General features: G+C 39.6%; 1 protein-coding gene across 1 annotated transcript; it reads left to right on the plus strand.

The window, feature by feature from the left end:
* The first annotated feature begins 37,875 nt into the window (after window positions 1-37,875).
* LOC106554474 (bifunctional heparan sulfate N-deacetylase/N-sulfotransferase 3) lies at window positions 37,876-118,673 on the plus strand. The gene is made up of 14 exons (XM_087724696.1): window positions 37,876-38,000; window positions 42,798-43,918; window positions 67,579-67,666; window positions 71,382-71,536; window positions 74,922-75,107; window positions 80,980-81,108; window positions 100,894-101,076; window positions 103,828-103,924; window positions 105,634-105,757; window positions 108,291-108,465; window positions 109,291-109,461; window positions 110,834-110,943; window positions 114,234-114,336; window positions 115,952-118,673. Exons 2-14 carry the CDS (start codon window positions 42,947-42,949, stop codon window positions 116,069-116,071), a joined length of 2,613 nt encoding a protein of 870 aa, XP_087580822.1. The 5' UTR covers window positions 37,876-38,000; window positions 42,798-42,946; the 3' UTR covers window positions 116,072-118,673.
* The last annotated feature ends 25,506 nt before the right edge of the window (window positions 118,674-144,179 follow it).

The raw sequence follows: 144,179 nt of genomic DNA on the forward strand, positions 1-144,179 counted from the left end.
CATGTGCAGTGGGCGGGATGCATGCGAAGATGTGTGTGCATGTGCGGGGGCAGGTGGAGGGCTGAGGGGTGCTGCGCGCCTGAGCCTTGGACCAGTGGGGAGGAGACAAGGGAGTGTGAGCCTGAGGTCAGCAGTCAGTTGTTCCTGGATGCCCAGCACCGAAGAGCTAATAGGTGTAAGGAACAGTTGCGCAGTTACAGGAGGTAATTGCACTCAGCTGGTGGTCATTAGGCTCCTCTCCAGACTATAAAAAGACTGCTTGTGCACACGCCCCTCTTGCAGAAGTCAACACAGGAATTAATGTTGGAGAACATTTTTGTGAGCTTGCCAGGCTGGATTGCTGCCAGGGCTTATCTGTGCTGGATTGCTGCCCAGCTTGTCTGTGCTGGTTTGCTGCCAAGGACCTGTCTGTCTGTTAATAAATTGCGTAAAGTATCTTGGGCTCGGAGTGTGTGTTGGTGTGGAACGAGGGGGGTCAGAACAGCCATCACTGGTCTATAGACTGGAATGAGTAGATTGCATCATATTAAAGCAAACCATTTTATCAATCAGCCAGTTTTTGGCTGCTGTGAGAAAGGCTTGAAGACAATAAACATCCCAAAATCCATATTGTTAATACCTTTATTAGCCCTATGTCATTCGTCTGTGCAGCCTTTGAACTAGCTTAATAAAGATGCTGCCTATTACACACGAAAATAATGGGAAACAACACATACCTCAGCAAAGGCCTGGGATTTTATTCAAAGTGACTGATGGGAAGAGAGATTAATTTTTCACATTGAGGCGGCCAGGAGTGAGTTTTCTAATTATTACTTTCAGTTCTCCCATTGTGATTTTTTATGTGAATAGAGAAATAATTAACAATAATAGTGGCCTCAAGCACAGCACTGCTTATAAATGTACTCATTTTATACTCCCGGTTTTCAGATAAGCAATCATTTCTTTTTTTGTATCCTGACAAAGCTTTCGTCCCGCCTCCTTTTCTACCTATAGGACACTGGGTTTTTTAACCGTGATAATCTAGAAGTCATCTCTGCATTAATTTAATGGCCTTGCAGATGTTATCACACAGAGGTCCACGATGGGGCTGGCAGATGTTTAAAGAAAATCAAATCAAATGAGCACATGGAGAATACAGCATCTGTTCTCTTCTCTGAATCTGATCTACCAAGAAAGTGGAAAAAAGCCAGTTCTTTCCTTTGATAATAGCTACACCAGCAAAAACAACACTTTTGGTGCAATCGCTTAAAGCAGAGGAACACAGTTTCTGTTGTCTTAAAGACTGCTATGTCTTATTTTCTTAACAATAAGTCTCAAACAACGTTGCACCTCAAAACTACTCAGATATTCCAAAGTTTGGGACATAATGTATCACAATATTAATACCTGGAACATTAAAAAGTTCCCCATAAATCTACTTAAGTACATTAAAATATTATTCCCTAATTTCCAATGTCAATTTACTCATTTCAGCGCATTCCATTATTTTGTAAACAACTTGCTCCTGTGTTGGTATTTTCTCATTTTTCCAATTTTTACCAAATACAATTCTAGCTGCCATTAATACATTGACAATCAAGTATTTCAATTCTGTATTGTATGTTTCTGGTATAATTCCCAATAAAAAGATTTCTGCTTTAAAGTCTATATGTTTTTGTATCATTTTTTCCAACCAGGTGTGAATTTTAGTCCAAAATCTTTTTGCTTCTATACAAGTCCACCACATATGATAATATGAACCCGGTATCTGATGAAATTTCCAACACTTTTCCTATTTATTCTTGAACATTCTTGCTATTCTCGTCGGGCATAAGTGCCACCTGTAAAGCATCTTATGCAAATTTTCTTTATATGCTGTTGACATTGTCATTTTATAATTTTGAGACCACAATCTGGCAGCCATCATTTTGGATATATTCTTCAGAGTGCTTCAGAAAGCTTGAAATAAAATATTTTGGTAACTCACTTTTAATTTTTTAAAATCTGATAAAATATTCACATTTTTAATGTGAAATAGATTAATGTTCCACAAGATATTTTGCAGCTCCATTTTTCCCTTTCATTTGGGGGACATCAATAACTAAGGGTATGGTTCAAATTGGGCATTGCTTTTACATACATACATACATACATACATACATACATACATACATACATACATACATACACACACACACACACACACACACACAGACACAGACACAGACACAGACACAGACACAGACACAGACACAGACACAGACAAACATATATATACACACATACATATACATACACATACATATATTTTCTCTCCCTCTCTCTATTCCTCCCTCCCTCTCCCTCTCTCTCCCTCTCTCTCTCCCTCCCTCTCTCTTTCTCCCTCTCTCCCTCCCTCTCCCTCCCTCTCTCTCTCCCTCCCTTCCTCCCTCTCTCCCTCTCCTTCTCTCTCCCTCCCTCTCTCTCCTTCTCTCTCCCTACCTCTCCCTCTCTCTCTCCCTCCCTTCCTCTCTTTCACTCCCTCCCTCTCTCTCTCTCCCTTCCTCCCTCCTTCTCTCTCCCTCTCCCTCCCTCTCCCTCCCTCTCTCTCCCTCCCTCTCCCTCCCTCTCTCTCCCTCTCCCTCTCTCTCTTTCACTCCCTCTCTCTCCCTCCCTCTCTCCCTCCCTCCCTCCATCTCTCTCTCTCTCCTTCTCTCTCCCTCTCTCCCATGTATTATGTAGCTGAGGCATAACAACACTGTATAATCTGAGGTGTATTGCCAAAGTATTTTCTATATGTCTACATGAGATAGAAAAAGTATGACCAGATATATTCCGATTTATGCATCATTATTCATATAGCTCAGCCTGTTTTTCCTTCAACACTCCTTTTTTTAATCTCCAGGACACAGGGACAGTGGTTAGAATGTTTTCGGCAATTTTATACAAGTGCAACTTTATGCACATTATTAAATCAGGATTTATCCTTGCTGATCCTTAGTATCAATTTAATCCTATGGGCAGAGAATTTTTAAAAAAAAATGTCATTTGCAAGATTGTCCACCTCTATAAATATAATAAATACATAGGAAAATGTTCCTTTCATTCAGACCACATAACGCCTAGTAGCTGAACGTTGCTTATATTTTATAAATGGAAAGGAAAAGCTACATTTATATTCTGCTGGGTTCATTCCTTACAAGACACACTATCTCTACTTCTAAGCCCCACAATTTAAGGATGTGAACAAATTAGGCAGTTGGGAAAAAGCAACATTGAGGATAATCAAAGGACTAGAAACAGAAATCTGAAGGGAGGCTGAGGGAATTGGATATGTTTTGTTTTGAGAAAAGATGAGTGATAGCAATATGATAGGTAAAGGTAAAGGTTCTCCTCACACATATGTGCTAGTTGTTCCCGACTCTAGGGGGCAGTGCTCATCTCCGTTTCAAAGCCAAAGAGCCAGCACTGTCTGAAGACGCCTCCATGGTCATGTGGCAGGCATTACTAAACGCTGAAGGCACACGGAATGCTATTACCTTCCCACCAAAGGCAGTTCCTATTTTTTTCTACTTTACATGCTTTCGAACTGCTAGGTTGCCCGAAGCTGGGACAAATAACGGGAACTCACTCCATTACGCAGCACTAGGGATTCGAACCGCCAAACTGCCTACCTTTCTGGTCAACAAGCTCAGCGTCTTAGTCACTGAGCCATCGCGTCCCCTGGCAATATGATAGCACTGTTCAAATATTGGAGTACCATCTGCTGTGTACCTTATTTTGGAGATGAACATTTAACATAAGCTACCTGTTAAGATCCTTCTCTTTTAAAAGAAATAAACTATAAATGGTGCCAGATAAATAATACCATAAATAAATAGTTGCAATATACTTTCTTTTTAAAATCCAGTTTTTAAACTTCTGGCCAGCCATTTATTCCAAACAAAGTGTCTTATTCACACACAGTTTCTCCTAACTTCGCCTACTGTCACACCAGATTCCATGCTTCATCTTTTTTGTAAAGTTGGAAGAAAGACATTCCCCCTCCTTCCATGCGAATACACCCTTCTTATTATATTCACAATACAAAATAAAAGAATAATAAGAATGGGAAGGGACTGTGCAGTTCTAGTCCAATCCCCTGCTCAGGCAGAAAATACTACACTATTTCAGACAAATGGTTCTCCAATCTCTTCTTAAAAACTTCCAGTGTTGGAAAATCCACAATTTCCAGAGGCAAGTTGCTCCACTGATTAATTGTTCTGTCAGGAAACTTCTTCATTTTAGGTTGGTTCTCTCCTTAATTATTTTCTACCCATTGCTTCTTGTCCAGTGGTGGGATTCAAATAATTTAACAACCAGTTCTCTGCCCTAATGATCAGCTGGGTGGGTGTGGCTCAGTGGTCATGTGATTGGGTGGGCGTGGCCAACTCAACATCACTCAGGTCAATGGGCGCTTCGCCTTAGCTGTAATAAGGGTTAACCAGAGAGGCAGTGTCTGTAAGCAGGGCAATAAAGATTAGGCTAGAAACAACACCAGAATGTTTCCTTCCTGTCTTCCTCACAGGATTAGCCCAGCAAAGTGGAAGAAAACAAAATGAGATTTCTTCCAACAAACGGTTCTCTGAATTGCTTAGAAAGTTAACAACCGGTTCTCCCGAATAGGTGAGAACTGGCTGAATCTCACCACTGTTCTTGTCCTACCTTCAGGTGCTTTGGAGAATAGCTTTACTCCCCTTCTCTGTAGCAATCCCTGATATATTGTAACATTGCTATCATGTCACTCCTAGTCCTTTTTTTCATCAAACTAGATATACCCAATTCCAGCAACCGTTTTTATATGTTTTGGCCTCCAGTCCCCTAATCATCTTTGTTGCTCTTCTCTGCACTCATTCTAGAGTCTTAACATCTTTTATACATCATGGTGACCAGGGGTGAAATCAACTTACCTTCACTACTGGTTTGCAACAGGACATCATGGCACCCGGTCGGGTGGGTGGAGCCTCCCACCACCACCGCTAACGGTTCACCCAAACCAGATAGAACTGGCTGAATTGCACCATTGACCCAAACTGGATGCAGATTTCCTTTAAGTAGCCATTTCAATAGTTTTGGCTATAATCCTGATGGCACTCAGCAGCTCCACTCACTTATCAGAAAAAGCAGGAGGCAAAATAGAAACCAAGAATGGCATTAATTTTCCTAACAAGTGAGCATTATAGATTTGACACTCTTACTGACTAAACCTGTAGTTCTGTTATGAATCAAATATGACTCTTCTCTAGTTATTTGGTTCTTCAAATATTCACCTTAAAGTCATATACTTGGTTAAGTTTTCCAGGCAGGTGAGGCTCAAGTAAAATGATTAAAAGTATAATAAGTAAAGTACAATAATTAAAAAAAATATCCATCACCATAAGCTGGTTCCAACTCATTGGATGTATTTATACTATCACATAATTTCCCTTCATCCAACTAATCTTATGGCTTGCTTATATAATGAATTTTAAGTTGTCCAGTTTATATTATCTCATATTTTCCAGCAGAGATAAGTGTCACATTTTGTTTCCATATTTCAAAAAATAAATTTAAAGTAAAGCCTCTAAAACCAATGCAGTTACTAGTTTGTTCAATCTACAAGCGGCCACCAGCCTCTCCCCCCCATTTCTTCACTTGCTCAATCCACTTCCCTCCTCTTCACCCATTCTTCTTATCCCACATTTATTTTAACACATGTCCCATCAGGGGGAAAAAACAGTTTCACATAGGTAATGTAAAAAACATTCTGCTTAACACCAACTCAAATTAGCTAGTTCATTCCATGCAGAGAAAATATGCTCACACAATAGAGCTCATCAACTTTGGAACATAAGGGAGAACACAACTAATTTTCACCCTCTCAATCAACGTTGCAAAAGTGAATGAAGCATAGGCACATTGCCCTGTAAAAGCACATTCATTATATAGCAAAAACAGCATCTAGTATCACAATCCTTTTCTGACTGGGTGTTTCTCATACACACATCTTACTTTGAAAAATGTTTAAAATTGGCTTTCTATATGAACTTTGTTCTGACTTAGGCTTCCTCAAAAAGCATGAAGCAGATTCCTGGTTAAGACAAAACCCCTTTTATTAAAGGAATGTGCATTCGTCTCATTCACATTTAGCAAAGGCCTGGTAAACAGTCTTTCAAAGGCGAATTTATGACCACAGACCTTATCTAGCTTGGAGAGCTCCCATGTAAATATTTTCCAAACGCAGTGCTGGGCAAGGAAAGACTTGGCACATCTCTGAGATTCACGGACAGATCTTCACACTCCTGAAACAAATGAATGAACAAGCAAACAAATTGTTTCCTGAAAAAGTCCACTTCTCTTTCGCTCCTCTTTTATTTCTTATGGGAGGGGCCATTCACCATCCACCTGTGGCTTTACTCCCAAGTCAACCCTGATTTCTGAGCTGTTCTTTTCTTCTGGAAGCCCTGCATGCACACACTGGGAACAAGCTCCAGCTGTTCTTCTGCCTCACTGCTGTCTAGCTACAAAGATAGTTGAGAACTGCCAGATGGCCTTGGCCCCATCTCTGTCTCCGATGCAGAGCCCTCGTCCAAGCCTTCACCAGCCCCCAGGACTGGCCCATGTTCCTCCCCAACCTCTTCACTTTCTGACTCTGCTGCCAGCTCTGCTGGCTGCTGGCGGGCCACAACAAACTTGGTTTTGTATTAATGTGTAGAGACTCAGTATTGGAAGGAGGAGGCAATGATAGGAATGTGAAATGTTCATATTCCACATGTGAGTCTATTGCAGCCTGAACATAGTGTAGTAACTTTAAGACTAAAACCTTTCTTAGGATATTAGCAAGCCACTGTCAGGCCTGCAGTTATATCCCTTTTAGGATCTTTGGCCTGCCACACTCTCTATTATTTCATTATGCTGTTTCATTAGTGTAGTAATTGGGAGGGGGGAATAAAAAGGAGTAGAATTGTGGAATTTAGATTTTTTAGATTTAAAGTTTATTTATATGCCGCCCTTTTCCCTGGGGGGACTCAGGGCGGCTTACAACTTAAAAGGGGGGGGGAGACAAACTTTTAACATATAAGACAAATGCATAATTAAAACACAACATTCATACTATTCGGGCGGGTTGTAGTCTTAACCCCAGGCCTGACGGGATAGCCAGGTTCTGAGGGCTGTGCGGAAGGTCTGGAGGGTGGTGAGGGTACGAATTTCCATGGGGAGATCGTTCCACAGGGTCGGAGCTGCCACCGAGAAGGCTCTCCTCCGCGTGGTTGCCAGTCGACATTGACCAGCAGATGGGACTCAGAGGAGGCCTAATCGATGAGATCTAATAGGTCGTGTGGAGGTAATTGGCAGTAGGCGGTCTCTCAAGTATCCAGATCCACTACCATGGAGGGCTTTATGGGTGGCAAGTAGCACCTTGAAGCGTACCCGGAGATCGACAGGTAGCCAGTGCAGCTTGCGGAGGATAGGTGTTATGTGGGTGAAACAAGGTGCACCCACAATCGCTCGCGCGGCCGCATTCTGCACTAGCTGAAGTCGCCGAATGTGTTGTTATCATTCTTTTCTAGAAGCCCAAGATCATCTTTTGTCTCCGCACCTCTGCACCTGACCAGAAGCAGCTGGGTGGAGTTGCCAGCGTGGGCAAAGAAGATTGGACCATGTGATGGATTTATGGTTGTGAGGATAAGATCATGAACTTTCAACTGGGTGGAATCCCAGGAAGTTTCAGATTTGGGATTCCACAGATGTACCAAGATATCTGACTTATTAAATTGGAACTTTAAGGATAGTTTTTCCTTGGACTCTGATTTAATTCTGCATGATACTTGGAATGTGGATAGCCACTTTACCAGATGAGTAAACTTTTAGTTACAAGCACATACTTAAACTGTGACTGAGGATAGAATAAATGGTAAAAAAAATCAGAGATAATGGACATGTAGAAAGTACAAATCATGGTAACAATGCAGCCAAAACAGAAGTTGGGAGATAGCATAACCATTTTCTCATTATGAAACTGGTGGTGGTGCAGTAATAAACTCTTGTTCCTACTCAAGGCACGGAAAATAAAATTGAAACTTCTTGATCACTCGTAATTTAGCTTTTTATATTTTAAATCTGTCCTTTATGTTCTTTTGATAAGCTCAATAGCGAACATTGTCAGAGGCTGAAGTGGTCCCATATTACTCTTTCATCATCACAGCTGTCATTTTTTTATGTTAAATTAACATCTACTGTTTCTTTTGTGGAAAGACTATTTGCTCTATCAAGAGTACAGGAAGAAATTATTGATAAATGATATAACATCTCGCCTACTGGAAGATGAGTGGGTATGTGTATCTCTGTTAGTGGTTCACTGATTTTTCCCATTCTACTAAGCAACAAAGCCATCACAAAAGCTCCTAATTTGTATGACTTCTTAATCTTTACTCCCATAATCCCTCACCTTGTCTTCTGTCTCTATTCAGTATTTCAAGAAGTAAAATAAGACAACGAGAAGGCAGTGGGCAACTTTGTCTTGCTTCCCTTTGGATCATATGATTTTTATTAAAATAATGCATTATATTAAAACATAAAACACATCTCACAAATAAACTTTGTAGTCTTTAGCAGAGATGGTATTCAGCAGGTTCTGACCATTTCTGGAGAACCGGTAGCGGAAATTTTGAGTAATTCAAAAGTGCCACCTCTGACTGGCCCCACCCCCATCTATTGTCTGCCTCCCGAGTCCCAGCTGATCAGGAGGGAATGGGGATTTTGCAGTAACCTTCCCCTGGAGTGGTGAGGAAATGGAGATTTTACAGTATCCTTCCCCTGGAGTTGGGTGGGAATCAGGAGTGGATTCCTGCCAGTTCTAACCTCTTCTATAGAAGAGGTTTCACAAATCTACAGTGCCGTTTAGAACCAGTTCCAGCTCCCTCCCCCCCACCCCCCGTCCATCCGCACATCATCAAGATGAAGAGCAAGAGGAGGAATTCTGGGAGTTGAAGTCCACAAGTCTTAAAGCTGTCAAGTTTGAACACCCCTGGGGTGTTTTTTTTTCTAAAGGGTTAGGGGTGCAAGGGCCTTGTAACCTGACAGCTTTAATACTTGCGTGCTTCAAATGCCAGAGTTCCTGAGCCAACATTTTGGTTGCTAAGCAAGAGCATTGTTTAGTGAGTTTCACCACATTTTACAAGTTGGCCACGCCCACCCAGTCACACAACTGGCAAGCCACTCCCACCCAGACAAATGGCCATCAAGCCACTCTCACAAAGCAGGCCACACCTACAGAAGAGGTTCTAAAAAAAATTGAAACCCACCACTGGTGGGAATGGAGATTTTACAGTATCCTTCCCCTGCCACACCCACCAAGCCACACCCACCAAGTCATGCCACACCCACCAAGCCAGGTTCACAGAACCGGTAGTAAAAAAAATTGAATCCCACCACTGGTCTTTAGCTATTAATCTTTACCGTTAATACCTCTGTGGGGAAGGTTGTTACATGGCAGTTGCTGTACTAAGTTATCCTAGGTCTCTTAAATCAGAATGGATTTGTGTCTTGACCTAAGACTAAACAGAATTTTGCACAGTTGTTTTAAATCCCCAAAAGTGGGTTTGATATGATGATTCTGACTGCCTAGCCACACTGAGGCCTCAGATTAACAAACAATTAGCCAGCTCTATATCAGTTAAATGAATCATGAGAAATAGGTATATAGGCATTTTCTAGGAGAAATCCATGCCTATCTGTTCTGAACCCCTCCTCCATCCAGTAGCAAATGCCGAGACAAGCTTAACTGGAATTTCACAGCACTTTAATTAACAGGAAACATAAACTTCAGTAGCTGAAAGCCCAAGCATAAACCAACAGATAAGAACCTTGGCAGAAACTCAGACTTTGACATAGACAGATAACAGCTTTTCCAGCGTTATGAATGAAGTTGAATCCTGCAAATCAGACTCTTCCCCGAGTCCCTCCTTAAATACAATCTTGAGAGGAGCCTAATTACAACCAGCTGAGTCCAATTATCTTTTGTAACTGCGTAGCTGTTTTCTCCGTCGATCTGCCTGGTATTTGCCTGGCATCCAAGATCACCTCCCTTGTCTCCTCATCACTAATCCAAGGCCTGATGTCATGAGCACACTCCCTTCAGCTCTCACCGCTGCTCCATGCCTCAGGTGCCTCCTGGTGGCCAACCAGCCTCTCTGCGCCCTGCTCGGAGTCGGAACCCTGTCCAGGGTCCTCCACCTCTTCCAGGGCCGACTCATAAGGTCCCTCGCTGTCGGAGTCTGTTTGCAGCTCCAACGGCTCCTGCTGGGCCACAACACCTATCCTATTTACATTATATTCTCATTTAACTATGGTTGACTGAACAAACACAGCACAATAAGCCAAAAAGCAAACTGCATTATGATTTGGCATATTGAACGATCCAAGGCAATGATTCTTAATTCTTATCTTGATTACTTAATAGAGTTACAAAAACAATAGCTCTAATTAGCGTATCTTAACAGAACCTAAATTGGTTCAAGAAAATACAGAGAATGAATGCCTCTAAATCGGCTAGAAATTATAAATCAAATTTGTATGTGAACAAGTCTGTCCTTCAGTTTTGAAATGTTATTAAAAAAAAAACCACAAATGAGCTGAATCATTCTTTATTGAATTCAACAGAATTGGTAATAGTCCATTTCAGAAGTATACCAGATGGATTTTAATACATGCATACATCAACATCATTATCATGAAGTTACTTTTTCTAAAGCAACCAGAATTTTGTGTCTGCCTTCCTCATAGAAGTCAGCTACGAATTTGGATCTCACTAACATAAGATAATGACAGACAGTTTGGTGTAATGAATAAAATTATGTTCAAATCCTTATTTTAAAATAAATTTAACTATTTCCTGCAAACACACCAGAGGTGGGTTCCTACCAGTTCACACCTATTCGGTAGAACTGGTTCGTCAAATCTACCGAACCGGTTAGAAGAGGTTCCACCAGTGGACCCGGAAAGCAGGCCACACCTACAGAAGAGGCTCCAAAAATTTTTGAAACCCACCACTGGTCCTTGGATATGATTATTCGACACTATCATGCTCATATTTATAAAACTCAGTGCCTCTGTGAAAGGTAAGGATGACTACTGCGTTTGTGGTGCAATCAGAACATTGCGTGTGTTGAAGTTGTTTTAACGCAAACCAAAGATGCCTTTTAAAAAACAAGTTTACATCATATTCTTATGCATGCCAGTGCTGTGTGTGAGGTAATTTAAGGTGGTTCTGACAAGTGTCGTCGGCATCTTCATATCCGGTCACATGGGCAGCAAGCCACTCCCATCTGGTCACATGAGTGGCAAACCACTCCCACAAAGGAGGCCACACCCACAGAATAGGTTCGAACAATTTTTGAAACTCACCACTGAAATACACTAATGTACTGTTGGAAGAAATGTCCTTCTGGGTTCAGTTCCAAGCGGGGAAAAAGACACTGGATTCATGGAAGTTTCTTGGAAAGATGGTTTTAATGGTGGACAGGAACCCATGCCTCGAAGATGTTGGGTGAAGGAAAGAGAAAAAAGAGAAAAAAGGGGGAAGAGATGCTGAGAATGCCTGGGTTTTATGCCCTCTCTGGGATTTTGAATTTGAGCTTGTATTCTGATTGGTTGTCAGGCTCCCATGGGGCCATGCAGGGGCAGCTGTGTAGGCTGTCCTGAGTTCCAGGCTTGGTTGAGCCTTGTTGGGTGATGTAATCTTCCCAGGTGCCATGTGGTGAGATGGATAGAGCGCTAATCCTATCATGTCCTTAGGGCCAGGTCTTAATCCTATCACCCTGGAGCTGAAGTGGAGGGAGTGGGGCAGAGAGCTGCAGGAAAGCTGCTCTGTTTTTAAAATATGTTTCTCCTTTTCTCATCCAGGGAAAGATAATAGTCTGTCTTTTTAATATTTCATTGTTCTAGGAGAAGGGAGGGTGCTAACTTTCTAATCCCACAGATTAGGCCTCCTCCGAATTCCATCCGCCGGCCAATGCCGACTGGCGACTACCCGGAGGAGAGCCTTCTCTGTGGCTGCTCCGACCCTCTGGAATGAACTCCCCGTGGAGATTCGAACCCTCACCACCCTCCAGGCCTTCCGCAAAGCCCTCAAAACCTGGCTATTCCGACAGGCCTGGGGCTAAAGAGCTTCTGCCCCCCCTTCTCGAATGGTATGGTTGTTGTGTGTTTTTAAATTGTGTATTGTTTGTTTGTCTTTTATCCCCTGTTTGTACCTCCTTTCCCTTGACTAAGTTGTGAGCCGCCCTGAGTCCCCTTCGGGGAAAAGGGCGGCATATAAATGAAATAAATCCTAATCCTAATCCTAAGGACTAACACCCAGTACCACTCCCATTCCCCTGAATTTTAATCGAAGTAGTTAGTATGATATTTCTTTTCCAAAAGAGAGGGTCCATTATGACAGAAGATCTTAACGGTGCCCCCAAAACAGAAACTGGATCGATCTAAAACATGTGGAAATCTCCATACTGAATGATACAGGTAGGGGTAGTGCAAAGAATCAAAATATATCATTTTTTTCTTATGTTCTCACAAGTGAACTGAGCAAGAGAACTATCAGCGGGGCAAAACTCATTGTAAATACAAGAGTATCCCAGCCCAGCAAATCTTTTAAACTCCTTATCATATTGAGTTGGAATAATTAAGATACACCTCACATTAGTTTTCCTGGGGATTGTTCTGCTTGATACTGTTCATCATCATTGTTCAAAATCAAAAGGGAACTTCCATGTTTCCTCCTCTGAATCTGGGACAAAAGACAATTGTTTTTTTTTAAAACTAATATTGTTTGCTTTAGGCAGGGGTGGGCTGCTGGGGGTTTGCACAAGTTCGGGCGATCCTCTAGGTAGGATTCTGTCAGTTCGGCGAACGCCCAAATGCCACCCCTGGCTGGCCATTATTATCCCGCCCCTCCCACCCCACCCATCGCAGGAGCCTCCACACAGCCCGTACATCATGCCAGGGCCTGCACAGAGACTCTGGGGTGTGTGGCCCTATCGGAGGTTCCAGAAGTCTGGAAATGGCTGTTTCCAGCCTCCAGAGGACTTCCGGAACCTGAGGGAAGCAGTTTTTCCCCTCGCAGAGGTTTGAGGAAACCTGGGGAGCCTGGGGAGGGTGAAAAATGCCCCCCCCATGGTGCGGGAGGCCGACTAGCCACACCCACCATGGCCATGTCCACCCAGCAACAGGGCAGCGAACCCATTGCTGCAATTTTTGAAGCAATTTTAGGGCTTTGTAGTTATCCTGAATAATAGGAATGAATCAGTTTGAATTCTTGAATTGAATTGTAGAAATGAATTGTTTGTTCATTTGCTTTTTTTTTCTTAATGATTTAATTTGACCAGCAATAGCTGTGCAAATCCAGCGGGTAGGAAACCTCCCATTGTCCTTTGCGCCGTTCTAGATAAAGAAGCATGATGCCTTAATCTAATATGATCCTGCTGTGGATAGTTCAGGGAGAAAAGCTAATTTCCAATTCTAAATTAACTGTTCCTATAAATATTATGCAGCTTTCATTTTGTCACAGCAAGAGACAGCCCAATGAAAACCGGAGCCATAAATGTCTCTCTGGGTCAGTGTAAAGAATCCTGTGACAAACTCATTTCTCATAGCCGATTTGGATGTTTGCATATATTCTATTCTAATTAGTTATTTGAATACATGAATAATAAGTCAAATAATGGGTGTAACCTCCGAGAAATGAAAGCTCTCATGACATTAATTGTGACAAGCAATGAATACCCAAAATGAATACCAATGGAAAATTCATTTAGTCTTAACAGTGCACTACTTTTCAGTGCATAAATATATGTGTGTGTGCAATGCATCTTGGGATATAAACATATTTTTTTAAAAAAAAGCACTTCCCAGGAAGGATGCTGAGGGAATATTCTTAACTGCTATTCTGGTTCCGAAGTTTTGTAATCCCAACCTGTTCTGACCCCCCTTCTCCGTCAGGAATGAAAGCCAAAACAGACATACAAAAGAATGTTTTAATCAGTCCAGGCTCTCGTTGGCTGCAAGCCAAAAATAAACAAAGAGATAATCACTCTGGCAAAAAGTCCTACACCCCGACGCAGCACTGCAAACAGGTTTCTCTCAGCAACTCACTTCTCCAAGTTGGTTTTGGTTAATTCATGAACGTGAATGAGAACGTTGACTCCTGCAACCAGGGCGTGGCACAAACAGTCCTTTTTATAATCAGGAGAGGATCTTAATCAGCATCAGCTAAGCACAATCATCTCCTACAATTACACAGTTGTTCTTTATGTCGAGTAGCCCTTCGACTGCGTGTATCCTGCACAGATTCCTTTGTATACATAAAAGCTTTAAAGTTAAATGAGAGGAGAACACTTGGTGTCTTCAGATTCTGGTCATGCCCTATTGAGTGGCAAGGTCATAAAGAAATTCCAAAGAAGATGACCACAACTCTGGCTTCTAGGGCTGACTCCAAATGTCTGGACTAACAATTCAGCAACATGGCCCTTGAATTGGAAAGGAAAGAGATGCCCTGAAAAACTCCCTTCATTCTTTAACCCAATGATGGCTAACCTTTTGGTCGGCACATGTGGAAACTTCACACACTCACCCATAATTCAATGAGTGTGCAACCCCCCACACACACACCCTGCCCCATGCATGCATGACCCACCATGTTCCCCTGCCTCCACGCATGCTTTCTCCCCCCCGTACTCCTTCCGTGCATGCACGCATGACCCCCCCATGCTCCACCTCCACGTGCATGCCCATTTGACCCCATGAATGTGTGCACGACCCCCACATGTGTGCCCCATCCCTGTGCATGCACACACATCTCCTGTATCCACCCGCCAATGTGCATACATGACAGAGACCCAAAAACCAGTTGGCTGGTAGAAGGCGCATGTGCATGTGCGGTTGAGCTGTGCTGGGGCGACGGCTTGTAAGCCCGGAGAGAAGGCTCTGTGTGCCACCTGTGGTACGCATGCACAGGTTCACCATCACAGCTTTAACCTAATCATATATTTCTCAAAATTATGCACTACTGTAAAGAGTTACAGCCAATCACGGTTGAAAGCTCCTCTTTGCCCATAGCCTTAGCCTATAATCCAAGTGGGCCTCTCACCACATGCTCGGAGTAGAGGGACACTCCATCACTTGTTCAACTTTGATGGCTGTAATAAATTCAAGCAAACAATAGTCCTGCTTTATTTTTCTCTCTTTTTCTCCTTCGTGTATAGAAATAGAGCTTTTTTGTTTCAAAATAAATCCTGTCATACAAAGAAAATTGGGTCAGTTTGCTTTGGAAATACATTTTCTCTATTTAAAGCATAATTGGAATTTTTATAGATAGTTTTTTATTTTAATTGGCTGCTTTCTACCTTGGTTTTTATTTATTTCTATGTTTCTTTTCTTTCTGTTACTATTTATTAATTTATTCTATTGAAATTCTTTTCTTTGTACTTTTAAAAAAAACAACCCTGTAATCAACCCAGGGAATTATCATCATTGGAAGGATTAAAATGATAATAGATAGATAGATAAATTGTTCTGTCCCACTTTTTACAGCACAGTAATAAACGAAATAGACAAATGTAGTATTCCGGATCAGAGGTTGCCTTTCTTTAAAACTAAAATTCACTGTTTCCTTTCTCTACTGAAGATGCAGCATGATTGCCTTAGTTTATGAGAACCACAAAAAAATTAAGTATCATCAGTTTACTTTCTTATATTTAAGAGCCGTAACCCTTTTTCTCCCCCCACCCCCACCCCAATCTGATAGAAGTTTTCGATAAGCTGCTTGGTCATAAACTAGAAAGTCTAATTGAGTTTTCTTTCGTGAATGGGGGCAGGCAAGCTTAAACTTTCTCAATTACCTTAGTTCCAGTGTAACCTAAAATTGACATGCCAAGAAAGCTAAAGCAAGCAAACCAGGCAGAACATTCTTAGGGGAATATCTACAGTGCATCAGAGAATTGGATTGGGTATCAGATTGCAAGTCATTTCATACTTATTCAAGGATAACTGCCTCATGCTTCTCCAAAAAAGCACATCGAATTGTACAATTTAAAAAATGCCAAGTTTGGCTAGCAGCATGGCTCAACACAAATAGCAACAAATCCAGATACACCTGGAAAAATGGTCCGGTTAGTCATGCAAGGCATCGGTTCAAATGAAAAGCTCAGTAAGGAGAATAAAACAAAAATGCTGAGAAAGTGAACTAGATATTTTCAGAGTAACAAACGTGTGTAGTACTTAGGTCATGCAATTGTTCTCCTATATTCTAACTTTCCAGGTTTCTGAAAATGTGTAATTTTTACCTGCACATGTTTCATTCACCAGCACCAATGCTTGTCAGCCTGGGGTTTGTTTCCAGTTTAAATACAATGAATATTCATTTCCTTGGAAGATGTTGTATAGGCAGCCTGCTTCGTGTCCTGTTGTTCTGGATTACTAAAGCACATTTGTGCTCGTTTGAACAATCTGATTGCCCAGTTTCTCTTATGGGAGGAAAGGATGGTAAATTAGAAACACAAGGCTACAGAAAAACAACACACGGTAACCAAGTGCTCCATTGTGAAAGTAACAACTCAACCTCCCACAAACAGGGCGCCTATTCAACATCTTCCAACAATGTGGATACCCATGCAACTTGGTCAAAACAAATGTTTGACACTCAGCCCACAATCGACAAAAGCTGTAAAAAAACATAACACTAGTATACAGCAGTGATGGGATTCATCTGGTTCACATCTATTCAGGAGAACCAGTTCATAATGTTCTAAGCAGTTTGGAGAACCGGTTGTTGGAAAAAATCTTATTTTATTTTTTTCCCCTTTACAGGGTTAATCCTGTAAGGAAGGAAAAATTCTGGTGTTGTTTCTAGCCTAATCTTTATTGACCTGCTTACAGAAACTGCCTCTCCAGTTAACCCTTATTACATTGTAACAGCTAAGGCGAAGCGCCCATCGACGTGAGTTGGCCACAGCCACATTGTCACATGACCACCAAGCTATTCCTACCCAGCTGGTCATTATGGCAGAGAACTGGTTGTTAAATTATTTGAAACCCACCACTGGTATACAGCATCATTGTAACACACAATCCAAGTAAAGCCTTCCAAAATCCAAAAACCCTAGTAGAAAAAAAAATACTTTCAACATACAGAATAAAGACTGTAATAGTCACAATATAGACAATCAAGAAGTAAACTAGATTGTAGTTTACTGTATATTCATGATCACCAATTTGCAGTGAGATGAAAACGCCTTAATCATGCAATACAAGATAGACTCAACCGCAGTTTCAACTGGGAAAGTGTGGGCTTTCTAGATCAAGCCAAATCCAAAAACGTTAATTTGTTATTCAGATAAATCACCCATCAATGGACACTTAGAAATACCCCTATTGGAAAGAAGAAAGAAGTAAGGAGAGGAGGATGGAAGGGAGAGGAAGAGAGGAGAGAGGGTAGGTAGGGGAAGAGGAAGAGTAGGAGTAGGAGAAAGGTAAGGGAAGAAGGAAGGGGAAGAGGAGGAGGAAGGAAGGAAGTAGAGAAGGGAGGGAGGGGAAAAAAGGAAAATAAGGTGGTGTTACAACAGGCGGGAGGGATGGTAAACAAAGCAACCCAAACTGTATATTATAACCTATTAAATGAAATAATAAATGTATGAGAATTATAAATGTAAAGAAGAATAACAATTATGTGAATGTATACTTAAAATGGTATGTAAGAGAATAAAAAAATAAAAATTTTCTGAAAAGAAAAGAAATACCCCTATTTACTCAACATTTAAAAGAGACAACAATGAGCTAAGAAGCAAACAAAAAGACCACAATATATCCCCCCCAGTACAAAACACTTAGATAAACTGGGATTAACACCAGTCAAAAAATCAAGCAGAAAACAATATCTTATTGAAAGAACTATCAAGGACAAAATCACGCCCACACTAACATGGGCAGGGGAAGCTACAGTGTATAAATAGAGCAAACCATACACTGAATAACACTGATGATGTTACCTAGTTGGGTAATGAAATGTCTTCAAGCACACAACCAAGCTTAGAGAGTACCAAGGGTGCTACAGTTCAATACTGTGCTACATATATTCTCTTCTACTGGAATGAATGAATGAATGAATGAATGAATGAATGAATGAATGAATGAATGAATGAATGAATGAATGAATGAATATATATATATATATACACACACACACACATACACACACTGCTCTAAATATATCTGTACAACTACCTAATTTGCAGAAAATGCAGCCCACGAGTCAGCCGGTTCGAAATATGTCTGGTACATTTTGCAATTATGTTAGTTTAAAACGTTGGCTCAGTGAGGCCTGCAAGCTCACTCCTAGGCCTTATTACCTGCAACTTTCCAATAGATATATTTCTCTTTTCACAACAGGTTTTCACCACACCAGAATCATAGGATCAGAATTTCAGTCAATGATATCCCTTTATATGTTCCATCCAGTGTGGCTGAGAGGAAAGCATCATACAAGTGAAAAGACGTTCTGATGAATTCACTATCTCTAACTGGCTAAGATAACTGGCAGGGGTGACTGTATATCTAATAAAATCTGGTGCCAGAAACAATGGAGATTTCCCTAAGTCTGCTTGCCTCTCTGTGTCCTCTACCCTTTGTCTAAGGGTTTGTTCTTCAAGATCAATAGTCCAACTTGAAGATGGAGAAAAGCCTGATTTAGTAAGACTGTGTTCAACAGCCTTGATCCATGATGAGAAAAATTTATCTTGGAGAATGAGCAGAATTCACAGTCAATTAATAAAAGGGTTTTTTTGTCTGGACAAAAACTCTTAGGAAGCCTATGTCAGAACAGGATTGATCAAAGTAGAAGCAAGAATTTATATAGCTTCTTTAAATCTTTGGCTGAAAATTAATTTTCTTTTCCCTAAGTCCTTGCACCAATAATTCACATCCAGCAAAGTCTTTCAAGGAAGGATTTACACTCTCAGAACTTATCTGGCTTGGAGAGCCGACAGGCCGATATCTGCAGAACTTGGCAAGGAGTCTCGGAGAGTCACGAACCAATTAAGCGAACTAATGGTCTCCTGCAAACTCCACTCCCCTTTTGCTCCTCTTTTCTTTCTTCTGGAAGGGGTCACTCGTTGTCCACCTGCGGCCTGACTCCCAAGTCGACCCCTGTTCTTTAGCTGTTCCCTTCATCTGGCAACTCTGTGCATGCGCACACTGGGAACAGGCTCCAACTGTTCATCTGCCTCACTGATGTCTGACTCTGAAGGCATCTGATAACTGGTATACGGCTCTGGCCCCATCTCTGCCTCCGACACAAAGCCCTCATCAGAGCCTTCCCCAGACTCCAGGACTGGCCCTGTTCCTCCCCAACCTCCTAACTGTCCGAATCTGCTGCCAGCTCCACTGGCCACTGGTGGGCCACAACAGGCATAGGAGTGTGTTTGAAACACAACGAGACTTCTGGACAATTGCTCTAATTCATTTGGGTTGAACTCTTTCTAAAGGTGTAAAACAAGAAACTGGAGGTCCAAGCAGGGTCCCTTAAAGAAGATATGCTGACAACTTACTCTGGAAAAGCTTAATTGTACCAGGAACTTAATACTCTTCCTAGAGAATAGTATTAGCTGATCTTTGACCAGATGTAGCTGCATATTCACAATGTCCTTTCCTTGAGCCAGTGGCATATAGGACCACACCCATATACTTAAAGGTGGCCACTTGCTCTACGTTATGGCCATTGAGATACCATGAGTGGAGCTTTGGCCTTTTAACAAGGCCACAACTTTGGTTTTCTGGTAATTTATGGCCAGTTTGTCATTATTACAATACTGGACAAGGGCTCACAAGGCTCTTTAAGACCTATAATGGGGAGACGGCAGAGGTGGGTTACTCCTGGTTTGAGATCACTGCCAAAGGAGAAGACCCTCTGATTCAGCAATTGGCTGTTGTCCAGAGACAGAGACATTCAGGAGGTGCTACAGCAATGAAAGGTATAGCAGTCTAATAAGGCAGAGATTCCTTGAAGAGATTCCTACGGATGAGAATATGATCAGGAACATATTAGAATGTGCAGAAATGAATAGGTTAAAACTTGCAATTAAAGAGAAGGAGCAAACTGAATATTGTCGTATATGGGAATTATTCTACCGATGGTTAGAGAACAAATATGAAAGTTAAATATGTAAGTAGATTAGTAAAATAGAGAAAATATGATAATAGAAGTAAATAATTTAAGAAGAGGGTTGTTATAGTATCAGATGTGTTAACCATTGAGCCACAGAGCTCGACTCCTTATCAGCCGGCCAGGGAAGAAGGTATATATTTATATACCTATAATTGGGGCTTACCAGGGGTTGTGACTCTAAATATATACCTTCTTCCCTGGCTGGCTGATAAGGAGTCGAGCTCTGTGGCTCAATGGTTAACACATCTGCCTTAGAGGCAATACAGCACAGGCTCGATTCCCAGTAAGGGTATGGCTAGCTGATGAGGGCTAAATAGCTTGAAATAGATCTATACTAGTCTCCCTTTATTTATTTATCAGCACAAATAAAACACACACACACACACACACATATGTGTGTGTGTGTGTGTGTGTGTGTGTTGTATTTGTAACAAAGGCAACAGTAAAAATATTTGGTTTCTGTCTGGATGGTCTCTTATGACGAGCCGATGGACAGAGAATGGAAGCAGTGAACTTCCTCCCATATTTGGGCATACCAGGGGTTGTGACTTCAAATAAATAAATAAATGTGTGTGTGTGTGTGTGTGTGTGTGTGTGTATTAAGTTATGAGCAGATAAATAATGAGTATGGTTGTAAATTTTAAATGTTATTGCACAAGATATCTGTACACAGGCGGCACACTGTTTAATGGAAGATGGACTGTTTGTATTAAAATAATATTAAGAATTAAAAAGAAAGTCTATCAAGGCAATTAGCAATTTTAAAAGACTCTAAAAAGGCTAAATATTTGAAACATATGAAATAATTCAGGCATGATTATCATTGGACCTGGAAAAATTCTGTGGGGCCTCCATATTTTTTTAAAATTTTTTCCAGACAACCATTATTGTCTATTGATTTATGTTTCAGACTCCAGCTGCAAAAGAAGAAAGCAAAAAGCAAATAGACAGATGAAGCATGCCTGTGAATGAATGAGGAAGGATGCTGAAAATAAACCTAACATGAGAGGACAGGTTAAAAAAAAAAGAATTTCACGTACTGTATATCTAAAGATGACAGAGCGAAAAGTGGTGAACATAATTTAGCTGACAGGTGGGGAAAACATATCTTATGCAAATGGCACTTGATAGTTAACAGTAGGAAGCATTGTGATAATGGCCTTTAATAGCATGGTATCTTATATTCGCAAGGCTGGATGAGTGGTATCTCTGTAGAATTTCCAGTAAGGAAAGAAAAAAGTAAGATACCAAGTTGTTCTGACCCCCTCCTCCGTCCAGTAACGAATGCCGAGACAAGCTTAATGAGAATGTCCTTTAATAACAAGTTCAGACTCTCGGTGGCTGAAAGCCAAGTAAACAAACAGATAAGGACATTGGCAGCAAGGCCAACAAACTTTGGCAGCAATTCAGACAAACTCTGGCAGCAATCCAGCCTGCCAAGTTTGTTTCTCTTTAGTCAAAGCGTTGACTTCTGCAAGAAGGGCGTGGCACAAGCAGTCTCTTTTATAGTCTGGAGAGGAGCCTAATGACCATCAGCTGAGCGTAATTACCTCCTGTAATTACGTAGTTGTTCTTGACGCCAAGTAGCCCTTCGACGGCGTGCATCCAAGAACAACTCACACTTGGTTTCTGGATCACTCTCCCTTGTCTCCTCCCCACTGATCCAAGCCTCAGGAGCCACCTGGTGGCCAACCAGTATCTCTGCACCCTGCTCAGAATCGGAACCCTGTCCAGGGTCCTCCACATCCTCCAGGGCCAACTCATTGGGCCCCTCGCTGTTGGAGTCTGGTGGCAGCTCCAACGGCTCCTGCTGGGCCACAACACAAGTTTAGGCATGCCTGTTCCAGAAGATGTAATGGAGGACTTGCCAACAGATCACAGATATTGTTTCATAAGAAATATAACAGCATTATGAATATCAAAAGTAGGAAGCGCTGATGTTCAAGAACTGCACTGAACATCTGAAGTGGGACAAAATAAGATGATATATACCCATAGGTACAATTAGGGTTTTTCAGTTGTATCCTGTTTTTGAGTTTAGGTGGATTCTTCATAAATGTGTACACTATAATTAATTTAGTTTACGAATATATTTTTCTTAAGGTATTCGGGTAATCATTCAGATGCCTGAAATGGCATAAGTTAGTTTAAGTTAGCGCAGATTCTAGGGAATTTAAGACAATTTAACCCGAGGCTTTAAATATTATTTTTAGTTTAAGGATTCAGGGCATAGAAATCATTGATGGAATGGATATGAATCTCAAAACAGCTTGACTAATCATTTCTGTAATGGATGAGAGTGCTGGAAATGGGAGTGAAAAAAAATCTTACAAGAGATGTTGCAGGAAAGAATGGAAAGCTGCATTCCTGCCATCTACAGCAAATGTGGGTCTGTGCTAAATATCGTTCAGATAAAGCGATAGTCTGGGGTATATAAAACTTCTTGATCTTGAAACATGGCAAAAACTCAAACACTTCCACAATACTTCAAACCAGTCAAAATAATACCAGGAAGCTCCTTCAGCATAAAACCAGGAATTTTAAGATCAAAACAGTAATCTGTACACTTTTAGATTTTCCAAACTCAGAGTGTAGTTTTTTCCCCCCTACATATGAAATGCTCTTAGGATGATACCAGGGATAGACTTCAAAGATTTCAGCAATGGGTTCTCTGCTAGGTGAATGTGGCTATGGTGGGTGTGGCCTATTTTGGCCTCCTGCACCACGGTTGCAGGGGGGGGGGAAGCATTTTCACCTTCCCAGTCTCCGGAGTCTTTCCTCGAGCCTCTGGGAGGGTGAAAATTGCCTCTCCTGGACTCCGGATGCCCTCCAGAGACCTGTTTCCAGCCTTCCGAAACTTCTGGGAGGTCCACCACCCCCCCGAGCCTCCACACAAGCCCTGCACTTACCTCACATTCAAAATGGACCATGTGGAGACTCCCGGGAGGGGAGGAGTGGGAGGGGCAGGGAAGGGTGGGTGGGGCCAGTTAGGGGTGGGATTTGCGGATTCTCCGAAGCGGCCATAATGTTAGCTACAGGTTTTCCCAAACCCAGGCGAACATAGCAGCCCATCCCTTGATGATACCATTAGCCGTGAAAGATAATCTGAGATCAACTGGTAATTTCTGAGCCAGATATTCTAGCCCTCGATATAATAGATTCCCTGGAGGTTGCAGATCAATTTAGATAGAAAATAATCTGACTGCCATCAGATTAAAAACGGTTTTGCATGCTCAAACTGTTTCTACTTAGCTCAAATGACAGATGTGGTGTTTTCCCAGTTTCTATTTTAGTGACATTCTCAATTTGTTATTTATATTTCAGTGAACTGTGGGGGGAGTACAAAATGAAGTTCAGTATTTAATCTAGATACTGTATTTAATATCCCAGTCAGGAGGGAGTCGAGTAATATTAATATAAATGAATAAGATTCCACTACAAGGGCAGGCAGTTCAAGTACTTGTTCTTTATATAAACTGAAAAAAAAATGATGCAGGCTCTTTTGGAAGGAAAAAAAGGCAGAGTGACACTGAGAAGATGGACATTTAGATTTAGATTTTAGATTTAGATTTAAAGTTTATTTATATGCCGCCCTTTTCCCTGGGGGGACTCAGGGCGGCTTACAACTTAAAAAGGGGGGGGAGACAAACTTTTAACATATAAGACAAATACATAATTAAAACACAACATTCATACTATTCGGGCGGGTTGTAGTCTTAACCCCAGGCCTGACGGGATAGCCAAGTTCTGAGGGCTGTGCGGAAGGTCTGGAGGGTGGTGAGGGTACGAATTTCCACGGGGAGATCGTTCCACAGGGTCGGGATTAATCCTAATCCCAACCCTTTGTATTTTGCCTTTCTGTCTTCTTGTTGTTTAATTGCAAACTAATTAATAGAACTCTGTAGAACTTGAGGAGTGAGAAGAAAAAAGGTATTGCTTATTAAAACATTTGCTGTTCAACAAATAACAGCACTGGCTCTTTGGCTTTGAAACGGAGATGATAAAAATAACCACCAATATATGAAATAATTGCATATATCTGGTGACATAAAAGTTTATGACATTCAAGTTCAATCTGTGTTTGCAAATAATAAACTGTATAATAGTTTAATAGGGACACGGTGGCTCAGTGGCTAAGACACCGAGCTTGTCGATCAGAAAGGTCAGCATTTTGAATCGCTTATTGCTGCGTAATGGAGTGAGCTCCCATTACTTGTCCCAGCTTCTGCCAACCTAGCAGTTTGAAAGCATGTAAAAACGCAAGTATAAAAATAGGAACCAGTTTGGTGAGAAGGTAACAGTGTTCTGTGCGCCTTCGGCATTTAGCCATGCCAGCCACATGATCATGGAGACGTCTTCGGACAGCGCTGGCTCTTCGGCTTTGAAACGGAGATGAGCACACACACCGCCCCCAGAGTTGGGAATGACTAGCACATATGTGTGAAGGGCACTTTTACCTTTGTAATAGTTCAGATAAATGCTGTATCACATATATCACCATGAGAAAGGTGGACAAAGTTTTCCTTTAGAAGCCATATCTGTTTTCCTTTCTGCCTTTCTTCTGACAGCATCAGTTGGTAATACATTTCGTTTATTACATTTATATTGATAGAGTTGGTGCTTGTATTTCCAGCAGAAAATAATGCATTAAATCTCCCAGAGACTTAATATATGTTCTATCTATCTATCATCTATCTATCTATCTATCTATCTATCTATCTATCTATCTATCTATCTATCTATCATCTATCTATCTATCTATCTATCTATCTATCTATCTATCTATCATCTATCTATCTATCATCTATCTATCTATCTATCTATCTATCTATCTATCTATCTATCATCTATCTATCTATCTATCTATCATCTATCTATCTATCTATCTATCATCTATCTATCTATCTATCTATCATCTATCTATCTATCTATCTATCTATCTATCTATCATCTATCTATCTATCTATCTATCTATCATCTATCTATCTATCATCTATCATCTATCATCTATCATCTATCTATCTATCTATCTATCTATCATCTATCTATCTATCTATCATCTATCTATCTATCTATCTATCTATCTATCATCTATCTATCTATCTATCTATCATCTATCTAGCTATCTAGCTATCTAGCTATCTAGCTATCTAGCTATCTAGCTATCTATCTTTCATCTATCTATCTATCTATCTATCCATCCATCCATCCATCCAGTGGTGGGTTTCAAAAAAATTTAGAACCTCTTCTGTAGGTGTTGCCTGTTTTGTGGGAGTGGCTTGCCAGCCATGTGACTGGGTGGGAGTGGCCAACTTGTAAAATGTGGTGAAACTCACTTAACAATGCTCTTGCTTAGCAACCAAAATGTTGGCTCAGAAACTCTGGCATTTGAAGCACGCAAGTCTTAAAGCTGTCAAGTTACAAGACCCTTGCACTCCTAACCTTTTAGAAAAAAAACTCCCAGGGGTGTTCAAACTTGACAGCTTTAAGACTTTAAGGTTTAGATAGGACTCTTAGAGGCGGGCGGGGTGATTGGTGAGCCAGTCAATCAGTGAGCGGCAGGTGGGGCAAGCATGGTGCGGACAGGTGGGGGGAGGGAGCTGGAACTGGTTTTAAAAGGCACTGAAGATTTGTGGAATCTCTTTTATAGAAGAGGTTAGAACTGGCAGGAACCCACCCCTGTATCTATCTATCTATCATCTATCATCTATCATCTATCATCTATCATCTATCATCTATCATCTATCATCTATCATCTATCATCTATCATCTATCATCTATCATCTATCATCTATCCATCTATCCATCTATCCATCTATCCATCTATCATCTATCCATCTATCCATCTATCCATCTATCCATCTATCCATCTATCCATCTATCCATCTATCCATCTATCCATCTATCCCACTGCCCATGATGCTCCAGCTGCTCGTTGGACAGTCACGCAGGAGCCATACGCTCTGTGTACAAATGGCCCGGTTGGGTCAAATACAGGTAAGGACAGTGGGCAGGTGGGTGGGCCCTCCGGAGCCCTGTACCAGAACGGTACCTGGTGCTCTCAGCAGGCACCTGTATGCCCGTACCGGGACGTACCGGCTGTAACCCACCACTGACTGAATTTCATTTTGTTAGATAGGGCCCATCTGGATATTGAGTTTATCTTCTGAGGTGTTGACTGCTGTATTTCTGCCAGCTTGATGTCATCTGCCAATTTGATGAGTTCCCCTCATCTAAATAGTTCCCCTCATCTCTCTCATCTAAATAGTTTATAAAGACATTGAAGAGTATTGGGACTAAAACAGAATCTTGGGATACCTCACTGCTTACTTCCCTCCATGTAGATGTAGTTCCATTAAGGACTGCACATTGAGTGCAGTTTGTCAGCCAGTTACAAATCCATTAGGTGGTGATGCCGTCTATCCCTCATTTTGCTAGCTTACCAAGAAGTAGGCTGTGGTCTACTTTATCAAATGCTTTACTGAAATCCAAGTATGCTATGTATGTCCACAGCATTTTGCTGATCCATTAATTTAGTCACTTTGTCACAGAATGAAATAAGATTTGTTTGGCATAATCTGTTTTTGACAAACCCATGTTGGCTTCTGGTTATCACTTTGCTTACTTCCAGGTGTTCACAGATCTTGATTATCGTTTTCAGAATCTTCCCAGGTATTGAAGTCAGGTTAATTGGTCTGTAGTTTCCTGGATCTGTTTCCCCTTCCCCCCTTTTTAATATAGGAATAACTTCAGCTCTTTCCCAGGCCCCAATGCTTCTGAGATCACATCTACAAGCTCCTTCAGAACTATGGGAGATAGTTCATCAGATCATGGTGATTTGAATTTGTCTAGCAAGGACAGGTATCAGTTGGACTCCTTTTGAAAAATGGCAACATGTGAAAACAATCTCTACATAATCCCCAAAACAGCTAATTGCATAAGTGGAAAGAGGAAATGTTGAGAGGCATTTTCAAAATTATTGCTTGTTAAGCTGCTACTTTCTCATCATTTTCAAATCAAAATATATATGTCACTTTTTTCTTTCTATCCATTACAAATATTTTTACACTCCTTTATACTTGTGAAGAAAGCTATAGAACTTCTAATTAAATACTGCCTCCTTAAGCATAACAAAGGTGCTTTAGTCAATTGACTAGGAGCCAGCATTTTCATTTCTCCTTAATCCTTTCTCTCTCTAACATAGCACATCCTTCTAATTTCAACACTGCCAAGGACCTTTCAATCACACTGACATATATTCAAAACATCTCACTAAAATTAATACATTCTCAGTTTCAACCACCCAAACCTGATAATGTATTAACTCGAGAAAACTTCTTGAAATCAAGAGCCTGGGTATAATGGCAAGAAAGACAAAAGGGGAGAGAATTTTTTGCTCTTTCCATAAATAACTTTTTTTCTTAATCAGAAGGATGTATGAAATTTTAGCTGCGACATTATGCACACTTACCAGTGAGGAAAACTGAATGAATCCAGTGGGGTTTTCTTATAGCTAAACAGACAACAGACTAAATATGTTTTCTATTGTCCCACAACTTACATTTAAAATAAGAAAAGACATTTTCATGAATGAAGGAGAATATATGTGTCCCAGGATAAAGTTGCAGGATTCAATCTTGGGTTGGCCACTGGGACCAGAGGTTTAATCTTCATGCTGGAGCCTATCCTCAGGGAACTTCTCTCTAGCAGTGTGTGTGCTTTGAACTATTCTCGATGTGGTATTTACATGAAGCCAGGTTGTTTATGGCTTTTTAGTTGTTGGCTGGGGTATTATTGGCTAGCTATTAAGTTGTTGGTTGTTGTGCTGCCAAGTCCTAGCCTCCTGTTTACTAGATAAGCTGGTGGTAAGTCGTTATTCCTGTTGACTGATCAGGGGCCTGTTTCCAGGGTTTCAATCACTTCCCTGGTTGTTTTTGTACCTGCTCATCCAACAATCTTAGTAGCTGCAAAATTGAACAGATGTTCTTGTTCACTGCAATGTATGGCTATTAATAAGTTCAGGCAGTGGTGGGTTTCAAAAATTGTTCGAACCTACTCTGTGGGTGTGGCCTCCTTTGTGGGAGTGGCTTGCCACCCATGTGACCGGATGGAAGTGGCTTGCCACCCATGTGACCGGATATGAAGATGCCGACGACACTTGTCAGAACCACCTTAAATTACCTCACACACAGCACTGGCATGCATAAGAATATGATGTAAACTTGTTTTTGAAAAGGCATCTTTGGTTTGCGTTAAAACAACTTCAACACACGCAATGTTCTTATTGCACCACAAACGCAGTAGTCATCCTTACCTTTCACTGAGTTTTATAAATATGAGCATGATAGTGTAGAATAATCATATCCAAGGACCAGTGGTGGGTTTCAAAAATTTTTGGAACCTCTTCTGTAGGTGTGGCCTGCTTTCTGGGTCCACTGGTGGAACCTCTTCTAACCGGTTTGGTAGATTTGACAAACCGGTTCTACCGAATAGGTGCGAACTGGTAGGAACCCACCTCTGAGTTCAGGTCTCCTCATCTGACCACTTGCTGGTGTTCTTGCAATCTCGTGGTTACCTTCATCCCTTTCTGTCTGACATAGTCACAGGGCCAATCCATGCAGGGGATCCAGTAGATTACATTGGAAGTATTTCCCACCTCCAAGTGATGTTTATAATGCCTAATTTGTCCTCATCTGATAGCTTCTGGGTGGTGTGCGATGACCACTTGCAGATCTTGGAAGCTGTAGTATGGGCTTGGCAGCACAAGGAAACAACAGCCAACAACTTAATAGTTAGCCATCAACAGCCAAACAACTAAAAAGGCACACACAAACAGGCACTATATAAATACCATGCAGAATAGCCCAAAGCACATGCTCTGCTCAGTGGTGGGATTCAAATAATTTAACAACCGGTTCTCTGCCCTAATGACCATCTGGGTAGGTGGAGCTCAGTGGTCATGTGACTGGGTGGACATGGCCAACTCAGTGTCACTCAGGTCAATGGGCCCTTCGCCTTAGCTGTTACAATGTAATAAGGGTTAACCGGAGAGGCAGTTTCTGTAAGCAGGGCAATAAAGATTAGGCTAGAAACAACACTAGAATGTTTCCTTCCTGCCTTCCTTACAGGATTAACCCTGTAAAGTGGAAAAAAACAAAAGGAGATTTCTTCCAACAATCGGTTCTCTGAACAACTTAGAAAGTTACCAACCGGTTCTCCTGAATAGGTGCGATCTGGCTGAATCCCACCACTGGCTCTGCTGGAGAAAAAGTTCCCTGAGGTTAGTCTCCAGAATGAGTATAAAAGTTTGGAAAACTAAACCTCTGGTCCAGATTGGATCCCGCAAAAGACATTTTGACACAGAATACCAGGCAAAACTTTCTGATGGTACTTTTTCAAAACAGAGGGTTTTTTTTTCTAAGAAAGTCCTAATTCTTTGAATTAGATATTTGTGATTAAGAGGCTGGTTAAAGGCCAGAGGCAGATTTCCTTCCTGGATGGGATTCGAATTAAATTACCTTTGCTTCCAATTTTTTTTTTCCCTTGTAAATGATTGCATAGAATCATCACACCCAAAATGTGTTGGTAGAAATTGAAAATGGCTTACCTCCTCCAATATCCCCAACGGGGATTGAGAAATGACTGGTCTAAAACTACTGTGTGATTCTTTGTAGCCAAATCAGGATTTGAATCTGTGTCTCCTTGATCCCAATCCAACAATCCCTTTGAATCTAAGGGCAATTCTACAGGCAGTCTAAGATACTTGTTGTCTGTGGTGTTCTAATCAACCAAACTTCACAAATGCTGGTCTGAAATGCAGTGAGTTGGCAGTGGATCTGGGCTGGGGCTCAGTCCATACTACGATCACCTCAAAATCATATGGTCATTCTCTGCTCTTTGTCCTTTATATCCGTGTAGGAAAGGCAAACTCCACTGACTGGTTCATTTATGGACTGACCTTAAATATGTACCTCTCTTCTCATTCAGGGACTAGTCCTCACTGGTCCCTTTGTCTTTCCATTGTTGTCTCTGGTGTTTGTAGATATGGGTGTTCTCCCCTCCCCCATTTTTCCATATTATTTCCTTTGACAGGAACCTTTTTTCTTATAACATCCTACCTCTGAGGCGACAGTAACCAGAGCAATAAGGAAAAGGTTTTTTTTCTTTCATTCTTATGTTTTTCTCTACAGCCTTGTGGAAGGTTATATGTAGCAAGGAAGAACTGATTCTTTAACTTCATAAAAACAAAGTACCTGTAGTCATGTTCCTACATTTTTTAAAAAATACAATTGTTTTTTAAAAAAATGGAATAGGATGGGATGGGTTAAAAATACAATTGTTTAAAAGAAGGGAAGGGAATCTTTGTAGTATTGAAAGTCAGACTGGGGAATCGAGTGGAATCTGCTTCACTCAACTTGGACAGAAATTAAAAGAGTGCCTATGGGAAGATATAAGAATTGAATGCAATATGACGATGAGAATAGTTCAGGGGTGAAAGGCTACCAGTTCGGACTGGTTCACCCGAACTGGTAATAAAAAAATGCTACCGGTTTGTCCGAACTGGTATTTCTGACAATCAGCTGTGATGCGTGATTTATATTAGCTAGAATGTTGGATTTCCTGCTTTCTAGATAATCTGAATTGTGTGGCACAATGGATTCCCTCCCCCCCACTGTACGACTTACCTTTGCATACTCAGAAGGCTTCAAAAAAGGAAGGCTTGTTCCATTTTTTAGCACTGCACGGGTTCGCCCAGGGACGCAGGGGCGTGCAGCACACAAGCGCATGCAAAGAGCGCGCTTGGTAGCAGAGTCACCGAACCAGTAGCAGACGTCAGAGGATTTCACCACTGGGATAGTTCATTGGCTTAATGGCCATCTCTTGAATCGGCTACAGGTTTATAGGACAACCAGCCATTGCTACCGAGGAATCAAGATAACCCAGATAAAGTGGCTGCACAGAGTAAATGCAATGAGCTGAGAATAGGAGAAATGTCATCCATTCCTGTGTTTATAAAGTGGCCAGAAGCCCATTCTGTCAATGGCCCAAGCATCAATGTGAATTTGCCTTATGCTCATTTCTGAATTCAGTTCCTCCGATAGTGACCATAAAAAAAACATATCTGTTGCAATATTAGCATACAGCATCTGTCGAATTTCTTTTTCAGGAAGTTCCATCTGGTCTTCCATCTAAACCTCACGCATGAAAACAGTATTGTTTGCCCACACCTTTCAGAGTTATTTATTTTACACACATTTTTATATAGGGATTTTTTTTCTACCTGTGTTATGTTTACTTCCTGTAAAATTTGAAAGCTGAAAGCTTTAGTTGAACAGCTTAATATCTGTATAATGAGCACTATCCAACATGGATCTGAATGCTTTTTAATTCACTGGGATTAGCTCATTGTGCAGGTTTTAGCCTTCAATTCACTATTTCATATGGCAAATATAAGATGAACAGTGCTTCATTTCTTTTCAGGATGAAACTTGGGATCCATTCCTATTACACATCTTCCAATTTTTTACAAGGGCTATTCATGCCCCATTATAAAGCATTTGTTGCCTACTTAGAAAATATCTATCTTTCTGATTGAAACATACTTAGCAAAACACAAAATACAACCGTAGAACTGATAAAACGAAATCTAAGCGCCCAATCAGGTAACAGGCAGATTATTAATTGAGAGATACTTTTTAATGGAAAAAGAATGAGTCCTACTCCTTAACTTAACTCATTGCTTCTCTACTTCTCTCCTACATTCGCTCTTCTGTCTATTTAAATGCGAAAAAGAGGATAGTGATGGGTTTCAAAAATTGTTCAAACCTACTCTGTGGATGTGGCCTCCTTTGGGGGAGTGGCTTGCCACCCATGTGACCGGATGGGAGTGGCTTGCTGCCCATGTGACCGGATATGAAATTATGAATTAGTACATTCATTAGAAGCATGCAAGTCTTAAAGCTGTCAAGTTACAAGATCCTTGCACCCCTAACCCTTTAAGAAAAAAACCCCCAGGGGTGTTCAAACTTGACAGCGTTAAGACTTGTGGACTTCAACTCCCAGAATTCCTCCTCCAGTCATGTTGGCTCAGGAACTCTGGCATTGAAGCATGCAAGTCTTAAAGCTGTCAAGTTACAAGATCCTTGCACCCCTAACCCTTTAGCAGTGGTGGGTTTCAAAAAAATTTGGAACCTCTTCTGTAGGTGTGGCCTGCTTTCCGGGCCCACTGGTGGAACCTCTTCTAACCGGTCTGGTAGATTTGATGAACTGGTTCTACCGAATAGGTGCGAACTGGTAGGAACCCACCTCTCGTAGAGGGAGTTATAAAACTGGGGGGAGGGTGGGGAAAAGAGCCTTAACATCCATGGTGATAAAAAAGCTGCAGTTTTGCCATTACAAATAACCCAGAAACATAAAATTAAAATAACTAATAGTGAAGTAAAAAAGGAAATAAAGGAGTGTTAAATGATTTAATGTGATCATATCAACTTTTGCATCGAATTAACTTTTGATCAATTTCCTTAGGAATAAAATCTGGAATAAATGTATAGTTGCTATCATTCAGATGCTGTATCACTCTGTCTAAAAGTTAGATGTAATTATCACAGTCTGCTGACTGATTTAATGCCAATCTAGAAGGAGTAATACAAAATTAAACATTAGCTTTTCAGGCTAACATTCAGAATTATGTTAATTATATTAATTATATTAATTCTGAACAGCAATTTTAATTATATTAATTATATTAATTCTGAACAGCAATTTTAATTCTATAGTAATTTCTCTCAATTCTCATTCATTAACTTTAAACCTCCTAGAGTAGCCAATAAAATGATTTCAATATCATCTATACAAATAACATAGTTCCAGTATCATTGATTTCAAGTGATGATGGAAAGGTTTAAAGTTTGTTGCTGTACAGAGTAATTGTTTTAATAATCAGTTATCAAAAAAGAAAAAAAATATGGTCTTTGTTGTCTCTCCCCCTCCCCTATTTGTGAACATAATCAGTCAGAGCCAATGCCATTTCAATACTAGAGTCACTTGTGCATAGACAAAACTTCCTCCTAGTTTGATCACCCATTCCTATTATACTACAGCTTCAGGAACAAACATATACAGCAACAATCCTTAGCTCTGCTTTCTACATCTAGTTGAACAACTTGATTTTGAAAATGACCAATTGTTTGAGAACAGAGCTATTGCAAATTCTTCAGTTGTCTCTGCTATTTTAGCAATGCCCGCAGAAGACACTCTGCATGGATTGACACCTAAAGGCAAGATCTTTAGTTTCCAGTAGCCATTACCTAAAGCCCAAGTGACATGGGGGAAAAAAAACCCCACAAGAAATATTTGTGAAAATGAAAGCTGGAAAATGAAAGAAAAACAAGCAAAGGAATGCAGCCAATCTATTTTCCATCAAAAGATTCGCAGAAAAAGAAAAAAAGGAGGAGGAAGATGAATACATTCAGAAATAGCTTGCAGAAATCTTTCAACGATGTGAAGTATAATAATAAAATGAGGAAGGGAAAATAAATATTCTACAGTTTGACTTGTTCTGATCCCATTCCCATTTCTTCTTTAAGTGATTTATTCTATTTATTTATATATAATAAATATATTTATACAACAAATATAGGCCATCTCACTATAGGCCATTCATGCACCTAATTTAATTTGTAGGTTATGTTGATAAGTAAAGACAACTCAGTGGCTAAGACGCTGAGCTTGTCGATCAGAAAGGTCGGCAGTTCAGTGGTTCAAATCCCTAGCGCCGCATAACGGAGTTAGCTCCCATTATTGGTCCCAGTTTCTGCCAATCTAGCAGTTCGAAAGCCGTAAAAAATGCAAGTAGAAAAATAGTAGAAAAACCTTTGGTGGGAAGGTAAGAATGTTCCGTGCACCTTAAGCATTTAGTCATACCAGCCACATGACCATAGAGACGTTTTCAGACAGCACTGGCTCTTCGGCTTTGAAACGGAGATGAGCACTGCCCCCTAGAGTCGGGAACGACTAGTACATATGTGCGTGGAGAACCTTTACCTTTTATACTGTTTCATAGTATACTTGATGGCAATAGAGTCAATTTGTAAAGTATGTATTATATATCCAAACCCACTCTTGTATTTTAAATATGAAGTTAATCTTTCAGTGTTTGTTGTGATAAAAGTGTATGTAAAAGTATAAAATATATCCATATATATGTGCTGTTTTATATATGGATATATTGTTGTTATGCATGTGTAGCTTTTCTTGTGGCTCTGCTATACTAGCATTTCTACCTAATAATTTCACAAAGGTCTGACATTCCAGCAAAGCCAATGATGAAATAATCTAGGCTTTCTACTGAAAAAGACAGATAACAATGAAGATTTCCCTTGGACAATTTCAGAATCAAAATAATTTTATACGATGGAAGAGAGCTTCCCCCCCCCCCAACCCACATCCTCCACGATCAGCATTTTAAAAAAAGGGATTTCTGCCATTTATATCTGCTATGATGCTCTGACATGAACTAAGAGGTCAGACAAGGGGTTCCACCACAAAACCGCGATGACCTTATCCGCGCCGACATAAGTGCGGAGGCAAATCCGCAGCGTCCGAAGCGCTAAGAAAAAAACGACCCTACCGCCGCGACAACAGCGCGGTGACAGAAGGGCATTCTACATGCTTCGTTCTTTGCCTCCAAAGGTAGCCCTCCTCCTCCAACTGACAGCGGCAGCGGGCACGGGGCAAAGCGGGCTGCCCAGCAGCAGCAGCCCGCGGGAAGGGTCCAGCTCAGCCGCGGGGGGCAGCAGGAAGCGGAGGAGGACACGGCAGCGGCGGCGGCTGAGGCTCTCCCGGGCCGGCGAAGCGGGCTTGCCCGGTGGCAGCGGCCGCCCATCCAAGGAGATGTTGTTGAGGAAGAAGAGGGCGGCCTGCCTCTGCCGGGCAAGCCCACTTCGCCGGCCCCGGGAGAGCCTCAGCTGGTGCCGCTGCTGCGTCCTCCTCCGCTGCCAGCATCGGCGGCCCCGCTCGGGCCCCCCACGGGCTTCCTGCTGCCCCCCGCGGCTGAGCTGGACCCTTCCCGCGGGCTGCTGCTGCTGGGCAGCCCGCTTTGCCCCGTGCCTGCAGCCGCTGTCAGCTGGAGGAGGAGGGCTACCTTTGGAGGCAAAGAACGAAGTATGTAGAACGCCCTTCTGTCGCCGCGCTGTTGTCCCCGCGGTGATGACGCGCGATGATGACGTCGCGACTTTAGTGACGCGATTTAATCTCCGCTATTTTGCGTAGCGCGGTTTTGTCGTGCCACGAGACAAGGATACATTATAAAAATAAAATAGGCATTTACCTGGTGTCACTGCAACATCCAGGGTTTACAGAGGAAGTCTTCGGACACATCGATTTCTGTATCTTTCAAATCAATATCCTGCCGGACTACCAATAATGCTTCTACATACATTGTAGCTGCCCACATTAGGTAAATAAGCACATAACTGAAAGTACATTGTTCAAAAAATGTCAGGCTATGACTGAATTAAGCTGCATGCCTCCTCAGCCATAAAGCTATAGTTTAAATAACTACCATAGGTGATGTTCATTACTTTTTTTCAACCTGATCTCCCTCACGGGAATATTGTAAAGGAGAAAATAATAAATGGGGGGAGGGATTAAAAGAATGGGAAGCATTTCTTGAAACCTCATTTTCTCATTGAATTCTGGATATCACGGATCTTTTAATATGATTGATACAGCCTGGAGATGCTCCCTGCCTGTTTAATAGGCATGTATACATAACAAACTCCCTAAGGAAGATAAAGAAGCCAAATCACTTTTAGCCTTGTCATAATTCTTTCATTTAATTAAGCTTAATAAAGTTGTAGGAAGTTATCACCCAGCCCTCTCCCAGAAAAAATGAAATATCCTAGGAAATACTGAAAAGGCAGAATATTTCTCTGGATGTGAAAAGGAAGAAACATGTTTTAAAAGACAGAATAGCTGCCTGCAGCTATTCCCCTTTGTCGATGAGCTATTAAAGCCTGAGCTAGTCCACTTTACATAATAAAGAGTTCTCCCCTTCAGCTCCAGAGTGATGGGATTAAGGCATGATAATATTGGCCCTTTACCCAACTCGCCACATGGCATCTGAGAACTCAACCAAACCTGGATTCAAAACGTAGCCTATGAAAGTTGTCCCTGCATGGCCCCATGGGAGTCTGACAACCAATCAGAATAGAACCTCAAGATCAAAGGCCAGAGAGGTCATAAAACCAGGGACTCAGCTTCCCTTCCTCCCTTCCCTTCTCTTCTCCACCAACACTGAAGCATGTGATCACCTTTTCTGTTCAGGAGCTTAAGCCACGTGGTCCTGTCCACCATTAAAACCATCTTTCCAAGCAGCCTCCATGTCTCCAGTGTCTTTTTCCCCACTTGGAGCCGAACCCAGAAGGACACTTCTTCTAACAAAGCAAAAAAAAACAAAAAAAAACAACCCAACCCAGAATTAGTGCCTGAAGAGATTGCTTTTATTAATACTGTGAAAACTTTTTTTTTTTTTGCAAACTCTGTCCCTTCTCAATTCCAGCGAAGAGAAGGACCAGGGGAGACATGATAGCAGTGTTCCAATATTTGAGGGGCTGCGGCAGAGTGGAAGGGGGTTCAGCTATTTTCCAAAGCACCTGAAGGCCAGACAAGGAATAATGGATGGAAACTGACCAAGGAGAGATTCAATAAGGAGGGTCTTTCTGACAGTGAGAAAAATCAACCAATGGAACAGAAGTTGCCTTCGGAAGTTGTGGGGGGCTTCATAGCTTGAGACTTTCAAGAAGAGATTGGACTGCCATGGTGTAGGGTCTCCTGCTTGAGGGGGGGAGGGGGTTGGAGTAGATGACCCATAAGATCCCTTCCAACTCTCTTAATCTCCTCTGTTTATTTAAGGGTCCTTCTAATCGGTTCACTGTGTGCGTTTTCCTTGCCTATTTCAAGGCGACGCGGGTCCTTCGGCAGTGATCCCGGGAAGTTGGCTCGTTCGCTCAGTCAAGTGTCCTTAATTATAATTAAGGACGAGCATTTAAAAAGGAGTAAATACCGTTAATTCGGAGTATTACTTAACGTTATCGGGCGGGGGGGGGGAACGGACAGAGATGTACACGCAGTGCAATTGAAGTCTTAAGACTAAAAACTCCAAAGCACCTCCAAAGATTTATATTTATATTCCGTATATTCCGTATACTGCATTAGAAATCGTGAAGGTTACCCTCCTTCGCCTCGTTTTTGCAAAGAGTCCCATTACGAGACCGGCCAAGCTGCACCTCCCACCCCATCCTGACTCAACGGCAGCCAAAAGATATGAGCCGCAGCCAGAGGACCTGAGCCGCAGCCCGTGAGTCCCAAATCCTAATTTGCGACTTCCCCTTAAAGCCTTATTGGTTCAATAAGGAAAGACCTCCACCAATGGGAAAGGGACCCCGGCAGTCTGCCCGCTTCTTGAGTGGAAGGTGTGGAGCAGCAGCTGCCAGTCGAGCCTTGGTGGTAGGGGTGGCGGCAGGGTGGCTTTCCCCCCGAAGGGAAGGTGCCGCCCGTCCTCCCTCCCTTCCCTCTCCTGCGCTCTTCCCGCCCGCCCCCTTGGAAGGAGGGAAGGAAGGCAGAGCGAAGGGAGCAGCTGCCGCTTCGTCCTGGAGTCCTTTCTAGCGGTGCTGACTGGCGAGGGTGCCTCTTTCTCTGCCCCCTTCTGGGCACCGGGAGCCCCGAGCCGGCGGGAGACCCCCGAGATAAAGAGGAGCCGCAGAAGAGGAGGAGGAGGAGGCGCCTCCATGGCTTCGGTGCGCCCCGGCAGGTAAGGGAGGTCCCGGAATGAGTAGCGGTGGGCGGCGGTTTTTGGTGCTTTTTTTCCCCACCGAGGAAAGAAATTCATCTGCAAACTTCGGCTCCTCTTTTCTTCCCGGAATAAAAGTTCTTTTTTAAAAAAAAAAATCTTCCCCCCCCCCTATTCTTCCCGGAATAAAAGATAGATAGATTATAGATAGATAGATAGATAGATAGATAGATAGATAGATAGATAGATAGATAGATAGATAGATAGATAGATAGATAGATAGATAGATAGATGATAGATAGATAGATAGATAGATAGATAGATAGATAGATAGATAGATAGATAGATAGATAGATATCTCCCCCTACTTCTTTATTCTTCCCAGAATAAAAGTTCGCCAAGGTTAGCTTGCCTGTGGTTCAAGGTTGTGAGCCGGGATCTTGGATGCAAAAATAGCTGATGGGGGACAGGGAGGTATAGGGGTTATTATTAAGCATTGCAATAATCTGCTTTAAGCTTTTTCTGAATTGAGGAATGGTCTTCTAAAGAGGAAAATCTCCCAAACAAACAAATGCTGTTGTTTAGGAGCTTGTAATTTTCATTAAAAAACAAAACAAAATGTGGTTAGCTCTGTTAACATCTGTCTTCCTTAGTGTGGTACCCGGCCAGCTTTGCTCTGGGATGGGTTTATTATTATTATTTTTGTGAATCCTTGATGCCCTCTAGTGTTTGGTGAGATTCAGAATAGTTTCATTGGCCTGACAATCAAATAGAACTTTAATTATCCTGGACATTATGAACATCTTTTTTTAAAAAAAAAATAATCTGAATTTCTAAACATCTTTATGTCTTCTTGTTTGCACAGACTTTTTTTTAGGGAAACAGCAAACTTATTTGCAATTTAAATGGGATTTTTTTTTTGAAGGAAGAGATGAAGAACAGATAATTAAATCCTTTAGAAAACAAGTTGACATCCGAGCACTTTCGAATATATATTGAAAAAATGTAATATAATGAACTTAATATGCAAAGATGAGGTGCAACCGTGTTTATATCCAACTGTCTTAGGTAAAAGACCTAATATGTATACAAATCCTAACTAGAAATGTAGACGAAACAATGGCAGACAATAAATTGTTTAGGTTGCACCCATACAATTCTTTGGATTAAGTATCAATGGACTGAAAGGGGAATACCTCTGATTAAATGTAAGGAAGTGTATTATTAAATGTTTTAGTAACTTCATTTGAAAAAGAACGTAATGCACAGGGTACCTTTCATGATAGTGGTAAAATCTGGATGTTAGTCTGAATTTTGTTTATATGTATATTTTAAACTTGCCTTTATTATGTTTATAAATAACTCAGGGCAGCAAACATATCTAATTCTTTTTACTATTCTTATTTTCCCTACACCATCACTATGAGATGGGTTGCGCTGAGAGAGAACGCCTGGCCAAAGTCATTCAATTTGGGTTCATGTCTAAGGCAGGACTAGAGTTTATAGTCATTGGAATAAATTCATTAGAAAAATCAGTTGATGAGAAACAGTAATTATAAAACAGATAAAAAGTATAAATACAGCCTACAAGCTTCCAATCTGGTTTTATTTTACTTTTTTAAAAAAAAAAATACTACCTTATTAGAAGGAAAAATACACATGAACCTCACACAACCTTCTGGATGTTAAGGCAAGGGAGGGAACTATTTCTAGCAATTCAATCCACAGTTGAATAAACTATTTCAGTCTAGCTTGAAACAGTTTTCAACTTCACAGTTGCAATCCTGTTAAGCATGTTTCAGTTAGCTCAGTGGGATGTATGGGATTGCATTCTGGGTTCTTTGGATCTAAAAGAAATTCAGGCCACGTTTTGCTGGAGCAGCATTCAGATGTGTCGGACTGAAATATTTAGCTTAATGCTGCCAAACGTGTCACTTTTTAAAAAACATCACTACAATTTTGGAATATTTAACAGAATAAAAATATCAGAGTTGGAAAGGACTTTAGAGGTCTTCTAGTCCAACCAGCTCAGGTAGGAAACCCTATTCCATTTCAGACAAATGGTTGTCCAATCTCTTCTTTAAAACTTCCAGTGATGGAGCAGCCACAACTTCTGGACACTACACTTATGTCTGGGAAGATGCAAAATTTAGAGTTGAGTACCATTTGTCTTAATTATTTATATCGTAGCCAATTCTAGATTGGTATGTAAGTGAACCAAAAACCAACAAAACGGCAAATAGTCAGAACATTTGGTTTGTTTGGACTTAGTTAAAACAATTTCATAAGGTGGTATTTGGAGAAATGTGTTGCCCTCTATGGAAAACTGCTGTAAATATGTCGCTGGTGAGGTAGATATCCCTTTAAAGGAATGCTGCAAAAACATTTCTTAGGAATGGACTATAAAACATTTTGTGATTAGTATAAGGTCTATAAGAATAGGTCCGTGTTTTGTGATTCATACCTGATGGATTCATATATGCTGGAAATTTATCAAGTATTAATATGGCCCTGCTAGATTCCTATATTTTGATTTTTTTTTTTAATGTAAGTAAACACACACACATTCTGGCCACTCTGTGATTATAAGTGTTTCAAGCAAGTAAAATCCAAATACAGTTAAGTTAAAAAACGTTAGAATGTGCCCTTCTTTAATCTTATACTACACAATATATTAACCATTTACTTTTTAATTGTATCAAATCAGAAAAGAGGACAGAATCAGGCTGATGTTAAGATCAATCAAGCCTGATTATTTTCTGCACAAGGATCATATAGGAGTTTTATTTTTCCATTAAAATCAGTAGGACTTGAAGGCATTGTTTTGCTTATCATGTCTTAATGTTTATTTTGTATAGTTCCCTAGCAACAAATGTTGCTTGTCCTATTAGTTTATATTGAATGTATTATTTCAAATAATTCATATATTAAGCCATACTGTATCAATTATCTTCCCCATAACTACATTTAATTGGTAACAATAATTGCTGTTTATTTTAAGATATTAAGTTATTTTTAATGTCTTTTTAAGTTGATGCATTTTATTGCCAGACATGGTGTTAGTTTTGTTTAAAAAATGCTATTCATACTCAGTGTTGGTTAGATGACTTTAATATCTACAATGTACTATTATAGAAAATATTGTGCAATTTGTCATGTTTAGTTGAAACATGTATAATTTTAGTCCAGGGAAAGGACCACCTTATTTATTTATTCAATTTATATGGCTGTCCACTCACCACTCTATTCTGGGAAGCTAATAATACTAAAAACAACTGAAAAATACTTCACTAATAAAAATCCAACAAACAGCAGTGATGCATCTAATAGCTATATGCCGAACACAATAACTCACAAAACACATATTGACACTTATTGGTGATTCACGCAGCATTCTGCTCCAGTGTCTAAGTATAGATCCAGCATGGTTCTCTGGAGGAAAGTTGTTCCACAGCGTTGCCATACCAAATGAAAAGTCACATTCCTTGATCCTACATGCTGGTATTGTTTAATGGGTGAAATCTGGAGTATCCCTTCGCCCCCCATCTGATTGGACACGGGGAGGGGGGTTCTCTAAAAATCTTGTATGTTTTCCCAGAGTGTTGACAATCTCTGAATTTTAAAATACTTTATCTGTCACTGTTAATGGTAAATGTGATAGGAGAGTGAATAGAGTAGAATAACAGAGTTGGAAGGGACCTTGGAGGTCTTCTATTCCAACCCCCTGCTTATAGGGAGCACACCCTATACCATTTCAGACAAATGGTTGTCTACTTTCTTCTTTAAAACTTCCAGTGTTGCAGAATTCACAACTGGAGGCAAGTTGTTCCACTGATTAATTGTTCTGTCAGGAAATTTCTCCTCAGTTTTAAGTTGCTAATCTGCTTGATTAGTTTCCACCCATTGCTTCTTGTCCTGCCCTTATGTGCTCTGGAAAATAGCTTGACTCCCTCTTCTTTGTGGCAACCCCTGAGATATTGGAACACTGCTCTTATCTCACAATTAGTCCTTCTTTTCATTAAACTAGACATATCCAATTCCAGCAACCATTTATATATGTTTTAGCCTGCACTCCCCTAATCATATCGCCTAATAATAATGAGAGGAAATATCTTTCTGGCTGTCCATATCCATTGTCATTTTGCCAGCTATCAAAGGTGAATATTTTTAGAAAGCCTATAAATCCTTCATGATTAGAAAAAACATCTGAATGTTTGTCTTCTTTTGTTTCCAAGAAGACTTTTTCTTATTTAGAAAAAGTCACCAATCTTGTTTGTTGGATCCCTGTCTCAGAAGCCATAGGATTCCACTAGGATTTTACCTGATGTTGAAGATTTTCTTTATTACATTTCTAAGTGTATTTTTATATTTTGTTTAATGTTTTAATAATTACTTTAAATATATTATATATATATATAATTATGATTTGTTTTTTTCTGAATTTTATTATGTTGGGCAATGATAAATTTCAGGATGATTAAATGATTAAATTAAGTATTATGCTAAAAGATAACTTACATACCAAACAGTAAAGAATGGTATTTGGTTTGGGGGAAAAAAAGTTCTGTTAATTACTTGCATCTAATGAAGATGAAGTTGTTTGATAAATTACGATATAGAGTGCAGATGATGGGAATTGATCCATATAGGATGAACCAGGCTGTTTTATAGGAAATTTTGGACAAGAAGACCATTTTAATTCAGCTCTCACTTAAATTTAATTCCATTGTTAGATAGTAACAATGTATTAAGATTATTGTGATCAATTGGTTAAAAGTGAAAAAAAAAGTCCCTTAACTCTTTGTTTTTCCTTTCCAGAATATATTGACTCTGGATTGTACTGAAGACAGAGATACACAGGCTGAAATGGTGACATAAACTACTAGAATTGAATTGGAATAAATTCCGAAACTCTTTATAATCTCAATGCAGTCAGAACTGGAAAGCATCTTGGCCTGACTTACAACATGACTTTTATTGTGAAACTTCATAGACATTTTCAACGAACAGTAATATTACTAGCTACATTTTGTATGGTCAGCATTGTTATTTCAGCATATTATTTATACAATGGCTACAAGCAGGAAAATGAAGCTTCTGAACTTTCTTCAGAGGTTGAATGTGGGGACCTTCCAATGCTGCTATCTCCATGGAAGATGATTAAGCCCAGTGAACCACTAAGGACTGACCCTGTTGTGCTTGTATTTGTGGAAAGTCAGTATTCTCTACTTGGTCAAGATATAGTCATGATATTAGAATCCAGCAGGTTTCAATATCACATAGAGATTGCTTCTGGTAAAGGTGACCTTCCTGTACTGATAAATAAAAATAAAGGCAAGTATCTTCTAATAATATATGAAAATATTTCTAAATATGTGAATATGGATTCCTGGAATCGGGGCCTTCTAGATAAATACTGTGGGGAATTCAGTGTAGGAATGATTGGGTTTCAAAAAAGCAATGATAATACTTTGCAGACTTTTAAGTTAAAAGGTGTTCCTTTCCAGTTTCATGGCAATGTAGGTATAAAAGACTGTTGCATCAATCCTCATTCTCCTTTGCTCCATCTAACAAAACCATCCAAGCTTGATAAAGGGCCTTTGCCTGGAAGTGACTGGACAGTTTTCCATATAAATCATTCAGCTTACCAACCTGTTGTCTTTGCAAAAGTAAGAGTACCTGAAAACCTCCCTCTGGCTGCTATTAAAAATGTGCTACATGCCACAGTTATTCATGACTTGGGTCTTCATGATGGAATTCAGCGTGTTCTTTTTGGTAACAATTTGAACTTCTGGCTGCACAAACTCATCTTTATTGATGCTCTCTCATTTTTGACTGGAAAGAGACTTCCATTGTCCCTGGATAGATACATACTTGTAGATATTGATGACATCTTTGTTGGAAAAGAGGAAACAAGAATGAAAGCCAGTGATGTTCAGGTATGGTATGCCAGAAAGTCTCCTATGATATGGTGGTGTTGTCCAAATATTTATTTTTTTAATGCAAAACTTCTATAAAGTTTTATTTAAATAGAAAGTCAACTCCGCTGTGTTCAATATATTCATTTGAAATAAAATTAGTATTTTAATTAAGCCATTGTTTGTTTTTAACATCGTTTGAATCCTTTAATTTAGTAGAGCTAAAGCCATAGCATTTTGGCTGGCCTTTGTGGGAACTTAGCAATAGCAATAGCAATAGCAGTTAGACTTATATACCGCTTCATAAGGCTTTCAGCCCACTCTAAGCGGTTTACAGAGTCAGCAAATTGCCCCCACAGTCTGGGTCCTCATTTCACCCACCTCGGAAGGATGGAAGGCTGAGTCAACCTTGAGCCGGTGAGATTAGAACCGCTGAACTGCAGATAACAGTCAGCTGAAGTGGCCTGCAGTACTGCACCCTAACCACTGCGCCACCTCGGCTCTAATAATTTAACAACTGGTTCTCTGCCCTAATGACTATCTGGGTAGGTGGGGCTCGGTGGTCATGTGACTGGGTGGGCTTGGCCAACTCAAGGTCACTCAGGTCGATGGGCGCTTCACCTTAGTTGTTACAATGTAATAAGGGTTAACCGGAGAGGCAGTTTCTGTAAGCAGGTCAATAAAGATTAGGCTAGAAACAACACTAGAATGTTTCCTTCCTGCCTTCCTTACAGGATTAGCCCTGTAAAGTGGGGAAAAAAACAAAAGGAGATTTCTTCCAACAATTGGTTCTCTGAACTACTTAGAAAGTTACCAACCGGTTCTCCCGAATAGGTGCGAATTGGCTGAATCTCACCACTGTGGTACTAGAACTCTTAATCTCCTAGTTTCTAGCCTGGTGCCTTAACCACTAGACCAAACTGGCTCTAGAAAAGTATGTGCAAAATATTTTTTTCATGGAAAGTTGTAATTTAGACAAGATAAGGCATGGCATAGTGTAAGTAAGGAGGACATATTTATTTTTTCATTACAGCAGATATTTTAAGTTATTGGCTATAAGCATCTTGCATTATCTGTTCTCAGTTCTGGTTCTTGCTTGCACTAAATTCAAATGTGGTCCTCAGAAAAGTTGCTTTATAGTTTTTTTGTTTTGATTATGTTCAACTTGCTTTCCCTATATGGAAAGCTTCCATATTCTGACATTTTATTAATATTCTTCAAAGGGCAAACTGATCTAAATGAACCTATTGCTATAGACAACTTAGTCTTGACTGGTAGAGTTATGGTTCAGATTACCTGGACTACCTCAGATTAAGTTTGTAAGGCATTTTGAAAATCAACAAATCTCTTAACTTTCTAGGAACTATTCTGGATGGCTCAGAAACTACAGTGCATGGATTTTCTCTGTAATCATCCTCCTCAATAAGCTAACAATTGGTTTAGCACAGCTTTTCAGCTTCCTTCTCTCCTTCCAATTCATGCAGACAGATGAAATATTAATATGCCGTATGTTGTGTTTCAGTTAAAATCTGGATTTATATGAGTAGGTGTAACCTTTAAAGAAAGTTATTTTTCTGCACTTTAGTTCTCTTGTTTCATTAAGAAAAAATTCAATCATGAAACAGATGGCTAAGGAATAACCTATAAATCTTCAATTTAATCTAAAATCAGTTTGGAATTTATCACTTTAATTACTGGGTTTGGCGCATCAGAGATTGAGACTAGAAGACTAGGGATATGAAATTAAAACATAATTCTTGATATTCCTTAGCTTAATCATTGAATTTTTAAAATTTGCAATTAGTAGCCAAAGGCCTGATTATGAAACAGTATATCAGTCAATTACAAACAATATAATTCGTGGTAAATTTGAAATAGAATTTTGATGCTTAATATTTTTTTTAGTAATTTATCTGCCCCCCCCCCACATGCAAAAAAAATGTGACTGAATAGTATTCTTTTAATATCAATAACGGGATTTGAAACTCTCATAGGTAGTGCTTTTCACAATGCATATTTTCATACAAATTACAGTACTTTTGTCTTTTTAAAAGTTCTTCCGTTTACAGATCCTTAGGAAGAACAAATAACTAAGCCTGCAAATCCTGTAGCCCTTCCAAACTATATTTTCTCATGTAGAATTCAATACAAGGAGCAGAGGTGAAGCATCCTTCCCCTTTTTAACTCATGCTATATTATTAGAAAACATTTAGTTGCCCTTGGCTGTAATATGCCTTCCATATAATGCTCTACCTGCAGCATTATCAAATTTCTAGTTGAAATGAAAATCTTAGCATATACATAAAAATTTCCCCATGAATGCAGAGCATTTCTCGTGAGGACTGGTTTTTCTATTATATCACCAAAGGGACTTGTGGGAATAAAGTGGCTTATCGCCATACATTAAATTCTATGCAGAGCAGGGGTGGGTTTCTCGCCCCGTTCCAACCGGTTCAGTTGGAATGGGGCCAGCGGCGTCCTCGTGCACGCGCGGGGTGCACACATGCATACTAGTGTCTGTGCGATGCTCCAGCTGCTCCTGGAGGATCGTGCAGGCGCTGTATGCGTCCTGCGCATGCGTGGAAGCGCAGAACTCGTCAAAACCGGGTAAGGACCACGGGCGGGCGAGTGCGCCCTTCGCCGTTCCCGGAAGTTACTTACTTCCGGGTTCACCGACCAACCGGTTCGCAGGGACCGCCGCGAACCGGTTGAAACCCACCCTGATGCAGAGACATGGTGACTTAACAAGACTCCGATAGCAATAATTTTCATTCTTCAATATTCACTTTAAACTAAAAGTCCTTCATTGGGGGAAAAAAATCCATTTTGCTACATGGCCTGAGTCTGATATGAAAAACATTTAAGGATCAGTGACTTTTTGAACTAGAGCAGAAAGTATTGCATTTAAACAATTTATATTAAAAGGAAGATGAATAGAAAAATAGCTTCCAATTTTGAACATGACATGAGAAATAACAGCCTTTGCTTTTAATGAAAAAAATAATTCAATTGTCTAAATGCAAGCCCAAATACTGCCAGTGAAAGTTGTTGACTGTTAAATTACTGTTTTATTTATAAAAAAATAAATACAGAAATTTATAAAGGTATAACAATCAATTCTCATGCTGTCACTCGTTGATTGAAAAGAATGACAATTGTTAATTAAAGCAAACTTTGATTACCCTTAAATTAAAATGGAATAGTGGTTTTATATCCGAACAAACAAGATGTTTCCCAGTTTATACAAAACAGGAAAATGAAGTTGTTATAAGATAACAAATTTTATTTTTTCTTTCGTGATGTAACTTCTTCCAACCAAGTATCCATGTGTGACGTTAAAGTGCCCATCTGTATAGCATTGAGCTGTATTGGAATCAGTTAGTATACCATCATTTTCACCAGGTCAATACCTATAGATTTGACTCTCAAATGATATAAAACTATAGTTAATTCCTTGGTTTATTATTTAAACTGTAATGGCTTGGTTTCACACAATATGTGTAAGCCACTATGATGTGGTTCATATCTCAATTACTAAGCCAAAAGCAGATAAGTCATATTATGATTTTATAAACTAAATCATACTGTTTGTGACTTCATTTGCATTGTAAACTTAGTCATAAAATAACCAATTCATTTAAAACTAGTATTGGAACCTAGAAAGGTATTAAAGCAGATGTAAAGTGAGATTTGGACATTAAGTGTGAAACCTACTGGGTCAGGCTGGACAGCCTCTTAGAGCCCTTTTACTTCTATATTAAAGCCATATAGGCAGAATTGCAGCTTGCAAAAGAACAGGAAGCCAGTGCCTAACCACAAGATGTCAAAAGTCCAAGGTTCAATTAAAGTTCGTTAATGACACGTACTCCATAAACAAAAGGAGAAGTAAGACCCCATCTCCTTATAAGGTTTTCTTAGTGCCATGTGCTTTTCTGGGTCAGATTAACCAAATCAATTGTAAAGTGCAGAAATGACAAGATTTGGGATAAACTGTAACATTAAATGGATTATTTGTGTGAGCTTGATTTTCCTGGTAAAAGCAGACGTAAAGTGAAATTTGGACATTAAGTGTGAAACCTACTGGGTCAGGCTGGACACCTCTTAGAGCCCCTTTACTTCTATATTAAAAGCCACATAGACAGAGTTGGAACTTGCAAAATAAACCGGAAGCCAGTGCCTAACCACAAGATGTCTCTATGTCAAAAGTCTATGTCAAAAGTCCAAGGTTCAATTAAAGTTTGTTAATGACACGTACTCCATAAACAAAAGGAGAAGTAAGACCCCATCTCCTTATAAGGCTTTCTCCTCAAGGTAACCACTAAGAAATGTGTTAAGTATTTCCGTGTTGCAATGCTTTTGAGAATGTATAAGAATGTGTGCTTCGATAATTAAGGTTTTTCAGAACTTGCAATGCTAAGCCATGGGCTAGCTTTCTGAACCTGGCTGCCAAATAAACTTTTCCTGTATCCTGAGAAGTCGAACGCCTGTCATTTTCTGCAACAGTATAAAAGTTGGGGAGAGAATCTGACAAAGTGCACTTTCAAGAATTTTCAAAAAATGAATATGAAATTCTGACTTTAAGGTCATTTTTGAACACTACTGTAGAAACAAGTTCAGCAAATCTTATTTTACACCATGGAATGTTGAAAAAGTAGAGCAGGGAAAATATTTTAAAAGACAATGTGTTCTTTTAGAGATGTTAGCAATGTGAGATGCAATGAGTCTTTATTACTATGAATGAGGAAGAAGTTGTTCTCAGTAGCACAATGACACTAAGTGAGGCAATGTTGTGCAAATCATCTGGAATTTAAAGACATATTTGTACACTATATGAATACCATCTTACTAGATATTGCATTTCGTTCTACCTGTATATCAGAAGTCAGACATGAAAATAGTCTGTAACAGAGAAGGCTTTGCATGTTGAGTCTCTTTTCATTTCTCACTATAGGCCAGTTCATGAAAGATCAATGATAGTTAATTATGATCTTTTAGTGGCAGAATCATCATCCATTCAAATGTGAAGTTGCTAAGGAATACCATTGGGAAGTTGTTATTTCAATCATGTCCTGCTTAGAAGTCTCATATAGACATCTAATTGGCCGCTGTAGAAACAACAGAATGATGATTTGATCCAGCATGAATCTTCTTACATTTTTAGCAAATCAATATTTTGATACATATTGTATGGCCATGTGCTGAGAACAGTGAGTGGTTTTACTGTAATTACAGGTACTGTATGTGTTAGAGGAAAAATCCTCTCCCCTCCCAAAAAAATTTTTTGCGCAAATTCCATTAATGAAATGTTGAAGTAAAAGTCGATGGTGAGGAGCTGTCACCTCTTCTTGCAGAAAATGACAGGCTTTAGGCTTCTCAGGATACAGGAAAAGTTTATTTGGCAGCCAGGTTCAGAAAGCTAGCCATTTTTGCCCTTCCGGAGGCTCAAAGAAAGCCTCTAGAGTCCGGGGAGGACAAAAATGCCCCCCCATGCTGTGGTGCAGGAGGCCGACTAGGCCACACCCACCCAGCAACTGAACAGAGAACCCCTTGCTAAAACGTTTGAAGCCCACTCCTGAGCTGAGGTGATGCAATGGTTAAATGCAGCACTGCAGGCTACTTCAGCTGACTGCAGTTCTGCAGTTCGGCTGTTCAAATCTCACCGGCTCATGGTTGACTCAGCCTTCCATCCTTCCGAGGTGGGTAAAATGAGGACCCAGATTGTTGTTGTGGGCAATATGCTGACTCTGTAAACCGCTTAGAGAGGGCTGAAAGCCCTATGAAGCGGTATATAAGTCTAACTGCTATTGCTATTGCTATTAACTCCCTATCACATTGAGGAGAAAACACACTGTAGAACTGGAGAGATAATCTATGTCTCTTTAAATTAATCTAATCCTTATTCCTATTAACACAATATGCAACCCACCTAGTGGGAAGCTGCATATCCCTTGTTCTTTTTCATGATGTACTTTAAGAATTACTCATAATTCTTTTTTGAGCCTTGACAGGCATAATCAGATTTGTTAATGAGTTCACATTTTACAGCCTCACACTTTAATTGGACTCTGAAATTTGTCTACCTAGAGCAACTCTAAGGTCAAGAATGTAGTATCTTAAGAAAATTGAAATGATATCCCATTGGGATTTTTTAATTATCCTCTGTTTTTAATGTTTAAGGTGCCCATTGTCTTACTTAGCAAGTTTCAGTTTGGCAAGATCAACTGTTGAAGGTCATGTGAAGGTCAGGCTGGCATATAACTTGTGTAAATGGACATGTAAATCCCAAAACTGGATTGTTGGAATAAATAAGAAACATGTGTTGTTTGACAGGCAAAGTACTTTCAGCTTTTAGAACTGATCGGTTCAGAAGCCCCTAAACCAGGGGTGAAATCCAGCAGGTTATGACAGGTTCTGGAGAACAAGTAGCGGAAATTTTGAGTAGTTCGGAGAACCGGCAAATGCCATCTCTGGCTGTCCCCAGAGTGGGGTGGAAATGGAGATTTTGCAGTATCCTTTCCCTGCCATGCCCACCAAGCCACGCCTACCAAGCCACACCGTGCCCACCAAGCCACGCCCACAGAGACGGTAGTAAAAAATATTGAATTTCACCACTGCTCTAAACCAGGCATTAACCTGTGACGTGCAGACCACACGAGTTTCTGGACAGCTAATAATGCAGCCCCACAAGATCATAAACTTTTAACATGTGATTTATATACATTCACTAGATTATATATTTTAAGGGTGGCCCAAGACCATTCTTCTTTACTCAATGCAGCCAAGGCAATCCATAAACTTGGAGACTCTGACCCTAAATACTTACCTCAGGGAGAAGCAACACTATGAGCCGAGGTGGCGTAGTGGGTAGAGTGCAATATTGCAGGCTACTTCAGCTGACTGCTATCTGCAGTTCGGCGGTTCAAATCTCACCGGCTCAAGGTTGACTCAGCCTTCCATCCTTCCGAGGTGGGTAAAATGAGGACCCAGGCTGTTGGGGGCAATATGCTGACTCTGTAAACCGCTTAGAGAGGGCTGAAAGCTCTATGAAGCAGTATATAAGTCTAACTACCTGAGAGACCGCCTCCTGCCAGTCACCTCCCAAAGACCTATTAGATCCCACAGACTAGGCCTCCTCTGGATTCCATCTGCTGGCCAATGTCAGCTGGCAAACCCCCGGGGGAGGGCCTTCTCTGTGGCTGCTCCGTCCCTATGGAACGATCTCCCTGTTGAGATCCGGACCCTTACTACCCTTCTGGCTTTCTGCAAAGCAACTAAGACCTGGCTGTTCCGGCAGGCCTGGGGCTGTTGAATTATCCAGCCCCATCCTATGTTATGACTGTTGCTGAAATTTTTTAACTGTTGTTTTTATTTTGTACCCCCCTTCCCTTTTTATTGTTAGCCGCCCTGAGTCTCCCGGGAGTAGGGCGGCATACAAGCTCAATAAAACTCAAACTCAAATTAACTGCTATTGCTATTGCTATTGAAAACCAGAGTTATAATTGACTGGTAGATAGATAGGTAGGTAGGTAGGCAGGCAGGCAGGCAGGCAGGCAGGCAGGCAGGCAGGCAGGCATAGAGATATAGAGATACAGAGCAATACGCTGACTCTAAACCGCTTAGAGGGCTGTAAAGCACTATAAAGCGGTATATTATTATTATATACTTTATTCATTAAACATGAAACTCCGTCAACTGGACATTCAAAAATGCATCACAAATACCATTGACTGGTGCTAATGGTTAATACGGGTTGCTGCCAGCATCCTAGGTATCAACCAAGTACCTTCTTAAAATATATGATGTTACGAGTAGCACAGTTTTTTGCAGTTCCGCTGGTGTTATTGCAGGAAGCTGCAATTTATTGATGTCTTTTGTAAAATTATTATCTCTTTTATTCATTAAACATGAAACTCAGTCAACTGACTATTTAAAAATGTGTCACAAATACCATTGATTGGTACTGATGGTTGATACGGGGTTGCATTGTTGTTGTTATTGTTGTTGTTGTTATTTAGTGGAATATTGAGGTTACATGGAGGCGTATGTAGACAACATGAACACGTGTTTACTCAAAATGTTAGCCTTGTATGTGTAGAAAAAGAACTACTTACTACAAATTGAATTAGCTCAATGACATGCCTTTTATTTCACACTCCCCCAACAGTGGGACTCTTTAAAGACCCTAAAAATTTATATGGCCAGCTTATTTTCCCCAAATTTAAGAAATAAAAATAAAAACCAAGTACATCGGGAAGCAAAAGTGCACCAAATGAGCTATACATGGTTTCAATAGCATTCCTACGGTATTTATTTTCCTTGATTTAACTGCAAGCAACGCCTTCCTTATTGTTCGAATTTCACCGTAGAATTATATAGGGATGATATGTACTGTGATGACAGAATATATAGCAATTTTCTTTTACCCCTTGGAATTAAAAATAAAAGCTATCCACGTAAGAGAAATGTTTTTGCAAAAACAACTCTTTTAGAATTTAGAAATTTAGAATAAGGTACAGAATTGTAGACAGGCATCAGTGGACCTACCAGAAAAATACTGTTCGAAGTACCTTAGTTAAGGGCATGGTAAAAAATAAATAAGCACTGTGTAACAGTTGCCAACTGTGGAGCCTCAGGGCTTTAGCACTGCACAGCTAGAGCAATCTGTGATCTTTGAATGCACTAATGGACCAGATGTGTCAGTCAGTATGAATCAGATTGCATACCGAAGTCTCTGATTCAGCAGTGCTTTAAGTTCAAGAGAACTAGGAATAAAAAGGTGTGTCTTTTTCTTCCTGCTGGGATCCTATATTTCATTTTCCAGACAATTATTGTATCCTAATCAATAACCACGACCCCAGAGGGACACAGTGGCTCATTGGCTAAGACGCTGAGCTTGTCGATCAGAAAGGTGGGCAGTTCGATTCCCTAGCACCGTGTAGCGGAGTGAGCTCTTGTTACTTGTCCCAGCGGAACATGGGAGGAACATGGGCCAGTCCTGGAGTCTGGGGAAGGCCCTGATGAGGGCTCTGTGTCGGAAGCAGACGGGAGGCCAGAGCCGTATGCCGGTTATCAGCTGCCTTCAGAGTCAGACATCAGTGAGGCAGATGAACAGCTGGAGCCTGTTCCCAGTGTGCGCACGCACAGAGTTTGCCAGACAAAGAGAACAGCTAAAGAACAGGGGTCGTACTTGGGAGTAAGGTCACAGGTGGATGATGAATGGCCGCTCCCAGAGGAAATAAAAGAGGAGCAAAAGGGGAGTGGAGTTTGCAGGAGACAACTAGTCCGTTTCATTGGTTCGTGACTGTCCAAGACTCCTTGCTGAGTTTTGCAGATATCGGCCTGGCAGCTCTCCAAGCCAAATAAGGTCTGTGACTGTAAATCCTCCCTTGAAAGACTTTGTCGTCAAATTGACAAGCATGTGAATTTTGATCGTGTGACCATGTGGATGCTGCAACAGTCATAAGTGTGAAAATGGTTATGTGATTTTTTTAGTACTGTTGTAACTTTGAACGGTCACTAAATGAACTGTTGTAAGTTGAGGACCACCTATATGTATTGACTGGGTTCACATATTACAGTAAACTATTGCTTGTGTAATCATAATGTATGGAATATATTGTAATTGTTATATGGTTATATCTGCACAGTACACAATGCAAGAAACCATGTAATTCAAATGCTGGGTTTATAAAACACCCAGCTAAGCTAAAATCTAACAAACCATTGCAATATGTATAGTGTTGTATGCAACCATCACTACTGTAGCCTTAAACCACAAAATAGCAGTTCTTATGGCAGCACCGGTTTCTGACAATCGAGGGAACTTCGTTCTTTTTCATTCAAGAAATACAGCTTGGAAAGTGGAAATGTCCTTTAGTTCATTTTAAATTCAGACAGACGCAGGAAAGGGTTCTTCAACGTAAACTTTTATTCAACTAGAACAGCTAACAAGAACGGGAGGAGAACAGAACAATGCCCACCTGACAGCTATTTATACTGACAGCTGTCAGGCGGGGAACCAATCGGGTGGTGGCATTTCTCCCGCCAGCCGGCAGCCGTGCCAGAGCCAATCGGATCTTCTTCACGCTCCGGCTGCATCTGTCGGCTGCGTCCGGGCGGATGCAACAGTTCATGTAGTATGTATCAGTGGGCACCCTCTCTTCTCCTATCCAGGAGAACCGGTTGTTAACTTTCTAAGTAGTTCAGAGAACCGGTTGTTGGAAGAAATCTTATTTTGTTTTTTCCCACTTTACAGGGCTAATCCTATAAGGAAGGCAGGAAGGAAACATTCTGGTGGTGTTTCTAGCCTAATCTTTATTGCCCTGCTTACAGAAACTGCCTCTCTGGTTAACCCTCATTACATTGTAACAGCTAAGGCGAAGCGCCCATCGACCTAGTGACATTGACTTGGCCACGCCCACATGATCACATGACCACTGAGCCCCGCCTACCCAGCTGGTCATTAGGGCAGATAACTGGTTGTTAAATTATTTGAATCCCACCACTGGTATATATGTTTACATTGAAAATGATACAAGAAATTTAGCTGGCTTTATTTCTTTGAGGCGCTGGAGGAGGAAAACCAAAATTAAAAATGGCAAGACATAAACTTTTAAGCTATTTTTTTTGTTGTTGCATCTTGTTTCAGTATAGAAAATAAACCAGTACTTCTCAAGTAATAGGATTTTATTGCTGCCGTGGTGGTTGCAGTTGCTTTTCTAATGATGCACTGAACTATAAAAAGAAATGGAAACTTCAAGTGTTTTATGGCTTGGGCAGTAGGTTAGATACAAAATAAATCCCAAGACTTTGTTCTCCGTTCTATCTTCTGACTTTATTTCCAACTCAACTTGCAAGCCATCCTACGCCTTCTAAAGTTCAGTGATACATCTAAGCAAAGAAATCTCCCAACTTATTGTAACTTCCTGAAGCTTGGAATTCCATAACTTGAAGTTCTAATATACCTATAGGATAGAAGACTGATTCCTAACTTTTTTTTAAAAAAACTGGTAGACACAGTTGACACTTTGAAAACACATTATGGATATGCTTGCAAAATAGAACTGCACTATTTCATCTTGGTCAATTGTTGGCAAGTCCATTGCAATATTTCTGTTGATGGGTTGATGGAAACGTTTCTGATTCGACTTAAATTGGAAATTCTACTTAAAATGTGGAATTCAAGCTTCATACCTGCTGATTTTCTTGGCTATGACCAGCGGTAAAATCCTCTGAAGTCTGCTACCGGTTCAGTGAGTCTGCTACCTAGCATGCACTTTGCGTGCACAGGCATGCCTGAGGCACGCCCACACAGCGCTAAAAAAGGAACATTTTGAAGCTTTCCGAATCCGCAAAGGTAAGTAGCACAGCGAGGGGGGGGATGTGCTGTGCAACGCAATTTAGATTAACTAGAAAGCAGGAAACCCGACGATTCTAGCTAATATAAATCGCGTGTCACAGCTGATCCTCGGAAATACTGGTTCGGCTGAACCAATAGCATTTTTTTGGGCGAACCGGTCTGAACCGGGAGCATTTCACCACATTATTTACTATTTCATTATTTCCAGTGCTTGCTTGATCTTCCTTGTCTCTAGACCAAAGGTGATATTCCTTTTTTTGTTTTTGTTTAGAATGCCTTTTGTAGATTTCAACATCGAACATTAAAATGCAAGCTGACATCGGGGTATTCTTTTGTCTTCTTTTTCTTCAGCTACTTTTGTTTCACTTCTTCTAGCTTTCTTGGATCTGATCTTGACATGCTGATCTGATTTTCCAACCAATTTAGTGATGTTTGGCCTCCCCCCCCCCATGTTTGTTATCTTCTATTATCTTCTATTCAGTGGTGGGTTTCAAAAATTGTTCGAACTTACTCTGTGGGTGTGGCCTCCTTTGTGGGAGTGGCTTGCTGCCCATGTGACTGGGTGGGAGTGGCTTGCCGCCCATGTGACCGGATATGAAGATGCCGACAACACTTGTCAGAACCACCTTAAATTGCATCACACACAGCACCGGCATGCATAAGAATATGATGTAAACTTGGTTTTTAAAAGGCATCTTTGGTTTGCGTTAAAACAACTTCAACACACACAATGTTCTGATTGTACCACAAATGCAGTAGTCATCCTTACCTTTCACAGAGGCACTGAGTTTTATAAATATGAGCATGATAGTGTAGAATAATCATATGCAAGGACCAGTGGTGGGTTTCAAAAAATTTTGGAAGCTCTTCTGTAGGTGTAGCCTGCTTTCCGGGTCCACTGGTGGAACCTCTTCTAACCGGTTCGGTAGATTTGACGAACCGGTTCTACCGAATAGGTGCGAACTGGTAGGAACCCACCTCTGCTTCTATTATATTTTAATTGTAGCTGTACAGCTGGCTTGTTTCTTGCAGTGAGTTGGCATTTTTGATATTACATGATTGATAGCTTTCGTTATTGTTTCTTTGTCTTTTTTATTTTTATTTCTTTTACAAGCATCAATGCAGGCAATCTTATTGTGTTGTTTTTGTGCTGCTCTAAATGCTCAGTTATTCTTCATTTGACTTCTTCTTGCTTTGCAGTTAAAGGACTTGGTTCTTCTTGAAGAGAAGGCAGAGGAGAGGGTGCCTGGTTTGGGAATGAAAACAATTTAATTGTTGGTTTCCTCTACTGCCAATTTCACCTGCTTGTATCTCCCGTCTGAGCTACTTCTGGGAAGGCTTTTGATTTTTTTGCCCTTTGCAGGGTGTTATTTTTGCAAGAACTAGTGCATTATTTTTACATTTATTTTTCTTATTGGATTTGATTTGTTACAGAAAACCATTATTTCTTTGTTTTCAGTACATTTGTACCAGGTAAGCAACTTTTCTTCCAGTAGTCCTGCCTGGTTGGTCAGGCACAGTTCTTAGTATTACGGTTCGTTGTATAGTCAGCCAGATGGTTAGACTGGATTTGGCATTTTTAGTCACCTACCAAGTCCTTCCCAAGGACCTGCAATAGGGAGGTGTTGTTGTTTGATGGTTATGTCATAGGATGCAAGCTGTTCCAAGTTAACTTGCCTTTTGCAATTGACTGATGGTGATTTTGTCAATGCCGGTAATGTTCAAGTGGTGCTCCATTGTTTTGAGATTGAAACTAATGTGTCTATTACTATATTGCACCCACTTTACCTGTTGTTTTTACTATTCTGATTCATTGCGCAGTCAGCCAAATATTTAGATTTAGCATCTATTCATTATTGTAATCTATTCATAACAATATGCCTGTTCTTTAGCTGCTGTTGCCCTTCATACACATTGAGTTCTTCCCAAGAACACAGAATGTCATAATGTATTAGAATAGTGCATGTGTAGCTCCAAGCAGTGTGGCCTTTTGCAATTGATAGATGGACATTTGGTCAGTGTGCAGATTTCAAATACAATGGTATCTTGGTACTCAACTGCTTTGAAATTAACCGAAGTTGGTACTCAATGCATTTTTATGTGAAAACTTTGTTCTAGTACTAATTTTTTCTTTGTACTCAATGCATAAGCTAGAATTTGTTGGTGTCAGCTGCCTTGTGACTCACTACATTATTCTCTATGGGAAAACATTTGTTTGTTACTCATCATTTTTGTTACTCATTGTACCTCCCAGAACCAATTGACCACAAGGTACCATTCTACTGCGCAAGACATTTGGGTTTGGCACCCAGGGTGCTGATAACTATTGGGACCACCACAACCGATTTATGCCCTAATGTGTCAATTTTGATTTTAAAATCTTATTATTTTTTAAACTCTGGTATTGCTCAACTCTTAATAGCTGTAGAGAGCTGACAACAATTAAAAAATACCATAATATCAATAAAACATTAAAAATAGATTAACAATGACAAATATGATGAAGTGAGAGGAAGGACTTACTCGCCCTCAGAAGCAGAGGTGGGTTCCTACCAGTTCACACCAGTTCGGTAGAACCGGTTTGTCAAATCTACCGAACCAGTTAGAAGAGGTTCTACCAGTGGACCCGGAAAGCAGGCCACACCTACAGAAGAGGTTCCAAATTTTTTTGAAACCCACCACTGATCAGAAGTTACTATTTAGCTCAGGGGTGTCAAACTCGATTTCATTGAGGGCACATCAGGGTTGTGTTCGGGGGGCGGGAGGGCATGGCCAGCTTGACGTCACTCCTGACAGGGGCACCTGTGGCAGCCCAAGTGCTTTGCCAGTGAAAACAGGCACCCGAGCTCTGTTTTCAGCTGCCATCGCCTCCTGCAACCCTCTGCCAATGAAAATGGAGCTTAGGACCTTTTTTTCTCTAGCAGAAGCATCGCAGGTCAGTCTTTTGCTGTTTCCAGGGTGGCCTCCACGGGCCAGATCCAGACGCTGCGCCTTGAGCTTTACCTGATTTAGCTCTTCCGCAACCCAGCTTCCACTCTACACTATGGGAACGTGATGAACTGATGTTTGGAAACCATTTGGAGCTGGCAGGGACAATAGCAATAGCAATAGCAGTAGACTTATATACCGCTTCATAGGCCTTTCAGGCCTCTCTAAGCGGTTTACAGAGAGTCAGCATATTGCCCCCAACAATCTGGGTCCTCATTTTACCCACCTCGGAAGGATGGAAGGCTGAGTCAACCCTGAGCCGGTGAGATTTGAACCACTGACCTGCTGATCTAGCAGTAGCCTGCAGTGCTGCATTTAACCACTGCGCCACCTTGGCTAAAAGTAAATGGAGCAGCATTAAACTTTATTCAGAAGGAATCTTTGCTAAATCTGGTAATAATTCTTAAATGGCTAACAGCCTCCTTGAAACAGAATATTTGGAACTTGGGAACCCTGGAATTATAGCTACTACTAAACAGGCATAGGGCCTTTGCCCAGTTTCAAATGATACAATGAATTAAAGGGGGGAAATGAGAGTCTTTACACAAGGATGTTCTTATGGAAATTCCTTTAGAATGATATACATTATATCATTTAGGGTGGCATTGCTGCATCATTGAACATCAATTTCAATTTAAGATTATTCGGTGCACAATGAACTAACTGAGAGATGGGGAGTAGAAATCAATGGCATATATTACTACGGCAAACTGCATCGCGTTGTGTAAAGTAATTGTACAAGCAAACGAAAAAGCTGTTAGGATTCAAAAGTTAAGCAGGAGCTGAATTTGAAGCTGGTAATAAAACCAAGTCCCGTGTTTTTTGTGCACAGAAATCAGGAAGGAGAAACATACGCTGGCTCTTGATTTGAAGCTTATTTATCTCAGTGTGACATCTGAAGCTGCTGGCAGACCCAGTGCTGGTTATAGACATTTTCAGACCTTAGCAAAATGTCAGAATATTGCCCTTCTTGACGCACAGAGTCTGATCACATTGTTTCTTGATAAAAGGAACTGTGCCCAGCCAGGCATGGGTAATGCAGAAAAGATTCATGGTTAACCTAGCACAGAGAGACAGTTAAATTAATAACTGGAAGGGATATAACTTCAGGATGATTAACTCTTAGGACTAAAGTACCTTTTCACAAACTGACACCTTTGTGAGACAGGTTGGATTACAGTTTCCATCACCTTCCAGGCTGCAGTAAAACTGGAAGGCAACACTTTGGGCAGGGTGAAATACCTCTAGGGCAAAGAAGACAAATAAGGCAGGTGTTTTATATATTTCATATGCAGGAGTACATACATACAGGCCAGGGGTAAGATTCACTTACTTTCCTACCGGTTCGCAACTGTGAGCGTGTGCATCTGCACAAGTGCACCACCTTCCGCGCATGTGCAGTGCTCATGCATTACATCGGGGCAGGTGGGCAGAGTCTCCCGCAGCCACTGCTACCAGTTCGCCCAAACCGGAGAGAACCAGCTGAATGCAGGGGTGGGTTTCAACCGGTTCACGGCGGTCCCTGCGAACCGGTTGGTCAGCGAACCCGGAAGTAAGTAGCTTCCGGGAACGGCGAAGGGCGCGCCCGCCCGCCCGCGGTCCTTACCTGGTTTTGACGAGTTCTGCGCTTCTACGCAGGCGCAGGATGCATACAGCACCTGTGCGATCCTCCAGGAGCAGCTGGAGCGTCGCGCAGACGCTAGTACGCATGCGTGCACCGCGCGCGTGCACGAGGACGCTGCCGGCCCCGTTCCAACCGAACTGGTTGGAACGGGGCGAGAAACCCACCCCTGGCTGAATGCCACCTCTGATACAGGCACATCTCGTCAAATATGATATGTTCAGGGAATGCCTTGGAATTGTGTTTTGAATATGTCCATTGCATTTCTTTACAGATTTCGACTAGGTAAATGTACATGTTGATAGTCATGATTTACTGTGTGGTTTCCAGAATGATTTCAATCTCATTAGGTAGGCCAGCCAGGAATGTGATATCCAAATAGTCATTGAGTTACAATTGAGCACAAAATTTATGTTGCTTAAGTGAAACATTTGTGAGCTACGACTTTTCTTGCCACAGTTGTTAAGTGAATCATTGCATTTGTTAAGTTAGTAATATGGTTGTTAAGTGAATCTGGCTTTCCCATTGACTCTGCTTGTCAGAGGTTTGCAAAAGCTGATCACATGATCCCAGGACACTGAAACCGTCATAAGTATGAACCGCTTGCCAAGCAGCTGAATTTTGATTATGTCACCATGGGGATGCTGCAAAGCTCATAAGTGTGAACACAGTCATAAGTGCCATTGTCACTAAATAAACTCTTGTAAGTCGAGGTCCATCTGTATTGCAGTTGAGATGATCATGCTAACAATAAAATTCTGTCTATTTAAAATAATATATGTGAAGGGAAAAGAGTGATAACTTATATTCCAAAAGGTATCATACATTAGTGTTTTAGTACCATTACAATTATAGTAATTGTAATGGTATTAAACCACTAATGAATAACTCTGTTTTCCTATTCAATATTTTAAACATATGATTATAAGCTTAAGGGATCGTCAGACAAATTGCTTTATCAGTGATGCAGCTGAGCGGAGTATGTAACTGAAACAGTCATGTCATTGTCCATTTTGTGAATGCACTGATTCCATCAGATAGACCCAGAAGAATGTTGTTGTTGTTAGTTGCGAAGTCGTGTCTAACCCATCGCAACCCCATGGACAACATTCCTCCAGGCCTTCCTGTTCTCTACCATCCTCTGGAGTCCATTTAAGCTTCGGTGACTCCATCCAGCCATCTCATTCTCTGTCGTCCCCTTCTTCATTTGCTCTCAATCTTTCCCAGCATGAGGCTCTTCTCCAGTGAGTCCTTCCTTCTCATTAGGTGGCCAAAGTATTTGAGTTTCCTCTTCAGGATCTGGCCTTCTAAAGAGCAGTCAGGGTTGATCTCCTCTATGACTGACTGGTTTGATCGTCTTGCAGCCCAAGGGACTCGCAGGAGTCTTCTCCAGCACCATAGTTCAAAGCCCTCAATTCTGTGGCTCTCAGCCTTCCTTATGGTCCAACTTTCACAGCCATACATTGCAAATGGAAAAACCATAGCCTTGGCTATACACACTTTTGTTGGCAGTGATGTCTTTGCTTTTTAGTATACCCTAGGAATAGTTCTGCCTTTATCTTCACGTCATATACTTTGCAGCCATAGAAAATCACAGAAAAACTGGTTCTAGGTTGGAACTTGCATGCATCCAATTGGCAGTTGTAGGATAAAAACATCCAGCAAGGAATATGTCTCCATATCCTGCTTGTGGGTAGTTCAAAAATATTTGGTTGACTGTGAGAGAGGAAAGGCTTTACAAAAATAAGGGCTGGGCCTGGGTGCACAAAACCAAATTCAGCACTCCACACATTGTTGTGGCCCGCCAGCGGCCAGCAGAGTCAGACCCTGTGGAGGTTGGAAGAAACATGGGCCAGTCCTGGGGGCTGAGGGAAGCTCAGACGAGGGCTCTGCATCAGAGGCAGAGAGGGAGTTAGATAGCAGTGAGCCAGAGGAACAGCTGGAGCCTATACCCAGTGTGTGCATGCGCAGAGCTGCCCAAAGACAAGAACAACTAAGAAAGGAGGGTCGACTTGGGAATGAAGCCACACCTTGGAGGTGATTGGCCCCTCCCATAGGAGGAGGAGCAAATGGGGAGTGGGCTTTTGCAGGAAACAATTCATTCTTTCAGTTGTTTCAAGAGTGGAAAGTTCTGTTTGTGACTATAAGAGACTCTGTGCCAAGTGTTGCCTTGCCCTGCATTTGGAATCTAGTTATCTGGCAGCTCTCTGAGCGAGATAGGGTTCGTGTTGATAAATATTCCTCTGAAAGCCTGTTTGCCAAGCCTTGTTGACTGTGAATGAAAAGAATTCACAGTCATGTAAATAAAAGAGGTTTTTCCAGGATCAAGACTTTGCTTCATGCTTTTGAAGGAAGCCGAGGTAAATACACCCATATTGTGATCTGCTAGAGGTTTGCTTCTTTCCTCAAGTTACTCGGATAGGAAACTGAGTTTAAAATATTGTGAAATATCTAATGGAAATCTTGTGACCTGTGTGCATTTTCCAATTGGAGAACTGCGTTTTTATTTATGAAATAGATTAAATATTATCTTCTCTCCAGCTTAAATCTGACACCATCAAACTATATTGGGGTTAAAAAAATAATGCAATACAACTGGGTGCTCATTAGTTGTTGTTTAATTGGCTGAGAATTTTTGTAACCTTTAATTAAGGAATTTAATGAGTTTTAGCAACAGGATAATTAAATCATCTTAGGTAGTGAGCAGGACCCAAGAACTGATAATGGCAAAGCAGATAAAATCTCAAAGACAGGATTGTTAATTGCATTGCTTTATTCAATAACATTGGTTAGCGATAACTGGCCTACATTGCCATAATTGGTTTGCATTCCTCTGGCTGCTTCTTTAAAGAATTTAGATTTTTTTTTTAAAAAAATGTATAAATGAATCAGGCGTATTAAAAACTGCTATCAAGATACAGGAACAAATAATCCAGCAATCAAACCTAACTATAACAAACTCAGATGGAATGCCAAAAAGGAAAGCTTACAGTAAGTACTATTTCCAAACAACTTAAGTATATCCTCATTCTTCAGTTTAAATTCTTTATTTTCTTTTAGTGAATTTGGATAAGTAAGTAACAACCTTGACTCAGTCTCACCTAGACTGATTATTGGTGGATATTAGCCCTCCCCTCCCCTCCACCGATTCAAGGATTTCCCCTTCATAGCTTTTATGGGGTAGCAATTCCCTACTCAAGACTTGGGGCACAATCTGGGGGTCCTCTTGGATTCACAACAGAGGTGTATTCTGCCGGTTCACACTGGTTCAGGCGAACTGGTAGTGGCGATGGTGCAAGGCTCCACCCACCCACCCATACATCATCACTGACCTTCTGCGCACACGCTCCTACTACCGAACCGGTAGTGAAAATAAGAGGATTTCATGCCTGACTCACAGCTCAGCTCTATCTGGGTCTACCAGTTGAACCATTTCCTGAACTGGGAGGACAGTCACGCATTACCTTCCCACCTCAAGATTTGATTATAGCAATGTGTTACTTTCCTTGAAATCCACTGAGACGGCTTAACTTGTCCAAAATTCATAGGCTGTGTGAATTGCATGGGTTGCCAAAGTGCTTCCAGTTGCAATTCAAAGTTCTGGTTATTACTCGTATAGCTATACATGTTGGGCCAGATTCCTTGGGGGAATCCTGTCTGCCCTAAATTCTATCTGACAAACACAAGCCAGCAGAGTTGGCATATTTCTGGTATTTTCAATTAAACAATGTCATCTAGTCATTTATAGAAACCAACCAGGAAACAGGCTTTCTCTGTAATAGCAATAGCAATAGCAGTTAGACTTATATACCGCTTCATAGGGCTTTCAGCCCTCTCTAAGCGGTTTACAGAGTCAGCATATCACCCGCACAGTCTGGGTCCTCATTTTACCCACCTCAGAAAGATGGAAGGCTGAGGCAACCCTGAGCCAATGAGATTTGAACCGCCGAACTGCAGCTAACAGTCAGCTGAAGTGGCTGCAGTACTTCACTCTAACCACTGTGCGACCTCGGCTCTTGGTAATGGTACTTTGTCTTTAGAATGGGATCACCGAAAATTGTGAGGCTCCCACCCTTTGATGTTCCATAGAGCCTTGAAAACCTGGTTGTTCTCCCAGATTTGGGGTGAGATTTATAGACTTCAGGGGTGGGTTCTGCTTGCTGCTACTGCCGATTTGCATGCTTCATGCGTGTGCACGCACAGTACTAAAAAAAAAAAAGCTTCTGCACATGCACAGAAGTAAAAAACAAGATGGCGGTGCTACGGTGCCACCGAGAGAACTGATTTGGGGCCATGACAGACCGAGTTACTAACTACTCGGCCGAACCAGTCCGAACCAGTAGCAACCCACCTCTGATAGAGTCCTTTTGCTGTGCGTGCTATTATTGTTTCCCATTTGTATACCGTGGCCAAATGCTATCTTGTTTTTAGTTTGTAATGCTTTTTAATGTTACTAATTGTGAATTACCCAGAATCAGTTGAAGTCAAGTGCTGTCCAAGTTGAATTGAATTAAATGCATTCTCTCTTTGTGTGTAAATATGCACAGGCTTGCATATGTTTACTCCTGGTGTTTGCCTGGAGAACTCTCTGCAACTCTCTTTTTTGGCAAACGTTTTCGAAAGTGGTTTGCTCTCCTTCCTAGGGCTGAGAGGAAGCAACCAGCCTGAGATCACGCAGTTAACTTTGTGAACTAGAACTCAGGGTCTCTCAGTTTTTAGCTTGGGGCTTTAACTACTATACAAAACTGGGGCTTTTGCAACACTCATAAGAGTGAAAAATGGTCATACCTTACTTTTTTAAGTGCCATTGTAACTTTGAACAGTCACTAATTGTTATAAGTCGAAGACTGCCTGTATAAAGTATTTCAAGAACATTATTTGAATATTCCAAAGCATTTAGAAATGAAATTTCTCTTCTCCGTCCCTCTTTCTCTGCCCCCACATGAAAGCATTCCTGTTCTGAGACAGTTCATAGAGAAAGAGTGAAATAATCCATGCCATCTGCTGTTCTATATTTTTCATAAGTTTTAACATACTGATTTTAGACTCTAAATGACAAGTAAAATGTCAAGTCATCCTGAAAATAATCAGAGACATAACAACCAAAATGTTAACTAAGCTTGTCTATTGCAAATATAGTTTCTAAAGGAAACTATATGCCCTATTTTGAAGATAACTACTGCATGCTGCTTTCTACTTAATTGTATAAATTAAGAATCAATTGGTAAAGTATTTCATAGCTTTAAAATAATATATTGTAATCTGAAAGTTTTCTTTATTTTACTTTTTTTAAATCTTGTGTATTTGGCAAAATTACTAATTGTAAGAGAAAAGTAAGATTGACATTGGTATCAGAAACTTGTTTATATTCTTGGTTTGATCTCCGAGATTTGCAATTTGGTTGCAAATGTTTCGTCCCTATTCGGGGAGACATCTTCAGTGCCCTTTGGATTGTGCTTGTCAGGCCTTTAAATACATACCTCTCTGAGTCCTGGTCTGATTTCAGGTTGTGTGATTGGCTGAGACATAGTCCCTGGTTTTAAGTATCATCTGTGTAAAGTAAATTAGTGTTGTTGTTGTTGTTGTTCAGATGTCTTCTGATGATATCATGGTCTGGTTTGGTGTTGATTTGATTGGCTGTGTGTGATGTGGTCCGATTTTTTGTGATCTGTCGAATTGAAACTTTGTTTGCAGCATGGCTGTTGGTCTTTAAATGCTGCATTCAGAATCTGAAACCAGAGCAGGACTCAGAAAGGTTATAAAAGGCCAGTACTTCTCCAGACAAGCACAACTCAAAATGCACTGACGATGTCTCCTCCGATAGGGATGAAATGTTTGCAACCAAATCGCCAAGCTCGGAGCTCAAACCAACAACATAACTACCAACTTCAACTACTAATATTCAAAGACATTTCAAGAAACTTATTTATTGTGAAAATTAATAGCTTTCTAATTAGTGTCTTGCACTTCATTAGGAGTTCAAGTTATAGGTCAGTCAAATACTGATTGGTAACTAGAGGTTTAGCATCAAGTACCTGTTGTGGCCCAGCAGGAGCCGTTGGAGCTGCCAACAGACTCCGATAGTGAGGGACCCTATGAGTCGGCTCTGGAAGACGTGGAGGACCCTGGACAGGGTTCAGACTCCAAGCAGGGCCCAGAGAGGCTGGTTGGCCACCAGGAGGCGCCTGAGGCATGGAGCAACAGTGAAAGCCAAAGGGAGTGTGTTTCTGACGTCAGGCCCTGGAGCAGTGGTGAAGACGTCAGGCCTTTGAGCAGTGAGGAGGTGCAGAGGGAATTGGTCCTGGACGCCCGGCAGAGATGGGTAGATAAGTGCCGGCAGCAATTACAGAGACAAAGGAGATAATTGGACTTAGGTGGTTGTGATTAGGCTCCTCCCAAGGCAGTATATAAGAAGAGACTTTGGGAGGAGGCTTTCTGCAGGACTCAACTATTATACTAAAGCTGGAGAAGCTGTGGTGTGTATTTCTTATCTGTGGAAGTCTGGGTTGCTGCCAAAGTCTTGTCGGTGTGTTAATTTATTGTGAATAAATTGTCTAGCAGTAATCTTGTGGCAATAATAAAATTCAACTTTATATTTCTGGTTCAACTATGGTCATTAGCCAGAGCACTGGGCATGTTACAAGCATAAGTTGGTCAGTATGGTATATGCAGCCAATGTGATTTCCCAGCCCAGAAAATGGGGAAATTCCATACAATCAGCATAAGTCTATGCATTTTAAAGACCGATTGATTGTTGCGGAATTTGCCTCCGGCACTTTATTTAAAGCAGAAATTTTCCCAAGGTTATTAGACTTTTCCTAAAGTTATTAGACAAATCCTAGAGAAGCCATTGCAAACAGAGGCTGATTTCGCTGCTTCTTATTTATCAGGAGAGTTTTGAAATGCCATTCCGAGAATAAAAGCATGCTGCACTTTTCTTCTCTTTCAATTTCATATTGCTTTACACTCGGCTTTGTTTTTAAACACACAAACCTTATTTGTAGTTGGAAAAATAAAATTAAACTAATGCCAAAATTTAATTTTGTAATATCTGAAAGTATTGGATCACTTAAAAAAAAAATAGGGTTTGACAGTTGCTATTTATGTATGGTCTTTTTTCTGTCTAAGTAGAACTTGGTATCTTGTCTACCAATCTCCAATCTTTTTTCATCGCTACCTAATTTTGACTAAAATGTTTGACTATTGAGTGGCGCAGTGGTTAGAGTACAGTACTGAAAGCTATTTCTGCTGATCACCGGCTGTCAGCAGTTTGGCAGTTCGAATCTCACCAGGCTCAAGGTTGTCTCAGCTTTTCCTCCTACCAAGGTGAGTAAAATGAGGACCCAGATTGTTGGGGTCAATAGGCTGACTCTATAAACTGCTTAGAGAGGGCTGTAAAGCACTGTGAAGCGGTATATAAGTGATATTGCTAAAATACTCTTCAGAGTGTTCCTCAGAAAGAAATGTCATCAAAGATCAAGCTTCATTTTTAATACTTTGTTAATGTCTGTTGATCATGATAGTCTACAAGAAACTCAAACTAAATAAAAATACAATATCTGAATTGTTGGTATTCAATCAGATGTGGAGGTTAGGAAGTTTTTTTGGAGAATGCTTTGAAGGTGAACAGTTTGCTTCTATTACACAGCTCTAAAAAATGGTGGCCTGCATTTAATATGTATCTAATGCATTTTAATTTCAATTTTATTTCAGGCTCTACTGGATACTCAGAACCTCTTGAGAGCTCAAATTACAAATTTTACTTTCAATCTGGGATTTTCAGGGAAATTTTACCACACAGGTAAAAAAAAAAAAAAAAACATTGTAAAATTATTTTCCGTTTGTGCACTGTAGATAATTGGAATCTGTTTGGGGTGGATTTACTTTATTCTATTAAACAAAATGAAAGAAAGAACTTTTGGGAACATGAACAAAAATGAAAAATTCCTTCAGCAGAATAAAACTAAAAAAAATTAATACGCTTCCTTATGTTGTATTTAGCTGTGGCACTGTTGTATTATCCATAGGAATATCATAATTTTAACATTCTAGCAGTATAGCCATAATACCAGGGTAGCTCATGGATAATGTTTAAGCAGTTTTTTTGTGGATAATAATAGTGTAGTTAGTATGCTAGAAAATAGTAGAGAAATGCATTTGAAAGTCTCTCTCAAACAATTTTTCTAGGGGCAAAAAAATAAACATACTTGACAACTGAGATTTCTAATTCAGGATTTAATAACCTGATTTAATAACCTGATAATCTGCTGATGTGTAGATTTACCAATACATATCAGCCATGCTGAAAAATATTTTGAGGAATTAACCTAACATATCTGAAGCTGGGACAAGCTTTCTTATATTGAAAAATTGACCCAATATGTACACTTGGGAGGTCTCGTAGAAAATCTATTCCCTGATTTTTTTTCATAAAACTTTATTCAATAAAAAAGCAAGTTGTACAAAGAATTGATGGAACAGTGCAATGATGACTTGTTTTACTCTGGAATACAAATAAAATGTATGAATAGCATCGTTGTCTGCCACTATTATAAATAATAAAAGTGTTGCTGTTGTTTATATCATGTTCATATCATGCAAAAAAAGTCATTGTGATTGTGCAACGAAATCACAGCAACAATTTACAGTGCTTATGATGAGAAGTTCATAAAGGACTTCAGACAATATTTCAGCCTCTTAGGGACTTCTGAAATTGTACATGTACGCAATTATTTCAGAATGTATCTCTTTAAGTTGCCTCATCCCTGAAGTGGCCATATTGTTCTGTGATAGAGTCATTGGTTTTAATGAACTACTAAAACGTAATGATCCCAGGCAGGCAGCTATATCAGTTTGTCCGACTGAACTGCCATTTCCTTTCTGAACAGCCAATAAAGAGACTGGGAATAGATAGTATTTAAAATACATGAAATAATGTGTGTTGAAATCTGTAGAAAATGGATGCCTGTGATTTCAATGTTCTGCACCAGCTTTCAGTCCTTTTTAAACAAAAGTAATTAATAAGTAATTAGGGATGCAGTGGCTTAGTGGCTAAGATGCTGAGCTTGTCAATCAGAAAGGTCGGCAGTTCAGCGGTTCGAATACTAGCGCTGCCTAATGGAGTGAGCTCCCAGCTTCTACCAACCTTGCAGTTCAAAAGCATGTAAAAATGCAAGTAGAAAAATAGGGACCACCTTTGGTGGGAAGGTAACATCATTCCATGCACCTTCGGCATTTATTCATGCTGGCCACGGAGTTGTCTTTGGACAGTGCTGGCTCTTCGACTTTGAAATGGAGATGAATACCCCTCTAGAGTTGGAAATGACTAGCACATATGTGCGAGGGGAACCTTTACCCTTAATTAATGAATACAACAAAGTCACCCATTAAGGTTTAAGAATACCACAATTACTTAAAGCTGAGGCACATTGTGATTTACTCTGAGGTGTCATTTCAACTTGTAAATTAACCACTGTACCTCAAGATAAAGATAGCCCATTCATCTCTCAAAAACAGAGCTAAACGGCCTTTTCAGAAGCTGTTTCCTATGCGCTCCAATATCTCTTTTTGACTGGAAGCATTGTATTAAGTTTGGGAAAGAAGATGGTAGTTTAAAAAAAAATATTTATAGGAAAAAAATTATAGCTCTAAGTAGTCATTGGTGTGTATATTGCAGACTTTTTACATTAATACTTAATAAGGCTAAAGTCAGACTTCTGTATTAAAAACAGTAGTAAACTTTGTTTTATTTATATAAAAATTTTATGGAATTATATATAATCAATATATTCTTAACATATATAACAAGCACTGCTGAATATGAATTTTAGCAAGCTGTAGACCTCAAGAGAAGTAGAATAGAATTGTAGTAAGAATGTAATATTTTAAGTGTAAACATAAATTACATCAAGTTTACCCAGGAGATGGACATGTAAATTAGCGGAACAATTTGCTTCAGCAAAATATTCACTTTCAATTGTAGTTAAAATTACTCTTTATGGTTCACTTTAGTTTATTGAAGTCATAGAGTGTTCTGTGAACAAACACACACGCACACACACACAATCTTAGATGATATATAAAATAAAATTTAAGGCAAAGTTAAAACACATTTATAAAACAACCTAACGAATATCTATGAGGTCCAGGATACAACCAATATGTTAAATTATAATGTAGACACTTTCAGTTGTGACACACTGTAAATATGCTTGCAAATTATACCTTTTAGTGATTAACTAAGCATGTCTACTGCTTTAATATGCAAATATTATATATGCATATTTAAATCAACTATAGCCTTTGTTTTGTTCCAATCTTCTTTTTAAATTGTATATTTATCATTCAGTGGCGTATGGTTCTGCCCTAATACTTCTAAGTAATTATTCAAGGAAAGATGTCTTTCACTATAATAGGAATCCAGTCATAGGAATGTCTATTATAATCATAGAACAGAATATAATCAGTTATTAAATAAAAATACAATTATAGTAATATAATAATCAGTATAAATATAAAATATCCTCCACTAGATGTTATTTGATCTATTATTTAATGTCTTATTCATTAAACACAGTTTGACTTTAATGTAGGTCAATGGAACTGCTTGTGTTCCAGCTCAAAATACACTAGCATTCTGTTATGACTGCCATTAAATTGGCTTATTTTCAAATCATGCTTGTCAAGATCAGACTGAAAAATGCAGTACATACCTGATGTATATGCAGGTGACTCACTGTTACTCTAAACTGTGCCTTGAGTAACATGATCAAATGTGTTGCATTCTGTCTTAAATTCTTGATTGCTTATGAATTTTTGCTTTGAATTTGAAATTAATTTCATCTTCCTGCTGTAATTTGTTGCAATTCAAATGTTCGCCATGCTTCTAATCATTGTGACAAAGTTATTTCGTAGAAAATCTATTCCCTGATTTGTTTCATAAAACTTTGTTCAATAAAAAAGCAGGTTGTACAAAGAATTGATGAAACAGTGCAATGATGACTTGTTTTACTCTGGAATACAAATAAAATGTATGAATAGCATCGTTGTCTGCCACTATTATAAATAATAAAAGTGTTGCTGTTGTTTATATCATGTTTATATCATGCAAAAAAAAGTCATTGTGATTGTGCAACGAAATCACAGCAACGATTTACAGTGCTTATGATGAGAAGTTCATAAAGGACTTCAGACAATATTTCAGCCTCTTAGGGACTTCTGAAATTGTACATGTACGCGATTATTTCAGAATGTATCTCTTTAAGTTGCCTCATCCCTGAAGATCTATTATTTGTGACTCACTGTTACTCTAAACTGTGCCTTGAGTAACATGATCAAATGTGTTGCATTCTGTCTTAAATACTTGATTGCTTATGAACTGTTGCTTTGAATTTGAAATTAATTTCATCTTCCTGCTGTAATTTGTTGCAATTCAAATGTTCGCCATGCTTCTAATCATTGTGACAAAGTTATTTCGAAAATGGGAATATCATTTAATAAATTATTTATTCCTACAGGCACTGTAGAAGAAGATGAAGGAGATGACCTGTTGTTGGGGTCTGTGGATGAATTCTGGTGGTTTCCTCATATGTGGAGTCACATGCAACCTCATCTGTTCCATAATGAATCTTCACTAGTGGAGCAAATGATTCTCAACAAAAAATTTGCCTTAGTGAGTAAAATTCATGCAATCATAGGCTTATAGTAGCAATGATATGTAACTAATACAGAGTGCTTAAATTAAGCATTCCCTCTTAAAAGTTGAGACTGTCTTGAAATATAACTTGAATTAGTTTATCAAGATTTTCAACTCCAGCTTAGTTATTCTGCCACTGGATGAAATAACAAAATTACAGAGCAGAGATATTTATATTACAGAGTATCTGTACCTAACATTTAAATGTCCATTACTACAGTTTATTAAAACAATTGTCCATATAAATGCATGCCCATCACACTACTTCCTTTTGAAGTAAGCAGAACTATGCATCGTACTGAAACAGAATGACAAACAGTGAGCAAAATAAATTAAATGTATAAAATAAGAGAAAAGAAAAAGGTAGTTTAACTCATGCCTAGAATACCACAGCACCATTTTATTAAACCACTTCATATCTTTCTTGTTTCCACCACATTCTTACACCATTTCATAAGTTTCCTTTAACTTCCCATGTCTCCCTTTTTGGGTTTCACAAATTTTTATTTTCATTTTCATACACTCACATGTATACTGTACATAGCCAACATCATACATCATTAAACAATAATTACATCAATTCCTCTTGTCAACAAGGCCCCAGAAAATAGAAACCCAATATAACTCTTCCTCTCTCCATACACCTCTTTCTTCCACCACCCTCCAACTTTCTATCTTCCCTCCATCATCCCCCTCTACCCTACTTCCCCTCCCCCTCTACCACTCCTCTCTCCACATCCACTCCCCCCCTTCCTTCTCACCTTTCCCTCCCACCCTCTCTCCCATCCCTCTCTACCCATCTTTCTTCTTTCCCACTCCTCCGCTCCTTGGTGTATTTCCACTACATATCAATATACTTGGCCTATCCTATTTTTAAAGAAAAATTAAAAAAGAACAGTATGCATGTGAAGTCACATTACATTGAGATCTAACACATCTTGTCAAACCCATGTCTCCCTTTTTGAGGAACTTCTTACTCCTACAAATTTCTCATCAGTTACAATTTTCTTAGTCTTCCCTTTCCTCTTGATCCATTCTGTCTTCTTTCACGTATTTTTACTGTGATTCAGTATTCATTCTCATTCTGTATTATCCAAATTCCCACAAAATGAATATTTTGTATTGATCACTTAGTTTATATTTAATCTACATTCAGTTCCTAAGTGATAACAAAGTGAACAGCAGTACTCTCCTACACACAATCATTTAAACTTACTTTGAGAAACTTTCCTCACATTATCCACACTGATTTCTCCCTCCATTAACTTTATGTTTAGTAATCATTCTCCCAAGATAGATGGATTCATATAGTGATATGGATTATAGTTAGTATACTTTTTCATCATGTTTAAATACCTTGTAATTATGGCCACATTTCCCCTGTCGAACACAACTTCCTAAGTTCTTAATACATTAATTTTCAAGTCCATATGCTTTATTGCATCAGACAATCTGTCTAACATTCACAACAAATCATTCAGTTCCTCAGCCAAGAACAAGGCATTTGCCTGTGTGCGAAAATACTTACACGCGCATATTCGAAATCACACCTCTGCGATCACAAGAATGATGCCTTATATATGTTCCATGGACGTAGTTGGATGAAACAGTTGGTTACATTTTGTCACACAGAACTTGGGCAGAGGATTCTGATGCTAAAGAGTCAACTTCAGACGCATGGTATGGATGACACTCCAAAGAATCAATAAATAATCACTTTGATTGAGGCTGACCTCAATCAGATGGCGGAATCAGATGACGATATTCTGACCTAGGCTTCCCAAGAGCATGAAGCAAACTCATTGTCCTGACAAGAAATCCCTTTGTTAGTTTTGGAAGCCATTATTAATTTAATGTGAATTTGGAAGCCATTATTAATTTAATGTGAATTCTGCTCATTCATATTAGTCTTTCAAGGAAGGATTTATAGCCCCAGACCTGATCTGGCTTGGATAGCTGCCAGGCCAATATCTGCAAAACTTGGCAAGGAGTCCTGGGAGCGGTTCATTTGCATATTAGCAGATAGATGATTTGATTAAAAAAACATCTATAAATATTATACAATTTCACAGTATCACATCAAAAGAGAAATCTGGCTCGCATGCTTGTTGAACTGGAGCTAAATTAAGTTCCTGGAGCTAGAAAAAAGAAATCAGAAAGCCTATTAAATATTATAACATATCCTAGATAAAACAGGAAGTGTACATATTTTGGAAGGACACTTGGTAAAATAAAGCAACTGAAAAAAGTCAGGTTGATCTTTGTTGCAGATTTTGGAATCTTTCGTGTTTCCTATTCTGAATATATTTAAAAAACAAAATAAGATCAGTATCTGCTAATATTATCCACGTGAAACAATACTTTTTGGATACAAAAAGGATTTTAAACAATTTTACATTTTATATATATATATATATATATATATATATATATATATATATATATGTGTGTGTGTGTGTGTGTGTGTGTGTGTGTGTGTGTGTGTGTGTGTGTGTGTGTGTGTGTGTGTGTGTGTGTGTGTTTTTTATTTGTGCTGATAAATAAATAAAGGGAGACTAGTATAGGTCTATTTCAAGCTATTTAGCTCTCATCAGCTAGCCATACCCTTACTGGGATTCGAACCTGTGCTTTATTGCGTCTTAGGCAAACGTCTTACCCATTAAGCCACAGGTACTGATGGCTTTAAGCCACTGATATTTATTTATCAGCACAAATAAAAAACACAAATATAACAAAGGCAACAGTAAAAATATTGGGTTTCTGTCGTGATGGACTCTTGTGACGAGCCGATTGACAGATGATGGAAGCAATTAGCTTCCTCCCATAATTGGGGCTTACCAGGGGTTGTGACTCTAAATGTATGTATGTATGTATGTATGTATGTATGTATGTATGTATGTATGTATGTATGTAAAGCTAAATAAGCTTTTGCACATAGGTCTTGAAATTGACCTGGATAATTACATTGTTTGGATAGGTTCATACATGTGTAGGAGGATGTACTCAGTGGTGGGATTCAGCTGGTTTAGGTCGGTTCTGACAAATCTGACTAGCCCCACCCCTTCCTGCCTCACCCCTTCCTACACGCCTCCTTTTTGCTCCCAGGAGGCTGCAGGGAGACCAACTAGGCCCAAAATGAGACAGAAGAGTCCAGCCCCCTCCAGCCTGTTTTTGCTCCCAGAATGTTGCAGGGAAGCCAAATGCCTGTCACACCCCCTAACCACACCCACCATGGCGGCGCCCACCCAGCCAGACATTAGGGCAGAGAACCAATTGTTAAATAATTTGATTCCTACCACTGGATGTGCTCATAGGTGTGCAGTGTTTCCTATGAACATAGGATTTTATTTTGCTGTTTCAGGAACATGGCATCCCAACTGATATGGGATATGCTGTGGCTCCACATCATTCCGGTGTGTATCCTGTCCATGTTCAACTTTATGATGCCTGGAAAAAAGTTTGGAATATCAAAATCACCAGTACAGAAGAATATCCACATTTAAAACCTGCACGGTACAGAAGAGGTTTCATTCACAAAAGCATCATGGTGAGCTATGTTTTTGTTTTATCCTGACTCTTCTGATGACTATCATCCACAAAACAGTATAAGAAATATAGGTACATTGTTCTGACCCCCCTCCTCCATCCAAGAACGAAAGCTGAAACCAACGTAAATGAGAAGGTTTCTTTTAATCAGTCCAGACTCTCGTTGGCTGCAAGCCATATAAACAAAGAGATAAGCACTCTGGCAGCAAGTCCTACAATACTTGGCAGCAATGCAAACAAACTCTGGCAGCAATCCAGCCTGCCAAGTTTGTTTCTTGTTAGTCCTTAATGTTGACTTCTGCAGAAAGGCGTGGCACAAGCAGTCTCTTTTATAATCAGGAGAGGATCTTAATGAGTGTCAGCTGAGCGCAATCACCTCTTGTAATTACGCCGTTGTTCTTGACGCCGAGTAGCCCTTCAACGGCGTGCATCCCGGAACAAATCACAGGTGTTTTCTGGATCACTCACTCTTGTCTCCTCCCCACTGATCCAAGGCTCAGACGCCACCTGGTGGCCAACCAGTCTCTCCTCTCCCTGCTCGGAGTCGGAACCCTGTCCAGGGTCCTCCACCTCCTCCAGGGCCGTCTCATAAGACCCCTCTCTGTTGGAGTCTGGCAGCAGTTCCAACGGCTCCTGCCGGGCCACAACAGTACATTACATTACATTCACTGCAGTGGTGGGTTTCCAGATCCTGTTCTAACCGGTACAGTTGGAACGGTTCCGGTGGCGTCTACATGGATGTGTGCAGTGTGCATGCACACATGCGCAACATGCACATGCAGCTTAGCACCTCCGCGATGCTCCACCTGTTCAGCAGATCATCGCACAGATGTTGTACACACATGCGCAGAAGCGCAGAAGACTTAAAAGACTGGTAAGGAGCTGGGGTGGGCGAGTGGGCCCTCCGGAGTACCGTACCGGAACGGTATCCGGTGCTCCATGCAGGCTCTGGTACGCCCGTACCAGGGCGTACAGCCTACAACCCACCACTGATTCACTGTATCTGAAGAGCTATATTTAGTTTAATATGCCCTACCACCAGATTGTAATTTATTTCAAATATCCTTTATGTTAAAATGGCTTCATAGATGGTTTGAAATTTTTAAACTTGTCAAAATGCAGCTAGTATTGCTGAGAAACAGCTGGAGCTGAATGTTCAGCCGTCTTTTTTTTAAGTAACTACGGATTCTGTACTCAGTTGAAGAGGCTGATGTTAACTTTAAGGATTATGAGTGGGAACATCTGTCTTAAAACTTCCTGTTTATTGATGGGATGGCACTTTGAGATCAAATCCAGATACCTTTCTAAATATTTCATTGCTGTTAGCAATATGTTTGGTACAGGGGTGGGTTTCAACCGGTTTGCGGCGGTCCCCGCAAACTGGTTGGTCAGCGAACCCGGAAGTAAGTAACTTCCGGGAACGGCGAAGGGCCCACCCGCCCGCCTGCGCTCCTTACCGGTCTTTGAAGGCTTCTGTGCTTCCACGCAGGCGCATGGCACATACAGCGCCTGCGCGATTCTCCACGAGCAGCTAGATGGCACATATAGTGCCTGCGCGATTCTCCGTGAGCAGCTGGAGCATTGCGCAGGCGCTAAGACACATGCGTGAACTGTGCACGTGCACGAAGCCGCCGCCGCCCCCGTTCCAACTGAACCAGTTGGAACGGGATTAGCAACCCACCCCTGGGTGGGATTGAAAACAGTTAACAACTGGTTCTCTGCCTGGTTCCTGGGTGGGCATGGCCATGGTGGGCATGGCCTATTCAGCTCCTTGCACCATAGCAGGAGGGCATTTTCACACTACCCAGGCCTTGGAGGCTTTAAATGGCTTCCCTTGGGCTCCAGGGATCCTCTGGAGGCCGGAAATGGTCATGTTTTCATACTTCCGGTACTTCTGGTGGGTCTATTTTTTCCCTCCCCAGGTTTCGGAGGCTTTCCCCGGCCTCCAGGAGGGTGAAAAATGGCCCTCCGGAAGCTGAAAATGGGCCTGTTTCTGGACTTCTGGGAGGCCCATTTTTCACCCTCTCACAGCCTCTGTGCGGGCCCCGAACTTACCTGGCATGATGAACAGGCTTCATGGAGACTCCTGGGAGGGACAGGGTGAGTGGGGCTAACCGGTCCTTGCAACAACCGGTTCAGCGAACCGGATTGCAAAATTAACGTCCAATTTGCTTGAACCGGTTCAAACCAGCTGAATCTCACCCCTGATTTGGTAGCCTTAGTGTAAATCTGAGTATATACACAATACAATACAATACAATACAATACAATACAATACAATACAATACAATACAATACAATACAATACAATACAATACAATAGCAGAGTTGGAAGGGACCTTGGAGGTCTTCTAGTCCAATCCTCTGCCTAGGCAGGAAACCCTATATATGTGTGTATGTTTTAGTTTTATTACATCAGTGTTTAGGATATTGAGTTAGAATATTAAAAGTATGGAAAATATTGTCAAGCATAGAAAGTTAAAATAATAGATTCATATAAGGCTTATGTTATATTTCTACATAATATTCATATTTTAAATGAAAAAAAATCTCTTATGTTTGAAAGTGGTTGGATGGCTCTATCCTATTTTATGGTAATAGTACTAAAGTTGCTAGAATTACTATTTTTTTCTAATAAATGTATTTTAACACATTTACATATTGGTTATGGTTATGGACCAAGCATATCTGGATACCAAGGGACAGTTTATTATCTTCTTTAAATATAATTTACACATGGTACTAGATATTTTCTATAGTCCTGCAAAAAACAATTCTGATTAATTTCATAGATGTCTTTCAAACTATCAGATAAATTGCCTTTGTCTTTCTATGAAGCTTTGTCCATTTTCTATATGCTATATATGATTTTATGCAACTTAATCATGTCCCCCCACTTCCAATTACCATTTTCTTGCCTGAAGAATCCTAATCGTTTCCCTGATGTTTTTCCTAAGAAAATTATCAAGCTCCTTAATTATTTTGGTTGCTAGATTCTGTATCATTTTCAGTTCTTTTATATTCTTTTTCAAATTATTCCAGATAAGGAGATATAATAGCACAAAATTTCCAGGGGTGTGACAGTGTTGGCGATTTTATTTTCGGCCCATTCCTAATTATCCTTACCATGGAATCACTGAATTTCTGTTTTTCACAACAGCCAGACATAATGTCAGCAATTTTGTTGAGCCATCCACTATGGACTCAAGATTTTTTTTTCTCATTATTTATAGATCTCATCAGTAAGTATCTGGAGTTTTGTCCCAATCTGTATCATTTACACTTAAGTGATCTTCACTTGTTTTCCCAAGTGAAGAGATCCTTCTGTTTTATGATCCTGAATAATATCTGCAAATGTAGCCTGTTCCCTATTTAATCCTAAATTAATTTTAAAACTACTAGTCCCATTCCAAAAGCCTGGGAATCAATATTTTCTTCTATGAACAAAATTGCTGATATAGTTTTACTCTTTGGTGTTGTTTCTTTCTACCCGTTTAGTTATCCAGATTTTTTTTGGATAATCTTCCATTTTATTTGTTTGCTATTACATTGATATGCCACCTTTCTATGGATAGGAACACTAGAGTATCTAATAATAAAAATAATATAAAATATAATAATAAACCCAGCATAATTTGTTTTTTAAAAGCTTCATGAAAAAGGTACATTTTAAAAGATAAATTTTATTTCTAAATAATTTGAAGGGGGGGGGGGGCAATTTAGAAAGCGCCATAGCTTGAAAATCACACAGTAAACAACTTCTTCCCACTTGTAAGATAGCAAATTTTTGGCAGCAAGGATATTTTCAGGACAGTCTATAAGTATTTTTAACAACTTTTATGAGGAACTTTGTCAAAGGCTTTTAAAAAGCCAGGTACATAAAGTTAAAAGGTCCATATGCCAGTTGACACTGTCAAAGATCTCTTAAAAGTTGAGTTAATATTTTCTTTTGTGGAATCTATGCTGATTTTCCATCTCCGTGTCTTATTTTTCTGCACTTTTATTTTTTATCTACAACTGCAACACTTCCAAACAATTCTAAAGAATTGTTTTTTAAAAAAAAAACACAAATCACTGGGTATACCGAAAATCTATCATACCTTTTCATGTAAGTCTTCTACAGTATAAAATAGCAATAGCAATAGCAGTTAGACTTATATACCGCTTCATAGGGCTTTCAGCCCTCTCTAAGCGGTTTACAGAGTCAGCATATTGCCCCCAACAACAATCTGGGTCCTCATTTTACCCACCTCGGAAGGATGGAAGGCTGAGTCAACCCTGAGCCGGTGAGATTTGAACAGCCGAACTGCAGAACTGCAGTCAGCTGAAGTAGCCTGCAGTGCTGCATTTAACCACTGGCCCACCTCGGCTCTATAACATAAAATGTTATATTTCCACTATATATATATTGGCAGGTTGTTATGGAATAATCTAGTGGCTTCCTAGGTAGTGAACCATTCTTTAATAAAACTGGCAGAGAATAGTATGCTGGTTGGAAGAATCCTGTATTTTAAGTGTTATTTTACTGACAAGTAGATAGACATCTTTTTGAAATGATTATTTATTTGAACTCCAATATCAGATAAAGGGATGGAAAACAAAGAGAAAACAACAAGGGTTTTGAAGTTGTCCATCAAGGGTTAATAATTGGAGAGTGCAGGCAAACAGATCATCTAAATATAATGCTCTGGAATTTGTTTTATTTTTATCTAAAGGGCTAACAATTATTTTTAAATTGGCAGCTGTAGGCATATCTACTATATGCATATGCATATCTGCTGCAAACTATATTTTTGAATGGTGCTTTTTTCTTTCTTTCCCACTCTTTTAATAATATATATTTCATGGTCATTCTTCCTGACAAATGTGCTATTTACTTTGTGTAGTCTTCTGTTTTGAAATAATATTAAAATAATAGTCAAATCTATAAAATACAGTTAAGACTTACAGGGGAGAATTATAAGAGTGAGTTCCTATTACTTGTCCCAGCTCCTGCCCACTTAGCAGTTTGAAAGCATGTGTTGTGGCCCAGCAGGAGCTGTTGGAGCTGCCGACAGACCCCGATAGCGAGGGACCCTATGAGTCAGCTCTGGAAGATGTGGAGGACCCTGGGCAGTGTTCAGACTCTGAGTAGGGACCAGAAAGTTGGCTGGTTGGCCACCAGGAGGCACCTGAGGCCTGGAGCAGCGGTGAAAGCCAAAGGGAGTTTGTCCCTGACGTCAGGCCCTGGAGCAGTGGTGAAGACGTCAGGCCCTGAAGCAGTGGGGAGGAGCTAAGGGAGTTGGTCCCGGACGCCAGGCAGAGACAGACTGATAAGCGCCGGCAGCAATTACAGAGACATAGAAGATAATTGGGCTCAGGTGGTTGTGATTAAGCTCTTCCCAAGAGAGTATATAAGAAGAGACTTTGGGAGGAGACCTTTTGCAGGACACAACTGTTATACTAAAGCTGGAGAAGCTCTTGTGTGTATTTCTTATCTGTGGAAGTCTGGGTTGCTGCCAAAGTCTTGTCTGTGAGTTAATTACTGTGAATAAATTGGCTAACAGTCATCTTGTGTTGGCGTGACTCACGGTACGGACGGGGGGAACAGCATGTAAATGCAAGTAGATTAATAGATATCACTTCAGTGGGAAGATAATAGACTTCTATGCACCTTTGGTGTTTACCCATGCTGGGCCACGTAACTACAGAAAATATCTTTGGACAACTCTGGCTCCCTTAACAGCAAACTGAGATGAGTACTGTGCCCTAGATTCAGACATGACAGAACATGGAAACCTTTACCTTTTTCATCTAAAATAAGTGTTGCTTATTCTAAGCTAGACAATGCACTCTTTTCCTTTCTCTTTATTATGGTATATGATCTTCTACAGGTTCTTCCTCGACAAACCTGTGGCCTTTTTACTCATACAATTTTCTACAAAGAGTATCCTGGTGGTCCAAAAGAACTAAACAAAAGTATACAAGGCGGGGAATTATTTTTCACAGTAGTTCTCAATCCAGTAAGTAGTTTAAATTATTTGAACAAAAACAATTGATGAGCATACCTGTACAAATATTGACTAATAGCATTGTTTTGCTCTTTTTCTTTACTTATATTGATGACGTATTCACTAATACTTGTAATAATGTTGAATAATCTCCATAATTTGTCAATATTTATCCTTACTGATCTTATTACACTAAGCTAATGATGTTAGCATATAATTTTGGAACAATAAACATGGTTGAAATGACACTAGATGGTCTCAGGAACTCTGATTTCTTTTCCTCCTCCTTCTAAGGCTTAGAACAGAATGAATTCCTCTGGCAGATATAGATCAAACTAATTTAAAGCAACATATAAGCGTGGCTTCTTTTTTTTACAAATAGACCCTGTTTGCATAACACATTTTGCTGGATAAAGTTGGAAAACCAACTGTTCTAAAGGTTTTGAAACTCTATGGAACAATCTTAGGCTCCATTTGGAAGGGAAATAGCCAAACTATGTATGCCTATTTATTTATTTGTTGTTTTTAATCAAGGGACAAAATATAACACTGATCCTTCCAATTACTCTACAGAAAACCCCTGCATTTGTAAATTCACAGAACTGTTGGTACTAATGAATTTATAGTATCTTGTTGTATTCAGGTCTTTTCCCATGTAAGATTGAGATTGTCTTGGCAACGTTTCGGCGAGGTCTCGACGCCATCTTCAGGCTGGGTTTTGGGCTTAAAGCGTGGTCGGAGCTGCCCTCTTTCTATAAATATTGGTGTGTGTGTGTGGAGTGCTGGCTTTGTTTCAGTAAGTGGAATGATTCGATGAGACCTCATACAACTCAACTACATACTAAAAATCTCATAGATTTTCACGGGTGTAGGTATGCTGGTCTTGTTGTATTCGGGTCTTTTCCCGTGTAAGATTGAGATTGTCTTCTCAACGTTTTGGCAAGGTCCCACCCGCCATCTTCAGGCTGGTGTTTTCGGCTTTGTGTTTGTGTGAGTAAAGCGTGCTCGGAGCTGCCGTCTTTTGTTCTTTTGTGTTGTAACGACCTGGGTAATGATGACATCCTGAGCTCTATTGTAGTGATATCCTGAGTCCTATGCTGCAACCTCCTGGGGGGTTGGCTGCATTGTAACATCCTGAGCCTTTGCGTTGTAACCTCCTGAGTTCTGTGATGTAATGGCCTGAGCAGATGGCTTAGGTGTGAATCAGGATATCATTACAATAAAGCTCAGGATGTCAGCACACAGCCCAGGTTGTTAAAACACAAAAGAACAATAGGCACACAGCAGTACCTCAGCCACACAGAATGTTACGAAACAGCTGACTAATTTGCAAACATCAAGTCCATCAACTTATCAAGATGTTACAACACAGCCAACCAATCTGCCTACAGCAACAAAACCAGCACTCCACACACACACACACACACTAATATTTATAGAAAGATGGCAGCTCCGATCATGCTTTGCTCGCACAAGCATGAAGCCAAAGGCACCAGCCTGAAGATGGTGATTGGGACCTCTTCGAAACGTCACCAAGGTACTCTCAATCTTACATGGGAAAAGACCCAAAAACGCCAAGACCTGCATATCTGTATCCGTGAAAATCTACCACACACACACACACACACACACACACACACACACACACACACACAATAATTAAATGTCTGCTGCAGGGGTCATGAAATCATGGCCTGGAAGCATTCAGGTATCAAGGATATGAACAGACTGCTGGCTGCCTACAATTTGGCAGTTCAAATCTCACCAAGCTCAAGGTTGACTCAGCCTTCCATCCTTCCGAGATGGGTAAAATGAGGACCCAAATTGTTGGGGGCCATAGGCTGACTCTGTAAACCGCTTACAGAGGCCTGTAAAGCACTGTGAAGCAGCATATAAGTCTACGTGCTATTGTTATATGGCTATATGGCTAATTATACAATTCTGCTCCAGGGTCATTGAATATGCTCTACTTCTAAAAAAAAAGCTTAATGAAAATAAGAATCCAGTTCAGGTAAGCTGGCAGGAAGTGTGGTTCCCTTTTCCGAGCCCAATCACCACCGGGATTCCCACATGTTAGAAATGACCAATATGTAGATTTGTAGGAACGAATGTAACATTTAGAAATATTAGTAGCTTTTGTAGGTAGTATCTTCAGCTCTGAATGTTACACCCGTTATGAGCTGAAATGAACAGAATTACTTTTTTAATATTCATTCTACATAAAGCAACTACTGTTGTTATTCATCTTTTATATTTTAAGAATAAATGTATTAGAAGTATTTCAAGGGGGATAATGGAGCCTAATTTTAGACACACGGAATTGTGTAAAACTTGATAGTAAACTTAAATGCCTGTGCCATTAGGACAAAAGGGGCATTCAAGGACAAAAGGAGTATTCATATAAATCAAAAGAGGTGTCAGGTTTCTTGGGTTTTTTTTAGTATATCCAAATACTATAAAGTATATATTACTATTTGTGAACATTTCATTTTTCTCAAACGTTATAACTTCTAAATTATTCAGACTAAGGAATCTAAGGCCTATTGAGAAGACCATTCTTTGCTAACACTATTTACTGGAAATGGAAGAGCTTTTGTGCTAAAATAGTTCATCTAGCAAATTCCTAATATGTGCACATTTATGTGGAATTGGTTTATGCTCCCCATATTGCTGGCTGATAGTAGCTATAAAATTATTCTGGCAGCAAAGCCCATTGTGTTCATAAAGCATGCAGGCTGTTTAAATTCCATCAGATTATATAAAGGGCATTGGGAGTTCATAACACGTCAACTTTTAATACTAGCTATCTCTATGAAATGTACAATCTACCCATGGCAGACCTGATAGAGCAATCAACGCCAGGGGACATATTAATTCACAAAGTAGGGGGGAAAAGAATTTTCCCATTACTGATGCTGTTTAAAGAGGGGGCACGTTAAAAAAAATGTAGGTTTGTTCCATCCTTGATGAAAATTTTCACCTAGATTACCATAGGTGTATATTACAGACCACCTTATCCAAGCAGAGGAAATAAATGACTTTTTTGCCAATCAGTTAGCTAAGTTGTTAAAGAAACACATTGTCAGACTGGCCATAACCGAAACCCCTAAATAGAAACAATCCTTGGCTCCATTTGTTGAGAAAGGTATAGTTTTATTAGAGGTCAAGTGTATTGCAGTATTGCACAGCCAGAACTGAGGGTTGTGGACCCAAATGCCTAATGTCTACTTTTCTCTCCCTCAATTGTCCCTCACTGCCCACCCTACTGTAACCAATCAAGTCCATGAAAGATGTTTTCATAAGGATCAATTCAAGCGTAGCTTGATATGTGGCTCTCTCCTTTTTCCAGTTGGGTGACTCTGGGGTAGTGTGTCGAGGAGATACAGTCTCTACTTTTAATTCCCCAAGCTTCCTCATCCTCTCGCCCCACAGTTTGTGGCAGTCTGTCACCGCAAAACAGTGAAGCACAGCAGGCATAAGGTGACAGCTGACACACACTACAATAACAATAGGAGACTTTAACTACCCTGACATCAACTGGCAGTCAAACTCTTCACCAAGTGGAAGATCCAACAGGTTCCTAGTAAATCTGGCAGACAGCTTTGTCAACTAAAAGGTAGAGGAGAGAACGAGAAGGTCAACTATATTGGACAACGCTTACTAACAGGAATCGGTTGAAATGGCAGGTACTTTGGGGAGAGTGGCCATGCCATCCTGGAATTCAATGTTATTCAGGTGCAAGTAATAGAACAAAGTCTGACAAGTATCTTAGATTTTAAGTGAGCTGATTTCAATAGACTTGGAGCTTAGGAAGGATTCCATGGATGGAAATCTTAAAGGGGAAAACAGCTCAAGAATGTGGGAAACTCTAAAAAATGAGATTATAAAAGCCCAGTCTAGTACAATAACACAGAGATAGAAAAATAAGAGACCACAGATGAAACCCACATGGTTACATAAAGAACTCTCTGATAAACTGAGATAAAAAAATCAACACAAATTAAAAATGGAAAGAGGGACACATAACTAAAACAGAATATCAATAAATAGCTTTCCACAAAGGCAGAGTCAGGAAAACTATGGCTCAAAATGAACTAATATTGCAACAAATATCAAAAATAACAAAAAAATTCTTTCAACATATAAAAAAACAATGAAAAGTTAAAGAAATAATCGCTGCACTGCTTTCGATAGATTGAATTATTCTCTCCTTTTGTGTAAAGATAGATACAAAGAATGGATTAAGCAGTTCCGCTTTCTCCCTGCAACCCCTCATCCTATAAAAAAAAAAGCAATTCAGTGGTGAGAAAAGTAAGGTGGGCAAGAAAAACCAAATGCACAAGTATAGATTAGATGGTACCTGGCTCGACAGCAGTAATTATGCGAGGGATCTAGGTGTCCTAGTGGACAACTACTAAAGTATGAATCAACAGTGTGCTGTAGTTGCCAAAAAAGCCAATGCAGTCCTAGGCTACATCAACAGAGGGATAGAATCAAGATTGTGTGAAGTGCTAATACCACTTTATACTGCACTAATAAGATCACACTTGGAATACTATATCCAGTTCTGGTCACCATGATACAAACAAGATGTCAAAACTCTGGAAAGCACAGAGAGAAGAGCAAGAAAGATGATTTGGGGACTGGAAGCTAAATCATTTGAGGGGCTGTCACAGAAATAGGGGGTCGACCTTTTCTCCAAAACATCTGAGAGCAAGACCTCAGAAGTAACAGATGAAAGCTTGTCAAAGAGAGATATAACCTAGAACTAGGTAGAAATTTCCTTACAGTGAGCACAATTAACCAGTGGAATCGTTGCCTCCAGAAGATGTAGATGCTCCAACACTGAAAGTTTTTAAGAAGAAATTGAGTAGCCATTTTTCTGGGAATAGGGTTTCCTGCTTGAGGAGAGGGTTGGACTAGAAAACCTCCAAGCTTCCTTTCAACTCTTCTGTTCTGTTCTGTTCTGTTCTGTTCTGTTCTATGATAGATAGATAGATAGATAGATAGATAGATAGATAGATGGATGGATGGATGGATGGATGGATGGATGGATGGATGGATGGATGGATGGATGATAGATAGATGATAGATAGATAGATAGATAGATAGATAGATAGATAGATAGATAGATGATAGATAGATGATAGATAGATAGATAGATAGATAGATAGATAGATAGATAGATAGATAGATAGATAGATAGATAGATAGATAGATGATAGATAGATAGATACTGTAGATAGATAGATAGATAGATAGATAGATAGATAGATAGATAGATAGATAGATAGATAGATAGATAGATAGATAGATAGATAGATGATAGACAGACAGACAGACAGACATACTATACTATATTATTATTATATTATATTGTTATGATATGATATTATATTATATTCTTAAACCTGAAATATCCTAGTAATGAACACTACCTACTTTGCTTTACTTTGCACATGACAGTTGACAATTTATTTCATATCTTATTACTTCAAGAAATGCTGACTACCATTGTGATATTTCTTTCTTTTCAAGTAATTTTGACAGCACTCTGCCAGTTTTCTGTGATAAGCCTTCCTGGTGGATCCATTGCTAGAACGCTGTGTCTTCAGCATTTGTCCTCTTGCTCTTATTTCTTTCTTCCTTGAGCCATTCTAGTATGTAAGGAATTTAAGAGTGTGAATCTTTTGTGCAGCAGAACAGTTGCTATAATAATTTTGTTACATGTATTAGAAATGACAGAAATTACACGGGTCATTGTGTATTTTGTTGCTTCAGCAATGCTAAAAGTCTTATATATAGTTATCTGTCGATGTGAAAGAACATGTCTAAGGAAGTGGCCAGGCTGAAAGCATTGAGGATAATGTCTAACTTAAGAAATTTACATCCAGAGGCTATCTAGAATCTGTGAAAGCATACTTTGCATCATTCTTTTAAAAATGTCCCTTTGCTTATGGCTTCTAAGGGAGATGTTTAATATGGATTACTTGTGCAGCAAACATTTTGAATCAACAGGTACAATGTGTTGGTTCAAAATGTTTGCTGCACAAGTAATCCATATTAAACATCTCCCTCATTCAGAACCTATAAGCAAAGGAATATTTTTAAAGGAATGACACAAAGTATGCTTTCACAGCATAAAGATCATTTCAGTAAGGGTTCAACTTAATAGCAAACATTTAATTATCTAAAAAATAAAATGTGAGATCCAGATATTATTTCCTTTTGTTAAATCGAACTTTTTGAATGTTGTATGCTGATAAAGTATTTGGATTTATATAATTATATAATGTTTCTGACATACTTAGTTCTGTCACTTAGTTCTGTCACTGCCTTCATTTTAATCCTCAAGAAAGTTTGGAAGGAAATTTGAAATGAAGTTAATAATAACCTATTTGCAATTTCTGCTGATGTTGATAAAAAAAAAATTCCTGTTAGATCCCAGTAAATACACGGGTGGTATTTTTGCATACATGTATTCTGCTTTGATTTTGATTTCAATGCTTTCTAGCCATAGTTGGTTTCTCCTCAAAATAGCGAGCAGTCAAATATAGCAGTTTCTGAACAATAATTTGTTTCCTGCAAAACACTTTACATGCCTTAATCTCAATAGTGATTTATCACTGTAAACTAACTGAAGACACCACAATTCTGTTGTCCTCGGAATCTTTTGCTAAATATTTTTGTGTAGATACTGGGGGAAAAACGTTGTCATCATTTTTCATGTCTGGGTTTTATCTGTAATTTTGTAACAGTTGGAAAAATACTGCAATGAAAATATTTGAAATGCCTTTCTGTACTGTATATGGATGCTGGTAGAATATATTCCCATATCTGAATACCAATGGTCCAGACAACAATCAGATAAGCAATTTCAGACCAAACAATGCCTACGGAAAACCTTTATTTCAACCTTTATCAGTCTAGTGTCCTCTAGATAAGATGGACTTCAACTTGTCAATTTATGAAGCAGCAGGATTTAAAAGATCTGCAGGGAACCAGATAGGAAAAATTATTTTAATCATCCCTGCTTACTTAGCAATAGCAGTTAGACTTATATACCGCTTCATACGGCTTTCAGCCCACTCTAAGCAGTTTACAGAGTCGGCATATCGCCCCCACAGTCTGGGTCCTCATTTTACCCACCTCGGAAGGATGGAAGGCTGAGTCAACCCTGAGCCGGTGAGATTTGAACCGTTGAGCTGCAGAACTAGCAGTCAGCTGAAGTGGCTGCAGTACTGCACCCTAACCACTGCGCCACCTCGGCTCTACTTCAGGAAGTTAATTCACAGCTCAGTCATAAGGCTCTGACCATTGACTCCTGGGTTAGAGATGGCCATTATGTAAACAAATAACCATCCAGGGGCCCTTAGGAACCCATTAAGTATTGGTTAATTTGAAAAGGCAGGAAGAAGTCTTGGAAAAATACCAACCTTCCTGATATATTTAGACTGCAGCGGGCAGACAATTAGCTCTTTTGGATGACATTTTTGTCTCATAAAGATTTTTTGTCTCTTGAGTTTTCCTCCAAAAAGTTGAATTAAGTACCTAGAGATTAAACCTATATTGCCAAGTTTATATGTGACATCTATAAGAAGATATTTTAGGATAACAGAATAACAGGGTTGGAAGGGACTTTGGAAGTCTTCTAGTCCAACCCCCTGCTCAGGCAGAAAAACCTATACCATTTCAGACAAATGGTTGTCCAACATCTTATTTAAAACTTCCAGTGTTGGATCATTCACAACTTCTGGAGGCAAGTTGTTCCGCTGAATAATTGTTCTAACTCTCAGGAAATTTCTCCTTAGTTCTAAATTGCTTCTCTCCTTGATTAGTCCCCCTCCATTGCTTCTTGTCCTGCCTTCATGCATGAAGCATATACATGAAATCTTTTCAAACATATTAGACATCTGTTTCATACATTTTGAAGTATAAGTTACTGCAATTGGAATCTTTTAAGAATGTTATGCTTTTCTGAGTGCTGAGCATTAGATTCAAGACAGGATTTTTAAGATCCGTTTATTTGGAACTTAATATCAATCACGCCCTCTTGGTGTGCATTTTGTTTATATTCACATTGTCATTTAAATATAAGATTATCTAGTACAAATAACTTACAATAATTACTCTAACCCCAACTTGTACTGGAGTGCTTTTAAATTCTATAATTCCAGGAATTTAGAGCCAGTCATACAAACAGGTTTGAATGAATGATGTTCTTGCAATTCTTGCCAAGAGTAGGTCAGGAAATTGGATTTGTGTACCAACCTGAATCAATCTGATAGATTAGACTTCTTCTTGTCCCTCTTGTCTTCCTTGGATGGTCTTTTCATTATTCCTGCATACATGTGACTCTCTTACCTTTGCTTTTGCTTTTAATGAATGAGCCGAGGTGGCGCAGTGGTTAGAGTGCAGTACTGCAGGCTGCTAGTTGCAGTTCGGCAGTTCAAATCTCACCGGCTCAAGGTTGACTCAGCCTTCCATCCTTCCGAGGTGGGTAAAATGAGGACCCAGATTGTTGGGGGCGATATGCTGACTCTGTAAACTGCTTAGAGAGGGCTAAAAGCCCTATGAAGCGGTATATAAGTCTAAGTACTATTGCTATTGCTATTTTGGTAACAAGCCTGGTAAATTGGAGATTTTCCATATATTTTTGTTGTACCTGCACACTTCCAAAATCATTTGGAAGCGGAACTAAGCTTCTGGGTATTTTCTATAATGACAATTTGATTTTCTAGAATTCAGCCTTCCAATGTTAGTAATCTCTGAGTTCCTAGTATTTTTGCCTCGTCTTCCCAGCCACCCACTGCCAGTCTTTCTACTTTTTCCAAAAACTTTGAATTATTCTGCACTATTTCTTCTTCCTAAGCCTGTCCCCTACTGTATGTATATACAGCATATACATATATTCAGGCAGCTCTAAATCTGTAGGCCCATTACTCCTTTCTAGGCAGATGTTTCAGCCTGTACACCTCACAAAAGTTGCTTGTTAAATTTGTCTGGCAGGTTACAAGGCATCTGAGAGCAGAGCAGAGCATAATATCTAGTGTCTGATCAGCTGTTTGGCATCTAATGGCCCAGCATGACAGCAAAATGGATCAGCACTATTGATGAGGCCTGAGGCACTGGAATATACCGCCTGTTAAAAATTTACCACCACATTACTGCCTGAAACTCATACTCTAGATATAACAGCCAGTGTGGCTTCTTACTCTGTTCCTGTATGTTCAGGGCTAGATCATGATGATAAAACATGTGCAATTAATGCTTTTTTGTTACTGCATTGACAGGTGTCAGCTAGCAGCCTTGTTAAAGTTTGTGGACTTTCTCAAGAGGAGAGATTAGCAAATAAATCTCCCACCTGGCATTATGTGACCAAATTGCAGAATACGCTGCTGATAAAAATAATTAGATTTGTCTTATCCTTGAATCTGCATGGAGAGATATGGTAGAAAGGAAAATATATTGCAGAGTTAATAGAGATTCTGTCACTCCAGGCGGGATCCATGTTCCACTTAGCTTCTTAGGTGGGGATTAGAGATGAGATCCAAGAACTGATTGATGTCTCATTACAAGAGAGATGCTTTTATATTAGAGAGGGTTAACCTTTTTCTCCTCACATGCCGAAATCGTGCATACAACTGCGCACGTTCGTGCCCACACCCATAATGCAATGCGCTCTGTGTGATGGATGCATGACCCCCCTGCACTCCCCCTGCGCATGTGCATGACCAAAAGTGAGCCGCGGGGGCACACTGCAACTCCATGCCCCATTTTGGGCCTATAAGGCCTCCCCGAAGCCTTCGCTCCCCCACCCCCCCCACACATATGTGCATGACCCCCTCCCCCTGCGCATGCATGCACATCTCCCGCCTGTGCAGCAGAGACCTGAAAATCAGCTGGCCAGTGAGAGGCACACTTGCATGCGTGGTGGAACTGATCTGGTGACTTGCCATAGGTTCATCATCATGGCCATATATGGATTGCTGATAAGCTTGTGACTATAATTCTAGTTCTAGTTTTGACCTACAATGTAATTTCACCTCAAGCAACTGTCAGCGTCCCGAGTAATGCATCCACTGAAAGCAGAACTCCGAGGCAGATAGAGTCCTCCCAGGTGTCATCGATCACGTTGTCTAGTGAAGGTCGTTTAGAGGTTTCTCGGCCACTCCTCCGCCATCCTGTTGGGATGACCTTGGTTCCCAAAGGAAAACTTTTTTGCTTTGACCAGTGTATCTTCTCCCCCCCTCTCCTTTCCCCCCTTCAACATTCGTGGCAACTATGAGGCAGGAGAAAAATGGCATCAGCCCGGTCAGTTTCAGAGTTGACAGCAACCTTGGGGACCATCTTCTTCAGTCAGAATGAACATATCCAATGGATACAACAGAGGAAATTTCTGAGGCAAAAAAAGGATGCTTTTTGTACAACATTGTACAAAAGCCTCCTTGTAGTTATTACCACCCCTACCCCCAATCGTTGTCCTTTTAGAATGCAGAAAAGACAAATTATTTCAAAGGACCTTTGGGATTTGAACTTTGTTTTGCTGATATGTTATCCACGTCAGACTGTGTATTCCACTGTGAAGTATTAATTTAGAGCGACAGGTTAAGATGTGACTGTTACTGAGGTGGTTTCAGCTTTAACCACAGCCATTTTAATGTTTATAGTTACTATGGATACTGTATTATACATATTGTTGTATTATATGGGTTGTAAGTGCTATGCGTTGGTGTTATAAATCATCATGAAATTTGATATCTTTAATAATAAACTGTACGTGATAAAACATTATTATTATTATTATTATCATAATCATTGCTGCCACACAATATGAAAACAATGATTACCACCGCCATTGTTACTGGATCCTATGGGAAGGCTACTTGACAGGATATTACCACTGCATAAGTGTGTATATGATTATAATGCATTATGTTCTTTTCTGTCTTTGACCTTTGGTGAGCCATGACAAAAGCACCATCAATTTATTGTAGGAGAAAATTGACAATCCAGTTGTTTCTTTGGCTCTTAGATAAAGACTTCAGTCAGCATATGTTGTGTCTCTATCTACCGACAAGCCCTGAACCCATATAGGATGCTGTTACTAGGGATTTGCACAGTTCCATTGTTTGGAGGGCCCAGATTGAAAACAACATTTAAAAATACGTGTTTTCTTTAATGTAACTTTGTATTAGAAAACTTTGGGACATAAAAGAAAAAGTTGAAAACAGAAAAAAATATATATGAAACAATCAAAAAAGTGTGAGAGAACAAAATATATCTAAACATGACATTTCAGATGCTCATTGCAGCAGTTACAAACATGGTAATTACCATTTCCAACATCCCAAATTACATATCATGGTTTCCTTCTTCCCGCAAAGAAAGGGATTTCCTGTGATTAATAAATCCCCAAATCACCAATTCATTTTTATCCATTTTCAGCCAAAAAAAAGCCCATAAATGGTTTTCAGTATTTTATAAAGTAATTGTTGCTCCATCCTTAAAAATATTTGTATGCTTTCTTGTAAAAACGTCGCCGTCTCTGATCCGACCTAAGCGTAGTACATAAAATTATATGCTACAATGTCCCACCTGTCAATGAATACTTCAGCTTCAACCACAACAACACATGCGCTCACCATAGATAAAACTTATGGTAATAGCAATAGCAGTTAGACTTATATACCGATTCATAGGGCTTTCCGCCCTCTCTAAGTGGTTTACAGAGTCAGCATTTCGCCCCCACAGTCTGGGTCCTCATTTCACCCACCTCAGAAGGATGGAAGGCTGAGTCAACCTTGAGCCGGTGAGATTAGAACCGCTGAATTGCAGATAACAGTCGGCTGAAATGGCCTGCAGTGCTGCACCCTAACCACTGCGCCACCTTGGAGTAAATCACTCCAAACTTGATTGCAGAAAATACGACTTCAGTAACAGAATTGTCAATGCCTGGAATGCACTATCTGACAATGTGGTTTCTTCCCCAAACCCCCAAAACTTTAACCTTAAGACTGTCTACGGTCAACCTCACCCCATTCCTAAGAGGTCTTTATGGGGTGTGCATAAGTGCATCGAAGTGTCTACCGTCCCCTGTCCTAATATTCCCTTGTATTTGTATCCATTTCATGTATTCATAATCGTATGTATGTATGTATGTATGTATGTATGTATGTATGTGTGTGTGTGTGTGTGTGTGTGTGTGTGTGTGTGTGTGTGTGTGTGAGGGGGTTATTTCTGCTGATAAATAAATAAAGGGAGACTAGTATAGATCTATTTCAAGCTATTTAGCTCTCATCAGCTAGCCATACCCTTACTGGGCTAGCTGATGAGAGCTAAATAGCTTGAAATAGATCTATACTAGTCTCCCTTTATTTATTTATCAGCAGAAATAAAAAAACACAAATATAACAAAGGCAACAGTAAAAATATTGGGTTTCTGTCGTGATGAACTCTTGTGACGAGCCGATTGACAGATGATGGAAGCAGTTAGCTTCCTCCCATAATTGGGGCTTACCAGGGGTTGTAAAAATCTTAGATAGGTAGATGATAGATAGATAGATAGATAGATAGATAGATAGATAGATAGATAGATAGATAGATAGATAGATAGATAGATTATATATATATATATATATATATATATATATATATATATATATATATATATATATATATATATATATATATATATATATATATATATATATATATATATAATTTAATTCATGCTTGACAAAATAAATAAATAAAATAAAATAAGAATTGTTTGTATGAGGTAACTCATGAGGTAACTCAATCCCTTTTGTGAAAGGGATTATCCATGTCTGTTTATCATTAGATATATCCAATAGTTGTGAACCATAGAGCTGTCAGTAGGGAATGCAGGCGAAAACAGCTCTCTTTTATCCTCAGGCATCGAGCGCTGTGTTTTCTGTTATCCATCTTTAAAAAATGAATTCCTGTCACCAATTTAGGCAAATATATTCAAGCATAGCTAGAAGACTAATTCATTATTCTGTCACTTTGTAAGTCTAATGGAGCAAGAGCAGCTGTTGCTAAGTCTCTGAATACCTAAGATGGAACTCTTTTGAGTAATAGGATGGCAAAATAAGGGACTTTACACAGTGCACACAATGCCAAATTAATTGGAAAATAGATGGTCTGGAAGTTAAACATGCTCTTGTGGCCTGTAAACATTTGTTCTGCATCTAAAATAACTTAGTTATATTTAATTGAATAGATTTTTGTTTCCAGCCCATGAATGAATCTTTAAACATCAATTATTTCATTAAAAAAAATACCTTGAAGGGTTATATGACATTACTTCTGTTCTTTGTGCACATTAAGCAAAATGTGATGTGACTTTAATGCCACAATTAGGCTGAGGACGAAAAAATATGTCAGGAAGATGTTGAATAACTTGAGAAAGTGCTGGTAGAATAGCTTAAGGCCAATTTAACTTTGCTTCTCCACCGTTTCCTATAACTGACTTATTTTAGTTAATTAGTGGTCGGTTTTATTTTTAAAAAGGGAATTATTACTGCCAATGTTTCACAATTCTGAATGCAATATAAAAAAAATTAGTATAATTAGTTCAATTGTAAAATTCAGGCAAGAATACTATATATTTTTCATACTTCTTGTAATGTTACTTTAGAATCCAAAGACCTAATGGCCATGAATGAATAACATTCCACATTAGTTTTAGCCCATATTAAGGTGCTCTGTGCCTAAGATACCTGAATGAATTTGTTAAGGAGTGTGAAACAAAATCTCCTTCGCCATAGCACGTCATATTAGAATTCCTCATCATGGAAGTTAAATTAGTTCCATTCTTGATGTTTACGGTGATTAACTGGATGTACAGTATATGTCTACCCATCTCACATAAAATAATTTTGGGCATTAACACAATAAAAATAGTTCTGATCTAGGCTTCCCCAAACCACGAAGCAGACTCCCTTGTCCTGAAAAAAACAACAACACTTTTTATTAAGTTACTGTCAATTCTGCTCATTCACATCCAGCAAAGTTTTTCAAGGGAGGATTTACAGTCAAAGACCTTATCTGACTTGGAGAGCTGCCATGCTGATATCTTCAAAACTTGGCAAGGAGTCTTGGAGAGTCAGGAAGCAATTAAGTGAACTAATAGTCTCCTGCAAACTCCACTCCCCTTTCGCTCCTCTTTTATTTTCTCTGGGAGGGGCCATTCACCATTCACCGTCCACCTGTGGCCGTACTGTCAAGTCATTCCCTGTTCTTTAGCTGTTCCCTTCATCTGCCAACTCTACACATATAGTTCAATATGCATCCACATTTAGCAAATAGTAGTATCAGTACATAAAACACAAATTGAAATAATTATTTTCCCCAAATAAACAAGGACAACCTTATGGAGGGATGGGGAAAGGAAAATGATTTTATTCATTTATATTTTTGGTAAAATTTAAAATATAGAGCTTCCGTTTTCATCCCCACAATACAACCTTATGAAATAAATTAGTACTTGCAAATACAATTAGTATTTGGACTCATAAACTGCCCCATAGTGTTTTATAGCATTCTGTGGGCAGTTTACAATGCCAGCATCATTTGCAAAATGCCCCTAACAATATGGGTTCTCATTTTACTGAGCTCAGAAGGATGGAAAGCTAAGTTAACCTTGAGCTCCATCAGGATCGAACTCCAGGCTGTGGGCAGAGTCTCTGAGAGTCACAAACAAATCTTCACACTAATTAAGTGAACTAATTTTCTCCTGCAATTGGATATGGAACCGGAAAAATGCTAGATACTGTTCTGACCTAGGCTTCCCAAGAGCATGAAGCAAATTCCTTGTCCTGACAAAAAAACCCTTTTATTAATTCACATTCACATCCAGCAAAGTTGTTCAAGCTAGGATTTACAGTCATAGACCTTATCTTGCTTGGAGAGCTGCCAGGCCAATATCTGCAAAACCTGGCAAGGAATCTCGGAGAGTCATGAACCAATTAAGTAACTAATTGTCTCATGCAAACTCCACTCCTCTTTTATTTCTGCTGGGAGGGGCCATTCATCGTCCACCTTTGGCCTTACTCCCAAGTTCCTTAGCTGTTCCCTTCGTCTGGCAACTCTGTGCATGCGCGCACTGGGAACAGGCTCCAGCTGTTTGCCTGCCACACTGATGCCTGACTCTGAAGGCAGTTGATAACTGGCTTACGGCTCTGGCCCCCTCTCTGCCTCTGACACAGAACCCTCATCAGAGCCTTCCCCAGTCTCCAGGACTGGCCCATGTTCCTCCCCAATCTCCTCACTCTCCAAATCTGCTGCCAGCTCTCCTGGCCACTGGAGGACCACAACAAAAATATCATTACAAAGCAAACTGAAAACCCAACAAAACAATAATGGCCATCAAACTAAGCCAATCAAACAATACTTTCATACAACCACTGAGCTCAACCTCCTGACCAATGCCTCAAAGTTAAGCCTTGTCTTAAGGATTTTGCAGAAAACAAAATGCTGCTACAGAAAAGGCATGCTTCCTGCATCGCTCCCAGTGATACTTCATAATCAACAAGACTTTGACCATTGCCCTTTTGCATGGTCTCATGGGGTATGTAGATACAACTGGGGAAAGGGGCGGGGTACTTCAAATAAAACCCCTGCCATAAAGGACTTTATGGGTATCAATAAGCATCTTGAATTATCCTCAGAAGTCTACTGGGAGCTAATGCAACTCATGAATCAAATATCTACAGTGAGAGTACTAATGTACACACATAATTGTTCACACTGCTGCATTCTGGACAAATTGAAGCTTTCCAGGATTAGACACCTGTAGAAATTGTAGAAACATGTAGAAAGCCTGAGTTGATCCTGGTCTGGGAATAAGTGCATGCTCTTTAGAAGGCCAAATTTTTCACTATTTAGAAAATAGTTAAAGCATTCTAGAGATAAAGATGGGGAGTTAGGCATTTTTTGAATGTATATCTTTGATCAATATAATAAGGATTGCTTATGTTTGAGAAATGTGATAGAGATTATTAATATTGTTACTGTGAATTGGATTAATATAAATGATAGCCAGAACCAACTCTGTTCACACACAATATAAATGTATAACTTAAAAAAATAATAAAAAAATATTTTTTTAAAAAGAACATATTGTTTACTGACCGGATTAAAGTTTTGGTTTTTTTAGGGGCGACAGCTTTCTGAAAAAGTATATAGAATAGAATAGAATAGAATAGAATAGAATAGAATGGAATGGAATGGAATAACAGAGGTGGAAGGGACCTTGGAGGTCTTCTAGTCCAACCCCCTGCTTAGGCAGGAAACCCTACAACACTTCAGACAAATGGTTATCCAACATCATCTTAAAAACTTCCAGTGTTTACAGCTTCTGGAGGCAAGTTGTTCCCCTGGTTAATTGTTCTAACTGTCAGGAAATTTCTCCTTAGTTCTAGGTTGGTTCTCTCCATAGAATAGAATAGAATAGAATAGAATAGAATAGAATAGAATAGAATAGCAGAGTTGGAAGGGACCTTAGAGGTCTTCTAGTCCAACCCCCTACTTAGGCAGGAAACCCTACACCACTTCAGACAAATGGTTATCCAACATCTTCTTAAAAACTTCCAGTGTTTACAGCTTCTGGAGGCAAGTTGTTCCCCTGGTTAATTGTTCTAACTGTCAGGAAATTTCTCCTTAGTTCTAAGTTGGTTCTCTCCATAGAATAGAATAGAATAGAATAGAATAGAATAGAATAGAATAGAATAGAATAGCAGAGTTGGAAGGGACCTTAGAGGTCTTCTAGTCCAACCCCCTGCTTAGACAGAAAACCCTACAACACTTCAGACAAATGGTTATCCAACATCTTCTTAAAAACTTGCAGTGTTTACAGCTTCTGGAGGCAAGTTGTTCCACTGGTTAATTGTTCTAACTGTCAGGAAATTTCTCCTTAGTTCTAAGTTGGTTCTCTCCATAGAATAGAATAGAATAGAATAGAATAGAATAGAATAGAATAGAATAGAATAGAATAGAATAGAATAGAATAGAATAGCAGAGTTGGAAGAGACCTTGGCGGTCTTCTAGTCCAACCCCCTACTTAGGCAGGAAACTCTACACCACTTCAGACAAATGGCTATCCAACATCTTCTTAAAAACTTCCAGTGTTTACAGCTTCTGGAGGCAAGTTGTTCCCCTGGTTAATAGTTCTAACTGTCAGGAAATTTCTCCTTAGTTCTAAGTTGGTTCTCTCCATAGAATAGAATAGAATAGAATAGAATAGAATAGAATAGAATAGAATAGAATAGAATAGAATAGAATAGAATAGCAGAGTTGGAAGAGACCTTGGCGGTCTTCTAGTCCAACCCCCTACTTAGGCAGGAAACTCTACACCACTTCAGACAAATGGCTATCCAACATCTTCTTAAAAACTTCCAGTGTTTACAGCTTCTGGAGGCAAGTTGTTCCCCTGGTTAATAGTTCTAACTGTCAGGAAATTTCTCCTCAGTTCTTGATGTTTTTATTGTTGCTTGCAACCCAAAGCCAGCTTTATACACTTCACTTTAAAAGAAGAAGAAAGTGCTTCTATTCTATAGCATTCTGAGGACTACAATGAAATTCCCTTTGGGGAAAAAATAATGTCTATTTTATCTGAACTACTAACCTTTTCAGTTTCTGTTGCGCTTCTTCTTTTAGTGCAATGCTAAAGGTGTCGGTAGAAAAAGAATTGTGCAACTGACATTATAAATGTCAGAGGTCACAAAGGAGTAAAAACTAAAGGTGGCTGTAAAAAAAAAATCAAGTTTATATTCCATCGGGAAATTTTCCTGTCTAGTACCTTCAAAAATAACAGTTCAGGTTTTGGTCTGCTTATGGTTTCAGGGCTAAACATATTTTTAAAAAAAAGAAAATGTTATGTATGTGGAAGACGATTTCTTTCCCTAAAAAGAAATTTCTTTCTTCTCAACATAAATATAAATTTAGCATTCAGTTGAGGAACGGTGTGTTTCTCTTCATCATTAGAGAATAATAAAGGGTTTACTCCAAAGCCTGGCTGGGGAGTTATGGGACTTGAAGTCCACACATCTTAAGGGCCCCTATTTTGAAAAACACTGAGAACAAGAACTACAGAGCGAAACAGAGAAAATCCTTAGTCTTAAAGTTATATTGCTTAGCTTAATCTATTTGTATTGTTGCCCAGTTCTTTGGAAAGCATCCCCTTAAAAAAATTGAGGGCGGCAATGTTTTTTTTTTTAAATAGTTTTTATTGAACTGTTTTCTTTATTTTATAAATATTCATTTATATTTGCTAATATGTATACAATGTGTAATTATTCTAAATACTTTTTACATTTTACATTTTATAATGTATATATTACATTTTATCACATCTTCATACTATAATATAACATATTCTTCATCTATCCTTATATTTATACTTATTTCTATTTTCTAATTCGTTAATCATCTTTCCTTGTTAATTTCCTAATCTTTGTATCTACTACCTAACCCATTGTACCATGTATTCCAAATCAAATAATATTCAGTTTCTCCTCTTATCTTTTATCTCCATTGTCAACCTATCCATCTCGGTGCATTCTAAAATTTTCTTTATCACCATTTTCTCACAGGGTATATTTCTTTTTTCCCCAATTTTTTGCAAAAACAAGTCTGGCAGTTGTTATTACACGTAGCATTAGATATTGGAGGGTTTGGGGTTTTTTTTTGCTGTAATTTTTGGTTGATATGCCAAGTAAAAAAAACTCTGGTTTTAATTATTTAATTAATTTAATTTTAATCATGGTTGTTTAATTATTTCCTCTAACCACTTTCTTATCTTTATCCAATATCGTTTTGAATGAGCTTTATTGTTAGTTCATTTTGATTAATAAATTGTTTTACTCAGTTGTATTAGTTTTGTTCTTTTAAGTACATTAAATGTGTTGATTTCATTCTTGCTCTATTGTTAACCAGTTATAGACATTGATAGCTCATGATATACTAAGTCAACAACAAAAATAATAATATAATACAATACATGACTGTCATCCATGCTGCCAATTAATATGCAATGATCGTGGTCAAAAGTGATTAAGTGGCTTGCAGATGAGTTTAAAATGAGCCTTTAAAATGAATGCATAAATACTCCACATTGTTTTTATTGTTTATTTTTTTAAAAAATTTTTGAAAATTTTATTAATTTCATATATACATTCACAATTATATGATCTCATAACTGTTATTAATAATATGTATTGATAACAATTTTCCCCCTACAGTTGACAATATACTTGAAATTGCTTTCTTACCATCCCATAACTCCATCTTATCTTACAACATTCCTACTTCTTCTTCCTTCCTTCCCTCCTTCCTTCCCTCCTTTCTTCTCTCCTACTCTCCTTCCTTCCCTCCTTCCTTCCCTCCCTCCTTCCCCCTTCCCCCCTTCCCTCCCCCTTTCTTCTCTCCTTCTCTCCTTCCCTCCTCCTTCCCTGCTTCCTTCCTTCCTTCCCTCCTTTCTTCTCTCCTCCTCTCCTTCCTTTATTGTTTAGTTTATTATTTGGACTTATGTTTATTGAGTGTTATTTTTAATATTTATTGTGCATCCTGTTGGGCTACTTCAGATAATGGGGAAAAAAATAGTATCATCCATGATATTTGAACTGATTGATCACTAATAACCGTAAGTGTTAAGTAATAGGAAAAAGCCTAGTGCCTTGTTCTTATGGAGCTCAGTTTAAAAAGCAATCGAGTTTCCCATGTTACTTTACTGCCATCTAGTGATAGAATTAAATGTTTCTTTTTGTCTTTAAGATCAGTATTTTTATGACTCACCTGTCTAATTATGGCAATGACCGGCTGGGTTTATACACCTTTGTCAAGCTGGCCAATTTTGTTCAAAGTTGGACTAACCTGAAGCTTCAGACTCTACCTCCACTTCAGCTGGCTCACAAATACTTTGAACTGTTTCCAGAACAAAAGGACCCACTATGGCAGGTAAGACTTGCACTGCAAGAGTCCTGTCATTTTACCTGGTGCAAATGTTAAATTTAACATATGTAATCAAACCTTATTGATGGAAAGTATATAATATGTACATGACAAAGAATAAAGTGCTTGACTACAAGCTTTGAATATTGAATATTGAAAATACGACAACATAATGTGAAAAATGCAGTAGTATTCTGTGGTTCCATCAATCAATCAAGAAATGGCTTTGTGTGCCACGGGTGGCACACGGAGGCATTTCTTAGGACACACAAGGCATTGCCCTATCAGCTCCAGTGTGTATGTGTGCGCTGGCCAGCTGATTTTGCCCTTCATTTTCGGCCATTTTTTGCCCTCCAGAGGCTTCCCTGAAGCCTCCGGAGGGCGAAAAACGGCCCCATATGCAAACCGGAAGTCAGGAAATGTGCCGTTTCTGGCCTCTGGAGGGCCTGCGGAGGGCAGGGGAGGTCGTTTTTGCGATGTCAGCCTCTGTTTTGCTGCTTGCTTTTCGGCTGCCATTGAAACGAGGAGGGGGACATGGTATTTGGGTGTGGGAAATATTCTGTACAGGAGGGACTGTAAGAAGGGAGTTGTTCTCACCATCTACTGCACATGTGGCAGGGAGAGGAGTTTCCCGCCAAGGCCAACTGTCCGGCATACCAACCTGATGATGGTTTTTGAAGATGTCTCCCACATGTCACCTGTGGAGTAATTGGATTGGACTATGGGCTGAGGTTACCAAGGGGAGGGGAATGAGTCATACATTGATATCTATGCTTGCGCGCGCTTTTATCTCAGATCCAGCTTTGCTTAGCTACTATCTACTTATAACCAGTAAAAGTACTCTTAATTCTGCAAAATGGAGTTGAGTGGTTTCTTTCTTGGTTATTAAGTGAAGCAGCCCTGACACGCTGTCTCTAGGCTCCTAGAAAGCCCCTGGAGCCTGGGGAGGGCGAAAAACAGATCCACCATGCCATTGTGCACCAAAAGCAGGAGGGGAGGGTGGGGGGTCACACACACTTGTGTTGGGGGGGTCACACACGTATGCACAAGGGGGGTTGTGCATGCACATGTGCAGGTAGGGCGCATAGAATTATGGGTGTGGGCACACGCGCGCACAATCCCCCCTGTGCATACGTGTGTGACCCCCCCAACACAAGTGTGTGTGACCCCCCACCCTCCCCTCCCGCTTTTGGTGCACAATGGGAAAAGGGTTAGTCATCACTGTCCTAGGCCATTTTAGACAAGTGACTGTCCAGCCTCTTCTCAAAAGCCTCCAGTGCAACCACAACATCGGAATGCAAGCTATTCCACTGGTTAGGACGTTTCTCCTTAATTCCAGATTGCTCCTCTCCTTGTTTAGTTTCTTGTTTTGCCTTCTGGTGCTTTGGAAAATAAATTGACCCCCATCTTCTTTTGGGCAGCCCGTCAAATACTGCTATCATGTCACCCGTAGTTGTTGTTAGTCATAGTAAAAAACAATTCATCTTAAACAAAGTCTTTGAGCTAAGGAAATCTTCATGCAAGAAGAGCATTACAATAGCAGTGTTACTTTCAGTCTTCTAAAATATACACAGTCCGGGTACTTTGACATTGCTCCACTTAGGTGACATGTCCAAAAATGGAAGTTCTAACGGTTCCACCACAAAACCGCGTTCGACTAAAGGGCGCTCGACGAAACCGCGTAGCTGACATCATCACAGCGCGACGACAGCGCGGAGAAAAAAGCACGCTGTAAACGCTAAACCTAAAATTTACACCTAAACCTAAACCTAACCCCCCTAAACCGTATCCTAAACCTAACCCTAAACCTAACCCTAACCCTTAACCTAACCCTAAACCTAAACCTAACCCTAAACCTAACCCTTACCTTAAGTTGAATCAGCTTGCTTTCAAAGCGCTATTTAAAGCGCCCTTCTTTCTCCGCGCTTGCTGTTGTCGCCCTGTTGATGACGTCGGCGACGCGGTTTAATCGGGCGTGCTTTAGTCGAGCGCGGTTTTGTCGTGCCACGAGTTCTAACATATCTAAAAGTATACTTTACAGAAGGCAGATGTATCAGAAGAACCCACTATATCATATATCTTTGTGTAACTCTAAATACTTTTTTAAAAAATCAAAGCTTTAAATATTAGAGTTTAATATTTAATATCTTAAATATTAAGACAGTATCATGTATGTGGGAAAGATAAATATTCTAGTACCGTGATGGCAAATCTATGGCACATGTGCCAGAGGTGGCACGCAGCGCCCTCTCTGTGGGCATGCGAGCTGTCTCCCCAGTTCAGTTCCGCCGCGCATGGGCATGTGTCTCCTGCTGACCCAGGTCTCTACCGTGCATGCAGGGGATGAGACACATGTGGGAGGGTAGGGCGCATGTGGGGGGCACATGCACGGGGTGCATGTGGGGGTGCACAAATGCACAGGGCACATCCGGGGGCACATGCACATTGCATTTTGGGGGTTCGCATGCGCACTTTGGGTACTTGGTCTGGAAAACATTAGTCATCACTGTTCTAACATCCTAATAAAAATAAGGCATGGATTATAATTAGATTAAAATAAAATAAATCCAGATTTTAATTATAAAGGGATGATATTATTAATAGCATTATTCATTTTTCATTTTTCACAGATTCATAAGTTAAGATTTATTGTTCACTAGATGCATTTGGCTCCTGTATTTTCTTCAGTGCTGCATATAGATTAGTGACCAAAAAAAACCCATAAACTAATATAAAATTGCTTTTTCTCTCCATTAGAATCCTTGTGATGACAAACGACACAGAGATATCTGGTCAAAAGAAAAAACTTGTGACCGTTTACCAAAATTCCTGGTTATTGGACCACAAAAAACTGGTAAAAACTTTATATAGGGCGTCAATCAAGAATATAAGCATGTGGCTTGGGTTCAAATATCTTTTTCAGGCTGTCATAACTCCATCTCCCAAGATATGTAAAGCCAAAATATTTGGACTTTTAAAATTATTTTTTTAATTGGATGGGAGCATCATCATATCAGTGCATCCCTAATGGATCCTGAAACTCCAATGGATCCTTGCCTTGCCTTCTTTGGGCTGTGGCATGCATGGTATGGTTCTTCAAATCACAACCATACTGGCACCTACTTCTTAAGCAAAAGCTATGGGCTACGACACGGGTATCAAATTCGCGGCGTCATGATGCCATGTGATGTTTTATGATATTTTTCCCATTCGCGGAGCTGGGGTGGATGTGGCCTGCGCGTGACGCATCTGTTGTAGCCCACCAGCAGCCAGTGGAGCTCGCAGTAGATTCAGACTGTGAAGAGGTTGGGGAGGAACATGGGCCAGTCCTGGAGTCTGGGAAAGGCTCTGATGAGGGCTCTGTGTCTGAGGCAGAGAGGGGGCAGAGCCATATGCCACTTATCAGCTGCCTTCACAGTCAGACATTAGTGAGGCAGACAAACAGCTGAAGCCTGTTCACAGTGTGCGCATGCACAGAGTTGCCAGATGAAGGGAATAGCTACAGGGGTCGACTTGGGAGCAAGGCCACAGGTCGATGTGAATGGCCCCTCCTAGAGGAGCAAAAGAGGAATGGAGTTTGCATTAGATAATTAGTTCGCTTAATTGGTTCGTGACTCTCCAAGACTCCTTGCCAAGTTTTGCAGATATCAGCCTGGCAGCTCTCCAAGCCAGATAAGGTCTGTGACTGTAAATCCTCCCTCAAAAGACTTCGTTGAATGTGAATGAGCAGAATTCACAGTAATTTTGTCGGGACAAGGAGTTTGCTTCATGCTCTTGGGAAGCCTAGTTCAGAACAAGGGCCACCAGTTTGACACCCCTGGTCTAGGAGAACCTCCAAATTCTAACACCAGCTCATCCAGAAAGAGCACCCCTCATCCAGAGTCAACGATGACATATTTCCAGGGCCTGGGGTGGAGGCGAAAAGCCAAATTGCTTCATCTTGCCAGGGTTGAATCCTTTATCCTTTTCTTTCCTTTCAGTGTCTTTGCAATGTTTTAGATGGAAACGTTAAAGCAATGCATCTTGATTTCTTTTCCCATGCTTGAATAATAAATAAAATCAAAGAAAACTTAGTCAAAGGAAACTTACTTTTGTTCAGCAAAGAAAGCTCTTTATACATGCTTGTTTTTCTTTAAAATTCTTTTGTTTTGCAAGATCCCCAATCTGGGTCGGTCCCTTGGACTAGAGCAGTGTTTCTCAACCTTGGCAACTTGAAGATGTCCGGACTTCAACTCCCAGAATTCCCCAGCCAGCATTCGCTGGCTGGGAAATTCTGGGAGTTGAAGTCCGGACATCTTCAAGTTGCCAAGGTTGAGAAACACTGGACTAGAGGTTATCCGGAACCTCCGGTCCTGATGACCGACTGAGATTGGATCTTGCAATCTTGTCCTGGGATACGTATATTTGCCTTCATCCTTTGTTTGCTTTCTACTTTGTTTTATTTGCTAGTGTAAATGCGATGATGCTTGCTAAAGGAGCTGTTTAACCCTACATGAAATAAGGATCTGATTGACAGAATGCAGAAGTGTCAACTCAACTCTTGGACTGTTACTCTTTTTGCAGGCACAACGGCTTTATATTTGTTCCTGATTATGCATCCTTCCATCATCAGTAACTCCCCCAGCCCCAAAACCTTTGAGGAGGTACAGTTCTTTAATAGAAATAACTACCACAGGGGGATTGATTGGTAAGATGGGCTACTAGTATAAATCTAAATCATTCTGTATTATGCACAGTACAAACATGTCATATGTCTAATGTGTGCAACTTGGTGTGAACTTTTACCATTCTTCCAAAAATTCTGTCCGTATAAGTCCTCAGTCCTCAGCAGCAAGTTTTCCCATTTTCACTTCGAAACGGGAAAAATAGCTATCTAAATATACAATGAATTGCATTAATTGTGCAAGGACTCAAAAAAGTAATTAAAAAGTCAGCTGCATGTTATTGTGATGTAAATGCAAATATCTGAACCGTCAAAAATCTGAATGTTCATAAAAGAAACAAATCTGTATTTATTAAAGCAACATATTGAAATAAGAGTGAAAAACTGCTACGTTTTTCTTATTTTTTGCATAGAAATTTCCAAACATTTCCATGATTTCAAATAAATATTTTCTATATATAGTGCGGTATATGGTATTCGAACTTCGTGGATCAACATCTTACTTCTTTTCAAATGGATACCCTTGAATCTAGCTTAACCAACTTACGTCTTTGCATCTTCTCTGAAATTTCCACACCATCCCTACAGAAAATAATGTTCACTGAACTTGGTGAACTGACAATATTTTTCGGAGTATAAGACACACTTTTCCCCCCTAAAAGAGGGTGAAAATTTGGGTGCGTCTTACACACCAAATGTAGCCCTACTCACCTCCCAGCCGCCACCCTTCGGCATCCACGTTTTATACTTGTTCCAGGCTGCAGGGATTGCCACAGACCATCTCCCCAAAAATTGAGCTTTTGTAGGGTGAAAAAGCAAGGCACAGAGGCCAAAATGTTAACCCGGAGCAGCTGCTTCCTTGTTGGACCAGTTCCACGCTTCGCCTGCTGTACTCACTGGAGTGCCTTGTGACAATCAGCTGCATTTTTTAAGCTGCGTATCTGCCCCAATGAGGTTCATGCATGTGTAGCTTGCATGCTTACAACCAGTGAACCGGTTGCTAAAGTTCACCTCTGGGAACAGCTGATTGGGGGTATTCCGGGAGGCTGATTCACCCGCCAATCAGCTGCTCGTGCTGAATCAGGCTAATGTGCTGAAGCTGACCAGAGGACAGTAGTCAGATGAATACCGATGGATAGTGGTAGGCAGAAGCAGATTTTTTTTTCTTATTTTTCTCCCCAAAAACTAAGGTGAGTCTTATACTCTGGAGCGTCTTATACTCCGAAAAATACGATACTTACTAGAAAATGAAAAGTGGGTTATAGCTTAATAGTGTTTTAAACAAATTACTTTTTATTATATCAAGTTCACTAATATACATAAGTCATTTTTCTACAAGACCCATAAAATGAAAATAGAAAATGTTACTAAAAAGGAAGACAAATGTTAATATTTAAAAATTTTCATTTTGGGGACAAATTCTATACCATGGACTTTTAACTTTTAATACGGATAGTTGTAAAGTCAATGTGTAAATACTGTTTGAATCAATGCCAAGAGCCCTGGAAACAAATGGAAATTTTGGTTGTATCATTTCACAGCTGTGATATACGTTACTCATTCTAACTAGATTTGTAAGATATCAAAGTTGCAAGTTGATTTTGATGTAAAACCCCTTGCTGTTTCTTTGTCATAAAGATGTCAGAGTTAAAGCTGGATTTGACAATATAGCGGTTAGACTTATATACCGCTTCATAGGGCTTTCAGCCCTCTCTAAGCGGTTTACAGAGTCAGCATATCGCCCCCACAGTCTGGGTCCTCATTTTACCCACCTCAGAAGGATGGAAGGCTGAGTCAACCTTGAGCCGGTGAGATTAGAACCGCTGAACTGCAGATAACAGTCAGCTGAAGTGGCCTGCAGTACTGCACCCTAACCACTGCGCCACCTCGGCTCTTACAAGTTTAAATGTAACTCAAACCAAATCACATCCAAATCTCCTAAAGTTAACTTAAGATATAATGCTTTCTGTTTAGAAAATATAATTAGGCAGAATGAAAATCAGTTGCTAATCTTCTAATTGTAATTGGTTTCACAGACCGTGTTTCCCAGAAAATAAGACAAGACCCCCGAAATAAGCGCTTGGCCTTATTTTTGGGGAGGTGTTATTATTTTTGAGCTGCAGGAGGCCCTTTAATCTTGGCCTGCTGCCCATGGATAGCTGATCCAGAGAGGGCTGGAAATTCTGTCTCTGTTTCTGGCACACTCTTGCCAGCCCTAGCATCGCTGGGCCTTCCACTCTTTCTGTGGTGTGCAGTAGCTAGGGTTTGCGGGAACAGCCTCTGTGAGGCCACTCCGTGTGGGTGGCAGGTGCATGGGTGTGTGTGCATGAAGCATGTTGCTGGCTGCGCATGTGTTTAAATATTTTAGGGGAGGGCTTATTTTAGTGCATGTGCTCAAAAGCCCGATTGGGCTTATTATCTGGGGAGGTCTTATTTTCAGGAAACAGGATATGTACACGTTTGCAAAAATGATATGCTTTGCTAGAAAAATAGTCTTAATATGCCCAGCATAACTTTTTTTTCCCATATGTACTAAAATATTTTTCATGTTTTGTAGGTATATGGAATTTTTTCCTACGCCGTCCAATGTAACCACTGATTTTCTCTTTGAGAAGAGTGCCAATTATTTTCATTCGGAAGACGCCCCTAAACGAGTTGCTTCTTTAATTCCTAAGGCAAAAATCATAACTATTCTCATTGATCCATCAGACCGAGCATATTCCTGGTATCAGGTATACATTTTAACAAAATGCAGATTCTAAATGTATGTATCAGAGGTGGGTTGCTCCCGGTTCAGCCTGGATCGACCGAACCGGTAGTGAGGGTGGCGGGAGGCTCCACCCACCCACCCGGACGCTTCTGCGCATGCGCAGAAGCGCTGCGTGCACGCGTGAGCACAAGGAAATTGGCGCCAGATTTTGAAACCCACCTCTGGTAGGTATGATGATTTGCTTCTGTTATTCGTTACGTACCACAATTACACTCAGACATAAGGATCATTATTGACAAGTCCATAATTGATAGATTTAAAAACTGTCAATGAAAAGCTTTTTGATCCCTTCCTTGTAATTCAGATGTTTACTGGGCAGTAAGTCATCTCACTGAGAACTGACTGCTACAACTCAATATTTTTTTTTGAAACATGAAGCACTCAGCACTCAGCACTCAGACAGAAAACATAAGATTCTATCAAACAATAAAATGTCTTATCAAATGAAATAATGGCATGGTTTGTTTTCATTTTTTTAATTTTTTATTGAAGAATTAAAATACAAAAAAAAAAAAAAAAAACAGGATCAGTCTTCCAGATTGTTATGCTTAAAAACATTTAAACCAATTTTATTAGTGTTAGATTTTATATACTTTTGCATCTGTCCTCTTCTATAACGGTTAATCTGTATATACCCTTCTTAGTATTAAATCCAGCAAAATGCTTGCTTCGTATTTGGCCTTGAATCAAGCAGCTACAGTATCTGCATGGAAGCAAATATTCAGGAAGGAAGAAGGACTTAAACTAACTTTGCTTTACAGTTGACATCCTTTCATTTGTTTTTCAGCATCAAAGATTTCACAAAGACCCAGCTGCTCTAAAATTTACATTTTACCAAGTGATCACTGCAGGACACCATGCTTCGTCAGAACTTAAGTTGCTGCAGAAGAAATGCCTGGTACCTGGATGGTATTCCATTCACCTAGAAAGATGGTTAACTTATTTCCCATCTTATCAGGTAAACAATATCACGTTTCAAACTATTCAGAATCTAAGGAGTAGGGAGCATTTTTAGTGCTCACAGGTGGCTGCTGTTTTGCTTTTCTGGGCCAGAACAATTGATTGCTTCAACAAAACCTCACCTGCAAATTGTTATTTCAGAATTTAGGGAATATTAAGAGGTGCCAGCATTCCAGGGACTGCAGCTGATCTAAACATGGCCCAACCATGCTGTATCCATACCAGTGGTGGGTTGCAGGCAATACGCCGCAGTACAGGCGTTCCGGAGCCTGCCCAGAACACTGGATACCGTTCTGGTACAGTGTTCCAGAGGGCCCGCCCGCCCGCCCGAGCTCCTTACTGGTCTTTTAAGTCTTTATATATATATAAAGATATGTGCATAATACAATATATTAAATTAAGATAAAACCACAATGAAATCACTATAATATGGAGCTATTGAACTGCAGTGAAATAGATGTTATAATTTAGTATCTAAGGAAGCTAACCATCTGCTTCTGGAGTGGCTGCGATGAGAACATCCCAGGTGCCTTGAAATTTCCTGAAGAGGCTTTCTTGAACTGTATGTGTTATAGTTTGTGCTGGATCACCACAGTCACATTGTGTGCTTTCCACTATTCCCTACATAAACTAAGCTTTGCCTTAGTTCTGGCACGATTCCTGTCCTGATTCTATTCAGGTGGTTCCATGTTTTTCAAGGCAACTGCATTCCTGAAAATGGATCTGCGTGATTTGTTTGGTTGTGATTATTAAAAGTTGCCCATCTTAATCGCCATTCTTCATCTAGATCAGGGGTGTCAAACTCGGCTAGATGCATCACGCACAGGCCACAGCCACCCGAGCTCCGCCAAAGGGAAAAATGTCACAAAGCATCACGTGACAGCAACATGACGCAGCAAGTTTAACACCTGTGATCTAGTTGATAAAACTGGTATGTTATCCCAAATTGGTTTCCTAAACCTAAGCCTGAGGAAAGGCAGAGAGTCTTAATATTTTATGTATTGGAATATACGCCCCTTTTTATAGTTTGCAATTTTGAAACCTGCATATACATTTTTCAAGGCAAAAGACATTTATTTTCTTACTGATTAATTTTATTTCTCAGTCACCATTGGTGCATCAAGCAGCTTACAATTCAGTTCAATTTCCTGTAACGAAATGAACATTAAGGAAACTTCAAATCATTAAAATTGATGATAAATATGAATGGATTTAAACCTTATTCAATTTGTATATCTCTTCCTTTCTAAAACTTGAAAATGAGTTTCAAGTTCTTGTTTATAAAATCTTGAATCCAGAATTGATTGATTTTCTTTCTTTCTTTCTTTCTTTCTTTCTTTTTTTCTTTCTTTCTTTCTTTCTTTTTCCAGTTACTAATTATCGATGGACAGCAGTTAAGAAATGACCCAGCTATAGTAATGGAAGAAGTGCAGAAGTTTCTGGGAGTTACTCCGCATTACAATTATTCGGAAGCTCTAACGTGAGTTAATTCTTTGATTTAACATATTATATACAATTAAAATGGACAGAATAAATATTTTTGAGAACAAAGCAACTCATACAATTGTAACTTGGCTTGATAAATCAAAATATGCATAAATATTATATTCCTCGATGTAAGCTATTGAATCAGGCAGTCTATAATCAATACTTATTTGTCCAAACTAAGAAATTGAGGTTACAAGGTTTGGAAGAAAGAGGAAACCATGATTAAAAATATTCTCTTTTACTTATGGTTCCTAAAAAGGAATAATAAAGGAACAATCTGCATGGCTACATATACAAATAAACACACACCTTGGTCAAATATCTTATTTAAAAGCCATGGAATAATTGTTTCTTTATTTCTTCTCTCAAACATTTTTTTAAAAACCCTTTGTCCCAAAAAGTTATATCTGTAACGTCTTTCTTAGAAGCACATTCTCAAGGAAACAATTAATATTAATATATTAACCAATGAATGACAAATTATTATGATTAAAAACAAGTACCGGTATAGTATTAATTTGATAATATCAGCACTTTATTTTGGGATTTACTCAAATACTACTCCATTAAACCACTAGCAACTATTCACCACCATTGAATTTCCATAAATCTTCCTTTAAAATGAATATAGTAGGCTATTTCAGAGTCAAAGGAAGGACTACATCCAATAAACTGGTTCTGCCTTTTAAACTGGCAAATAGAATGACATCCTTTTTTCCAAATAGAATAGAATAGAATAGAATAGAATAGAATAGAATAGAATAACAGAGTTGGAATGGACCTTGGAGGTCTTCTAGTCCAACCCCCTGCTTAGGCAGCAAACCCTACACAACTTCAGACAAATGGATATCCAACATCTTCTTTAAAACTTTCAGTGTTGGAGTCTTTACAGCTTCTAGAGGCAAGTTGTTCCACTGATTAATTGTTCTAACTGTCAGGAAATTTCTCCTCAGTTCTAAGTTGCTTCTCTCCTTGATTAGTTTCCACCCATTGCTTCTTGTCCTGCCCTCAGGTGCTTTGGAAAAAAGCTTGACTCCCTCTTCTTTGTGGCAGCCCCTGAGATACTGGAACACTGCTATCATGTCTCCCCTAGTCCTTCTTTTCTTTAAATTTGACATACCCAATTCCTGCAACCGTTCTTCATATGTTTTAGTCTCCAGTCCCCTAATCATCTTTGTTGCTCTTCTCTGCACTCTTTCTAGAGTTTCAACATCTTTTTTACATTGTGGCAACCGAAACTGGATGCAGTATTCCAAGTGTGGCCTTATCAAGGCATTGTAAAATGGTATTAACACTTCATGGGATCTTGATTCTATCTCTGTTTATGCAATCTAGAATTGTGTTGGCTTTTTTGGAAGCTGCTGCACTGCTAGCTCATATTTAAAGGGTTGTCCACTAGGACTCCAAGATCCCTCTCACAGTTACTACTATTGAGCAAGGTACCATATATACTGTACCTGTGCATTTTGTTTTTCTTGCCTAAATGTAGAAGCTTACTTACAGCAAACGATTTTTCATCCAAAAGCAAGAGGAATCAGAACTCATTTTCTTTTTCCTTTGATAGAAAAATCCAATGCTTAGCTCATTCACATGGCATCCAGTGGGTCTACAATAAATGATTGCACACAGAGACCACTTGAACTTAAAACATTTATTCACTCGCCCTTAAAATGAGATTGATAACCTTGGATTGTGTCTTTTTATGGATTCTCCTAAGAAAGACTCAGAATAATATGGTGTCCATTCCTAGCTCTGTTTCATGTCTCTTGAGTCAGCTGTGGTTTTTTTTTTTTAATTTGTTTTGTTTTCTTGCAGCATGTATAGAAAATTGACTTTATTTACTGAGAAATAAAGATGATTTTAAAGAGAAAATAGATCAAATTCACTTCTAGAACAGTTCTGTTCAGCTTTCCACTTCTTTTCCTTCAGAGCTCTTGGCCTGAAATACTGTTAATTATTACCAGCTGCATCTAAATCCAGTGCTTGTCTTTTTTTCTTATGCAAAATGATTTGTTAACATATTTCAATTTAAAACAACTCTTTTTCCCCAAAAGCTTTTCTTTTGTTCCAGCACTTTCACTTTTTTTCCAATCATTTTAACCTTAGATATCCTTATTTCAATTTATAAGCCAGCAAATAACCAGCCAATTTCATTGAAACCAATGACACCAAACGTGGTGCAATTTCGTTCCAAATATAATCCATACAACGAGGTAGTGTAAACCTAGAACACCCAGTGATTGTCCTAAACACCCCACTGTTGTGTTTGTGAGAAGGCAAAGACAATTTATTACTTATTCCTTTCTGGAAATGTGCCGATTGTTGACTTAGACAATATGCAAGTCAAGCCAATACTGTATATGAAATCAAATACCATGTTGGCATCAAACATGATAATCATTGTTATGTATTATAAATAGTTTATCATGACAATCATTCATATATAAGCATAAATGTGAATGTTAGGAAAATTTTATGCATCACAAAAATTATGTATGGAAGAAAGAAAGATCAATTCATATGTATGCATTTTAATTCTTAGAGTTTAATTTTCTGACTTGGAAAATCCTTAGAATTAACAACACAGTCTGTCTTCTATGTGCCAAACTTTTTGATTAAGACATTTTAAAATGTATTCTCTATAACTTTGTATCTATTCTTTATAACTCTGTTACACTGTGCCAAATTGGAAGAATAGTGAGTCATAATTATTAATCTGCTTTGGCCTTGCAATAACTTTCTGGCAAAAAAAAAATCTATTCTATCCTGGAGATTCCAAATACTAAACCTGAAATGTGGAAATCACATGCTCATTCATTAAGGTGTAAATTTATATCTGCCTCATTTGATTTCTCTTGTGAGTGATAGTCTTTTTACACCTCTTCTACTTTTTTTGTTGCTTCTTCTGTCAAATATATTCTGGAGCTCCATTAGAATATGTGAATGAGGAATAATAATAATAATGTCCTTCCTATAGGACAGAACAAGATAGTGGCTGGTTGAATTACTGGCTCCAGTCATGTTAATTCCATCTGGAGCTCATATCGAGCTGCGGTGGTGCAGTGGTTAGAGTGCCGGCTACTTGGGGGCAATAAGCTAACTCTGTGAACCGCTTAGAGAGAGCTGTAAAAGCACTATGAAGTGGTATATAAGTCTAAGTGCTATTGCTATCGCTATATAGACAAGGTTATGCAGACAAGGCAATAAAAGGTGTGGACCTTTCATTGCCTAACTAGAAAAATGAAAAGCATTTACTGAGTTTAAATGTAGACTATGTTTCAGGTTTGACTCTCACAAAGGTTTTTGGTGTCAACTTCTGGAAGAAGGAAAAACAAAATGTCTTGGAAAGAGCAAAGGGAGAAAATACCCTGCAATGGACTCTGAGGTAAACCCTTATTTTAGATGCACTATTGATAAAGTCCACTACTTCAAGATACAACACATTTTATGGGATAGAACCTCATGTACCAATCTGTAAATTAAGAGGCTTTCCTATAACCCAAAAAGTCAAACCATTCAGTGGTAAAACATATTAGCTGAACTAGCTGAAAAGTTGGGCTTAAAATAATGACTGATTTCATGCATTTATTTCACAACCCCACAAGATACCTGTGTTCAGCGTTCCAAATACCATGTAGAATCAAATCAGAATCGAAGGCAAAACTATGCTTAAAGTTCCAATTTAGTAAAGCAGGCATGTTGGCACATAGCTGTGGGGATCCCAAATCTGGAAGTTACATCAGAATCCCACCCAGTTAAAATTTCATGATCTTGTCCCCACACCCACAATCCATCACATGGTCCAATCTCCTTCTTCCACGCTGGCGTCCATGCCCAGCTTCTTCCGATCAGGTGTACTGGTGTGGAGACAAAGGATGACCTTGGCTTCTAGCAAAGAATGAAAAACAATACATTCCAAAATCCTACTCCTTCTAATCCCCCCTCCCATTGACTATACTTAAAGAAACAGCATAACGAAATAAGAGAAAGTGTGGCAGGCCAAAATTCTAAAAGGAATATAAATGCAGGCCTGACAACCTGGCAGATTTAATATACATTTAACATACTCAGGGGTGGGATTCAGTCGGATCAGACTGGTTCCGGCAAACTCAATGCGAACGCCTGGTTCGCCCAACCGGTAGTTGAAAGGACTGGCTGGCCCACCCACCCTGCCCCGCCTCTCCTAGGAGTCTCCACGTGGCCCATTTTGGAAGCCAGGTAAATGCAGTGCCTGTGCAGAGGCTATTGGAGGGCAAAAAATGGGCCTTCCGGAAGTCTGTTTCCGGCCTCTAGAGGGTCTCCAGAGTCCAGGGGAGGCTCGAGAAAAGCCTTCGGAGCCTGGGGAGGGCAAAAAACAGGCCTCCTGAAAGTTCCGTACATCCAGATATGAGCCTGTTTCTGGCCTGCAGATGGCCTCCGGAGCATGGGGAAGGCCATTTTCGCCCAGAGATTGGCATAAAGCCCCCGGAACCTGGGGAGGGTGAAATCCCCCCCCGCCATGGTGCAGAAGGCTGAGTAGGCCACACCTACCATGGCCACGCCCACCCAGCAACCAGGCAGAAAACCGGTTGCTAATTTTTTTTGAATCCCACCCCTGAACATACTCATACTAGAGCAATTTACAGCACTATTTCAAAAAAATGGGTTGAAAATCGCTGATCAGTTGTTTGGGAAGCGGATGTATTAAGCCTGCATCTCGTGCTTCTTCTTGAACAGCTTATAAGTCAAGTGTAATATTTTAAAAAGGACCCAAATCTGCAGTCTAGATAGTGAAATCAAAAGGGAAATCGTGGACACATTCTCATCTTTCTTCCTGGTATGCAATCTCTGCTAGAGCGATAAGAATATTGGTGTGTCCATTAGTCATCTATTAATATTTATTTTTAAAAATGATTTATACAACAAGAAAATGTATTTTTCAGGTTGAAATAAGTGAAAAGGTAGAAATAAGGCAACTGAATTATTTCGCTAAATAAAATGTCAGCTTTTGTATCCACCAGTGCAGGGTTTTTCTGTCAAGCTACTACAGAGATCACAATGTGGAACTATCAAAGCTTCTTCACAAATTGGGACAACCGTTGCCATCATGGCTGAGACAGGAGTTGCAAAAAGTGAGATAGCACAAGGACTCTTCTTGACTTAAAATATGAACAAACTTAAGTTTCCAGGAAACTTTATCGGAACTAAGGCTCTTCAACTTGAGAAAAAAAAAAGAATGAGATTTGTGTGATATATTTGTGTCAACTGGATTCTAAAACATTGTATGAATTTATCTTTGACAGTACACGGGTTTAATAACAGTGTAAGGATAGATGGATGTAGCACAAAGCTTAATCTATCATGACCTTCAGCTCTGTCAGAAATATGAAAATGCATCATGTAACTCCTGTTCAATGCAATAGAGTTGGTAAATGGATTGTGTTAGGAAAACACTCTGTATTTGTGACATCCAGTTTGGGTTAAACCTCAAGAAGAATATCAATAGAATGTTCCAAAATGAGAACAAATATTTACAATTTTATATAGTTTATTCCTATCACTTTAATAATATTGCGTGTGTCTCTCTCATGTTGATTTTGTAAATTAGCTCCTCTACTCAGTTTTCAAATAATTGAATTATACCGGTGACTTTTTTTTTAAAAGGTGACAAAAATGTAGCACAAAATGCCAACCTTACTCTCTCTTCATAGTTCTGGTTTAGAAACATAGAAGCGGATTTTAAATCAGTGAATGTGGAGTAAGAATATACATTATTTTTAAAAAAATGATTCCTCCCAATTGGCCTAAACTGTCGTGATAGCATCAACACAATATAGAAGCAGTTTGCCATGGCCTTCTTCCAGCACTGTTTTATGAATGCAGTTTAACTCATTTTCTGGTGGGCTCCATCTAAGTTTGACACTGCTTCATTAATGAGATCAGCCAATGAGCAATATTAGTGGGTAAGAATTGCCATTACTGGAATATCCATATATGAGAATTCATTTTATCTGTTCATCATGTCATCCGAATTGGGAGTTTTCATAAAAGTGAAGATTTCTAAAATAGATGGGACAGGTGCCTTAACTCAGCTACTATGCTATATCAGGGGAAGAATTTTATATATCCATCTAGATATGGAACCGGGAAAATGCTAGATACTGTTCTGACCTAGGCTTCCCAAGAGCATGAAGCATGAAGTCCTGACAAAAAAAACCCTTTTATTCATTGTGAATTCCTCTCATTCACATCCAGCAAAGTTGTTCAAGCTAGGATTTACAGTCTTAGACCTTATCTGGTTTGGAGAGCTGCCAGGCTGATATCTGCAAAACTTGGCATGGAGTCTTGGAGAGTCACAAACCAGTTAAGCCAACTAATTGTCTCCTGCAAACTCCATTCCTCTTTCACTCCTCTGGGAAGGGCCATTCATCATCCACCTTTGGCCTTACTCAACCCCTGTTCTTTAGTTGTTCCCATTATCTGGCACCTCTGTGCATGCGCACACTGGGAACAGGCTCCAGCTCTTTGTCTGCCTCACTGATGTCTGACTCTGAAGGCAGCTGATAACTGGCATACAGCTCTGGCCCGTCTCTGCCTCCGACACAGAGCCCTCATCAGAGCCTTCCCCAGACTCTAGGACTGGCCCATCTTCCTCCCCAACCTCCTCACTATCCGAATCTGCTGCCAGCTCTGCAGTGCCACAACAGATACAGAAAGTAGTGTTCCTAGGCCTGCTGTCTCATTCCATTTTCCTTTGGGAGATTTGTGGCGTCAGCAATTGAAGGAACAATACTGTTTTGTAACGTAAATGATTTACCTATTAAAAGAGCCCATAGGATGCTAACATGTCCACAATTCCCTCATTTGTCACCAGCTTTTACATTCACACTACTGTTTATGCACAGATATCCCACAGTCCTGACTGATAGTAAGAAAACTGAATATGTTCTCAAACCATGTCAACAGAGGGTTGAGGAAATCACGGTTCCATAGAAGCACGGAGACATTGAAAGCCACAATAAAATTATATTGATTTAAGTTTGCAGTTGCTTCTACACACTCTTTCTCACTTGTATCCCACTCCCTCCACTTGCCTAAATACTATTCAACTAGGTAGGTTGGTAGGCAGTCGCTAGAAGAATGGAGGCTGTAATGTTTTCATCCAGAACCAGTCAAAAGCTGGCGGGCCTCAGAATTCCTTTATCTTCCACAGAGTTTTACTGATTCATAAAATTGGCAGCTGTGGATGGGATTAAGGTTTCCAGATGGAATTAGGGCTTTCTGGTTTTTCCCACAGATAATATATATGCTAAAAATGGATGTGCTAGGCATTAATCAGGAAATCATCCAAGCAGGCCTTTGATTGTGAAATATCATACATCTCTCAAACTCCATCCAGACACTTAAGAAAATATTTAGATCACGATTTAAAAGAAAATCTCAAGAGAAAGAAGATTAAAACCAAACATGTTTATGCCTTCTGCTCTACCTGGAAAAGCAATGGGCAGATCCATTATATTATTAATCCCTCAGTTGATGCTAATCAAGCAAACAAAAGCTAATAAACCAAATAAAAAAATAAATTTAAACAATTAATGTGCTGTTGCTGCCTTCGAAAGCAATAGGCACAATTTTAATTTTAAAGATGTGGCAAAATGTTGGCTGATGTTAAGTAGAGATGATCAATGTTTTAGAACAGTGGTTTCCAACCTTGGCAACTTTAAGACTTGTGGACTTCAACTCCCAGAGTTCCTCAACCAGCAAAGCTGGCTGAGGAACTCTGGGAGTTGAAGTCCACAGGTCTTATAGTTGCCAAAGTTGGAGACCACTGTTTTAGAAGACTACAAAGAATAAATCTAAATACTTTTATAAGCCAGTTTTACCTTACTAAGATCTGTCCCACGATGCTTCCCATCCAAATAATATGGTCCGTATTAGTTAAATGTAAGCTAAAACATATATTTTCAGATTAAAAACCATTCTATTGAACAAAAACGTTGTTCTGTTCTATTGAAATCCATATAGTGAATTAAATATACAAAACGTTGCCCAGCGAAAAGTAACATTTTCTTAATATAAATATTCTTTTAAAAGTCTTCAAATTGGTGTGGCTTGAAAGATATTCACAGATTAGAAAAGTTTATAGAGTAGTTTTAGCTCAATTTCCATCAATTATTGAAAATCAGCACTTTAATATGATGTACAAGATTTTCTACTGTACCTCTGTCAAATACCTTTTGTGAACAAATGTAAAATTGTTCTTGGACATGTTTGCACTCTCCTGTTCATTTGTGAAAATATTTTTTGCTGAAGAGTGATTCACTTTGTCCTTTATAGAGGTGCAGTCATTTCTGCACAATATGGTACAACTGCAGAGAACGTTTATGTGAGGTTTTTTTTTCTTTTGTAGTATCTGAATAATGGGATCTCATTAGCTGAATGTCTGCATAAAGCAAAGAATTTATCAAAAACAGTGTTTCTCTTCCAGATGTGGGCTGAGAAATGTGTTTAATTTAATACATCTAGTATTTAATTTAACACATCTAGAAGTATGGGGAAAGACCACCCTAAAATATTAAGTTCCTAAAGAATTACTCTGCAACAGTGGTGGGTTGCAGGCGGTACACCCAGGTACAGACGTACCGGAGCCTGCCCGGAGCACTAGGTGCCGTTCAAGTATGGTGCTCCGGAGGGCCCACCTGGCCGCCCAATCTCCTTACCTATTCTTTAAGCCTTTGGCACTTCCGCGCAATGCTCCGCCGAGCAGCTGGAGCATCGCAGATGCTTACAGAAGTGTCGCAGGCAAGTACAACGCATGAGCACACTGCGGGCGTCTATGTGGTTGACGCCGGGCGCATACCGGTTGGAACGGGATCCAGAACCCACCACTGCTCTGCAATATGTAGTGATTCTGTAGCAGGGAGTACTGAGTGAGTACACACTCAGTGAGCCAGTATTCTGTAAATTTTGGTCTTAAAGCATTCAAAACAATCACATAAGCATCTAATATCCTGCTTAAGTGAGACTTCATGCCAATGTATGCTTATATTCCTGTATGTGTATATCTACAAAAGCAGAGACATACCTATATTTCACAGATCCTTCATAGGAATTTACAGAGTAATATTGATGAGTTGGCTGTAAGAAACAGGTGAAAATTGAAACTCAATGTTGAAACTTTATGTCGAATAGTTAAAGGGAGTCAAGTGACAGAAATAGAAACATGGATATTAATCACATATTCCAAGAAAATTGTGTATGTTTCTATTGCAATATTTGCCCAATTCTGCACATGAGAAAACTATTATTAATATATTGTACAGATTATACTTTATTATTGCTAAAATGTGAAGCTTCCTCAGGAAGAATTAAAAAATGATTTTTCAGTGTTGATAGATGTACTATTCTTCTCATTCACATTGAATGAAAATCTATGGAAATGTATTTCTCAACATTTTTAAAATAAAATAAAACTGGACATTATTCTGCTAGTATCGTGATTTCTTTTTTTAATATATATTTTATTTATCTACAAATATACAAAACACACAGACACAAAACCTAGACATACACTATATTTACACAATACAATACAAACAGGAACTTCCTGTTCTTTCTAACAGCAATTACCAATCGATACAATTTTCCTCATGTTATTTCCCCTCCTAGTATATTTCATTTGCATTTCATCATTTTTAACCCTCTTATTTTACTCATCTATCTCTGCTATATTGGGTGATTACCTCTAGTACATTTAAACTCTCTTAATATATGTGTGTGTGTGCGTGTGTGTGTGCGTGTGTGTGTGTGTGTGTATGTCACAACCCCTGGTATGCCCCAATTATGGGAGGAAGCTAACTGCCTCCATTATCTCTCAATCGGTTCGTCACAAGGGATTCGAACCTGGGCTGATTGCATATCAGGCAGAGATGTTAACCACTATATATCTAAGTGGCTAACTGCCTCCATAGCTTCCTCCCATAATTGGGGCATACCAGGGGTTGTGACACTAAATATATACCTTCCTCCCTGGCTTCAGCTGATAAGGAGGAGACCTGTGGCTTAATGGCTAAGACGTTTGCCTAAGATGTAATATAGCACAGGTTCGAATCCCAGTAAGGGTATGGCTAGCTGATGAGAGCTAAATAGCTTGAAATAGATCTATACTAGTCTCTCTTTATTTATTTATCAGCACAAATATAACACAAATATAACAAAGACAACAGTAAAAATATTGGGTTTCTGTCGTGATGGACTCTTGTGACAAGCCGATTGACAGATAATGGAAGCAGTTAGCTTCCTCCCATAATTGGGGTATACCAGGGGTTGTGACTTTATATGTGTATATGTATGTATGTATGTATGTATGTATGTATGTATGTATGTATGTATGTTAATTCTCCTTAACCATTATCTTTGGGTTTTATTGACTTCTTTCATTGATCCTTGTTTCTTTTCTCATGATTTCTGCAGCAAACCAATAAATTTAGAATTGTTTAAGGTTTACTAAAGTTACACACACATTCTATTACAACATTCAAACTCAAGGCCCAGGGGGCAGATCTGTCCCACGGGGTATTTAGATCTGGCCAATGGGACAGCCCTGGAAACAGTGAAGGACCAGCCCATGGTGCTTCTGCCAATGAAAACAGAGCTCCATTTTCACTGGCAGAAGTTGCAGGAGGCTATCCCAGCCGAAAACATAGCTTGGGAGCCCGTTTTCACTGGCAAAGTGCTCGGGCCAAAACGGGCATCCCCGACATGAGTGACATCAAGCTGACCACGCCCATCCTGGCCATGCCCATCCCACCCACCCGCTGAGATCAAACACAACCCTGATGAGGCCCTCAATGAAATCGAGTTTGACACCCCTGCATTACAATAAAGGTTGGCACTTCATAGTTAAAAGTGATATTCGCTTCATAATGAAAGAGAATTCTACATAACAGTACTAGGCAGGCTTACACTGAGAAGCATATATCGTAAAATCATATTTTTGCGTTATAAGTGATTTTTAATTGATCATATTTAAACAATTGTAAGGTCATAAATGTTTGCATATTTATGACATTATTAGGTCTTAGTAGAATTTAATAAAAACAACCTTCAGTGCATTACAAACTTGAGGGGAAATGCATGGTTTAGCCTGATGTTACTTGCCAGAATTTGGGGTGTTTTTTCCTGGGAAGGACTTAATATATATCTAAGGCAAGACCCCCTCTTCAATGTTTATTCCCCCATCATTAATTAATCATCAAAGGCTAGATGAATAAGAAAATTATCTCAAGTATAAACCATGTGACACCAGAAGTTCTGATAGATACCAGGGACCCAGATAATAATGGGAAATTTGAATTTTTTTAAAAAAAAAAAGTCTAAACTGCCTTTGGCAAATCATAGAAAAGCCATAATAGTGCTTGTATTCTGCTTATTATATTTCCATTAGTTGGCCAGTTCAGCCATGCTGAATGTGATAGATTTTTTTTTAATCTGCTATAAATGGTTGTTGTGAACTATTCTAACCCTCTAACACGGATATATTTCAAGTTGTTAATTCCACTTCATTATCAAGACCTTCTAGTTAGCAGATCTCTTGAAATCTGTGAAATTAATATAACGTGCTAAAGAAGTTCACTCCAATGAAAGCCAGCAACAAGGGGGAGAGAGATATAATGAACTCAAAAAGATTTGATTCAGATTGGAGATTGGTGATTTGAGAAAGGCACAAGTCAGTTTCAAGCTTAGTGATCTAACTTAATTGAAGCTGCAGCGATAGTCCATTAAAAGAAGATTTGTATCCACTGGGAGAAACACCGAATAATAGAAGCTGCCCCCTTTGTTTGGGGTAGAATAGGATGAAAATTGCAGAGATGGCAAACCATTTTGCAAGTATTGATCCTGCTGTGTTTCAAATAATGCTTTTTTAAAAAGCAAGCCCCTTCCTTTTCTACTTGTTTTTATGAATGTCAAGCATAAACATGACATTTTTTTAAAAAACTTTATTGTTTTCTCTCCATCATGAGTGTCAAGCTGCCTCTGATTGCTTGTTGTTATTTTTTTTTTTGGAATGCCAGGACAGCAGCCAAGCTTCGGCTCATTCATCACTGGTTGTGCCAAGCTGTATGGGCTACACGTTGGCAATGTTTGGCATTTCCTTGGCAGGACTTTGAAGAATGACTGTTGAATTTTCCTTATACGGAATGTAGATTTTTGTTGCTTCTAATTGCTGACTTTTTGGGAGACCAGCCTGGCTGCTTCTGAAAAGGATTTCAATCAGTATTGCCAGAACTCCGTTATCATCAGGGTTGACATTATTACCATATTTTTCGGAGTATAAGAAGCACTTCCCCCCCCCCTAAAAGAGGGTGAAAAATTGGGTGCATCTTATACGTCGAATGCCCACCCACCGGCCCCCACCCTTTGGCCTCTGCACACTCCAAATGCTCCGTTTCAGAGCTGTTCAACGCTGCCGGGATCGCCAAAGCACATTGCTGCTGATCGTCATCTCCGCACATTGCATTTTCGGCCTCCACATGCCCCATTTTTGGCCTCTACACATTGCATTTTCAGGCGGCGATGGCAGCAATGTCCTTTGGCAATCCCTGCAGCCTTGAATGGGTCTGAAACGGAGCATTCGGAGGTTAAAGCGCTTAGCACAAAGGCCAAAAAGGCAACCCGGAACTGCTGCTGCCTTGTCCGTGACCCGACAAAAGCGCGAACGTCATAAGCGCGCCGACAAAACCGCAGCGCTAAAACTGCGATGTCAAAAGCACGTCGACAACAGCGCACCGACAGGAGCGCGATTTAAGTTAAGGTAAGGTTTATGGTTAAGTTTAGGGTTAGGTTTAGGGTTAGGTTTAGGGTTAGGTTTAGGGTTAGGGTTAGGGTTAGGGTTAGGGTTAGGTTACAGCGCGCTTCTGTCGGCGCGCTGTTGTCGGCGCGCTTCAGGGCTCATTCGTCGCTCATTCGTCGCACGGTTTTATCGGTGCGGTTTTGTCACCGTGGCTTAGTCAGGCGCGCTTTTGTCGTTCGCGCATTTGTGGTGGAACCGCCTTGGCAGGCCGGTTCTGCGCCATGCTTGCTGTACCCCCTGTGAAGTTCAGCTGCATTTTTGACACGAGCTTACAACCAACGAACCTGTTGCTAAAGTTCACCTCTGGGAAAATCTGATTGGGGGTATTCCGGGAGGCCGATCCATCCGCCAATCAGCTGCCCGTGCTGAATCAGGCTAATGTGCTGAAGCTGACCAGGCTATTTGCTAAGGACGCTAGCCAGATGAATACGATGGATGCTGGTAGGCAGAGGCAGAATTTTTTTTTGCTTATTTTCCTCCCCAAAAACTAATGTGCGTCTTATATTCCAGAGCATCTTATACTCCAAAAATATGGTATAAAGCAGGAGTCTCCAAACTTGGCAACTTTAAGAGTTGTGGACTGCAATTTCCATAATACCCAAACCAGCCAATTCTGGGAGCTGAAGTCTACGAGTCTTAAAGTTGCCAAGTTTGAAGATTCCAGCTATACATCAATATAAATTACCAGATGCAAAAGAATCATGTTGGCAGAGTGAGACTCACTACCACAAAGACAGGTAGACCACAGAATAAGTGGCGTTTGTAGTTTGTCCACAAATACAACATACCGTAATCCATTTTTGGAGCAAGATGTGGCTGTATTGGCTTGGCACCACTCACTCCTTGTAAAAAGCTTTCAATAAAGCCTCTGATTTTAGTGTGACTCCAGGTGAATGAATCTGTATAGCATTTCTGGCAGCATTATGAAAAGACCTTGCTCTAGCCTTCTTCCAAGTTTTTTTTTTATACTTCCCAGTCTAGCCAACATCTATCCAAACAATAACCAAGCTGTCATGGCTTAACTTCTGAGACCAGCCAAGGTCAGCTAAGAACAGCCATGCTGATGCATCAAAACACTGAAATTTTGCTCAAATGGATGCAGAATTCAAAACTAGGATTTGATGCAAGAGTGTGTCCTGAAACTGAACTCTGTCTTCAGAATACCGAGAGCTGACCTGTACCTCCAGGGCCAGCATGGAAATGTAATATCCCATTAGCACAAAAAAAAGCAGAATTAAATGAAACAATACAATGAAAGGCTGATATATATATGTATTTGTGCTGACAAATAAATAAAGGGAAACTAGTATAGATCTATTTCAAGCTATTTAGCTCTCATCAGCTAGCCATACCCTTACTGGGATTGGAACCCGTGCTGTATTGCATCTTAGGCAGATGTGTTAACCATTAAGCCACAGAGTTCCTCTCCTTATCAGCTGAGCCAGGGAGAAAGGTATATATTTAAAGTCACAACCCCTGGTATGCCCAAATATGGGAGGAAGTTCACTGCTTCCAGTAAGGGTATGGCTAGCTGATGAGAGCTAAATAGCTTGAAATAGATCTATACTAGTCTCCCTTTATTTATTTATCAGCACAAATAAAAACACACACATATATATGTATGTATGTATGTATGTATGTATGTATGTATGTATGTTTTTTTATTTGTGCTTTATATATATATATATAAACTGAATACTTTACAACTTTTTGTTTTAAAATGGATAAGGATAACAATGAATTTATGTATACTTGATAGAGGATTGGTGATATAATGTATAACTCTAAGAATGTATTATAAAGATATCTTGTTGTTGATAAATAATTTTAATAAGGAAGTAATTAAAATTGGTATATGTGTGTGTGTGTGTGTGTGTAGTGACTATTTAGAATACCTCATTGAAAAATGAAGGAATAACATTTTTGTTTGAATGTATGATGTACAAGGACAATAATGAACATAAACATACTCGATAGATGATCGAGGTGGGATTATACATAATTGAAAACAGTGATATACAAATATAAATGTTTGGTAAATCTTTTTTATATCATAAAATATTCAGAATGGGATATGTGATTATATAAAGGTATATTGTTATTAAACAGACAATCAAGAATGTAAGGGAATTAGGTTTATTGAAAAGGAAAAAAAATATTAATCGTAATTGAATATATGTTGTACAATGAAAGTAAGGTATTTAATTATATTAGATGAAAAATATGTGATTGTAAATGTAATTGAGAATATGGATGCAAAAACACTTGTATCCAAACGACATGTAATGGATGAGAATTTTTTTATGTTATTTTTTTATGCCTCTCCCCCCTGGGCTCCAGAGGCCTTCCAGTAGGCCCATTTTTCCATCTCCCTGAGTCTTCGCGCGGACCCTGCATTTACCTCACATCCAAAACGGACTGCGTGGGGATTCCTGGGAGGGGAAAGGAGGGGAGGGGTGGGCGGGGCCAGCCAGGGGTGGGATTTGGAGGTGGCCATAATGTTAGCTACGGGTTCTCCCGAACCCGGGCGAACCCATAGCATCCCACCCCCGACCCTATCTCTACAAAAGTGCCTTAAACAACAACCAAGGCCCAATCCGCTTATTCAGAGTTCATTTAATACCTGCCAAGGGCAAATCAGCTTCTTTGTAAATTCTGTTCTATCCTTTTTCACAAACGTGCAGCCTCTAAATCAGCAATCCAAATGGCATGGATGATGAAAGTGCATTTCCAAGTGATTTGAAAAGAAAATGATAATACAAGAAGCCAAGATATGACTAACCGAAGACGCTCCATGACCCACGGCTGCTAAATTAAGAAACAAGCTTGCATAATGAAGAATTGCAATATTGCACTGAACCTTCAACACAGCTATTTCTTTTTTAAATAACCAGCCTCTGCATTCAACCGACTATGTCTGGACATTTTAGCTGTCTGTAGCTTTAGGGTCACATGCCCTAGAAATCAGAGCATTTCAAGAGCATCGTGCCTCAGCCAAATAAATTTCCCAGGATTTTTTTTCATCTTTTCCAAGCCATTTCTCCAGGCAAAGAGCAAACTTCCCATTTGCATGTTGTTGTCAAAATTGCATTTTCAACTTTCCAGAAACTTTCAGATAATAAAGATCCAATTTCTTCTCAGCTGCCCTGGATGTAGTTAAAACAAGACAAATATTTGCAAAGAAAAACACAAATAGATTAAAATCCCTCCTCTATCCCATATACCAGTGGCCAAATTCATTTTTTTTACTACCAGTTATGTGGGCATGGCTTGGTGGGTGTGGCAGGGGAAGGATACCGCAAAATCCCCATTCCCTTCCCACTCCGGGGCCAGCCAGAGGTGGCATTTTCTGGTTCTCTAAACTACTCAAAATTTCCGCTACCAGTTCTCCAGAACCTGCTGAATTTCACCCCTGCTACATACTGTGGCACGACAAAACCGCACTCGACTAAGCCACGCCTGATTAAACCGCGTCGCTGACATCATCAACAGGGCGACAACAACGAGCGCGGAGAAAGAAGGGCGCTTTAAATAGCGCTTTGAAAGCAAGCCGATACAACTTAAGGTAAGGGTTAGGGTTAGGGTTAGCTTTAGGGTTAGCTTTAGGGTTAGGTTAAGGGTTAGGGTTAGATTTAGGGTTAGGTTAAGGGTTAGGGTTAGGTTTAGGGTTAGGTTAAGGGTTAGGATTATGTTTAGGGTTAGGTTAAGGGTTAGGTTAAGGGTTAGGTTTAGGGTTAGGTTTAGGGTTAGGTTTAGGGTTAGGTTAAGGGTTAGGTTTAGGTTTAGGATTAGGTTTAGGGGGGTTAGGTTTAGGTTTAGAGGTTAATTTTAGGTTTAGCGTTTACAGCATGCTTCTGTCTCCGCGCTGTTGTCGCCCTGTTGATGACGTCAGCTACGCGGTTTAGTCGAGCGCGGTTTAGTCAAACGTGGTTTTGTGGTGGAACCGCTACATACACATGTTTATTCCAGCTATTTGTTTAGACAAGCGTGATGGTACCATCTGGAAGGTATCTCTATATGAGAGGTATAAATCTTTATTACGGTCAAAGACCAGCAATACACATTAGTTTTTACAATATGTTAAAAAGTACTGGCATTAAGATATCATTAAAAAGTATTGACGGTAAAAGTGGAAAATAACATACGTGTTCTCAGATTGTTTGGGTCACTCCCTGGTTTACCTGTATGCAACGCTGTTAAGTATAGGAGTAAATACAATGGTCCAAAGATAGTTAGAGATATGTCCAGATAATTGGTACAAGATGACAACTATACTACTGTAGCCAATTTTTTTCTTATGGACATTGCAGCAGCACAGAATTTGCCACTGCATACGTGGTAACCGGGTTAGTGTCCTAGAGGAGAAAGCCTAGATAAAAATTGTCTGCCCTCCCTGGCAATCTCTCTAATAAGGGGAGAATATGTGCAGACCTACAAGCTCTGTAGAGCTCGCAGTGTAATAGAACATGCGAATTATCTTCAGCTTCTCCTTTACCACATATACAAACCCGTTCTGCTATAGGTGTTTTCTTATACCTGCCCTGGAGGAGTGCTGAAGGAAGAATGTTAAATCTGGCTCTGAAGAAAGCTATTCTTTTTTGGGGGGGGGAAGATCAGGTCATTTAGATATCTTGCCGATTCCCACACACCCTGTTTGATTCTGTCCCTACTGTGGCGAGGCAACCTATTTAGTTCTTCTTGGAACTCCATGTCCTTCATTCTATTAATTACTACTTGCTTTGCTTGATCAAAGCCTAAGGGCATTAAGAATAATGGTGAGAGCCCATAAGAGCCCAGCTTGTGATCAATTGCCTGTTTCCAGGGGGAGGGGAAATTGTCAGTCAACACTAGTGGGGACAGTCCCTCTGGAAAGAAATGCATTTTAAGCCAATGAATGATCATCATCTTCCAGGCTCTTACCTGAATTTGAGGCATGCCTGTCTCAATTCTTAACTGGGCATTTGGAGTTCTGTTGGGAGCAGCTAAGATGGCTCGCAGGAATTTGGTTTGTATGTTTTCTAGCAAGTCTCTCTTTGCAAGGATTCCTGTTAGAATTTGTGCCAATATTTTGGCCTCAAAATGAGAGGAAAAAGGCTGAACCCCCAAATACATAGAAAAAATTAAGATAGCAATAGTACTTAGACCTATATACTACTTCATAGTGCTTTACTAACCTTCTCTAACCGGTTTACAGAGTCAGCATATTGCTCCCAACAATTTGGGTCCTCATTTTACATACCTCAGAAGGATGGAAGGCTGAGTCAAACTTGAGCCTGGTGAGATCTGAACTGCCAAATTGCAGGCAGCCGGCAGTCAGCAGAAGTAGCCTGCAGAACTGCACTCTAACCACTGAGCCACCATGGCTTCAAGATGAAGGTGCTTCAATCATATTTCTACAGCAGGAGTCTCCAATCTGAGGGCTGTAGCCCACTAGTGGGCTGTGAGGGGATTGCAACCGGGTTGTGAAAATGGCTGGCGAGCGTGTGCCAGTGCATGCGCATCCTCATTTGCATGAGCAGTGGGCGAACACTTGCGTGCGCTGCAAAATATTGCAAGTTAGGCTTGTAAATGCTTTAGCTGGCATGCAGATTACACAGCAGTCTGAAAGTATTGGATTTAATTATTGGAAAATCTGAAGTGGATAACTTTTGTGTAATTTCATATAAGGATACAAGAATGATTGTAGATAATCTGAACCCGAATGCTGTTCATTGCTGGATCTGATAGCTTCCAGTTAAATGAAAAAGTCTGACTTGGCTTCATAAAACTGAAATTACAAAAAGAGTTTCCTGATAAGAATAGGTTATTTGCTAACAAGGGTTGGATTTTGATATAAAGATGACATGTTAACAGGGTATCAGCAGCTAGCATAACATGGCCAACCTTGTAAACTAAGCTTGTTCAAGATTGGGTAATAATTAGGAACCATCTCAGAATTATAAGATAAAATGATGTTAAAACCATTCAAGAAGAAGATAGTCACAAGTTATTGTCATATTAATGTCCTATTAATAATATCTTATTATTCTGTTAATTTTTTATGTGTGCAATAGCTCCTTTTGCCACCAGATGTCTCCATTTCTTCAATCATTTTCTCCTCCGCTGTTTAGATCCAATGGTTTATGTTAGGTGATTTAAAACTGACTATAAAAACAAAATCTGGATGAAACACCATCTTAACAGCTTTTTTGAGTGGTTCATTTCTAAAATATACATTTCTCCTCCATAACTTTTCTGGCAGTTGTCTATTTCTCCAGAGCGCTTCTCCGTTAAGATGTTCAGATTGCTGCATAGATAGTAACTATGTATTTGCTACAAAAAAGTATAAAATATTCCCCATAACGTAATTAATGCTAAGCAATAAAAATCTAAGAATAAAAATCTGGGCACCCACAACATTTGAAGGCAAGCTGTTCCACTAGTTTATTGTTCTCACCGTCAGGAAATTATCGCCATAAAATAATTTCTCATCTTCATAACGATCATTTCTTCAGCAGAACAGAACACTGGGGGCATTTCTTTCCATGAAAAATTCGCCGATAATTTCTGGGTTCACACTAGCTATATTTTGGACCTGTTCTAACAAAATTCATGGTGGCTGCAGGTAGTCCTCAATTTGTGACCACAACTGGAATCAGAATTTCCATTGCTAAGCAAGTTGTTAAGCTAGTCAGGAGATCGAGATAGTTCAAAGGGGTTTAAAGATTTATTGTAAGCTTAAACTCTCGACAAGAATCCGAACTACTAATGGCCAGGGGAAATTAGTGGGAGATAAGAGTAGAAGGAATTCAAGGAGTTGTGGACTTAGATCTCTTGTGGGTGTGAAGGTATTGATAACTGATGATGCATTTGACCTCTGCCTTGGGCTCAGCCTGGTCATCTCCTACAACATGCCTGATTTTACAACCCTTTTTGCCCTGGAACGTTAAGCAAATCATTCCAGTTGTTAAGTGAATCATGTGACTGTTAAGCAAATACAGCTTCTTTCATTGACTTTTTATCATTTTATATTGATTTTGCTAGCTGGAAGCCATCTGGGAAAGTCACAACTGTTGATGACATAATTTGGGACATTGCAACCCTTTTAAATACGTGTTGGTTGTCAAATGTCTGAATTTTGATCACGTGATCACAGGGATGCTGCAACAGTCGTGAGAGTGACAACCAGTTGTAATTCACTATTTGAACAGTCACCAGTAGAATGGTTGTAAGTCAAGGACTACAATTAATGCTATCAAGCATCGCTAGTCAATGCTAACTCTCTTATAGTTCTGGAATCAGAACTGAATGCTTGTATATTAATTTAGATTTTTAACAGATTAATGGATTCTAGGTTGGTTCACTCCTTGATTAGTAACAGAATAACAGAGTTGGAAGGGACTTTGTAGGTCATCTAGTCCAACCCCCCCCCCCGCCCAAGCAGGAGAACCTACACCCATTTCTGACAAATGGCAGTCCAATCTCTTCTTGAAAGTGCCCAGTGATGAAGCTCCCATAACTTCTGAAAGCAACTTCTGTTCCATCGGTTGATTGCTCTCACTGTCAGAAAATGTATCCTTAATTCCAGGTTGGATCTCTCCTTGATCAGTTTCCATCCATTATTCCTTGTCTGGCCTTCGGGCGCCTTGGAAAATAGCTTGACCCCCTCCCCCTCCCCTCCATGGTACCCCTAGAATATTGAAGACTCCTCTCATGTCTCCTCTGGTCCTTCTCTTCCCTAACTAGCCATGCCCAGTTCCTGCAACCATTCATTATATGTTTTAGCCCCCGATCCACTAATCATCTTGGTTGCTCTTCTCTGCACTCTTTCTAGAGTCTCAACACCTTTTTTATAGTATGGTGACTGTTGTGGCCTAGCAGGAGCCGTTGGAGCTGGCACCAGACTCCAATAGCGAGGGGCCCTATGAGTCGGCTTTGGAGGATGTGGAGGACCCTGGACAGGGTTCCGACTCTGAGCAGGGCACAGAGAGGCTGGTTGGCCACTAGGAGGCTCCTGAGCCTTGGACCAGTGGTGAGGAGACAAGGGAGTGTGATCCGGATGTCAGCAGTGGGGAGGAGCCAATGGAGTTGTTTCTGGATGCCCGGCACCGGAGAGCTAATAGGAGTAAGGAACAGTTGTGCAGTTACAGGAGGTAATTGCACTCAGCTGGTGGTAATTAGGCTCCTCTCAAGACTATAAAAGGAATGCTTGTGCACATGCCCCTTTTGCAGGAGTCAACGCATTAACTAATGTCGGAGAACTGTGGTGTTAGCTTGGCAGGCTGGATTGCTGCCAAGGCTTGTCTGTGCTGGATTGCTGCCAAGGACCTGTCTGTCTGTTAATAAATTCCATAAAGTATCTTTGGCTCGGCATGCTTTGGTGTGGGACGAGGGGGGTCAGAACAGGTGACCAAAACTGGATTCAGTATTCTAGGTGTGGTCTTACTTATATGCCCACTGTAGGAGATCAACAAAAGGATCTGATTGGGCACTTAAGGAAATTGATTTTATGGAGCAAGACTTCTTTTATTAGAGCTTCCTTTACGTGTGTCAGAATTTTCAGTCAGAATTTTCAAAGTGGAAACTGAAGGGGGAACATGAGTTACCAATGGAGCAATATACCTCTATCTAATGAAATACCCACACCTTCCCTTCAAACTATCATTTCTAATAGCAGTAGCAGTCCTTGCTAATCCCACTTTAAAACATCAGCACCGTATTTAATAATTGTTTACAGCTGTCCCAATTCCAGCAGTAATATAACAACATGCTTTTCCTCTTGCAAATCTATTGTTCTCCCCTCATCTCTTAAACAATTAGCATTTTACAGATCCGAAGGAGTAATTTCAGTCTTTCATCGGATCATTTAAAGATTTCTAATATTCAACTATAAATCTGAAGAGTTGCCGACTGCGAGGTATGATGTATGCTTGCTCATACCATCTGGCAGAAAGGGCTCCTATCGGGAATTGTAGAAATCTGAAGTCTTATGTGAAAATCAATTTGGCATACACAACCACAAAATAAAGAGGCAAAATTAAAATAGCAGATGAATGGACAACTTCCAGATGTCCGCTCCTAGCATAACTATGCTTTAACATCTGTTGCTATACAAATCTTCTAAACCTTGATAACAAGCCAAACATACATATTACACACTTCTTTCTGAAATCTAGAATTATCCATTGTTTTATGCCTCTGGTGAGATTGTGGATTTATGTACATGCATGCATCTATATATTCACATACCTTTCCTTTCATATCTACTTCAAGCACATGGTAAATTTAATCCTCAATTACACAACCATAAGTTATATACGGCACCCATAATCCTATCTATACAGCAGTAAATCCAACTCACTCCATGAAAAGGGTTCCTCAATATAGAACAAATTTTCTCAACCATGGCAACTTTAAAATACCAGTATGGAGATTGCAGCCACAGATACAAAGGGGTGGGGGAACATCAATCTGGAAAGCTACTTTTAGAAATAAAGAAAGTAAATCAACTTGTAAATATGGTAATAATCTCACGATATGAAATGCTGGCCTTCTTTTTAATGTGTATCCCTAAATTGCAATAAATTACAGAAATGGATTGGATTACTTTGTACGGATACTTTTTCCTGCCAAAAATCTTTCATTGAAATCATTAAGAAGTCAGCACACTCTCTAAATCTTGTGCCCTGAAATTATGTTCCTCTAGTTTTTCTGTGTGGAGCAGTGATCCTGCTTTGCGTATATAAACCCCTTCCCCAAAGTAAGACTCCATCAAATTTGCTGTGTGGCCACAACACACAATTTCTAGATTCATAAGAAGGAAGGTCTAGCGAACTCAGAAATCTTCATGAATTCTTTTTTTTTTAATCGGTGCAATTAATAAATTTTAATCTGTGCACTTTTTTAAGACAAGAAAAACTTAAAAGTACAGTCCTCATTACATTAAGAAACCTTTCCTTTAAAACACCCCTACAAACGCTCTCTTGATATTGCTCCAGCACTTATCTAAGACAGCTTTTTATAGCATCCTTAGCTGTAAAAGAAAGGTTTTCCTTTAATTCTCAACACAGTTTTTGCCACAGGTACAATCTGATGCTGATCATTTGGCCAGTGATGGGGTTAGTTGGCCCCTAGGGGACGCGGTGGCTCAATGGCTAAACTGATCTTGTCGCTCAGAAAGGTCGGCAGTTCGAATCCCTAGCGCTGTGTAACAAAGTGAGCTCCCGTTACTTGTCCCAGCTTCTGCCAATCTAGCAGTTCAAAAGCATGTAAAAATGCAAGTAGAAAAATAGGAACCACCTTTGGTGGAAAGATAATAGCATTCCGTGTACTTTGACTATTTAGACAAGCCAGCCACATGACCACAGAGATGTCTTCAGACAGCACTGGGTCTTCTGAAAGGGAAATGAGCACCGCCCCTTAGAGTCAGGAACGATTAGCACATATGTGCAAGGGGAATCTTTACCTTTAGGGCACAGGACCATCTCAGCACCTATTGTCTTTGGAGAATGGTGTAGATGCGGAACGGGATAACTTACTACAGTGAACTCACAGTCAATTCACCATGGGACCAACTCATGGGACAATTTAACGATCCTATTTAATTATTTAAAATAAATAAAAAATATTTTAATTTTTGCCATTCATATTTCATTCTGCCCTTCCTTTTGAATCCTTTCTTTAATGATTCCATTCTACAATTCCTTCTTCTTCTCTTGTCCTGCAGCAAGTTGGCTGTGGCAAGTTGGCCATAGTGAATTGGTGAAATGTCATATACCCTGAAGATATGCCCAATCATTCTGTCTACCTCTCGGTGGCTGCTCCGACCCTCTGGAACGAACTCCCCGTGGAAATCCGGACCCTCACCACCCTCCAGTCCTTCCACGCCACTCTAAAGATCTGGCTGTCCCGGCTGGCCTGGGGTTAAGATTCTAACCCCACTCGAATTGTGTGACTGTTGTGTTTTCTTTTTAATATGTTGTATTGTCTCCATGTTGGAAAATTGTTTGTCCTTACCCTCCCCTTTTTTTTGAACTGTGAGCCGCCCTGAGTCCCCCCAGGGAAAAGGGCGGCATACAAATAAAGGGAAAATGATAAAAATGATACCTTGGAGACATTCAGAGGGAGTCAGGCTTCTTGCAAGCCTGATTCCCTCTGAATCCACAAGGCCTTAGAGCCAGTTTCCATTCAATCATGGTCAAATGTGGCATGAACTGAGCTAGGATGGCTTGTTCAACAAATCAAGTCATGGCATCATTTGATATGTAAATAAGATCAAAATTTTATAACTATGATTCATTGACCTTGTTGCTTGCAAAGAAAAAATAATTATTTCTAATGAATTTACAAGTTTTTGATATAAATCTTTCCTTTTTGATGCCTGTTTTAATTTGCAATTAAAAGAATGCAAATGAAAAGCTTCATGTTTAAGTATGTATTCTGAATGTATTTTTTTTCAAAATATACATTTTTATTTACATAAGCTGAAACATTCCCTGAAATATTCATAGCAATAGCAATAGCAGTTAGACTTATATACCGCTTCATAGGGCTTTCAGCCCTCTCTAAGCGGTTTACAGAGTCAGCATATTGCCCCCAACAACAATCCGGGTCCTCATTTTACCCACCTCGGAAGGATGGAAGGCTGAGTCAACCTTGAGCCGGTGAGATTTGAACAGCCAAACTGCAGAACTGCAGTCAGCTGAAGTAGCCTGCAGTGCTGCATTTAACCACTGTGCCACCTCGGCTCTTCATAATTCGGTGCATTGGAAATCCAATGAAAAGCTATGTTCCACAAGTTTGAGATTTGAGATTTGTGAAGTTTATTTATATGCCGCCCTTTTCCCTGGGGGGACTCAGGGCGGCTTACAACTCGAAAAAGGGGGGGGGGACAAACATTTAACACGTAGGACAGTATGTCATTAAAAACACAACATTCATACCATTCGGGTGGGTTACAGTCTTTAGCCCCAGGCCTGACAGGATAGCCAGATTTTGAGGGCTGTGCGGAAGGTCTGGAGGGTGGTGAGGGTGCGAATCTCCACAGGGAGATCATTCCATAGGGTCGGAGCTGCCACCGAGAAGGCTCTCCTCTGCGTGGTTGCCAGTTGACATTGACCGGCAGATGGGACTCGGAGGAGGCCTAATCTATGGGATCTAATAGGTCGAGTGGAGGTGATTGGCAGTAGGCGGTCTCTCAAGTACCCAGATCCATTGGGACAAGTTATAATTGGGATATACAGAAATCATGAATACATCTGTTTACTGCATTTATGATAGATATTGAAAAAACACCTAATTACACCTGAAAGTAATTTTGTTACTATTAAAAGATCAGGACTGTAGATCTATTGCCATTCAAATTCAAATTCTTTTATTTGTTCAAAAGTATAATTGGTCCATCCTGTGTTTGTCTAATGTCATAGACATAAAATTGAGATAAACAACTCACAGAAGTATAGCAGTATTTTTCCTTCTTTAATAGAATGTTGGTTAATCATAAATACTATAGGTTTAGAAGAATCTCAAATTAATCCAGTAGACCTAAGGCATAGAACCCCAATACACTCCCCCACCCACTCAATGACTACTCTGATTATTATTTCACACAAACCAAAAAGTGGAGATTTTACCAAAAAAAGAAATTTGTGGATAAGATCACAAATAACTGTATTTATATAAAATGAGTCAGAAAAGGTTGGACATTTTTCTAATGAGTCACGTAAATGCTTATATTATTACAGCAAAATGTTTTTTGAAAGGAAACAGCTTATCCCTAAATCGTTCTAGCATTAAAATGCTACTCATTCTGGTTATGTTTTAATATTCCAAGATTAATAATCTCAATTAATGATAGCTCTTAATCCCATTATTTGAACATAAGGCATCTGAAATTAGGACTGAATTTCAATAAAGCATAAAATTATTACACAGGATATTTAAGTCTTAAAGTATTCAGAATACAAAGGAGAGAATAATAACAACTATTTTTTTCATACATTGGAATACAAAATTCTTTTTGATAAAGTCTGGTGACAGTGGACTTCCATCAAACTGCTTTATATATATTGTTCAAAAAATCATATAAATACCTCCAACTATTTATTTAAGCTTTAGTTTATTTACTGAGAATGTGTGATTGAGGCTACATCAGATTCTAATCATTATTTCAATTCAGATATGTGATTTATTTCAGCGTGAGTTTATTGGACAATGAAATTTAGTGAATAATTTTTTTTCTGATTCAGTTTGATTTGGTTTGAGTTTGGATCAGTTTGAAGAATTCTATTTCTAATTCTATTTCTATCCTACTATCCTTCTATCCTTCTATTTCCTACCAAAAAGCCATCCAAAGTGACAAAATCAATAAGAAGCATTTGATGCAACACTTGGAAAAGGACTGTTGGTTTGATTCAGAAAAGCAATCTAATCTATTTGCCTATTGACAGCTGTACAGATTTTGTAGTAGTGATGAAAATGAGTTTAAAACAAGACATATTCCTGTAAGATTTCACTCTCCTATTTGCCTGTTTCAGGCTCTCTGTGTCTTTGTTCAGAAGATCTAACTGCCAAGATTAACCAATACCAAAATGAAGCCAAGGTTAACGTCAAGATTAACATCTTGACGCTCAAGGGTATTTTATATCTATTGTTTCATTTGACCTATTATAGTTTTATAAAACCAGAAAGACACCAAATGCTTAATTATGTCTGACGCATCGCTTTAATTGATGAAGTGATCCAGGATAGATTTGCCTTTATAATAGTTGTCGGATGATGTGAATTCTGAGGGATTTATTTTTCCATTTCTTGGCGTCTTAAACCTGGTATTTTCTTTTAGCATGTAGTATTTGCTTTTTTTTTTAAGCCTTGGCAAATTGGCTTTTTTTTTGTAGGTTTTATTTTGAGAAAAATAATCTTGTTTTTTTACCTTACCTCAGTTTAATCGCTTTTGTTCTGTTATAATTATATTAAGGCAGTAGGTTGGGAGGCCTATGGCAGCTGAGAACCAGAGGTTGGACTAGAAGACCTCCAAGGTCCCTTCCAGCTTTATTCTGATTGATTGATTGACTTTATGAGTAACAATTCTACAATCAAAATTCACCTCAGAATCAAATAAATATTATGACGTCACCATTTCTCTCCCTACTCACCTGTATGTGAGATTACTATACAAGAGCAAAAGAGATGGAGCTTGTATTATGATGCATTTCATCATTTGTCCCTTCCTAATGTATGTCTATGGGGACATGGTAGCTCAGTGGCTAAGTCACTGAGCTTGTGGATCAGAAGGTCGGCAGTTTAGTGGTTCGAATCCCTAGTGCCACATAAAGGAGTGAGCTCCCATTACTTGTCCCAGCTTCTGCCAACCTAGCAGTTCGAAAGCACATAAAAAATGCAATGGGAAAAATAGGGACCACTTTGGTGGGAAGGTAACAGCACTCTGTGTGCCTTCAGCATTTAGTCATGCTGGCCACGTGGCCATGGAGACGTCTTTGGACAGCGCTGGCTCTTTGGGTTAGAAATGGAGTTGAGCACTGCCCCTAGAGCCGGAAACGACTAGCACACATGTGCGGGGGAACCTTTAATGTACGTCTACAGGTATCATTGCCAAATTTCCCCAATATACAGTTGTCCTTTAAAAAGAACTCAGCATGTCTAATTTTCTGCAACAAACTCCATCATCTGTTTTTATTTTAAAAACTGTTCATTTTAAAATCCAGTACATCCAAAAATTAGGTATATAATAACTAAAGATTACTAACTGTCCTAACTGCTCTTAAATGAGAAAGAAAAAAGTAATTAGAGTAATTAGGAATAGAACAGCCTGTAACAGATATACATTGGAAAAGTGATCCCTAGCTGTAATGTTGTTACCTCTTACAGCAATCTGAAAAGTGGTGAGGAGACAAAAGGACAGCTAGACAGTAATTTAATACAAGGGCAGCCAATATCTCAGGCATATTGTTATCAAAAGAAAGTCGTACAATTGAATTGTGGACTTGATTTTTAAAAATTAGATTATTGGAACTAATCTGTTTTAATGGTTTGAGATACTGGAAGTAAAGCCCATTAACCTGCCTGAATAACTAGGGAGAGGGTTTTTTCCCCAGAATAATACAAAGATCGTAAAGGTCAAGTTAATACGGCTATTCCATCTGTAACAGTCTTGTTCAAATTTCAACAATGCCTAGAGAGATAATCATACGGCTCAGACATGGACCCAAGGATACAATTCTGGGATTGGCTTTGCATAGGAACATGAAAGATATCTTAGCATGCTATAGGTGATCAGAAGAGCAAGATGGCAGTTGTGACAGCAGGACTGAAGACCTGCCCTTGTTTATTTATTTTATTTATTTATTATTTATTTATTAGACTTATATACCGCTTCATAGGGCTTTCAGCTCTCTCTAAGCGGTTTACAAATTTTTTAGCAAATTGAGTCAGCAACTTTCCCCCACAGTCCGGGTCCTCATTTTACCCACCTCGGAAGGATGGAAGGCTGAGTTGACCTTGAGCTGGTGGGATTTGAACCGTTGAACTGCAGATCACAGTCAGCTAAAGTGGCCTGCAGTACTGCACCCTAACCACTGCGCCACCTCGGCTCGGCTCGCTTGTGCATGTGCCCAGGGCAGCTGTTTGCTGCTTCCCTGCAGACATCCCTGCCATGATGAGAATAGAATAACAGAGTTGGAAGGGACCTTGGAGGTCTTCTATTCCAACCCCCTCTGTAGGCAGGAGACCCTACACCACTTCAGATAAATGGCTATCCAACATCTTCTTAAAAAACCTCCAGTGTTTTTACATTCACAACTTCTGGAGGCAAGTTGTCCCACTGATTAATTGTTCTAACTCAGGAAATTCCTCCTTAGTTCTAGGTTGCTTCTCTCCTTGATTAGTTTCCACTAGTGGTGGGTTCCGGAATCCCGTTGCCACCGGTCTGGTGCAATAGGGCCGGGTGGCCAACACATGAACGCGTGCAGCGTGCGTGCAAATGCATGCAGTGCGCGCATGTGTACTTACCAACTGTGATGCTCCGCAACACCTCTGCGACGCTCCAGCTGCTCGGCAGAGGGTTGCACAGGCGCTGTACGCTCCGTGCCCGTGCGCAGAAACCCCAAAAACTTCAAATACCGGTAAGGAGAGCAGGTGGGCAGGTGGGCCCTCCGGAGCACCATACCGGAACGGTATCTGGTACTCCCGCAGGCACCAGTTAGGCTCTTCTCCAGTGAGTCCTTCCTTCTCATTAGGTGGCCAAAGTATTTCCCTAGCTAAATGTTGTTATACTGCCTATACAACTAGACAAGTCTTTCATTATCCACTGACAAAACCATGAATTGTAATATTTTATCTTGTTTTGTTTTTACTTTATTTTTATGTTTAATTTTCATTTGTTTGTTTGCAATTCCGGTCATAATCAAAATATTATTCATTGAGATCAGTGTTAGCTAGTTCTGGGGAATACTGAATACTGATTAATGATAATAGAGATGTGATAATTATAGAATTACTGGGGCACTTTGGGAGTTGAAGTCCACACGTCTTTAAGTTTCTGGGGTTCTGCGAAATATAAAAAAGAAATCCAGTATTTAATTTTACACATAATTACGGTGGTGAAGATTGCCTTTGCTCAGAAATGGAAAAAAAAATATTGATGCCAAGTGAAGATAAAATAATAAGAAAAGTTATTGACTGTGCCAAAATGGACAAATTAACAAAAGAAATCCAGGGAAAAGAAGAAACCAGATATGGGAAAAATGATATAGGTGGATGGAGGAAAAGAAACAAAGATCAATGAAAGAAGTCAATAAAACTCAAAAATAGAAGTTAAGGAGAATTAACATATATATATATAGCAATAGCTTAGTGGCTAACACAACTGCCTAATATGTAATACAGCACAGGTTCAAATCCCAATAAGGGTATGGCTAGCTGATGAGAGCTAAATAGCTTGAAATAGATCTATACTAGTCTCCCTTTATTTATTTATCAGCACAAATGCAACACACACACACACACACACACACATTCAAGAGAGTTTAAATTTACTAGAGGTAAACACCCAATATAGATAGATGAGTAAAATAACAGGGTTAAAAATGGTGAAATGCAAATGAAATATATTAGAAGGAGAAATAATATAAGGAGATTTTATATCGATTTGAAATTGCTATTAGAAAGAACAGGAAGTTCCTCTTTGTACTGTATTGTGTCAGTGTAGTGTACGTCTAAGTTTTGTGCGTGTGTATTTTGTATGTTTGTAAATAAAAATAAAAAAAATAAAAATCAAGTTTCTGGGGTTCTCTTAAATAGCAAAGAAAGATATGCCTCCTTTCGCTGAAATAGGATAACAATAATTTCAGGCCAGCCTAGAATTTTCAAAATGAACCGAGTTTTATTTTTTTATGATTATTGTGTTATGAAGATGCATTTAAAATGCTTTTATTGCTTTCTCGTTACATGTTTTGGGAAAATAAATAAATAAATAAATAATAATTATTAATAGAGCCGTAGTGACACAGTGGTTAGAACGCAGTATTACAAACTAATTCTGCTGACTGCCAGCAGTTCAATTCTCACCGGATCAAGGATGACTCAGCCTTCCATTCTTCCGAGGTCAGTAAAATGAGGACCCAGATTGCTGGTGGGCAATATACTGACTTTGTAAACCATTTAGAGTGGACTGTTAAGCACTTTGAAGCTGTGTATAAGTCTAAGTACTAATGCTATTGCTAATAATAATTCTGTTTGCACTACTTCATTTCTCATTACACCTGTAATTATATAGTGAAATAAAAGCAGTTTGCCTAGTTTCATTGACAAAATCTTTATCAGTATCGCTGATGTTTTTGGTCACTGACACATCTAAGTATATTTCATATTAAAGTGTGCAGGGGGAGTTGGAATTCTGTTTTGTTGAATATATCTACAACCATCATTTCATTTGCAAGTCTACCAACCAGGCTTCCAGTTGGGAGTTTTACATGAATTCCCTTTTTATTCTCTATGGGTAGGCTTATTCCACTGATTTGGAAGAAACATTTCAGGAATATCACCTCTCAGCTATTTATTAAAGAAGCCATATCTTTGTTTTCAGGGTTCTGGTTGAATCTGGGGGAAAAAAAACCCAATGTAGTTGTCTTAATTAAATGAATAATTAAAACAGTGCATCTTTAGTATAATTCTTAAAGCAGTATTTTCATTTTGTGCTGAAGTGAAGCTGAGAAAAAGAGATGAGTGTTTTAACTTTCAACTTAAAATGAGGTACTTCTATATGACCCAAAGTAATCCTGAATTATTTTCCAAAGCACATACAGATCTAGTGACTGGAAATTTATAGCATATCTGAATGCTATAAATTTGCAAAAGAGCAGAGTTTTGTAGCTACAAGTCATTTTCCTCTGCACATAAAATAGACTTGTGATTTCAATTCCTAGAATTCCTGAGCCAGCCATGCTGACTCGGGGATTCTGGGAATTGAAGTCCACAAGTCATAAAAGGCCCATGGTTCTTTACCACTGACATAAAGCTTTAATGCCTGCTTAGGGATGAAATTTCATTTGGATTCAGTTGGGAATGGATCCGAGAAAAAAATAATACGTAATCGAATATAATTCTATTTCAACCATTTAAATGATTAGCAAAAGCTGAAAGAGGAATTCCAGTCTTTGGGCATTGATCCATATTATGAACTGGCTGAGTCAGGTAGAATTATCAAAGATGCATTAGACAGATGCTTTGGAGATGCAGAACAGTAGCTGAAGGAATGTAATATTCCTTTAACCTCACCATGTGGATAAGAGCTTCCTTTTCTTATGTCAAATATTCTAACCAATTTGTATAAGTGTGTATGCGCAGAACTTGTGTACCTTAAATTCAAATGCTGGCATCAAGAATAACAGTGTGGTTACCTTTTCTGTTAAGAGCAGTTCTTTGAAATGAAAGATTTCCTGGTGAATTCATTATCTGCCTTCAGTCCCACCCCTTGCAGTTGCTATATACAATAACAGGATTACTTCTCAAGAGTTGGCTGGCTTGTGAGGAAAAATAATTGCATTCAGTCAGAAACCAGCACTGCTAGAACCAAGGTAAGAAAGCCATCTTCCTACTTCATACATACTGATAATAAAGGGTTGAAGATCTAAGCAATGTTTGTTGAAAGATGTATAAACTGTCATGAGCAGTCACTTAACTGTGTCGTGAAGTAGAAAGAAATGGAATGAACTAGGGCTCACTTTTATAGATAAACATCTGATTGTGGATAAATTGATGGTTTTTCTAATTTAATGGAAAATAATTTACCACAAGAAACAAGTTGAGCATTCATAAATACAGAGTTAATAATTTCAGCTACTTTTATTATTCTCTCTCTCTCTCTCTCTCTCTCTCTCTCTCTCTCTCTCTCTCTCTCTCTCTCTCTCTCTCTCTCATATTTGAAACAAGAGGTTTGAGTTTGCGAGCTATTCTTCAAAACTGCCTATTCCAAATATCAGTGCAGATTAAGTAACTTGTATGTAATTTTCAACTGGGTAACCTTTTCACAATTTTAGTTGGGGCTGTTTAAAAATATTATTTAGATTCTCAAGTAATGACTGAGCACCCTTTCTAATAAACTAAATGAGTTAAGTTTAATAAGCTAATGGCATAGCAGCATTTGCAAAACCCAGCTAATCAGTAAAGTGACAAATGGAATAATCTGTGCTCTTCGGGGTGAGGAGTTAATTGAATGAGCAGACTTTTTTTTTTTTACATTCCTAATGGATACCTTCATTTCAATCATCTTTAAAGTAATAGATACCCATTCTTAATTTAAAGTCTCTATGTTTTTCAGCCAGTTGCTTTTAGCTGGGGCAAAGGTCTCAGATATTTATATTTTGGAGATTAAAATTGTCAATATGATGTAGAAAGCATATATGTATAACTGTAAATAGATCTTATTAACTTGTAGTTGGAATTACAGTGACATTCAAATAGAAGCATTAAGTAAAAGTCAAGGGCTGTAATAGAGCTGCATAGTTAGTCCCATTTTCTGAAGTTTCTATTTTCAGTATAAAGAGAAAAGAATGATACACTAGGAACAGTCAGATAGCTTCTTTCAAAGAACAAAAATAAGGTGTTGTTTTGCATTCAAGAAATGGTAACATTTTGGGGCTGAGATTGGGAATACTCATATTGAACGATCCCCTCAATTATGGATTAGATGAACTACTTTTAGAAGAATATTGTAAAGATATTAAAGATGTCTATTAAAATATACCACCATGAAGCACATTAAGAAACAAAAGGATGCCATAAATGTAAGAACACTTATTTTAAAAGGCAGCTAAAGTTAAATATTTCTAAATCCTATTGATTTCAGTGAAAGAAATTAATTGTTATTGAAGTCTCGCAATTTTGGTCTACCGCATGATTCA

The sequence above is a fragment of the Thamnophis sirtalis genome, unplaced genomic scaffold (genome assembly GCF_051295495.1).
Source record: "Thamnophis sirtalis isolate CommonGarterSnake01/CBP01778 unplaced genomic scaffold, rThaSir2_p1.2 scaffold_10, whole genome shotgun sequence".
NCBI classification, from domain to species: Eukaryota; Metazoa; Chordata; class Lepidosauria; order Squamata; family Natricidae; genus Thamnophis; species Thamnophis sirtalis.

Coding starts and splice junctions, on each gene's coding strand:
- LOC106554474 (XM_087724696.1), top strand. CDS start 42,947: ATGACTTTTATTGTGAAACTTCATAGACATTTTCAACGAACAGTAATA. Junction 101,077..103,827: donor AAAAGGACCCACTATGGCAG/GTAAGACTTGCA, acceptor TCTCTCCATTAG/AATCCTTGTGATGACAAACG. Junction 105,758..108,290: donor TACCACAGGGGGATTGATTG/GTAAGATGGGCT, acceptor CATGTTTTGTAG/GTATATGGAATTTTTTCCTA.